Source organism: Zingiber officinale, chromosome 4A (assembly GCF_018446385.1).
Source record: "Zingiber officinale cultivar Zhangliang chromosome 4A, Zo_v1.1, whole genome shotgun sequence".
In the NCBI taxonomy this organism is placed as follows: Eukaryota; Viridiplantae; Streptophyta; class Magnoliopsida; order Zingiberales; family Zingiberaceae; genus Zingiber; species Zingiber officinale.
In genome coordinates, this window is record NC_055992.1 from 159,246,000 (window position 1) to 159,370,525 (window position 124,526).

The 124,526-nt window shown below is 37.7% G+C and overlaps 12 protein-coding genes across 22 annotated transcripts; 5 read left to right on the forward strand and 7 right to left on the reverse strand.

The window, feature by feature from the left end:
* The first annotated feature begins 295 nt into the window (after positions 1-295).
* LOC121971919 (LEAF RUST 10 DISEASE-RESISTANCE LOCUS RECEPTOR-LIKE PROTEIN KINASE-like 2.3) lies at positions 296-3,015 on the forward strand. The gene is made up of 3 exons (XM_042523440.1): positions 296-1,221; positions 1,327-1,493; positions 1,618-3,015. The coding sequence occupies exons 1-3, from the start codon at positions 560-562 to the stop codon at positions 2,784-2,786; spliced, it is 1,998 nt and encodes a 665-aa protein (XP_042379374.1). The 5' UTR covers positions 296-559; the 3' UTR covers positions 2,787-3,015.
* Positions 3,016-20,270: 17,255 nt separating this feature from the next.
* Positions 20,271-21,457, forward strand: LOC121972985 (RING-H2 finger protein ATL22-like). Its single transcript, XM_042524589.1, has 3 exons — positions 20,271-20,941; positions 21,015-21,158; positions 21,310-21,457. Exons 1-3 carry the CDS (start codon positions 20,271-20,273, stop codon positions 21,455-21,457), a joined length of 963 nt encoding a protein of 320 aa, XP_042380523.1.
* Positions 21,279-22,544, forward strand: LOC121971921 (rust resistance kinase Lr10-like). The gene has a single exon (XM_042523442.1). The coding sequence runs from the start codon at positions 21,468-21,470 to the stop codon at positions 22,458-22,460; it is 993 nt and encodes a 330-aa protein (XP_042379376.1). The 5' UTR covers positions 21,279-21,467; the 3' UTR covers positions 22,461-22,544.
* A 780-nt stretch (positions 22,545-23,324) lies between these two features.
* On the reverse strand, positions 23,325-30,173 carry LOC121971920 (nuclear poly(A) polymerase 1-like). The gene is made up of 12 exons (XM_042523441.1): positions 29,980-30,173; positions 29,378-29,557; positions 29,220-29,297; positions 29,037-29,144; positions 28,090-28,152; positions 27,756-27,917; positions 27,205-27,318; positions 26,976-27,038; positions 26,563-26,892; positions 24,918-25,082; positions 23,717-24,843; positions 23,325-23,593 (listed from the first exon to the last, which is right to left on the reverse strand). The coding sequence occupies exons 2-12, from the start codon at positions 29,489-29,491 to the stop codon at positions 23,548-23,550; spliced, it is 2,370 nt and encodes a 789-aa protein (XP_042379375.1). The 5' UTR covers positions 29,492-29,557; positions 29,980-30,173; the 3' UTR covers positions 23,325-23,547.
* Positions 30,174-47,272: 17,099 nt separating this feature from the next.
* On the forward strand, positions 47,273-48,956 carry LOC121971923 (U-box domain-containing protein 3-like). Its single transcript, XM_042523443.1, has 2 exons — positions 47,273-47,639; positions 47,771-48,956. Exons 1-2 carry the CDS (start codon positions 47,347-47,349, stop codon positions 48,627-48,629), a joined length of 1,152 nt encoding a protein of 383 aa, XP_042379377.1. The 5' UTR covers positions 47,273-47,346; the 3' UTR covers positions 48,630-48,956.
* A 1,785-nt stretch (positions 48,957-50,741) lies between these two features.
* LOC121971924 (peroxidase 49-like) lies at positions 50,742-52,104 on the reverse strand. The gene is made up of 3 exons (XM_042523444.1): positions 51,797-52,104; positions 51,538-51,729; positions 50,742-51,443 (listed from the first exon to the last, which is right to left on the reverse strand). Exons 1-3 carry the CDS (start codon positions 52,025-52,027, stop codon positions 50,883-50,885), a joined length of 984 nt encoding a protein of 327 aa, XP_042379378.1. The 5' UTR covers positions 52,028-52,104; the 3' UTR covers positions 50,742-50,882.
* A 1,514-nt stretch (positions 52,105-53,618) lies between these two features.
* On the reverse strand, positions 53,619-68,129 carry LOC121971925. Its single transcript, XM_042523445.1, has 19 exons — positions 67,678-68,129; positions 67,449-67,517; positions 66,277-66,368; positions 66,143-66,181; positions 64,535-64,588; positions 63,543-63,617; positions 62,998-63,063; positions 62,857-62,899; positions 61,254-61,302; positions 60,262-60,355; positions 60,127-60,179; positions 56,260-56,344; positions 56,085-56,187; positions 55,914-56,006; positions 55,144-55,210; positions 54,738-54,804; positions 54,596-54,649; positions 54,320-54,476; positions 53,619-53,961 (listed from the first exon to the last, which is right to left on the reverse strand). Exons 2-18 carry the CDS (start codon positions 67,513-67,515, stop codon positions 54,342-54,344), a joined length of 1,236 nt encoding a protein of 411 aa, XP_042379379.1. The 5' UTR covers positions 67,516-67,517; positions 67,678-68,129; the 3' UTR covers positions 53,619-53,961; positions 54,320-54,341.
* Positions 68,130-68,977: 848 nt separating this feature from the next.
* LOC121971926 lies at positions 68,978-81,283 on the reverse strand. Of its 5 annotated transcripts, none has more exons than XM_042523450.1 (4): positions 80,936-81,283; positions 79,367-79,805; positions 70,344-70,378; positions 68,978-70,254 (listed from the first exon to the last, which is right to left on the reverse strand). In XM_042523450.1, exons 2-4 carry the CDS (start codon positions 79,695-79,697, stop codon positions 69,373-69,375), a joined length of 1,248 nt encoding a protein of 415 aa, XP_042379384.1. In that variant the 5' UTR covers positions 79,698-79,805; positions 80,936-81,283; the 3' UTR covers positions 68,978-69,372. The 5 variants fall into 5 exon arrangements, with proteins under 5 accessions (XP_042379384.1, XP_042379381.1, XP_042379383.1 ...); XM_042523447.1 differs by having other exon boundaries at positions 79,367-79,844; XM_042523449.1 differs by having other exon boundaries at positions 80,909-81,283.
* A 5,299-nt stretch (positions 81,284-86,582) lies between these two features.
* LOC121971927 (U-box domain-containing protein 3-like) lies at positions 86,583-88,250 on the forward strand. Its single transcript, XM_042523452.1, has 2 exons — positions 86,583-86,950; positions 87,082-88,250. Exons 1-2 carry the CDS (start codon positions 86,658-86,660, stop codon positions 87,938-87,940), a joined length of 1,152 nt encoding a protein of 383 aa, XP_042379386.1. The 5' UTR covers positions 86,583-86,657; the 3' UTR covers positions 87,941-88,250.
* Positions 88,251-90,073: 1,823 nt separating this feature from the next.
* Positions 90,074-91,400, reverse strand: LOC121971928 (peroxidase 49-like). Its single transcript, XM_042523453.1, has 3 exons — positions 91,137-91,400; positions 90,878-91,069; positions 90,074-90,785 (listed from the first exon to the last, which is right to left on the reverse strand). The coding sequence occupies exons 1-3, from the start codon at positions 91,365-91,367 to the stop codon at positions 90,225-90,227; spliced, it is 984 nt and encodes a 327-aa protein (XP_042379387.1). The 5' UTR covers positions 91,368-91,400; the 3' UTR covers positions 90,074-90,224.
* Positions 91,401-92,952: 1,552 nt separating this feature from the next.
* LOC121971929 lies at positions 92,953-107,077 on the reverse strand. Of its 3 annotated transcripts, none has more exons than XM_042523456.1 (19): positions 106,647-107,077; positions 106,418-106,486; positions 105,245-105,336; positions 105,111-105,149; positions 103,504-103,557; positions 102,512-102,586; positions 101,966-102,031; positions 101,825-101,867; positions 100,245-100,293; positions 99,254-99,347; positions 99,119-99,171; positions 95,588-95,672; positions 95,413-95,515; positions 95,242-95,334; positions 94,424-94,523; positions 94,051-94,117; positions 93,909-93,962; positions 93,633-93,789; positions 92,953-93,326 (listed from the first exon to the last, which is right to left on the reverse strand). In XM_042523456.1, exons 2-18 carry the CDS (start codon positions 106,482-106,484, stop codon positions 93,655-93,657), a joined length of 1,269 nt encoding a protein of 422 aa, XP_042379390.1. In that variant the 5' UTR covers positions 106,485-106,486; positions 106,647-107,077; the 3' UTR covers positions 92,953-93,326; positions 93,633-93,654. The 3 variants fall into 3 exon arrangements, with proteins under 3 accessions (XP_042379390.1, XP_042379388.1, XP_042379391.1); XM_042523454.1 differs by having other exon boundaries at positions 92,953-93,292; positions 106,647-107,075; XM_042523457.1 differs by having other exon boundaries at positions 92,953-93,789; positions 94,457-94,523; positions 106,647-107,074.
* A 1,903-nt stretch (positions 107,078-108,980) lies between these two features.
* Positions 108,981-120,929, reverse strand: LOC121971930. 5 transcript variants are annotated; one of them, XM_042523461.1, is made up of 4 exons: positions 120,582-120,929; positions 119,013-119,451; positions 110,065-110,099; positions 108,981-109,975 (listed from the first exon to the last, which is right to left on the reverse strand). In XM_042523461.1, exons 2-4 carry the CDS (start codon positions 119,341-119,343, stop codon positions 109,094-109,096), a joined length of 1,248 nt encoding a protein of 415 aa, XP_042379395.1. In that variant the 5' UTR covers positions 119,344-119,451; positions 120,582-120,929; the 3' UTR covers positions 108,981-109,093. The 5 variants fall into 5 exon arrangements, with proteins under 5 accessions (XP_042379395.1, XP_042379392.1, XP_042379394.1 ...); XM_042523458.1 differs by having other exon boundaries at positions 119,013-119,490; XM_042523460.1 differs by having other exon boundaries at positions 120,555-120,929.
* Between the last annotated feature and the right edge of the window lie 3,597 nt (positions 120,930-124,526).

Sequence of the window (124,526 nt, forward strand, 5' to 3'; positions counted from 1 at the left end):
TTATTGTGGTCGAATTATGTTCGATTAATGTGGTATTATTATGGTCGTTTATTTATTTATTTATTTATTTATTTAGAACTAGGAATCAAGTTAGTCAACGCAACGGTGACCGTAGGTTAAATCATGTGGAAGATGCTTTGGAATCGTGGCGAGCGTTCCGTCAAATAATATAAATAATAGGCTAGGTTAATCTTGCATTCCTTTCTTATCCCATCTCGTTGAATTAAGTTCAATTTCCCCTAGCGTAAGTCCACTCCAAAGTCAATTGAGGCTGTTGTACACTCGACCATCCATCTCGCTCGTTTTGTAGCAATCCGCATTGTGCCACCGTTTGCTTGGCATTTTATATAGTAATCCTTGCCTTTGAGTTCCTCTTCTACCTCTGCAACTCACTCATTGATCAAGTTCGATGGTGATATCATTTTCCTCCACGCTGCTCTCTGTTCCTCTGATCCTTCTCCTCCTCCTCTGCCATGCTGCGTTGCTACTTGGGATTTAATCTAATCCTTGCCTTTGAGTTCCTCCTCTACCTCTGCAACTCTCTCATTGATCGAGTTCGATGGCATCATTTTCCACGCCGCTCTCTGTTCCTCTGCTCTTTCTCCTCCTCCTGTGCCATGCTGCCTTGCTACTTGGAAAATCTCATCGTCCTCCTTCTTCCTGCGGCGACATCGACATACAAAATCCATTCCGGCTATGCGGCGATCCTGACGGATGCGGCAACGATAGCTTCGAACTCAGCTGCGAGGGAAACCGCACAGTCTATAGTGACTCCCATTCTGAGAAATACTTGGTCACTGAGATCTCATATCGATTTTATGCCACAACGCTCCGGCTCATGCACAGTGGTTTCTTGTCCGACACGAATTGCCGTCTTCCCAACCATTCTTTCAAGAGCAATACATTTCATATGGGCCGGCGGTTTGATGAACAATACAGGATTTTATGGGCCAGTTTCATGAACTGCACGCAGGAGGTAGAAAGTCAGGAGTATGTGGCAGTCCCTTGCCTTCGCGGCAGCAGCTCAACTACATACGTCGTCGTTAACGACAACTCGTATCAGCTATTGTATCTCAAGAACTCATGTAGCTTCTTAACCACTGTGCCAGTCGAGAACTTGCTAAGTCCAGGTGATCACGACATCTTTAAACTCCTGCGAAACGGATTCCTGGTATACTGCACTCCATTACACTCGGTGAAATTCTGTTGGGAAGGACTAAAGTAATCAGGATTGTGCATTCATCTTCTCGCCTTCATTTGGTTGATTTTGATATCTCGTTGATTTCATAGATCAATTTGTTTTCCAATCTCCACGTGTGAATGCAGGTACGAGGCTCTTGTAACTTTTGCAGGTCCTAGTCTCCTTTCCCAGATTACCTATGCCATCCTTTTTGGGCTTGAATTCCTGTCGTGCGTCTGCAATAATCGGGCCTTAGCGGATGTTCTTGGAATACTCGCCCTTGTTTTGCGGTATCTCTTTCTTGCCTCACTAGGTGAATGAGAGACAATATAATTCAGCAAATGATCTATTGCTTTTATATATATCGTCATTCAATTAATTGAATTTTACATGATCTAATCGCTCTACGTTAATAATTTTGCCAATATTAATTGTAGTGGCGAGATTAATATTGGCACCTCTGTGTGCCTTTGGATTCCTCCTACTCAATTGCTGGAGGAGAGCACGAGCACCCGAGGACGCCGTCGAGAAGTTCCTTCGCAACCAACAGCAATCTCTTTCGCCCACGCGCTACGCCTACACGGACATCGTCGCCATGACCGGCCACTTCAGGGAACGGCTAGGCCAAGGCGGCTTCGGCGCCGTCTTCAAGGGCCACATCATGGGAACATACCCTGTCGCCGTTAAGCTCCTGGGCGGATCCAACTTTCACGGCCAAGATTTCATCAACGAGGTGGACACCATCGGAAGAATCCACCACCTGAACGTCGTGCGCCTTCTCGGGTTTTGCTCGGAGGGATCGAAGAGGGCGCTGGTCTACGAGTTCATGCCCAACGGGTCGCTCGACAGGTATATTTTCTCCTCCAAATCCAATCGCAATGGAGCATGCAGCAGTAGACGCCGCCTTAGTTCGCGCAAGCTCAATGAGATTGCCTTGGGCGTGGCAAGAGGCATCAACTACCTCCACACCGGATGCCACATGCAGATCTTGCACTTCGACATCAAGCCGCACAACGTTCTCCTCGATCACAATTTCACCCCCAAGGTTTCAGATTTCGGACTGGCAAAGCTCTGCCCCAAGGACTGTAGCCTAGTCTCTATGAGTGCCGCAAGGGGGACGATTGGATATATAGCACCCGAGTTGATCTCTCGAAGCTTTGGGATCATATCGTACAAGTCCGATGTGTATAGTTTCGGGATGCTGCTCTTGGAGATTGCTGGCAGAAGGAGGAATGTGGATCACAAAGCAGAGAATTCGAGCCAAATTTATTACCCTTCGTGGATTTATGATCAACTCGTGCAACTACAGGAATTTGGAGGAGCAGAGGCTGATGATATTAACTTGGAAATCGATGAAATCGAGAGAAAGTTATCCATGGTGGGACTCTGGTGCATACAGATGAAATCATATGATCGTCCCTCCATGAGCGAGGCTGTGGAGATGCTGGAGGGGGATATAAACAACATCCACATGCCACCCAAGCCATTCTTTTCCTCCACACAATCACAGTCACAATCGAATCTTGTTAAGGTATCATATGTTCAGTCATCTTCTGTAGGGTTGCATGGTATCTCAGACAACGATGATCTTTCAGAACTTGAATAGCCTGATAAATTAGTTCAGATAGATAGTATATGTTTTCGGTATTGTTCAATATGTACTCAACAGGCTTGCTCATCCTAGTTATCGTTCTATCTTTTTTGACGGATGCATTTGGATTCTGAAGGAATTAGAGGATGTCTAATTTCGGTCTAATTACATGCATTCAATATCGCCATTGTTTTATTTTGAGATGGAGAAGTTCTATACTGTAACTTTTGGCAGATTTTTTAGTGACACGTATTTTTACTATTTTCATTGTTTTACCAAGAAGCTGGTAACATCAAACATCTAATTCCTTTAAACGAGAAGAGTTGTGTAGATCTAAATATGATATTTAATAAAAAAAATAAAGGAGACTAAATTTTTTAAATAGTTTTTGTAGATCGATAAGGGATAAGGGTTACGAGTTAAGGTGACGTTTGGTTCACTCTTAGGAATTGGAATGCGAATGAGTATCATTATATTATGAAATAGAAATACGTATGAACTTGGTATCATTCTTAAAAATAATGTTTGGTTAGTTGAATACTTTCAATCGGAATAAATTTAAATTTCTTTTTTTACCCTTAGAGAAAAATAAAAGAAAAAATTAGATGAGAGAGAAAGTTGAATGTGAGAGAAAAATATGATGAGAGAAAAAGTATGATGAGAAAAAAATGAAGAGATGGAAAGTGTAGTGAGAAAAAAATGAGAAGAGAGAGCGTGATAGAAGAGATTGAGGAGAGAAAAAGTACGATGAGAGAGAAAGTGTGCTGAGAGAGAAAGTGTGATGGGAAAAAATGAAAAGAGAGAAAGTATGATGAGAGAAAATGAGGAAAGAGAGTGTGATGAGAGAACATGAAGAGAGGGAAAGTATGATGAGAGAGAGTATGATAGGAGAAATTGAGGAAAGAAAAATTATAATGAAAGAAAAAGTGTAATGAAAAAAAAATGAGAGAGTGTGTAAGGGGAGAAAAAGTATATTGAAAGAGAATGAAGAGAGAGAAAATGAGGAGATAAAGTGTGTGATGGGAGAGAATACAGGGAGAAAATGGTAGAGAATTTATGATGAGAGAGAATAGGGAGAGAGAAAGTATGTTAAGAGAGAAAATATGATGAGAGAATAAGGAGAGAGAAAGTATGGTGAGAGAGAATAAGGAGAGAGAAAGTGAAATGAAAAAAAATTGAACAAATATATTAATAGTATTTTTATCCAAAACTTAATTTTCATTCTCATTCTTATCAAAACCCAAGAACAGAGGGGAGTTTCATCAATACCGAAATTTTTGTGTTTCATTCCAAATCTTGATTCAATTCCCATCAACCAAACACAAAGTTTGGGAATGAATCCATTCCCTCATTCTCAAACTCCTAAACCAAACGCCACCTAAGAGTTTTAGTGCATGGTAAATTCAAAAGAGCAGAAAAAACCTATTAGACGATTGAATTTCACCTTTTTAGATCGATCAAAGGGAACATAAGTTAAGAGTTTTGGAGCATAACACTCAAAGGAGTGTGATATGGATGTTATTAGAGGTCTCCATGTGTACCAAAAAGGTCAATGGCTCTAATCCTGTCTGAAAATCGTGAAGAAGGCTAGCTAGAGATGTGGCTCCTCTGTTGACCTCGCGAAGACTTCACTCTGATCTGCAACACAAGAAATGTCAGTGTCGGGCCAGGGAAGGGGTCCCTGGCATTGGCCCTCCGACGCTCAAGTCAGTCATCGAAATAGTAGAAGGCGGAGCAACGTAGTAGCAGTGAAAGCACAAGCGTGTGATGAATAGCATATACCTCCACCGGTGTATGGATCCCCCTTTATATAGTGATACAGTAGGCGACATACACACTTCTTATGGCGTAGGTATGTTTTTTCAACCGTCCTATGAAAGGATATATCAGAAAAGTTTCTCTGACATTATACCTGATGCGGTGATAATGAAGAGCCCCACCCCACTATCACGGTGGAGGTCAAAGGAAGTCAAAGTTAAGGTGGTCAATGCATAGATGGCATCGGTCGGTCGAGCGAAGCATGCCCTAACCAGGGAGGAGGGCCCAATCCACCGCTGCCTTTGATACATGGAGAAGTCAAACGACCGACGCTCAATGAAGACAATGTGAAGAAGCCGCTCAAGCGCCTTCCTCGCTCGGCAAGGCACCAATATTCGTCATGGGTAGATGAAACTAAGGTCGAGCGACTACCTTACTCAGCTAGACAGCCGAGCCTGGCATCGACAGAGTTCAACTCCCGCCGAGCGACTATCTCGCTCGGCCTGACAGCAGGTCTTGATAATGGCAGAGTGGAACTTCGGTCAAGCAGACACGCAAAGGAGTATCGAGGCTCTGGCCGACCGGACGAGGAACCAGAGCGGCAGAAGGATGACCGAGTGGTCAACCCGCTCGGCCTAGCAGGACACTCCCTCTAATATCCAGCAGTATCCTTTTGGGAGTTGGTGTCGCCAACACTAGGCATGGACAGCCAGAAGATTATACGGCGGAAGCTTCCACTATCACTTCAGAAAAATGCTCACCCTGTTAAGGTACTATGTCAAAGACAATTTACTGAAAAGTCTTTTCAGGGAAAGCTTTGAGAAACATGCACGCATGCTACCGGAGATCTATATAAAGGGGAGGGAGGGGGTTCAAGCATCAGTGGAGGTATGCGATATTCACTGTTTGCACTACAGTCTTCTTGTTCCTTCGCTTTATTCTCCATCGCCGGTGACTAAATTGATCGTCGGAGGGCCAACGTCGGGGACCCTTTCCCTGGCTCAACACTTACATAGTTTGTGTTGCAAGCCCGAGCGGAGTCCACAGGAGGTCAGCGTGAGCGCCACATCCCCAGCTTTCTGTCTCTTTGACTTTCGAACAGGATTATATTTGGCGCCGTCTGTGGGAACGCTGGACGACTCACCGCAGTGACGCTCACTCAAGAGGAGCTTGAGATGCTCGTTCAAGCCCGAGCGGCGAAGATGATCAAGAAACAGCAACAACATGCGTTAGCTGATCGGCAAGCGCCGCAACCTGCAACATCGACGGCTGGCAGACAAGCTGAGCAGGAAGATCGAGCAGCGCAAATCTTTGTATGGGAGCAGAATAGAAGGTCGACCGCCACGCAGGGTGAAGTGCCCCTTCCACCGCGCCTTGTTCCAAACCCCCTCTGAAATAGCCCAAGCGAATCAAGAGCGGGGATCGCCTTCGGATGATGCTCCCGTTCAAGATGCACGAAAAGGCAAGGCACCCAGAAGCAGCGCGTCGCTGATGTACGCAAATATTATGATCTTCTACGCATGTTTTAGCGCACATTCACATGACTTATGCACATATATTCTTCACATGATCATATCTTTTATCTTGTATTCATCATATCTATTGTTTTATTCGGATATCTGCTCTTTGTTTGGTTTTATGTTGACATGAAAGATTTTTGGAGCCTGAACGGAGGGCATTGACGCATTGGAACCAACCAGACGACACGACTGTGCAACCCTGCACACCCGTGTGGCCAAACAGGAGAGGAAGAGCACACGACCGTGCAACCCTGCATGGCCGTGCGACCACAACAGCAGCCAGTCAGCACACGGCCGTGCAACCTTGCACGGTCGTGCCACCCCAGGCAGAGAAGGAGACTTGCACGGTCGTGCACCCCTGCACGACCGTGCCCCAGGAGACAAAGCCCAAGGGCTACATGACCGTGCAACCCTGCACGGCCGTACAACCACGCACCGAACCGAAGAAGGGCACGGTCGTGCCACCCTTACACGGTCGTGCCGCCGTGGTCAAACCCTAAGGCTATATAAGGGTTTTAACCCTTTTTGCAAAGGGGGAGGTGAGCCGTCAAGGAGAAAAGGATCTTGGAGTAATTCTACGCCACTCTGGACCGTCGTTCAATGAACTTCCGCCACCACATCGAGTCCAAAAGCTGAGAGTTGGATCCGAAGGTCACTCTTCGACACCTGATAAGCATATTCCTTCTTACTTGCTGAGAATTGTATGTTTGTCTATACTATATTTTCGGATATCTCTCTAGCATTCATGAAGAAGATCCTCTTGTTCTGGGATTAGGGAGTAGTCGTGGTATGAATTGATGTAAGACTCGAATTGTGTTTGTACTTGTTGGATGAACCTTCATGCTTTGTTTTAATTGTTAATTGTTTTCTTTTGATTGTGAAGAATTTGTCAGCCTCGTAGAGGATTACCACTAGATCGTACACCCGAGGGGCCCTAGTAACAGGGGTAACCCGTTCACGGACGTCTATGATAGCTCTTTGAGAGGAAGGCAAATTCTCCCCGAGGGAGCGAGAGACCAGGCTTAGCTCTACTCACCATTCTTAATTTACCAGTTAGAGTTATGTCATCAAGATTTGCTGAGGTGCCCTAGTGACAGGGGTAAACCGTGATAGGACTTCTTAGGGCATTACCCTATTCTAGCTCTTGAGAATACCCACTTAGCTTCCAGCAATAGTAGGAATAAGGACAGCGAGAATAAGACAAACCGAGACATGTCAATACTACCACGATGAAACCGACCCCCTAGAACTCCTCATCACCAAGTAATATTTCGACCTTGTGACTCTTGACTCTCTCCCTCGACCTTTCTTTTCCCTTAGCCTGATCAAGACCGTTGGTAGTCTAGCTAACCATAAGTGAGCGATTGCTTATAGCCAGTCCCTGTGGGATCGTTATTTTTATTACTGACGACGAATCCGTACACTTGCAGAAGCGTAACAAGTTTTTTGCGTCGTTGCCGCAGACTGCATCCATAACACTAGCTAGGTCATATTGGATTATACTAGGCTTTGTTTCCTTTATTCTCTGCATATAAAAAAAATTCTATATCTCGTTATTGCATAAAACTAATCTGGCAGGAAATTCCGACCGGCATGTTAGTGTATTGCACACCCTTGGCTGTTGCGAAGGTGGCGTAATGTTGGAACGACTGAGGGACTATGGAGCCCCAAAGTCAGTCAAAGAACTGGGGCCTGTTGTGTTTCCAGAGATTCCAGCGAAGAGTTTTATGCTCAGACCTTCATTTGTCTCAAAGGTTCAAGAAAATCAGTTTGGAGGATCAGAATCAGAGAACCCTTATCTGCATCTCCTAGATTTTCACAGCTATTGCAACACGCTGAGAGTTGAAGGAGTCCCGGCTGAGTCGATACAACTTATAGCTTTCCCATTTAGTCTCAGAAATAATGCAAAGGTTTGGTTTAACACCCTCCAGTCGAGAAGTATCCGGACATGGGAAAAATTGGAATAAAAATTTATAAATAGATACTTCCCCCAAAAAGGACTGCGCATTTGAGGGATCAAATTCTGCATTTCAAGCAGCGTGATGAGGAGGCATTACATCAAACTTGGGACAGATACTTATCAATCCTATATCAATGTCCGCATCATGGTATTCAGAGCTGGTCGATCCTTCACATATTCTACATCGGACTCTCTTTTCGGAACAAGAACCTTCTAGATGCTACAGCTGGAGGATCACTCATGAAAAAGAGTTTGGATGAGACACGAGAAATAATCCATACGGTGATATCAAATCTCAGCGAGTGGTCAAGACAAGATGTGTTGAACTTATCCTTACACCCGATCGAACCCAAGAAAAAAAAAAAGGAGCACTGATGGATGAGAGCAAGTCGGAACACGCAGAAAATGAGGCTCAGGAAGATCTAAAGGAGTCCCTCAAGGTACGATGCAAAGATGCAAAAAGAATTTTCCCTTAGTGTGGAGAAGCCCTACTAAGATCACCAGGAGACTTAATATCTACCTTAGCATCGCTCATCGAGGAGGGTCTGGATAGCGACGATGATACTGAAAAAGTGGTTCAGAAAACTGAGAAAGTTCCAGAAGAAGTCGTGGCGGATGAGGAGATGCGACTACTGGAACAGGAACCGACTCTGCCTGAAATTGCACCACCCTAAGTGGAATTGAAACCTCTGCCACCCAACCTTAAATACGCATTCCTAGGTCCAAGTTCCACCTTCCCAGTAAACATTAATGTGGATTTAATTGAGATAGAAACACAGAAATTGATCAAGGAGCTGAAGACACACAGGAAAGTGATCGGGTACACCACTGATGACATTAAAGGGATCAGTCCTTCAGTATGCATGCACAAAATTCTCCTTGAAGAAGGATATAAAAATTCAGTTAAGCATCAACAAAGATTGAATCCAAATTTGAAAGAAGTGGTAAAGAAGGAAGTAATGAAACTTCTTGATGCAGGGATTCTCTATCCTATATCGGACAGTGAATGGGTTAGTCCGGTCCATGTGGTACCTAAGAAAGGAGGAATGACGGTGGTTAGAAATGAGAAAAATGAATTAATTCATACAAGGACAATCACAGGATAGTGGATGTGTATTGATTACAGAAAGTTGAACAAGGAAACTAGGAAAGATAATTTTTCCTTGTCATTTATTGATGAGATGCTAGAAAGGTTGGCAAAACACTCTTACTTCTGCTATTTGGATGGTTACTCTGGCTTCTTCCAGATCCCTATTTATCCCTTGGACCAAGAAAAGACAACCTTTACATGCCCTTTTGGCACCTATGCTTATCGATGAATGCCTTTTGGGCTTTGTACCGCACCAGCTACATTTCAGCGATGTATGATGACAATATTCTCGGATTTCACAGAAAAGATTATGGAAGTTTATGGATGATTTCTCAGTCTATGGGAATAGCTTTGATTCATGCCTTCTGAATCTTTCCAAAGTTCTCCAGAGATGTGAAGACGTAAACCTGGTTCTCAATTGGGAGAAATGTCATTTCATGGTCAAGGAGGGAATTGTGTTAGGACATAAGATTTCAGAACGAGGAATCGAGGTTGATAAAGCCAAGATAGAGGTAATTGAGAAACTACCCCCACCTCTTAATGTGAAAGGGGTTAGGAGCTTTCTGGGGCATGCTGGGTTTTATAGACGTTTCATCAAAGATTTTTCAAAAATTTCCAAGCCCCTAGCCAACCTGTTGATCAAAGACGCTGAATTCTGTTTTGATGATGACTGTAATAAAGCATTTAAGAAGATCAAAAATGCTCTCATCTCAGCTCCTATAATTCAGGCCCCGAATTGGGAGCTCCCATTTAAAATTATGTGCGATGCCAGTGACTTTGCGATGGGCGCAGTTCTAGGGCAAAGGAAAGACAAAGTTCTGCACGCAATCCACTATGCAAGCAAGACATTAGACGCGGCCCAGATGAATTACTCTACCACTGAAAAGGAATTGTTGGCCATAGTGTTTACAATCGACAAGTTCAGGTCCTATCTAGTGGGTTCAAAGGTGATAGTGTATTCGGATCATGCTGCCATAAGATATCTGTTCAATAAGAAAGACGTCAAACCCCATTTGATCAGGTGGATCTTGCTCCTCCAGGAGTTCAATCTAGAAATCAGGGATAAGAAAGGAGCGAAAAATGTTGTGGCTGATCATCTATCCCGAGTGTGGCCAAATGAGCAAAGAAATGTAAATTTTGATCCGCCTATAAGTGATGTTTTCCCTGACGAGCATCTGCTGGTAGTAAATTCCGAAGGAATTCCTTGGTACGCGGATTTTGTAAACTTTCTTGCAAGTGGAGTACTTCCCCCAAATCTCACTTGGCAACAGAAGAAGAAATTTTTTTCAGATGTCAAACATTACATATGGGACGAACCTCTGCTTTTTAAGAGATGCGGAGACACAATCTACCAAAGGTTTGTACCGGAAGATGAGGTCAAGGACATTATGTTCCACTGTCATGCATCCCCTTTTAGTGGGGCACTTGGGAGTATCAAAGACAGCAACAAAGATATTACAAGCAAGATTTTTTTGGCCAAATCTATTTAAAGACACGAAAAATTTTGTGCAGACCTGCGACCAATGTCAAAAGACTGGAAACATTTCTAGAAGAAATGAAATGTCGTTGAACTGCATCCTCGAAGTGAAATTATTTGATGTATGGGGGATAAATTTCATGGGACCCTTCCCATCATCATGTGGAAATAATTATATTCTAGTGGCAGTAGATTATGTATCTAGAAGGGTGGAAGCTATAGCTTCCCCTACCAGTGATGCCAGAACGGTAATTAAACTTTTTAAGAAGGTGATTTTCTCACGATTCGGTGTGCCTAGAGCAGTCATTAGTGATGGGGGCTCGCATTTCATAAAAAGGCAGTTTGAGAATTTGTTAAAGAAGTATGGAGTTAGTCACAAAGTTGCGACATCCTACCATCCCCAGACCAATGGACAGGCTGAGATTTTCAACCAGGAGATCAAGGCAATATTAGAGAAGACGGTGTCTAGTTCTCGCAAAGATTGGTCGTTGAAACTGGATTACGCTTTATGGGCATACCTACTGCATTCAAGACTCCAATTGGTATGACCCCCTTCAGATTGGTGTATGGGAAGTCGTGTCATCTTCCGGTAGAGTTAGAACACAAGGCTTATTGGGCAATCAAACGGCTTAATATGAACATGAAGCTAGCAGGAGATAAAAGGAAACTCTAATTAAATGAATTTGATGAGTTGAGGATGGACACCTATGAACATGCCAAATCATACAAAGAGAGAACCAAGAGATGACATTACCGACATATCATGCGAAGAGAATTCCAAGAAGGGGACTTAGTGTTTCTATTTAACTCGAGATTGAAGCTCTTCCCTGGAAAGTTAAAATCAAGGTGGGCATGCCCATTCCAAATCAAAAAGGTCTACCCGTTCGGAGCTGTTGATATTTGGAACGAGGAGCTAGGTGAATTTAAAGTAAACGGGCAGCGTCTTAAAATGTACCTTCATGATGTACCTCTAGAAGATGATATGCGAGTATACTTATCGGATCCGTGCCCCCCTTGAATGAATCAATATGGGGTCGAGCTAAAGACTTAAAACAAGCGCTTTTTGGGAGGCAACCTAAAGATTTTTCATTTTAATTTATCATTCCGTATGTGTTTTTGTTTCTTTGGTAAGTTTGATCGATTTTTATTCATCTTTCAGGGTGTGCATGCCCCCCACGAGCCGGCCATGAATAGTCCATGGGCATGGAGGCGTCGGAAGAGCCAAAACAACAAAGGATGAGTCATTCCGAGCTAAAAAGGGGTGGTCGTGCAACCTTGCACGACCGTCTGGCTTGTACAAAAAGGGGAGAGACAAGGGTCGTGCAACCTTGCACGGCCGTGCGTAGCTAACATAGGAGCGGAAGGCACCGGCCGTGCCACTCGGCACGGCCGTGTGGCTTGAACCGAGAGGAAAGGTGAGTTGGTCGTGCCAAACGGCACGGCTGTGCGAACCTGATAATAAGGGGGGTCGTGTAACCCTACACTGCCCCGCCCAGGTTCCCTTTATATTAGGGTACGGGGGTGCAGAGGCTTGCACACCCGTGCCGCCTCCCTCTCCCCGCCCCGAACCCTCCTCTCTTGCTCTCAAGCTCCCCAAAACTCAACCACTCTCCACATTCATCCAACTTAAGCTCTCATCATCCGGAATGCTAGTTTCTCGCCAAAGAAAAGGGAAAGAATCATTGGTGGTCTCAAACGAGGAGAATGCACGCTTCAAGGGTATGTCAAACAATTTTGGTATTATTTTCTCTAATGATGATCAATTAAATCGTTTTCATTCTTTATCTAAACGTTCCATTTTAAGCACAAGATTTATGGATTGAGAAACATTAGAAATAATGGGGTTTGGAAGTGATATTGATTGGTTGCTTGATAAAATAGGTTGGACTAGTATAATGAAACTAAGGTACCCAACTTATCCTCGTATTGTGTTGGAAATTTTAAGCTCGATTTATGTCGATAATGTTCAAGGAGGAGGGAAATTAAAAATTCGTCTATTTAATAATGACTACGAATGGAGTCTTGAAGATTTTAATATATGCTATGATTTGCCTAGAGATGGTACTTGTATTATGCTACCGACTTTTGAAAAGTCAAATTTATGGGAAGAAATGGGTGGCGAGTACAGTTTTAATCCACACAACTCTTATGCTGGTAGTATCATTAACCCGATCTTTCGATATGTTTATATGATGATGAGAAACACGATATTTGGGAGGGGCGGTAAAGATGGAATTGTAAGACTTTTAGACTTATATTGTTTATGGGGAATGGTAGAGAATGTACCTATTAACTCAGGCTATTTCTTTTTAAAGCACTTAGTTAAGTTAGGAAAAATTTCCTCCCCTACCCCCATTGTTCTGGGTGGGTTGCTCACTCATATTGCAGTAGTATTAGGCTACGACCTAAGTGACCTTGAAATGATCGAAGACGATTTTCGTATGGATTTAAATTTTTTTGTAACCACTTGTTTGATTTGTCGGGAAGAATTTGGGTATAGTCTTATGATTAAGGATAGTTTTCCCCTCAGACTGCCCAACCCAGCTCTAACTACGATCCATGTTAAGGAAAATTGGCGTTTGACCTTGGCAAAACAACATATCAGACCGCCTACAACCTCTTTTCCTAGAAATAGACCTTCGATTACTCGGGATGTTTCACAATTTGATTTTCAAGAGTTCGGCCCTATCATTGACTCTCTTCATCATGATCTAGAACAAACTAATGGACTGCTTGCTAGAAACTTGTGTATGGAGGATGAACAGTTTAAGCAACAAGAGAATTATTTCAAGAGTGAAAGAGAGTTATGCACAAGAATGCTTGAATTTATGGACACTCATAGAAGGAAAATGGTTTGGAACGAAGACTTCAGATGGTATATGAGAAACTTTCAGAGAAATATCAATGAGCTTTTTGCATATCATAAACAGGTAAAGGATTTGAGATGGGTGATTGACACCTATCTTGAGCTTCCAGATCTTCCCGGCCTTCGGCCGCATCGCCACCATATTGATTTCATCGAGGCGATGAAAAATCTAAGTCTGGGGGGGTGTTGTTGCACAACCTGAGGCTGGTTAAGAGTCTTTCTTTTGTTTTTGCATATGTTATTTGCTTTCTTCTATCTGTTTAGTTTAGTTTTATCTATTTGCATTTTATTTATTTCTGCTTGCACATTATTTGCATTTTCTTATATATGGCATATTTGAGAACATCAACCGTCTACTTTTTCGGTCACTTGTCCAATAGCAAAATGTCTAACTTTTTCTTAGTTCATGAGTGATCCAGATTGTGTTAGTATGTTTGGTGTATCCCCTTTCTCTATCTTTAGTAGCATGAAATAAGCTAAGTATTATACGGAGTTCGGTATAAGTTTTTGGCCTAACCTTAAGGACTTACTTTCACTACACTTAAGTACTTAAGCTTGAATACTAGATATACTTTTGAAATAGTTATGATTCATCCAAATTGTTTAGTACTTGTGGTCCCACGGTGATTCCTTATTTACATTTTGGTTACTGGATAACCTCAGATCATGGAAGCTCATTCGAAAAAATCTAAATCCTAACATATGCATCGCATGTGTAATAAGTACTACTCTATAGCACTATGCTTAATAAAAAAAATAAATAATAATAATAATAATAATAATAATAATAAAATAAAAAAATAAGGGATAAAAAAACAGTTGTCGTGAGTGGAAACTAACAATTCACCCTTTTGAGATCGAGTTAGGTTACTGGGGAAATAAATGTCACGTTTCTCTTGATTCCGAGAAGTACCCTTTGAGACCTTGTGTAATTTAAGGAAAACGAACCAAGTGTGTGACAGGTAAGTGCCTATCACCGGGAACATTAGGAATTCAATTGTATGACAACTTAACTAGGACAGAGAATGAAAACTTGAAGAGCTTGAGCTACTTACTGCACCGAGCACAGAAGACTTATGTTTAGGCCATACTTAGGTTACTCCACAGTCATGCTTATCAGTGGAGCTAGATGATAGAGTTAGACGAATGCACTAAGGATTATGAAACACTACAAGGTTTCATAAACATGGTTTGTAGCATTTTGCTTGAGGACAACTAAAGGTTCAAGTCTGGGGGTGTGATGTGCGCAAATATTATGATCTTCTACGCATGTTTTAGCGCACATTCACGTGACTTATGCATATATATTCTTCACATGATCGCATCTTTTATCTTGTATTCATCATATCTATTGTTTTGTTCGGATATCTGCTCTTTGTTTGGTTTTATGTTGACAGGAAAGATTTTTGGAGCCTGAACGGAGGGCATTGACGCACCGGAACCAACTAGACGACACGGCCATGCAACCCTGCACGACCGTGTGGCCAAATAGGAGAGGAAGAGCACACGGTCGTGCAACCCTGCACGGTCGTGCAACCCTGCACGGTCGTGCAACCCTGCACGACCGTGCGACCACAACAGTAGCCAGTCAGCACACGGCCGTGCAACCCTGCACGACCGTGCCACCCCATGCAGAGAAGGAGACTTGCACGGCCGTGCAGCCCTGCACGGCCGTGCCCCAGGAGACAGAGCCCAAGGGTTACATGGTCGTGCAACCCTGCACGGCCGTGCAACCACGCACCGAACCGAAGAAGGGCACGGCCGTGCTGCCCTTACACGGTCGTGCCGCCGCAGCCAATTCCTAAGTCTATATAAGGGTTTTAACCCTTTTTGCAAAGGGGAGGCGAGCCGTCAAGGAGAAAAGGATCTTGGAGCAATTTTACGCCACTTTGGACCGCCGTTCAACGAACTTCCGCCACCACATCGACTCCAAAAGCTGAGAGTTGGATCCGAAGGTCACTCTTCGACACCTGATAAACATATTCCTTCTTACTTGCTGAGAATTGTATGTTTGTCTATACTATGTTTTCGGATATCTCTCTAGCATTCATGGAGTAGATCCCCTTGTTTTGGGATTAGGGAGTAGTCGTGGTACGGATTGATGTAAGACTCGAATTGTGTTTGTACTTACTGAATGAACCTTCATGCTTTGTTTTAATTGTTAATTGTTTACTTTTGATTGTGAAGAACTTGTCAGCCTCGTAAAGGATTACCACTAGATTGTACACCCGAGGGGCCCTAGTGACAGGGGTGACCCGTTCACGGACATCTAGGATAGCTCTTTGAGAGGAAGGCAAATTCTTCCCGAGGGAGCGAGAGACCAGGCTTAGCTCTACTCACCATTCTTAATTTACCAGTTAGAGTTATGTCATCAAGATTTGCCGAGATGCCCTAGTGACAGGGGTAAACCGTGACAGGACTTCTTAGGGCATTACCCTATTCTGGCTCTTGAGAATACCCACTTAGCTTCCGACAATAGCAGGAATAAGGACAGTAAGAATAAGACAAACCGAGACACGTCAATACTACCATGACGAAACCGACCCCCTAGAACTCCTCATCACCAAGTAATATTTCGACCTTGTGACTCTTGACTCTCTCCCTCGACCTTTCTTTTCCCTTAGCCTGATCAAGATCGTTGGTAGTCTAGCTAACTATAAGTGAGCGATTGCTAGTGCTTATAGCCAGTCCCTGTGGGATCGATATTTTTATTACTGACGACGAATCCGTGCACTTGCGGAAGCTTAACAGTCACCCGAACGGATTAACCGACAGTTCTCCCAGGGGATCTGACGAGATCCTCTACCCAGACACTATACCACACTGGCAATCGGGACATACAATGGATCGACTGATCCGGATGATCATCTGGATCGGTTCGACAACGAAGCCACGCTGCACCAGTATACGGACTGAGTGAAGTGCTGAATCTTCCTTATAGGGGATTGGTGGCCAGCTAGAAGGGAGTTGGATAGACGATGCCCCCAAATCGATCGCTTCTTCCTACACTTGTTAGTTACGCAGCGGAAATATAAACAAATAAGTAGAAAGCTAATCTAAATCCAAGACAAGAAATGCAAACCGCTAACACGTTCATTTACGTGGTTCGGAGATTAGGGCTCCTACTCCACGGCTGTCCGTAAGGTGGACGATCCCTCAATCCGTCGGTGGATTAGCCCCCGACAAACTCTAGCTATCTCAAACCTCTTTGTGGGTGAAGAAACCTCACTACAACACTCACAAACACTTGAGAATTAGTAGACTACTAATTAGACTTTAACCAAGTCCAATTTCGTAAACTTTAAAACTTTAACCATGCTCCCAAGGCTTGGTTATATAGGTCACAGGTAGGAAAACCCCGCCTACCAGTCGATTGCCAAAACCATCAATCGACTATCCTCTGTGGAGATTCGACCATTACATCCTAACAGTTCAATACCAGTCGACTAGTAAAAGTACCGATCGACTGCTCCATATTGGTCGAGCGAACAGAAGCATTCTGTTTGTTCCCAGTCGATTGGACAGTCGATTGCACCAGTCAACTGGTGAAAACACCAGTTGACTGCTATAGTAACTACTACAATACTGCTACAATAATTGCTACAGTGTTGCTATAGTAAAACCCTAAACCTAAGATTTTACCCTGAATATAATCTCTCATGTACTCGTACCCTCATGACTCACTTGACCCTTCATTGCAGCCTTGACCTCTAGCCTTCAAGCGTACTTCCTTTGGCTCTCGTCCCTCGGATGCATCCAAGCCCGCGGCTCGTCCCCAATGTCATTCTTCGCGTATGCCTAGAAGTCGTTTCCCTCGGCCCTTGTCCTTGCTGCCTTGTCCACGGTCCCTCGGATGCTCCATCCTTCACCGGACTCGAAGCCATCAAGCTGAGTCATATGTGTATCCTGCAAACCTGCACACTCACATACATATATCAAATAACAAGGGCGAACATAACTTAAACCCTTTTACTAAACACCAAAACACATGGTCGCACGGACCATCGGGATTACTCCAACATTCCTCACCACTCTCTCCAGATCAGCGCAGCGTTGGTTCAGAAGACTACCGGACGGATCAATACGCAGCTTTAAGGACTTCTGAGCTATTTTCTTACACCACTTCGCCAACAGCTGGCGCTATCGAAAAACGAGCGTGAATCTCTTCTCCCTAAAGCAGGGATTGAAAGAAATGCTCTGAGCGTACATACAGTGTTTCAACCAAGTGGCCATGGACATCCCCTTAGTCTCGTCCGAGACGATGATGAACGCCTTCACCCAGAGGCTCGTCAAGGGAGATTTCTTTCGATCTCTCATCAGGAAGCCGCCCAGCAACTTCGACCACGTGCTCAAGAAGACCAACAAGTATATAAATATGGAAGAAGCTCAAGCGGCCAAAAGAAAAGAGGCGTCGATTGAACCTTCGGTGCCGACCGAGCGCCGACCATCAAGCAGTCATCACCCGTCCAAAGGGCCAAGGGTCGAACGAGCGCGACCACACCAGGAGACGAGGGCACATGTCGTATAGCATGTGGTGTCCAGTCGGCCGAAGGCATCGAAGGGCAAGATGTGGACGCCGATGTTCTATTCTTTCCATCAGTCGGCGACCCACAACACGCGAGACTGACACGACCTAACACCAATCGTCAGCCGACCGGGCCCAAGGGGATACCACCGCCGATCTCCTCCGATCGATGATAAAAGCATCGATCTATAGGGCGGCGAGAGGAAGAAAGAAGAGAGCCCGAGTGGCATGGCCAACATCAGCGGAGGGATGACACCGATCCCTCCCGAATCCCGGCCGAACTAAATAGACCATCCGCTCGGAAAGAAGAAAACAAGAACAACGCTTCCCGAGGAGAGATAGGCATGATCGCCGAAAGGTCGACCGACGGTGACTCCAACAGAGCCAGAAAGTCGTACACTCAGCGGTTGGAGATTCACATCATGGGATGCACAAGGAGAATGTCGAAGGACCCTAGATCAACTTCGGCCCAGCTACTTGGAGAGAGTGGAGATTCCTCACGATGACGCGTTGATCATCCAAGCGGTAATCGCTAATTATAATTGTATTTGAGAATGATCGAGTCCAAATTCCATCGGGTGCTTCATTTCTACATGTCGTTTCAACGACCCATAGCCGTCGCCGGCTTGGAATTTGTAGGAAGCATTGCAATGCTTATATTTTGCACGCATTTCTCTCGACGGAAGAGTAACTTTCTCAAAATATTTAGTGAAAGTAGAAGACTTTAGAGGATGAAGTTCCCGAGTAATTGCATCGGTACTTTCTTGTGTTTCGGGTGTCGGATTTGGAAGATGCTCGATCTCATCATCGGTGGATTGAATGTTGGGGTCCTCCTCCCGTGGATTCATTATTTCCTTTCCCTTCCAAGCTCGAGATGACATACCTCCGCGGCCTCCTTCCATTGTAATTGAAATTAGAAACGAAAGTGTATAGAGAATACGAAATTGATATTAAGAGTAGAGAAGATGTGTGTGAAAATGATGAAATAAGCTTTCTATTTATAGAATTTTGATAGTAACGGACACTTAATCATAGTCATTGATCAAAAAATGGTCCAATAATCCTAACCGTTGAAAAAATACCCAAAAAAACCTCCACACCCTCTCCCAACGACTATGAACCGCTAGTTTACCGGCGGTTCCAACGGCTATGAATCGCCGGTTAACCAACAGTTCAAACTGGTCAAAAAAAAAAAAAAAATCAAATGTTGAACCGTCGAGCCGAACCGACGGTTCACCGATTTTGCACCAACGGAATCAGAACCGGCCCGGCAACTTACCGCACCGGTTCCAATTCAACCCGATTACTGGCCCGAGCCGGGTCCGGGCCAGACCCAACCCGGGGTCGGGTCTAATTCGCCTTGACCCCCTTCTAACTCTCTTCCTTTGAGCGTAAAATATTAATAGAATGTAGGCCTCCTAATCTTAGTCGGACAGTCAACCACTCCTTCACCGTCGACTCATCGTTCCGTATTAATTAGATATAAATACGAGATGGCCAATAAATTTTAGATGAAAATGTTAGATGAAATATTAAATTCTTATTATATTTTTTATTTGATTTGGTAAAAACCAAATGTCTGTTTTAATTTGGGATTGCATAAGCGAGAAGGATATTTTTTGAAAGAAATATATATACCATCTGGTTAAAATGCAAAGTATGATATTTGATTTTGAAAATTATGATTACAAATGGTGTTACAGAGTATTATAATATATATCCACATAATTCTTTGAACAATGTTAATGAACAGATTTTATATTAAAAAACTTTTAAAATAAAAAAAAATGTATATTTTGAATATAAAGAATAAAAATAAATAAATGTATTATTAAAAATCAATGTGACTTTATGTTCATAAAAAGAAAATGTTAATATAATATAAGCTACGTGTATATATGAATAGAAAATGAAGATGAAAAATGGAAGCGGATGATTGGGACGACATAAACACCTTGAAGTTGATGGTCAGAAATTAACTTGTGCTTGTGGTGTGAAAGCCGAAAGGGGATGGATGACATGAACACCTTGAAGTTGATGGTCAGAAATTAACTTGTGCTTGGGGGACGACATAAACACCTTGAAGTTGACGATATATACTCAAAGAATTGCCGGCAAATTAAATTGGTCGAAGTTTAATTCTATTGTAATTTTATCGTACTTTTCTTTCTTTTCCCATTTCGTTTAAGTCATATTTTCTCACTTGTAGTAGCAAATCTTATTAATCCTTGGCTTAATTTGAGTTCCTAGCTCCTCTACCTCTGCAATTAACAACTAGCTCATTGATCGATCGAGTTAGATCGATGGCGATATCAATTCCCTCCACGCTGCTCTCTGCTCCTCTGCTCCTTCTCCTTCTCCTCTGCCATGCTGCGTTACTACTCGGCAAGTCTCATAATTGCCCTCCTTCTTCCTGCGGCGACATTCACATACGATCTCCGTTCCGGCTAATCGGCGACCCTGACGGATGCGGCGACAGACGCTTCGAACTCGTCTGCGAGGGAAACCGCGCAGTCTATAGTGACTCCCATTCTGAGAAATACTTGGTCACGAAAATCTCGTATAAAAGCAGGAAGCTCCGGCTCATGTACACTGGTTTCTCGTCCGACGCCAATTGCCTTCATCTTCCCGACCATTCTTTCAAGAGCAATACATTTCATATTATGGGCCATCGGTGTCACCAACAACACAGGATTTTATGGGCCAGTTTCATGAACTGCACGCGGGAGGTAGAAAGTCAGGAGTATGTGGCGGTCCCTAATTGCCTTCGCGGCAGCAGCTCGACTACGTACGTCGTCGTCGTTAACGACAACTCGTATAATAATCCCAAGAACTCATGTAGCATCTTAACCACCGTGCCAGTCGAGAAGTCGCTGAGTCCAGGTGATCACGACGTCTTTAAACTCCTACGGAAGGGATTCGTGGTACACTGGACTCCAAGACACCCGGTGAAATTCTGTTGGGAAGATAACAAGTAATTAATTAATTAGGATTGTACCTTAATTCTTTATTTCATCAATTCAATTTTCACGTACGTGTGAATGCAGGAACATTCTGGCAACTCTTGGAGGTCCTAGTCTCGTTTACAAGATTGTCAATGCCATCTCTTTCGGCCTTCAATTCCTGTCCTGCGTATGCAATAATAAGGCCTTAACGGTCGTTCTTGATGTACTACTCGCCCCTGTTTTGCGGTATCTCATTCTTGCCTCACTAGGTGAATGAGAGACAATATAATTAATTCAGCAAATGATCATCTATTGCTTTTATATATATCGTCATTCAATTAATTGAACTATACATGATCTAATCGCTCTACGTTAATTTTGCCGATATTAATTGTAGTGGCCAGATTAATATTGGCACCTCTATGTGTCTTTGGATTCCTCCTACTCAATTGCTGGAGGAGAAGCAGGGCACCCGAGGACGCCGTCGAGAAGTTCCTTCGCAACCAACAGCAATCTCTTTCGCCCACGCGCTACGCCTACAGTGACATCGTCGCCATGACCGGCCACTTCAGGGAAAAGCTAGGCCAAGGCGGCTTCGGCGCCGTCTTCAAGGGCCACATCATGGGAACATACCCTGTCGCCGTTAAGCTCCTGGGCGGATCCAACTTCCACGGCCAAGATTTCATCAACGAGGTGGCCACCATCGGAAGAATCCACCACCTGAACGTCGTGCGCCTTCTCGGGTTTTGCTCGGAGGGATCGAAGCGGGCGCTGGTCTACGAGTTCATGCCCAACGGATCGCTCGACAGGTATATTTTCTCCTCCCAATCCAATCGCAGTGGGGCATGCAGCAGTAGACGCCGCCTTAGTCCGCGCAAGCTCAACGAGATTGCCTTGGGCGTGGCCAGAGGCATCAACTACCTCCACACCGGATGCCACATGCAGATCTTGCACTTCGACATCAAGCCGCACAACGTTCTCCTCGATCACAATTTCACCCCCAAGGTTTCAGATTTCGGACTGGCAAAGCTCTGCCCCAAGGATTGCAGCCTAGTCTCTGTGAGTGCCGCAAGGGGGACGATAGGTTATATAGCACCCGAGTTGATCTCTAGAAGCTTTGGGTCCATATCGTACAAGTCCGATGTGTATAGTTTTGGGATGTTGCTCCTGGAGATGGCTGGGAGGAGGAGGAATGTGGATCAAAGAGCAGAGAATTCGAGCCAAATTTATTACCCTTCGTGGATTTATGATCAACTGGTGCGACTACAGGAGCTAGGAGGAGCAGAGGCTGATGATATTAACGTGGAAATTGATGAAATCGAGAGAAAGTTGTCCATGGTGGGACTCTGGTGCATACAGATGAAATCATGTGATCGTCCCTCCATGAGTGAGGTTGTGGAGATGCTGGAAGGAGATACAAATAGCTTCGACATGCCACCCAAGCCATTCTTTTCCTCCCCAGACACACAATCGGATTTCATAATGGTGTCGTGTATGCAGCAGTCATCTTCTATAGGGTTGTTTGGTATCTCAGAGAGAGAACGATGATCTTTCAGGACTTGAATAGCATGATAAATTAGTTCGGATAGATATAATATGTTTTCATGTATATTCATTATGTACTCAACAGGCTTGCGCATCCTTATTGTACATAGTCTTGTTCTACCTTGCAAAGATTATTTTTACGACTCAAATTCATAATCACAAAATCACACAGTAGTAATATTACTATTACGCTAGAGCTCCCCTTCAAGTTTGAAACAATCACACAAGAAAATTTGAGAACTATGATATTTGGAAGCGGTGGGTGGCTTAACAATTTGACTCAAAAATCATTTGATTTAATTTGTTAAAAACATTAAGTAGGAAATATTTTTATAACTTTGACATGTAGGATTTCACTTGGTAAAAAAAAATGATCTTGGATCATGGAGGTTGAAACAAGTCCAATGGTACTTGGTTTGATGTTAGTGAAGGGCATTTGATTTGCATGGACTCAGGCATGCCTAGTTTGAGAGAATTTTTTGATAGTCACATCTAAAAAAATTTTCTTTATTTGTACGATAAGCTTCTACCAGTTGATAAACTCAATGGAGGAGCAATGAAGAATATCAAGGAACTAATGTTTCCATTAAAATAATGTTTGGACATAGACTCTTTTTTCTATAATCATCTGTAAGAAATCATCAAATCCAAGATGGATATACCAATTTGCTTTGGAAGAATTGAATTGCGCCATCAAGAGCAACAATAACATGGCACTAAACTCAAACAGCAACAGTGTCCGAATTGTATGACCTAAATTATTCAAGGTATGTAATGTGATTCACAATATGCTGCATAACAGGTGGGCACAAACTATCATATATTTGATCTTTAAGTTGAAGGGTCGCTGAGCATTAGGCAAATAAGTGAATAGAAATGTGTAAGATTTAAACTTAAAATTGCACATTGATAAAAGTTTTACAAGTTATGGGAGCCAATTAAGGCTCGACGACATAGCATCGGAACAAAGAATCAACTTTTATCAGACATCATGTCGACAAAAGTGTCTTCATTTACTACCCATCTTTAGTTGGAAGCAGCATGGAGCTTGTGATCGGAAATGGATCTTAGACTTGCCTTCGGAGTAAAATCACGATGTTTTTCCATTAGATTTAACCACAGTGGATAACCTCAACCTGCATGAGGTTACAGATAAAAGAAGCTTCACATTATATAATACAAGCAACAACAGACAAGGCTAATTGACCGCTTCTAATTATAATGGTGTGCATTTGACATATGATTGGCAAGAACAATACCTTAAGGGCTTGCGTTGGGTATTGGCAGTCATCACAGGAGTCCACGCCAAAGATGGTGCAGAGAGTTCTTCAGTGCTTCCGTTCTGTGTGTTATTTCCGCCAGACATTCCATCTTGGGTCACTGTTGTACCAGAATGAGATGGTTCCACAGAACAACCCGCAGCAGGAGCAGATAGTTCTTTTGCCGAAGATGGAGCAGAAGGTTCTATGGTGCTGCCATCCTGTGTGTTACTGCCGCTGTATATTCCTGCTTGAGTCACAGTTCGATCAGCATTAGAAGGTTGATCTGAGCACTGTGATTCAAAATATTCAAGCTCATCCAAACCCTCAGGTAGAGCTGCAAGGTTGCCAGGCTCCACACTAGTTAGTTTGTTAATTGCCAATGCCTCTGCCTCCTTTGAGCACAGAGATTGTTGAGTGATGCCAAATGTAGCAGCAGCAGCTGAAGTTTCAGGCTTTGTTAGTGGTTTAGCCGTCTGAAGCTTCATACCAATAGGATTGCTATAGGTACTGCCTTCCATGCATCTTCTCTTCCTTGAATCATCAGGCATATAGGTGACCCCGTTACAAGAGTCTGGAAATTCAGTTTCAGTTGCCTTCAAAGAAGAATCAGCCACTTGGTTTATTTTAGTACCATTCTCCTCTGTTGTATCGTCTACCTTTCTCTTTTTTGATTTTGATTCAATGGAACCAGTAGACGCAAGTTCATCCAGCTGTTTTGTATCAGTACATTTGTCAGCCACGTTGGTCATAGCCTCAGCAGCCTTTCCAGCCTGAACTCTATTTGAAGCCCTACCTCTAGAAATGTCATGACCCTCCAAACCTGCAACTACTTTAGAAGGGCGAGAAGGCCGTACACCACCAGGGAAAACAAATGATGGAACATTTCTTCGTTTTATGTGGGTAACTCGAATCTCCATTCCAGGTTTCCACGAGGTATACATGCCTACGGAATGCTTAAACTCTTCCACAGTTGCCCTTATGTCAAATTGCTCGCCTTCTTGTACGGGTACTCCTTGTTTTCTCTGAAGGCCCATGAAGTAACAACAATGAAATGATCTAGACTTGTCTGAAAAATCACGTGGACAAGGGTGGCACTGAAGCATGCCAAACGTATGTCTTTCAATCTGCAAAAGAAGTTCCAATTTGTTAACAACAGTTTGATGACCAAGTAACTCAATAAAGTTCACTTTAGTACTACCTTTAGGGTCAGTGTGCGAAGACGTGATTCTACCCAACCTTTCCAGTTCCTAAGGTCAGATTCATTTCCAGCGGTTATGTCAATCTCGAGATAATTCTTGTAGGCTTCAAAAAACGGATAAGGCTCAAATAGACTATCCCAGTCAGCTTTGCTAGTCTCCATTGCCTGCCACATTGTCCACCATAAGGCACTTTGAAGAGAGAAAATTTGTGAAGAAGATTGGTTATGACATGGATATGGCCAAATATTTACAATAAAAAATTGGATAAGAATTTCTGATAAGCTAAAATATTTCTGAAATAATTCATCATCAAGCCTTATTTGTTCTAATTATTTGACATTGTGTACATGAATTTTATGCCTATATTAATCTATGCAAGGGTATTTCACTAGAAATATTTAAATCGAATAAATTATTATTAATTATATAAATAAAATAATTTTTTTATTACGTTGATATCTACTTTGGTGCCCCTCACATCCTAGCACCTTTCACTTCACTCTAATCCATTCTATTCGTTTAAATGTAAATTTAATATTCACATTTAAACAAGTCAACACCATTTTAAGATATTTCCTCTCATTTAATCATTCTAGATTTGCACCTAATTATTCATAAACATTAGTGTTTTTTATTTTATTTTATCATTCCTAGTAACTCCACAAATCCATCATAGTATTCTCATATCTACTACATTATCTTTCTGTACATCCTACTTTCTGCTAGTGCAACACTCTAATTCATAAAATATGGCATGTGGTAGTACAGCCTTATAAAATCTTCCATTTAGCCAAAAAGACACATGACAATGAGACAACACCCCGAGAGACTCCATTTTTGACCAATCATCCTTTATATATCTCAATTAAAATTCATTTCTGTGTTGAATAAAAAAGGCAGCCCGGTTTATAGATTATTTTCTTACCATTAAACTACATTTAACATATTCAGTTTTAGTTCTACTTATCATATAACATTTTATAGTTACTAAAGTTTTTCACCACAATTTATGCTTTGAATTTATTCCAATTACTCTCATCAATTAATATAATATAATATAATATAATTTGTAAATAGTGTACACTGAGGTTTACCTTGGATTTGATTGGTTAGCGCATCTACTACTATCATAAAAAGATGGGCATTTGAAGTAACAACTTGATGTAGACCTACAACTATAGAAAATTCATTTTAAGTAACACAATTTAACAACATTATCGTGTTGATAGTGGTGATATGTTTAGGCAATTTAAACATGGGTTGTTTGAGCTTAACCCATCCGGGTTTGGGACTCACATTAGTAGTTTTTTTTGAATCTATCAATGTTTAAAATTTCTTACAGAGCATCACACTTTGTAACTAAATTTCCCACTGAGAGGAATTAGATATATTATTCTGAACCCTTTTCGGAAACTACCACACTGCTCTTAGTGATAGTATGCTACTAAAAAGAAAAGGCAAACATGAGTATAAAATCTCATGAATGATGCATCCATATGTCATAATAAACTATCAATATGCTATAATAGACTATGAATTTTTTAAATTCAAACTTAGACTTGTAAACAACATAATGCAAATTTAAATGCTAGAAATGATTATCATATTGGGAACAGTACAAGAAAATAATATAACATAATGTACCTCACATATCTGATTTCCACGCTGAAATTCTTCCAACATGACCCGCAATGTGCTTGATGATACATTGTAGCTAGAATTCATACAGGGATATGCAGGTGTTATTATGGGCATTTGGTGATGTCTATCTCTGAAATTTCGTCTGGGATCCCAGATAGGAAGTCCAAGAGTACCCTCTTGAATCTCACAAAGCATCACAGGGTTTGGCCAACGCCATTGGGTGTAGACACGAAAAAAGCGCGATACTAGCATGCTTGGCAGTGCATTGGGGTATAATTGGCATATTCGAGCAACAAGTAATGCCCAATTTATACCACCAAGGAACCCTGCAACCTGATAAAAATGAAGGAAAAGCAATGAGGAAAAACTCTTCATGTGACAAAGGAAGAAATCTATGTAAAATATGAAAACCATACATTCGAATATACTCCACGTCTCTTTGCCCAAAACCTCATGCAGCGCAAAGTTGTGCGAAAGTTCTAGAGAAAACAAATTTAAACTATTAAAGTGTTCAAAGTTTACTAAATTGAATAGAACTGCAACATAGGGGGTGAGGGAACAAAAGAACATTGCACATTGTGCCATTGCACATTCTCCTTGCAGGTTCGTGATATCAAAATACAAGGGACTGTGGTAACAAGATACCTGAATATTTGGCACCAAGTGTAAAATTTGATCCGTGACTCTACACCCATTCAAACTGCGAACAGTCTGCTCATCAGCATTTTGTAATATGGAGTCCTGTGAGATATCTAGGTCCTGACAAGCATAGAAATGAGAGATTGTAAAGCAATCAAATGCATTGCAGTGTTATAAAAGCACATCGATTCAAGTTTAGTAATTCTGGAAAAAAGGAAATACCATATCAATAAGCATTCAATCAACATAAGAGCCACAGTAGGATCACACACGGTGAAATGCAACATACAACATAGTTTTATTTTACTAGTAAATATGTACACTCTTTAATACCAAACTGAATTCACAATTATAACCCACTAAAAACTTAAAACGAATTTATGATGGCCAAGAAGACATGAAGAATTACTTTCTAAACCAACAAAGGAAATGTTTGATGCCAAAAAAGTGAATCTTCTTCACACTGGTGATTTAACATATTTAAGTTCAAAACATTTAAAATTACAAACTGAACCAACTTTCCCAGTAAAGAGGGAGAGGGGAAAAAGAGAGCATACTTCAGGTATGACCCAAAGTGTTAGCTTAGCATATAGAAGATCTATGGAAACTCCATTGAGCTTGAACCTCATTACAGGGACATGAGCATCTGGAACAGGTTGCAGTTCTGTCACTTCCGGCATCTCAGACAACATATTATGCAGTTCTGTGAAGAAATCTTCCTGCATAAGCATTCAAAAAATAGATTGCAGATATAAATGCTTATTTCAAACCATCGTCATCAAAGTTGTGCTTGAGGAAGGCTATATGAATATTATTCCTCCAGTATATTGCATGTTAAATGCTTAAGTCAAATAAAGTAGAAAAAACGAACAATGTCTATATCTATCTTACTTCTCTAGTAGCATGCCTTGGACCCACACACAAAGTGTCTATATCAGCGCCAGGACCATGCACCTAAGATTAAAAAAAAAGAGAGTATAGATAACACTAAACATTAAAGAATTGGCACAAAGTCAGAAAATTTCAGATGCTCAAATAATTTTTGATAAACAAACTGTACAAGTACATTTTGACCCTTAACCACTCATTATCAATCAATACCAAAATAAAAATAAAAAACTCACAAAACATATGAATCATTCATAATAATTCCTCATATCCTACCAGATAAAATGATTCTCAAAATGTTGTGTAGCTAGAGTGGAGTTATAATCTGATGAAAATTCAGCATTCATGATTAGCATGTGGCCAAAAGTGCCATAAACTAGCAATTTTTTAGGGAAATACAAATTTGCAGTCCTAACTGGAGTATAATTTGATCAATAAAAACTACAAACCTAAAGAATCAGTTGCTAGCCTCTGTCAGTCAATATGCGTCGCACTTTTAATAAGAATGGGCAATAAACATTGCACATGGCGCTCCACATAACGAAGTGTGTAACCAGAAAATTGGGCATTAGAGAGGTTGACAGTTACAATGCCTTAATACAGAGACAATCTTGTCAATAATGATGTCTCAAGCCAACTCAAAAAAATGAAATAACAGAAATAAGTTTCAACTACCTAGGATCAGTTTCATTATCATTACTAGTCATTGAGCTGTGTATTATGGTATGTTTCTATGGGTTTGAGAAAGAACCAACGTTGTAACACAGTAGAAACAACGAAGAAGTATGCATCTTATTATATTGTCAAGATCACAAAGCATGCCATTTCACATTTTATCAAGTTAACAATTTGTCATGTAAGTATTCAGATTAGTTCAACACTTGGATGTAATTTCCTATTCACGCCTCCAATATGTCTATAATTTGTGGACAAAGGAAAGATTTGAATACCCCAAGTCGGTAAGACCCAAAAGTAAATATCTTCGCGTTTGCCTCTTGGACAAACTGCTCATTGAATCCCTTGGCCCTGCTAACTTTCTTTATCCAGAGCTTTACAATCTGTTGTAAAACCCCATACATCATTACCAGCAAAAGACATAAAATGTGTAAAGATATCAGTAATAGATTGCCAACCTGATCCAATCTTCCCAGAACCTCTTCTCTGGAGACAGCTTCTTCCTGGATTTCATACAACCCAGCATCCTCAAGAAACTAATACAAAGATAATAAATATTACAACGCATTCATTGACAACAAGGTTAAGGGAAATCATCCTGTTTACAGGGTTGAACCTTTTCCAGCTCCTGGGTCTTGTTGATATCATACTCCGTTGGCCCACTCCATGATATTGGCTCGGTGACCCCAAGGTAACCGTTAGTCCGTTTAGTGACTCCAGAGCTCTCCATGGGTGATAAACAACCCTTGCTTGCCAAAAAGATCTGATTTTTTTATATTTCTGATATGTACCCAGGCTGATCAATAGAATTACTAAACCAAATCAAAATCCTACACCTCCGGCTTCAATTACAAGAGGAAAAAACTGATTTTTTAAAATATCTTTATAAATCCTAAATTTCAAACAATGAGCATCAACTGATGAAGGATACGAAGAGGAAGAAAGAAAGGACCGAAAAAAAAAACTGTAACACCATGAAATGACTAGTTACAAATACAAAGAGGAAAATAATCCATCCAGTTCAAACGGGAGGCTTGATTTTACATAAAGATCTCATAGCCAAAGCACGACAATGCACCCAAAAGTAAATAACCACCAACAGACATTCCGAACACCCTCTCTTCGCTCCGCTCTATCTCTTATAAACGAGATAACAATCCGAACCAAATCCCAGACAATCGAAGAAAATAGGGCAGATCCTCCAAGAGAAAAACTTGCCGCGATCGCGCTGCCTCTTGCACCCTTGCTCAGCCTCGCCGATGAGAATATCCAGCGATGCCGATCTCGTCTTCCCAGTATCAAATCGAAGGATAAGAGGGATCAACGAGAAAGCCCTAGCGAATTGGGGTGGACGGTTCGGAGAGCCTTGTAAAGAACAAGAAACTTCGCGGCCACTGCTCGAACCCAACTCGAGTTACTTATACTACTCAACGGAAACGATTGGCTAGATCCGTAGGCACCAATTTAACGAGTTGCTGCACCTACTGATTCAATCCTACCAACAATATACCCACCTTTCTTGCGTCGATAGTTTTGAAAGGGCCCAGTTACCCAATGGCGTAGGTTGTTGGGGACGTGGAGAAAATCTAACCTAATTTGTTTAATACAATTTCTATAATTGGATTTTAAATTAAGACGGAAATAAATGATAGATTCTCAAATGTGACTTAATAGTTTAATATTTTTTAAAATTATAAACTAAATTAATATTTGCTTATTTTAAATTTGTCCTTTCTATTCTCCTATTTTAGTTAATTCTTTTATTCTTCGAATTTTCTTCCCTTTTTATTTAACTTCTTCACTGGTCTGTCACGTGATTAGGGCACACGACGACAGGCATGCCGGAAAAGCGGGAGAGAGACGTAACTGATCGTTGTCGGAGTTGTAACGGATACACTTGAGGGCCCATTTTGTTTAATTTGTAACGGATCTTTAATTTTGCTGGCCCAAATCCATCTTTCATCTTCTATCTTTTATACCAAGATTCATGTATTCCGAAACTTTAGGTCAAAATTTTTTTCATCTATCTTATCGATTCAGACTTTCTTTCTTTCTTCAAATTATCATAGGTTATTAAGATATATTCTCTTTTGGATTCATATCTTTGATATAGTTTCTTTCTAAATTGATTTGATTATCTTTATCTTTTGCACTTAAATTTCTATCTATTTTGTTTATTTTTTAATACTTAGCCCATCTAATTTGCTTTTTTGTTAGCCCAAAAACACATAGATAAAGAACAAAATTGTGATTTTCAGGGAAAAAAAAGGGAAAAAATTAAGAGGGCTGAAATTTTGAAAAAAAAAAATGATAAACAAAGGAAGTAAAAGAAAAGAAGCAACCAAAGGGTTATAAAAATAGATTTTGTTATTCTATACTTGCATTTACTATTCTTTATTTTTGAATTTTACATTTTATATAAAGTTTTGCCTAGATTTAATTATGACACTCCTAACTTAAATTTTGATAAATTTTTCTTTCAGATTTTTTTTTCCAAATATCTTTATCTTTTGATTCCGCATTCTCATAAGTTTTGTCTAGATTTTATTCTAGCACTTGTTTAGATTAAGTTATGGCAAATTCTCTTTCATCTCTTATTTTAAGTGTCTTTATCTTTCAATTATGCATTCTTATAAATTTTACTTAGATTCAATTTTGGCATGCCTAGATTCAATTCTAATAAATTTTCTTTCAACACTTAATTCGCTATCAGTTCTATAATTTGCATTCTTCTTCAATTCCTATCTTTTATCCTAATACCCTTGAGAATTTTTAATTAGTCAAAGAAGGCTTACAAGAAATTACCTCAATTCTAAGTTCTTTAAAGAGCTAACCTTAGTGAGTTGAGTGATTGAGTGACAACAGATTACTTTAATAGCGATAAGTGGAGAGAAAGCAAGACCTAAAGAATCACTTTATCAACGTACCTTGAGATAATACTTAGAACATATAGGATCAGATTTAGTCATATCATTAATATATTAGAGACACAAGATGCTATAATTACTGGATTGTAAAATAGCTAAGTTGGTAGAGTTTCAGTTCCTACACGAAGTGTTAAACAATATAACCATACTGATAATGTTGATTCTAAAGATATTGATGATAGAGCTTCTAGTGACAGATCTAGTAATACTACAATTGGTGGTAGAAGAGGAAGGATGAATGATTATGTTGATAGAAACATGGAAAATATCCAGACGAAGATTTCTTCATTTCAAAGAAAAAGTGATTCAGATGTATATTTAAAGTAAATAAGAAAGTGAAATTAGTGTTTGATTGCCACAATTATTCTGGAGAAAAGAAAGTAAAACTTACTATTATTGAGTTTATTAATTATGTTATTATGTGGTGGGATTCAATTATTCTAATCAACAGAAAAAAACCAAGAGAGACTCGTTGACACTCAGGAGAAGATGAAATCTATTATGAGAAAGAGGTTCATTTCATCACATTACTATCGATATATGTACCAACGGCTACAAGGTCTAACCTAAGGGTCTAGCCTATGGAGGAATACCACAAAGAGATGGAGATTGCCATGATTTGAACTAATGTGGAGGAGGACTGAGAAACAACCATGACACAATTTTTACAAGGTTTGAATCCAGAAATTTCAAATGTAGTGGAGTTGCAACATTATGTGGAGCTTAAAGATATGATGCATATGTCGTTGAAAGTCAAAAGGCAACTCAAAAGGAATGGTTCAATCAAGCATGGGCAGAGTTCTAATTCATCCACTTGGAAATTTAGTTGATACAAAAAAGATGATGAAGTTGCATCAAAGAGTAAGACCAAGTTTTCTAAGAATAAAGATGCAAGTTATATATTTTTCAAAGATAAAGAACTTATCCAATCTTCAAGAAATAGATATATAAATGCTTTTAAGTATTTGGAAAGATGACATATTGTACCGCAATATCCAAACAAGAGAGTAATGATTTTGAGAGAAAATGGGATATTAAAATTGAGAGTGAATCCAAAGATGATAGTGTCTTACCACCATTGATGGAAAACAATATAGAAGAGTATCCGGTTAAAGATGAAGCTCTCACATGCTCTAAATGTGCAAGTGAAGGGAGAAGATGAAGAACAATAAGAAAGCATATTTCATACTCGTTGTCACATTAAAGATAAGGTGTGTAGTATGATTATAGATGGGGGAAGTTTCACTAATGTAGCTAGTATTATCTTGGTTGAGAAATTATGCTTATCTACCACTAAACATCTTAGACCTTATAAACTATAATAGTTGAATAATTGTGGGGAACTTAAGGTCAATAAGCAAGTGTTGGTTTCATTTTTTATTGATAGGTATCATGATGATGTTCTTTGTAATGTAGTATCAATGCATGCAAGTCATTTATTTTTAGCTAGACCGTGACAATTTGATAGGAAGGTCATGCATGATAGGTTCAAAAATAAGTATTCTTTTATGATGTATGATAAACTTATAACTCTTGTACCATAACTCTCAAGCAAGTATATGAAGATCAATTAAGGATCAAAAATGTGAGTGAAAAAAGAAAGGATTTTGATAGAAATGAGAATGATAAAAGAAAAAACATGCAAAAGAAAATGAGTGTGAAAAAAGAAAAGGTGAGGATGAGAGGAGTGGGAAAAAAATAAAAAGGGGAAAAAATCAAGATCAAGAGAGTAAAAAAGAGAGTTTTTATGCAAAAGAAAGATGGTAAAGAGAGCTTTTTATTCTCAACAACCGATGATTATCCTTTGTATAAACAGACTTATTTCAACATTAACAATCTAACTCTTCTTTGCTTAATGTTGTTAAATCTTTTTTTCAAGAATTTGATGATGTATTTCTTGATGCGGTTTTTGATGGATTGCCACCAAATTGATTTTATTGCATGAGCAACAATTCCTAATCGACTGGCCTATAGGAGCAACCCCGCGGAGATAAAGGAGCTTCAAAACTAAATTGAAGAGTTAATGAGAAAATGGTATGTCCGAGAAAGTTTGAATCCTTGTGCAATTCCTATTTTGCTTATGCCTAAGAAGAATGGAACTTAGAAAATATGTGTTGATTGTAGAGCTATAAAGTATGTTGGTGCAATTTCCCTAGGTCAATGTTGACTAAGTTGACTAAGCTTGAATTGGTTCAAGCTTAAGTCTTGATGTTTGGGTTTTGATGTTTGACAATGTATAGCGATTGCAGGTGCAATCATCCATTTGGAGAGATTGTTGGAGTAATTATCCTTTGGTCAATGTTTGACCAATTTAGTGTGAAGAAGAGTCAAGTAGGTCAAGGTTGACCAGATATTTGATTGAGAAGTCCTAACTGGAAGTTAGGAAAGGGCAAGTTCAACGAGAAGGTTGGTAGATGATGAAAATTCAAGTGGGTCAATGTTGACCGGACACTTGGTGTGAAAAGTCCTGGTGAGTGAAGCCATGCTGATGGAAATTCCTAGTGAGTGAAGTTAGGCAGTTGGAAAACTCTGGTGAGTGAAGCCAGGCAGATGGAAAATCTTGGTGAGTGTAGAAAGGTGAAAGACTTGGTGAGTAAAGCTAAGTAGATGGGAAATCCTGATGAGTGAAGTCAGCTGAAAGACCAGTGAGTGAAGTTAGATAGTGAGACAATCCTGGTGAGTGAAACCAGGTGAAAATCCTGATGATTGAAGTCGGACATGTAAAAATCTAGGTGGGTCAGGGGTAAGCAGACACTTAATTGTTTGGAAGTACAAGTGAGTTATGGAGGATCAGAGACTTGGCACGAGACGGTAAGTCCAAGTGGATCAAGGTTAACCGGACACTTGGCACGGCTAGAAAAGTCCAAGTGAATCAAAGAATTGACCGGACACTTGGCAATGAAGTCCCAGTAGGTAAGGGTTGACCAGATGCTAGACATAAGCGAGTCCCAACAGGTCACAATATACTGAATGTTAGGTTTGAGACCCTAGACTTGAGTTAGTCAAGTTAGGGTTGGTCAATCAATCAGTCGATTGATTGAATTAGAGCTCAATCGATCAGTTGATCGATTGAGAGAGCTTCTAAGATAGGATAGCCTAATCGATCAGTCGATCGATTGGGGATACGCCATTATCAATTGGAGATCACTCGTGCGAAAAGCACAGTGTGCTCCCCAATCGATCGGTTGATCAATTGGGATATGACCGTTGTGCAGGTTGTGAGATTTAAACGGCTGGGATCGCGTAAATCTGATGTGGCAATCGATTGGGAGCAGGCCCAATCGATTGGGAGTCCTAGATCATAGAGTATAAAGGCGATGGCGAGGTTCAAATGCCACAGCACTTACAGGAGTTTCTTCTCCACTTCTTCTCTGATTCTCACCACCAGTTCTTGAAGATTCTTGGAGTAAAGTGATGTTGCATTTCCAAGTATCAAGAGACATTTCCAAACAAGAAGAGAGCATCTTTGTTGTAAATCTTGTAAGGTTTTTCTTGTATTTCTTCTTGTTTGTACTGAGAGTCTTATACAAGGCTTCTCCACCTCCGGTTATTCTGAGAATGAGTTATTTTCTTACTGGAGAGTGCGTTCGATGTGTGGGTCATTGGATTAATCACCTATTCTTAAGGTAGATACCAAGTAAATCTATGTGTTAACATTGAAGAGCTTGACTTCAATTCTGTCCATTATAAATCAACATCTACGAAGCAAGCGAACGAGCGCAATAAGCTATTCACTCCCCCCCTCTAGTTCCGAAGTGACCCAAGAAAGTGTTATCATCATATTCCTAGATTAGATAATATGCTAGTTGAACTACATGATTCTTGCAATTTTCTCTAAAATTGATTTGAAGTCTAGTCATCATCAAATTTGCATGCGTAAGGGAGATAAATGGAAAATTGCTTTTAAGACAAGGTATGATTTGTATGAATAGGTAGTCATGTCATTTGAGCTAACTAATGCACCTAGTATTTTCATGAGATTAATAAATTATACTTAGCGTGCTTATATTGGAAACTTTGTTGTAGTATATTTTGATAACACTTTGATTTATAAAAAAAAATAGATGAACATTTCAATTATTTACAAAGAAGTTCTAATTGTTTTGAAAAATGGAAAGTTGTATGCTAATCTTCAAAAATATTCCTTTTGCATTAGTCAGATTGAGTTTCTCGGTTATATTATTAGTGCTAAGGAAATAATGTTGGATTGTGAGGAGGGGATGAATCACGATTTACTTATTCAAATTTAAATTAAAGTAAAAAAATAAAATTATAGCGGAAAGATTAAAGAAGGGAACACACACAGAAAACTTAGTCGATTTTACTTGGTTTGGAGTTTTCGGTGACTCCTACTCCAAGACCCAGGTCTCACGGACCTATCGATGGATAATCTACTAAATGCCTTTTCCAGAACCGCCGGAAGAGGGGATAGAGTACTTTCTTTTTGCCAAAATGAATGGTAAACAGTAAATTAAGATTGTTACCAACACTTAGTAGATAGGAATCTGAACAGGCTTGTGTGTTGATGTCGGTCTGTCAGCAACGATCGAATATCGCGGAGTAGCAGTGTAGTAGTAGCAGATAGTAATCGAGGCAACAAAGGAGTCGTAGAAGCTAAGTATCAAGTTATATTTCGAATGCTGCTCGAACAACCCTCTCAAAGACTGTTAGAGGAGCCTCCAATGCCCATAGAGGCGCCTTCAACCTTGAATCTTTATCCCCACAAGATCGCCTCTCATCCACGATGAAGCAACATTCTAATCCTCTTTAGGTTGTCTTCCATCAGCTTTAAGGCGCCTTCAATCCACATGAGAGAGTGTCTTCCATCATATCCAAGGCACCTTCAACCCACGCGTGAGGGTACCTCCAGCAAAACAGAGTAAACACAATAAACATAAGGGGTACTAATTAGATTCTGTCTCTCTAAGACTAGGATCTAGTCAAGGTCTTAACTTAAATTTTCCAAATGGACATAAGCTGGACCGACGCCTACTATCCCCTCAATCAGGACGCGTCCTCACTTAGTCACTCTCCTCCATTAACTTACCTTTACTTATCAATTTGTAGTGTATTGACTCACCTCTTGACCCACCAGGTCTTTATACCAGTTGTCAGGTCCTCAGATCCAACTAGATTTCGACCGACTATCAAGCCTCATGGACCTAGGTAGACTTCCTGCCAGATATCAGTTCGGCCCTTTGACCTATCTGGTCTTCGTACCAACTATTGGGTCCCATAGACTTAGCTAGATTTCCTGCCGAATATCATGTCGTCCCTTTGAACTATCTGGATTTCCTACCAACTATCAAATCCTCAAACCTAGTTGGATTTCATCCCGGTGTCAGGTCCTCTAGACACGCCAATCTCTGCACGCTCGATAAATGCATTGATCAAAATAACACTCTAACTTTAATCTCCTTGTCATTCATCAAAACTTGAGTTAAATTATTAGTGCAAACTGTACCAACAAATGACAATTAATGAAGTAGGTTAAGACTATTTGTGAATATCTAGCACCAAAACAATAACTGAGGTACATAGCTTTCATGGGCTGGAAAGTTTCTATAGAAAGTTTATTAAGAATTTTAGTACTTTAGTTGTATCCTTGACTGAAGTTGTTAAAAAGAATATTCGATTTCGTTGGGATAGTGAACAAGATTTAGCTTTAAACTTACTTAAGGAGAAGATAAGTTCTGTACCATTACTTACATTACCTAACTTTGCTAAAACTTTTGAAATTGAGTGTGATGCATCAAGAATAGGTATTGGAGTTGTGCTAATACAAGAAGGTCAACCTCATGCTTATTTTAATGAGAAACTCGACACAGCAGCTTTAAACTATCCAACTTATGACAAGGAGATATGCATACATTGGTAAGGGCTTTAGAGACTTGACGACATTACTTGTGGCTCAAAGAGTATCATTCACACTAATCATGAATCATAAAAGCATTTAAAGAACTAGAGTAAGTTGAATAGATATCATGTAAAATTGGTGGAGTTCATTGAATCATTTTCTTATGTGATCAAGTATAAACGATGTATGGAAAATATTGTTGCAGATGCTTTGTCCCGAAGGTGTACCTTGATCCCTACTTTGAACACTCACTTGTTAGGAGTTGAATACATAAAAGATCTATATTCTAATGATCCTAACTTTGAAAATATGTTTAAAGTGAATATGCTGCATTTGGGAAGTTTTATAGATGTGAGGAATTTCTTTTTAGGGTAAATAGGTTGTGTGTGTCAAATTATTTATTGAGGAAACTATTAGTCGAAGAGACTTGTGGTGGGGAACTATTGGAATATTTTGGAATAAGAAAAACTCTAGAAGTTTTGGTTGACCATTTCTTTTAACCTCACATGAAATGAGATGTAGTCAAGTTTTGTGAGAAATGTATCACATGTAGGCAAGCAAAATCTAGAACTTTACCTTATGGATTATATACACCTTTATCAATTCCTAGTGAACCTTAGATTGATATTTTCATGGACTTTATTATAGGATTACAAAGGTCAAAATGAGGTATGGATTTTATTTTTGTGATTGTAGATAGATTTTCTAAAATGACTCATTTTATTTTTTTTAGAAAAAAACATATGATGCTAACCATATTGTTAATCTATTCTTTAGGGAGATCGTGTAACTTCATATAATATTGATGAGCATAGTTTCATATCGTAATGCAAAGTTCCTAAACTATTTTTGGAAGACATTGTGGGGAAAGTTGGGCAAAATCTTTTGTTTTCTATAACTTGTCATCCACAAATAAATGGACAAAGTGAGATAGTAAATCAAATTTTGTCTACTTTATTTTAAGCAATCATTCAAAAAAATTTAAAATGTTAGGAAGATTGTTTACCATATGTTGAATTTATTTATGTAGGATCGGAAAGAACGCTAGAGGGGAGGTGAATAGTGATCGTCGAAAATCGAAAGCGAATTAAATCGAAGTACGCAGTGGAAGAAAAATAAATCAATGCTAACAAACCAAGTTTTACTTGGTTCAGAGCCTTCGACGACTCTTACTCTAAGGTCCGCACTCGTCGAGTGCTTTCGTTGGACAATCCACTAACGGTTCGCAAAAAGTTCATAAGAGTTAAGTACAAGAACTAGAAATAAAAGTTACCAACGACAACAAAATGAGAAAGTCTTTGTCGTCGGTTGTCGGTTGTCGGAGGAGCTTCACAGTGTCGTAGGAGCGTTTTCAGAGCACCGAGCAAGAGAGAAACTTTTCATCATTGTTGTTCTGAAGCTCCAGGTCGAAGATCTTTAAATAGGTCCACTTCAAGCGCCTTGAACACCTTCGGACGATTGGACTACGTGACTCGGCCAATCGACGTGCTCTACGTCAGCTTGTGGATGATTTTTTGGTTCTGGGTGCCTAGACCGAGTCCAGGCACCTAGATCGGCTCAGCGCCCTAGGCGAGCCTGCTCTGGGCGCCTAGACCAGCTTCGGGCGCCCAGATCCCTTCCGGGTGCATAAAGTCCTTTTCTTCAGCATCCTTCTCCTTGCAAGAAAAGGTAAGTCCGAGTAATAAAAATTATATCTATCCTGCAAAATAGAGTTAACACAACATAACAAATAGGGTAGTAATTCGATCATGTCTCCTCAAAACCATAATCTAGTCAAGATCTCAACTTAGGCTTCCCAAATGGACCCAAATTGGATCGACGCATACAGTTCCCTCAACGGGGAATGCGTCCTCACTGGATCCCTCCTCCAGTTGCTTACCTTCACTTTGTTGTGATATGATTACGCTAACACAGTAATATATAATTGCACCAATAAATAACAAGCATGCAATAAACGGTAATAAGAGTAAGGTTAAGAATTTGTGTATCTCTGGTTGAAGCGTCGGGCTAGCCGACTGTCTTTAGAGAATTTATTGCCGCACACGGTGCAGAGGCTCTCCGGAAAAATCCTTCCAAGATCCGACAACCGCTCGCACCGTTCATAGGTGCACTCCAAGACGAACGCCGCACTTGGACTCAACCTCAGATCGCAGAACCAAGCCTTAGAACTTGGAAAGAAGAAGAAGAAGAAGGAGAAAGCAGAGAGCAGAGGAATGCTTTGCTTTTTTTCGGAGTGTGTTGAGAAGGAACAGAGGAAGTGTATTTATACACCTCGAAGCAGCGCACGCACCAAAGCGTACGTCGCTTCTCTTCCTCACGCGGACAGAACCGCGTCGGTTCACTTCCTTACGAGTCGCGTTGCTTCCTCACGCGGATAGAACCGCGTCAGTTCACTTCCTCACGCGGACAGAACCAAAACCAAACCCAAGTGCGCGCGGGTCAGAATCTAGAACCAGACCAAACCGGAGACTGGCAAAAACAAACCGGGCCGCCTGCAAGCGCGAGGCCCACGAGCCGGGGATTTGCACCCCCCCTGCGCGCGATAATCGCGTGCGTCGCGCCCGATTTATGGATTTCTGGTTCGAACCCCCCCCCCCCGAAACCACTTGATTTGGGCTTGGCCCGCGCATGCGTGTAGGCCCCATTCACATTGCTAAGCAAGGATGGAAGGGCTCCATATATAAGGTCTTCCAACCTTCTTTGCTTAGTAATGTGAGACTAAAATGCATGCACATATGCATTGCCAAAACAACAAATAGTTTGAATTAAAACACCAAATTCAACACACTTACCACTTATAATCACTTGACTTGCCTCTGACCCACCAGGTCTTTTCGCAGTTGTTAGGTCCACTAACTCAACTGGACTTCGGTCGGTTGTTAGGTCCCATGGACCCAATCAGACTTCCTGCTAGATATCAGGTCCCGCAGACCTATCTGGACTTCCCACCATCTATCAGATTCGCAGACCTAGCTAGATTTCAGTCTGGTGTTAGGTTCCTCAGACCAGTCAACCCCTGCACACTTGGTAGAAAAGGTTAGACAAACATCACATCTAATTTTAACATATTTATCATACATCAAAATCAGATTATTAGTGCAACCTGCACCAACAACTTATAATAGATCTATGCATTCTACTACTAATTTTTCACCTTCTGAAGCAGTATATATAGGATCATTGTGTGTGTGTGTGTGCACGTGCGCGCGCGCCGGGGGGGATGAATAACGCTCATGACTTTCATTTAAAACAATCGAGTAAAACGTAGCGGGATAAAGATAGAAATGAAAAACAAACAATGTTAACACGACCAGGATTTACTTGGTTCGGACCTTATGCTGACTTCTACTCCAAGGCCCACACGTGAGAGTGCTTTCGATGGACAATCACTAATCAATCGTAAAGATTACAAGTACAATTTGAAATAATTACAAGTAATTAGAAAACTAAAAATACCAATGACTCGGTGGGATGAAAATTTCAACAGAGTCGTCGTCAGAGCTTTTGGACGTCATAGAGGCTTTATCGGAGCAGCGCGCAAGTGCAGAAGTCATTCTGAATGTTGTTATTTAGCCCCTGGTCGAATACTGCTTATATAAGCTATTCCGGACGCCTGGCATCAGGGGTGACCAGGACATGTCATTGGCATCATATGCATGATTACATTTATTGCTTATATTTGCTGCATTTTATTTGTTGCATATTGGTTGGATGCATATGTTTGACATGCATACAGGGACATGTTACCTTTGGTCTGACGACCTTATCATTCTGATAAGAGATCCTGGTGAGTACAGTTTCTCTTTATCTTACAGTTTTGCATTTTCCATTACTCCAGGAGACTTCATATATTTATTGCTATTAGTTATAGTTTACTATGCATGTCAACTTGGTATCCGCTGAGTGTTAAACTCACCCCGTTGATATTTTCTTATTTCAGGTTGAGGCCATCAGGAGGTTCCAGTCGCTAGTCCCCACTTCGCGTCGCGTCGATTTTCTACTCTTTAGTCTTTTTGTTCCTTGTTACATTTTATATATGTGTGTGTGATGTGTATGATTTGTACTCGAGGAATTTTTATCGAGCTTTGGGTTTACTACTTATTTTTCGCTGCGTTGGTTTCTCTGTTGTGTTTTGCCTTTTCCGTTGTAGTAGTGGAGTAGGTGGTTTTCAAATAAATTGCGTGGTTGTGTAGTCAGCCGGAAGCTGATTTATTCTTAACTGCGTGGATTGTTTAGTTATATTTATTATTATTGTTTCGATCGTGTTGCCCGAGGTTTGTGTGGCCCAGAGGGTCTTGTAGTAAAGTTTCATATTATCACCCGTACAAGGGATATGCTGTCAAAATTTTTTCTGACAAGGACTACCTGGGGCGTGACATTTATTGTTGGGGAATGCCTGATATGGTGTGTGCTAAAATATATTTCGTAAACATATGCAGCGGAAATAAAAATATAATAATTTCTAATGATTACAATACACACACCACACGAATATAAGATATATCTCATGCAGACATGATCATAATATTAAAATTTTACGAAAAGTAAATTTATTTTAGGTATACCTAACAGTTCATTAACGAACCTTGTAGAAAATGTTTGCTAGCCTCGCAAGGCAAGCCTCCTTCAAATCAATGAGCAAGCAATAGATTGATGAGAAGCGGAATTGGAATCAACCAAGCGACACTCTAAAACCTTGCCTCTATTCGTATCTACGCTGAGCTATTGTCAAGACAACCTCAGAAGTCACGAGTTCCATCTTCGCGAAAGGTATTAGTCTTGCGTGCGAAGACGGAACAATCTGAGAGAATTCCCATGGTATGATTTGGAGAGTGGCGCGACACTGAAATCGTCAACACTGAATTCGTCGACACTGAATTCATCGGCACTAAATTTGTTGGCACCGAATTCGTTGACACTGAATTCATCGACATCAAATTCGGTAGTTGGAGATGGCCCGCGGTAACTCTTGGGCGACAGCTAGAGAGATGGAGAGGGAGAAAAGGATGTTAAGAAACCCTAATTAAAATAGAGTTTTCTCTCAAAGAATAAAATCACTTCTCTCTTCTCCTCATAGAGGGTATTTATATACTTCCACATGACTTGGGGAGTAAGTCATCTCCCAAACCTAATAAGCAAAGTCAACCATGATCCATTACCATTTAGATTAAGTTTGGTTCAAAACTAAATCATCTTGGTTCATAATTAAACCAAACCCTTTTAATTTATTATTAAACTAAATTGTTTCATAACTAAACCAAACCCCTTTTAATTTATTATCAAACCAAAATGAATACATATCTCCTATAATAGTCATGGCTAATTCGTGTTTCTATTTCGACAAATAACTTTTCATATTTATCCTTTCTGTTTGGTTCAACTAAACTCTATCTCTCTCTTGATTTAAGAATTCAATTCTCAAACTCATTTTAAGTCTCTAAGATAAACTCGTAGTGCGTGTAACTTTATAGGTTCCCGATTATGTTGGTCATCCATAATTAACCATTAATTATAGAACGATTATAAGTGACACCTAGTAGCATATCATGATATCAAATTTATCAAAAAATCACAGTTGATTTCAGAACCACTTTTGAACCCTTCAACAACTATAATGAGTTGTGTCTCATTTCCTTCACTCGTCTTATACCCACTTGGTTCAAGACATGGTCTATGTGTTAGTTTCCACTAGGTTGATTATGTTACACCTAGCTCAAGTAATATTTTCTTATCCTGTAGATTCAAATTACTCGTATATGTGTCAAAAAGTCTCATACTCTTGACATATGATGCTTTGGCTAAAAATTTGAGTAACAATCATGACAAGTGTCATAGGGTGTACATCTTCTTTTACAATGAATGATGAATCTTTTATTGACTATTCAAATACTTTCGAACATTTCAATTTATATCCAATCATCTCGGATCCACACCTCCATGGAGATGTTTGCTTAAGATAGCAAAGTATAAGTGTCCATGATCAAGATAACTTGAATATCTCAAGTTGAAGGAAACTTGCACTCGAGCAATAATAAGAGTTTCATTGACACATCTATATATATAGAGAACCATATGAAGTCTTATAACATGTCACTCCAATGAACTAGTTACCATAACTAACATCTATGTTTAACTCTCGACATTCCAATGTCTCCAGCTAGTGAGGAACAATTGTAGTTAGACCAAGGAGTATAATCCGTGCTAGTATCACAGAATCGATGATGTTCGAACTCATCAATTCATCAACTAGGAATTATTTCAATACATTCATAATTACACATATAAAGATGCTCATAAGTTATGATTTAATCATAAGTTCTCTCATGTTATGAATCATATTATGGATATTTAGTAAGCGAGTTTAAGATCCAATCAAACACATATAGAATGTACACTTAAGTAATGAATTTTTATTTATCTAATAAATATGTATAAACTATAAGGTAATTGCCTCAAATATAACAACTGTAATTACTATAACTACGATAACAACTACAAATTATGTAGTTGTTATAACTATAATAACAATCATCAAACTGTAGCTGTTATCAAAATTGCAATGGTCATAATTTTATAATTATTATCATATGGATTTGTCATGTTAATATAATTATCTGATCAATTTAGGATTGAATGTGTGGTATGAAAAATAATGTAAAATAATATTATTTTACCGTGGCTGTGTGATGGTTTTTGATAAAATAAAAAATAACAAAGATACCTTCATAATTTAAAAAAAAACTTTTTTAAAAAAAAAATTATCCATTTTATATGAGATTTAAGATTAACTTGGAAGGGAGCTTTGTGAGTCCTATTCCACTCACTGTCGCGTCCCTTTCGGCGAGAGCAGAGCAGCTCGAGGCGCGTGTTGGCATTCTGGTGACCGCTCTTAGCTCAAACAGTGACAGCGCACGCGGTAGGTGTTCGCCAGATTGCCCCTGTGACCGGAAAGCTACCGCCAATAGGTGTTCGACGGATTGTCTCAACCAGCAATAACTCTTCAATCAGCAGGTGCCGCTGCCTCCAAGTCTCCCTGTTCTATTCTAAATCCCAACAATCGTTTCGATTCTATCTATTAATTGCGCCAGTGCTTTTCTTTCCGCATCCACGTTTGATTTGCTCGATCGGCTGTTGAGCCGTCTGCCCCCTGTGGTCGACAAATCAGAGAGCGCGTTCAATACTTTTAGCTCGGTGGAGGAGGTAAAGAACACAAAGTCGGTAGGCCAGTGCTGTCGCAGCAAGCAGTAAGCGAGCCATAAAATCTTAAACTTTCAGTTGATTATTAAGCTCTGCCACGGAAAAAGCCTACGTCAAAGTTGCACGTAGCAGATGTACTTTGACAATTCTCCGTGCTTAATCATGCAGAGGCAACTAAATGAAGCTTTAGATTCGGTATGGGTTGCTGTCTTCGCTAGAGTAGTTGAAGGTCAAGAATTAAATTAGGAAGCTGCAGCAGATGAGGATTTCTAATTTGTTTGTTCTGGGCATTAAAAGTTTGGTGAGGAGGCAACCAACTAGTCGAGTGTCCGAGGACACCTGCCCATTTGATCGAGACCAATGCTCCATTAATTGCCCTTTTTTGCAGGCAAGCAATGCTAGTGGTTGATCTAACTCCAAACTAAAGAAGCCGTGTTAGTATCCCAACACTTGCTCATCATTATCCGTATATCCCCTTTAATAATTCAGGCTTTTGATTGTGAAACTGATGCTGATCATGCACCGTAGTGAAGCATTGTTTATCTGAATTTTATCCTTTTAGATGATGTGTGTTGTTTGGTAATTCTGCATCACTGGTCAAAGTCTCTCTCTCTGCTTTTACTCTTCATTGGTTGGGGATTGAACGATGTAAATTGTTAGCCTGGTTTTGCAAAAGCCGCCATGAAAGATGATGATGAAAAACTCTACCACACTTTAGCGTGCTTTTCGTTTAGTCAAACTTTAGGATACTCAAAGTTGGATTTTTCCTTGACTTTTGTTTCAATTCTACGACTTCCGTAACTCTGCCCTGTTTAACCTAACAACTTTGTACTCGCTCAACAATTGGCTTGAATGAAGTACGTAATTAGTCAAACTCGGAGAAAATTAGCAGCATGATTTTAGGTTTTTGTTGGCGTTTCTCTCGTAAGGCTTTGCCAATATAACGCCGGCTCTAGTTGGGTTTAGTGTTTGATTTGATCAATATATATAAATTAAATGAATGAATAATGATTTTTTGTATTTATCTTTTTCTATATTAATGAACGACCCTAATGATTGTTTATGTGGTAATTCCATATTTTTAAATAACCTATTAAATTAAATAAACATGTATAAACATATTTGCATTTAATTCGTTAATATTCATAATAAAAGTTTATATTTGTGAACAATATTTATAGATGAAATTTTTGAATCATATTCATCAATAAAAAAACTTATTAAATAAATAAACAAGTCTATATTATAGCTCAACAATCAATTAAGTTTAAAAAATTAAAAATTTTAATCAATTAAATTTGAGTGAGAGAACCTAGCTCAACTCAAATTGAACCAAACTTAAATTTGGAAAAAAGAAATCAAATTAATTTTAAACAACAATTTTAACACCTTAAATCATTTCAAGCTCAACTCAATCTATTTTGTGCAATGCAGATATTAAAGGGTATTATAATAACCCCTTGTTAAAAACATTAGACAAGGGGTATTATAATACACTTTGCTTAAACACATTCAAAGTCTTGAAGGCGTTCAAGTAAATGTGGGGTGGTCAGTCCATGTGTATATTTTTTTTAGTTTTTAAATTTTAATTATAAACAATTATAAATTTTAAATAAAAAATTGAATAAAACGATTGATTTATTAATGACTATTTTTAATAAATACCCATCATTAAAATACCCATCATTAAAATAAATACCCATCATTTTTATTTTTCACAACTTTGTAATTTCATTTTCTCACAAACATCTATTTTATTTAATAAATATATTTTTTTAAAATAATAAAATTATATTTTTAAAAGTAAGATTATTATTAAAAATAATAATAATAATTTAAATATTTTAAAATATATTTAAAATATATTTATTCAATATAATATAATTTTAAAATGATTGAGTGAATTATGAAAATTATAAATAATGAATGTTAATGTTAAAAAAAATATAGATGAAAGAAAGATATTATTATAATGAATATATGATAATGCACTTCGTACTTTTTGACGAGATGATATATAAATATAATATTATGGATGCTCTTATTAAATAAACTTAAATATGGTACAATTTAACCAGGATTAATTCGTTTACGGTCTGGACACTCAGAGTCGTCATAAAAAAAAAAAAATCTACTTTCATTTGATGCTCCATCAAATTTATCTAATCAAAATTGAAGAATTAAAGGTTCACGTGTAATTTATAAAGATTTTTTTTCACTTACTCCTATCGTTTTAAATACTTCCCAAGATTTTTGTATTGATTTTACGTTACGTGGCAAGATTAATAAGAGGTCCCACCTCTTTAAACACATGCCGTATTCTGTTTAGTCCATACGAATTATGAAATTATCTATTTGTTCTGTTCCGCAGGAGACCCAAGTGGTCCCCTCTCGGTTAACCAAGTAACCATTCTAACCTCCTTTGGCCCCACCGCGGTCAAAATTTTGGTAGCCGACACGAACAATTTAACGGCCGTCGGCGCCGTCATATCCACCGTTACGGCCCGCAATAAATTCCGTCCCGCTCCTCCCCCATCCGCTCCTCTCTATCCCTTCCCTCTTCATCCCTTTCCGCTCTCTCTCCCTCTCTCTCTCCCTCTCCTCATGGGATCGTCAGAGAACTGGGCCTCCACCGAGAGCTCGAGCAGCCGCGGCCTCTACGGGAGGGCATCGGCGGCGGAGCTCGAGGGCATCATCGTCCGCGTCGGGTCCGGAGAGGAGGAGCAAAAAGTTCAGGCGGCGATGGAAATCCGGCGCCTCACTAAGACCTCCTCCAGGAACCGCCGCCACCTCTCCCTCGCCGTCGACCCTCTCGTGGCGATGCTGCGGTCGCCGAGCTACGAGTCCTGCGAGGCCGCCATCCTCGCCCTCCTCAATCTCGCCGTCAAGGACGAAAGGTGCGATCTTTCGTGCTTACTAGGGTTAAAAATCGCTCCTTTTTAAGCAGATTCTTGTTCCCTAATCTATCCTTGGTCCCAAAAGTAAAGAGGATACGAATTGAATTTTTTTTTTCCCCTTAAATTTTCAGGAACAAGATCAGTATCGTGGATGCAGGTGCCCTGGAACCATTAATTAGCTTCTTGGATTCTACAAATTTGGATTTGCAAGGGTTTGCTACTGCTGCACTTTTTACGCTGTCCGCTTCAAGCGTGAACAAGCCAAGAATCAGTGCTTCCGGAGCTATCCCCCTTCTTGTCAAGGTCGTCGAGGAAGGAAGCCAGCAAGCCAAGATGGATGCCATTGCAGCCCTCCAAAATCTCTCCACCATCCAAGACAACCTCAGAAGTATCCTCTCGCTTCATCCCATACCTTCTCTGGTCAGCTTCCTCAAATCCTGCGACAAGTCCACGAAACCAGCTGAGAAGTGCTGCGCCCTTCTGGAATTACTAGTCAATTTCGACGAAGGGAGAACCGCTCTGACGCGCGAGGAAGGTGGGGTTCTAAGCGTGGTGGAAGTTCTCGAAGAAGGATCCCCTCCGAGCCGCGAGCACGCGGTCGGAGCCCTCTTAACGATGTGCGAGAGCGACCGGAGTCGGTACCGGGAAGTAATTCTCCGAGAAGGCGCCATTCCTGGCCTCCTCGAGCTGACGGTTCAAGGGTCAGTACAGTGCCAAGCGAAAGCCCGACGGCTGCTGGAGCTGCTGAGGGAGTCCCCCTACCGGAGACGCCAACTGGAAGCCGACACGCTGGAGAACATCGTGAGCAGCATCGTCTCGAAGGTCGTCGACGGCGACGAGCAGACAGAGAAGGCAAAGAAGATGCTGGCGGAGATGGTTCAGATCAGCATGGAGCAGAGCCTGAGGCACTTGCAGAGGAGAGCTCTGGTGGTGTGCACTCCCACTGAGCTCCCCCTTGCCAATCGACCATCCCAAGTCCCCTCAAAATAGCAAAAGAGAGAAGAGAACGCCATTAACTCTCTCCGTTAGAAGAAAATTGATCAGATGATGCCAGTCCAGGCCAGCGATGGTATCGAGTGACTGGTGAAGTGTTCGTCTGCAACTTCTGTGCATAAATTGTTACTTCCCCTGTTTTATTGAGCGATTGAAAGCTTGCATTCTGTACAATACTTGTCTCCCTCTCTCTCTACCTGTATTACTGTCGATTCACTGCCATGGCAGGAGAAGAGTTTATATGCATTGTAATATTGATCAATAAATATCTAGAATATAAAGAAACTTCGGAATTTGAATACTAAAAATATTGATGTAGCATAGTACACCTCAATGTTTTTTAGTATAAGGATATGATTGTTTTTATATGAGAATGGTATAAAATTTTGTGGTGGGAGAATGGGAGTATCCTGAGAGATTTTAAATTTAAAATTAAAAAAAAAACATTAATACCAAATGAAAACAAAATTTATCTGTGTGGGTGAAATTTAAATTTTTAGGATGAGTTAGGCTTAAAATAATTTTTGGAATGAAATTGGAAAGAATAATAATCAAATTGAAGAGTTTAACAAAAGAAAAAGACATAAATTAAGGGAGTGTTTGGTTTAAGGAAATAAGAGTGCGGAATGAAAATAGTAATTATTGATCGTCATTGTTAATGTTTGAATTATAGGAATAGGAATACAAATAAGGAAATGAATCCTTAAAATTGAGTAATAACTTATTCCCATGTACCCTTCAATGAGTCATTACTTTATTTTCAACAATCAAAATATTTCCTTATTTCAAAAATACTCTTGAACTAAAACTAAAATTTCCTCTCTTAATATCAAATATCAAAATATATTTATTTAATTTTTCTTTCATATCATTTTCTCTCTCCTCTCTCTCATCATATTTTCTCTTCTTATTTTATCACACACCTTCTCTCTCCTTAATCTCTCCCATCACACTCTCTTTCCTCTTTCTCTCTCGTTACCATTTCTCTCTCCTTAATATCTTCCATCACACTCTCTTCTCTTTTTTTTTTCTCATCATATTCTCTCTCACATCATATTTTCTCTCTCCTCAATTTTTCTCATCACACTTTCACTCTCATCATGTTTTCTCTCTCATCACACTTTCTCTCTCCTCAATCTCTCCCATCACACTCTTTTTTTCATCACACTTTCTCTCTCCTCATTTTTCTCATTACACTTTCTCTCTCTTCATCCTCTCCCATCATACTTTCTCTCACATCATATTTTTTCTCTCATATTCTCTCATCATGCTCTCTCCCATCACACTCTCTTTCCTCATTTTTTCTCATCACACTTTCTCTCTCTTCATTTTTTCTCATCACATTTTCTCTCTTATCATACATTCTCTCTGGTCATATTTTTCTCTCACATTCAACTTTCTCTCACATCTAATTTTTTCTCTTATTTTCTTTTTAAGGTAAAAAAAAACTTTTGATTTATTCTGATAGAAAATATGCAACTAACCAAACATTGCTTTTAAGAGTGATATCCATGCTCATGCTCATTCCCATTCCATAATACTATGTTTCGCATTTCGATTCCTATTTCTAGTAAAGAACAAAACGCCCTCTAAAATTTTCCATACCTTCCTTTTCACTATAAATGGCTAAATTTTATTATATTTAAATCTTTTTACCACGTAAATTTATCTTCATGTATAATTTTTGTACTCCAATTTATTTGTTTTCATTCAAAAGTAACCAAAATTCATTAGAATATTAATACTTTTTATTCAATAAATTTTAAATAACTAAAAATTGAAAAATGTAGAAAAACTTGGATCAATGCTTATTTTATGAGACAAAAACTAGAAAATGGCAAACATTAGAAGTAAAGTAAAGTAAATAAATTGCGAAAACAATGAATCTTGTAGAGATATTGAATAAATTTTATAATCCATCAATTTTATAAATAGATTAGCTTAGGAAAAAAAATAAATCCAAGAATACACTAAATAAGACCAAGGACAAAAAAAATTAAAAGTGATTAAAATTTTTTTAATATCACATTAAATCTTAGCTTGCATGGAATTCATGTCGATGCTGATTGCTGAGTTGTTCTTGTTCCAAACATTCAACTATATATGATATGATTAAAGCATAAAGCGAATATCATTAACCATATTATATTGTTTCTTATTACAGCACAACGTTTACCAAATTACAAACCATATCGCAAACAAATAGATAACCATAAATAGAACGATCGATCGATGGAGCAGAGCAACCTCCTAATTGATCCTCCTGCAGTTCTTCCTGATCTCGCCGTGGTCCCCAGTGAGCGGCGAGATGTTGCCCATTTTGATCATGGCCTTGGCGAAGTGGTCGAAGAAGAGGCCGCCGTCGTCGGCGTAGAGCCGCACCAGCGCCGACGTCTCGGGGCTCCCCGTGAAGAGCACTTGGTCGGAGTTGAGCAGCCCCTTGCCGGCCACCAGGTTCTTGTAGTAGGAGTTGTCGAACCTGGCGGGGCTGACCAGGTCCAGCGGGAAGAGGTTGTCGTCGCCGCCGGAGGGAGGGCACCGGGACCGCAGCTGCCAGGCGTAGCCCTCCTCCAGCGAGTCTGTGTGGCCGTCGTACAATCTCTGCCGGAAGCTGGTGCAACGGGATAGCCCGATGGTGTGGGCACCTGAGAGCGCAACAAGGTCGACAATGTCGAGTCCCTGCAGCTTGAACTTGGTGACGATGGTTTGGAGGGTGTTGTTGGGGGCCGGAATGTTGTTGTTGGAGCCACTCAAGCTCGCACCCAGTGAGTCTCTCCTCCCCAGTGCCACTTCCCAGTCGGGGCCTCCTGCCTACGAATCAAATACCAATTAATTAATGATCGAATAAATCGACTGTGAAAACAGAGCAGAGAATTCAGAAATGTATTTATTTACGGATCTCTACCAAGACAGTGGAATCTCTAGCAGCAAGCGCGAGGATGTCGGCGCAAGACACGGTGCCGGGGCACTCTGTCTCCAGGGCAGCTTTGATCTCGTCGATCACCTCGAATCCTCTCGCGGAGTTCTTGTTCGCCTTGGATCCTTTCTCGCTCGCGATGGGGCCGTTGCTGTCCAACAGCAGCGACGCGTCGCAGCCCTGCGAAAGCATCGGCGGCCATTAATTAATTATGAGCTTAAAATCATGGCATCTGATCGAATAAAACCTTGACGAAGCAGTCATGGAAGTGAAGCCTGAGCAGGGAAGCAGCCATCCTGGGCTCCCTGTCCACGGCTCTGGCGACCACAGATCTCACGATATCGAGCGCCCGCGGGCACGAATGGCCGTAGAAATGGGAGGAGAGGGGGAATGCTTCGCCTGCATTGAGGAACGAGGCGGCGATAGCAATTACGAGTAAGAGAAGAAGGGTGGAGTAGTGCTGCTTGATCGAGCCCATCGATCAGAACTAGTTGATTAGCTGATTAGCTGATTGCTTGAAGAAGAGTATGGTGGAATTGTGAGGGGAGAAGAGGAGGAAGGTGGGTATTTATAGAGGAATGCGTGGATAAGAATCATTCATGCATGCATGCATGCAAGCAGAAGAAGTTAAAGAGAAAATAATAGGAAAAGAAAAGGAAACAATTGAGGAGACGGTAGAAAAGCGAAGAGTAGTTGTCAGTAGGTAGGTCGCCCTCTGTTATATTTGCTCGCATTGAAAAGCGATTTGAACATGAATTACTTAACTGCGGTCTTCAAAGAGTAGTTTAATGTTGGGTGAGTAGGCAGAGTTGCGCGTTCCTGAATTGATTGCATGAGAAGTAAGCGAATGATTCAAGCAATAGAAGAAGAAGGAAAAGTCGATCGGATTAGTTTACTTAATTATTTGGAAGGTGATTAAAGTAGTGTTTGATGAGATACCGAGTAAAATGGGAGCAGTTGAAAGTACCTAATCCTTTTGACTTAGGAATGTTGACCTGGCTATGGTTAAATTAGTTAAACTAATCTACCCAATTACCACCATTCAGATGGCGACCATTCGCATTGTTAATCCCTCTCTATATGTGCACTCCCTTTAATATGAAGGGGGACCAGCCCAACTTTGTTATAGTGTGGGTTAGCTCAGTCGTCTAAAATTGTAGCCCTTATGATGAAGGCCAGTTGTGTGCCTGTGCATGCATTCGACACAATTGAATTGCATCTCTTCACCTCAACTCTGTCTGTCAATGTGACTGATCTAAATTTGTAGTCTCGCAAGTGTAATGAGTCCATGATGTGGTTATATTAATTAGAGAGAAATAACTAGTGGTGTTATCAGGAAATGATCGCTACAATCCCCACAAAATGTCTAGTTAGTTAGAGGATAATAAACTAGTTATAATGGGACAAGGAATTAATTTCTGACAAATGCATATTCTTAAAAAAAAACAACTCCTCTCACCTCTTAAATAACTTGGTACGCGAGGATGGAATATGAGAGGCATATGAAATGAGTATAATCACCTTCTATTATAATTAATGAAATGATCACCACAATTCATGTTACGGTAGGTTAAGAGAACAGTATTCCCAAGTGACTAACGATTTTGGAATAGAATGAACTCCACTATATCAACGCCAACAAAGAAAAGGAGAAGAAAAAAGCAAAGTTATATTCATGTGCTATCAACATAGATTTACATCAACTCATCCAAGAGGGTTTATACTTCTTTAAGTCTCTCAAGAAGCCTAGCTAACAACGGTTTCTTAATTGCTGCTAAATGGAAGAAGAATCAAAAGGATTAGGAAAAGACCGCGTGAATGCTAGTCATCATGAACACTACTACCATCATGGGTTGTTGCGCCAACCCTCCCAATGAACTAAGAAATGTAATATACGATTTCAGATCAATAAAGTTGCCTAGATTCGAATATTACACTCTTATTTGTGGGCTCGAGATGCAAACTTAATGTAAATTATAACAATCCTGTCTTTTTATAGTTTAACTTTTGAGTACAGGATAGAGCATGGGTGAAGGAGAGCACCAATAATTGGTAGTAGACATCCACAATTAGCATAATGCCCATGATTTCCATGTCTCCAAGTATCTCAGAATTCCACAAGTTTTGTTGAAACAAACCAAAGGAAAAATAAATAAATAAGCTATATCATAAAGCTTGCTCTAAGATAACCTCTTGATAAAGTAAGCGTGCAATACAATGTGCACGCCATTGAAGGATGGGTTCAAAAACAACTAATGCAATTGAGTCAAGTTGGAAACTTGCCAAAAAAATGGGATTCAGGTGCAACTTCGGAACTGCTTTATCATTTCCTGAGGGAATATCCAGAGTGTACAGTCGCCATTCAGCTTCCCAGCTCAAATTTTCATGTACATTTTTTCTGGACTAGTGAACCTACAAAAGGAAAAAATATGACAGTAAAGACAGTCTGCCAGGAATTAAAAATGATGCTAATAAACAAATTTCCAAGAACTTTATATCTGCTACAGCTTACCTCTTATGACAATGTGAACTACGAATCTACATTAGTGTTAATGCATATCATTGGAGTAAATTTTATGAAATATTCACCCAGGGATATTTTCAAATCCTTGGTGTAACATAATATGATTGAAACAAATCGAAATTACCTCTCTGAAATAAAACATTAAAGTTGCCAAGTAGAATTAAAATTCCCAAATTGATAAATAAGAAACTGGCGAGGAAAAAATCGATGTGGCATGGTATTTATAAATGAGAAGTCCATGCTTACCTAGTCATCAATGTTTTTTTTATCAGATTGACCCATATCTAGTCTCTTCTGTCCTTGGGTTTCCTGGTGCTGAAGCAGATGGGCGTTCCCAAGATGTCTGATTTGCAAAATTATGGCTATCTACATCTCCTAGTCTATAGCTACGACTTCCAGAAACCTTGATCAATGTAAGAAAATGATTAAATGTCTAATGAATTGATTGAGTAACAAATCAGAACTAAGGGTAGAAGAGATGGAAGTAAATGATATTCATCCTTCAGCAAAAAAGTCACCCACCTTATCCAAAAGTGCAGAAAGGACTGTAATTCCTGGCAAGGCATCAAGACCATGCTGCAGATTAGTGCGGTTAATTTATCAAGTCACATCCATTTTCCCAAAGCAAGTTCACTATGTATTGCCAATTTAACAAGTAAATTACCTGATGTTCTACACGGGATTTGTAGAAAAACCCTCCACAGCAAATAATCATAGAGGAGACAATGAAGCTGAATTAAACAGATAGAGATTTCATAACTGAAGACAAAAATGAGAAGAAAGAACCAGAATTTAAGGAGAAATGCTTATTTAGACCCGCTTGATAAACAATTGCTCAAATATCCACCCCATTCGTACATAATATTTTTCCAACACTTTCTCAATGGTATAACACTAACAATTGTGGCTTATAAAAATCTTCTAATGTTCGTTACTTAACTAACATTATTTTTGTCAGATATTGAACCTGTGTTTGACCAATAGAACGTAGGAGGCACTTCCAAAAGAAAAAGAAAACATATATATGTATCAAATACCAGCAATTTGTCAAATATTGATTGCTGACGTACATGCAAGAAAGCACTCCAAATGTAGCCCATCCATTGGTAGAATCATCCTCTCTTTCTTGCCTATAATCTGCATATGATGCATTACAGAATTGGCATCAAACAATTTCAAATACCAATTAGTGTGTTCAGAGATTTATAAATATGATAGTTATATTGAATTCTCTAATCTAACAACACTATTTATAGCATAAATACTTTTAAATTGAATGTTAAAAGTATAATAAATAGTATGCTATAGTCATTCTAAATTTTTCTACAAATAACTAAATTTAAATTGTATAGAAAATTTGATATTTACTTAATTTCTGTTTACACCCCTACTCAAGTTATCATCATTCCATTCAGTCAACTCTAACAAATGTCACTATCAAAGTCACTAAAAACCATGGTATTTTATATTGTTTTTGAAATGGGATCCAGATAATTCTAATACATGGACTGATTACTAATCTGCAAATTTTCATGTATAGTGATCCAGAATGTTACAGAGACTACAGTAGCTCTGCTGGTGGCAGAAATGACAAGTAAATACTATAATTGATCTGTTGTTATGCTATACCACGATGGACAATGGACATCACTATTTAAAAAGCAGACATTTGAACCACTTAAAACTAAACCAGATAACAACAACACAGTATGAAAGAGTTAAACTATAGGACTTTCAATGCAGAGAACTTACATTGGTAAAATATTCCAGCACTATTTACATAGCATCTAAAAGTATTAAACACTACAGATATCATGCAAATATATAAAGAAAAACTAACCGCATAGCTTTGTCAGGGTGAATCCAATTGGATCATAGCCATCTACTGGTACCATAATCTTGATTTCATAAGGAGTGTCACGAGCTACTTCACCTGTAAAATAGTAGCAAAGCATTCTTGGTGATCATTAATGACAAAGTTGTAGGTGTTTAAACTGCTGAAGAAATATACATCTCCAATATATATTGAGAACTGTTGGTGATAAAGTTGTAGGGGCTCTGCCATTTTCTGCTGAACCTGTCAACTTGACCTCTAGCCCTTTATCTGGGTTAACCTGCAAAAGCAGAGAACCAATAATTAATATACAAAAAGGTCATTAACCACCTGATGAAAAAAATTAGTTTACCTTGATGAGTGGTTTTCTTACAAGACCAGAAAGGCTGAATTTTGCTGTCAAATATAGAGATACATGTGTCTGTTCAGTACCAAAACTGCAGTAATACAAAATTCACAATAAGCCTGACAGAGTAGAGCACATCAACATATATCTTATCATGAAAACTCAACATGTCATTCTGGGAGTCATACTGAAACAACGAGGCACATAATAATAATTTATAATACTGGTGAGCAGATCTCCTCAGGGCATAAAATTTAATCAATGAAAGCAACGTAAACAATTAAAGCTGAAATTTCTCACCATTTCTAGGAAGATTCCAGCCTCTTTACTAATCATCATCGCTATATCATTAGTCAAAAAAAAGGATTTTTAGATCCATTCTTTAATGTTTATGTTAAGTGGGATTTATTCCATTCATATCTTCTTCTTAATAGATATCTATCTAAATGGTATATAGTACTCAATCTAAAGCCCTATCCCTAAAACGCTCAATGTGGAACTAAAGCCCTATACCTAAATCCTTCTACGACTCCCCTCAGGGCTTGAACATAAAGACTATCTATATCCATCTTGTTACATAAATAAGAAAAGTTCTCACGAAAACTAAGACATGACCATGATGAAAGTGAAAACACTAAGAAGCAAAGCTCTGAAGGCGTTGACAAAGTATGCAGGTGCTGATTCATTTAGCCTCATCTTAGCTTGACAAAAAGGATATGGTGAAACACTAAGAGAAAATATCTTGAGTGGAGTTTTCCTCACAAAGGCATTGACAACACATGGCAAACTAATTAAAGATGAGAAGGAAAGCACTCAACAAGGGTTCTAGAGTCGGCAGAGAGGATGAGGCAAGACCATTAGTAAGTCTCTTGAATGGGCTTCTCCTTGTGACAACATTGACAGCACATGGCGAACTGAATAAAGGGGAAGGAAAGCAGCAGAAGAGGGAACTAAGGTTAGCTCCACACATGACAGAAGATGAGCAGTTCTGGAGGAAAGAGATTGAATCACTGATCGTGGAGGCGTGAATGAAGCCAATGGCAAAAGGATGAGATAAGGACATTGTTTCTGATGCTAGAAGAAGGTTGAAAGCAAAGAAATCTGGTCAGATTTACTGAAAAAAAGGCATCAAGACCTAGAACTATTGGAAGATGGCATACTAACTTCGAAGTGGCTCCATATAGAAAGAGGAAAGATTCAAAGAAGCAAGCAAGGAGAGATGTTCAAAACTGAATGAAAGTAGCACCATCTGGATCTAGCAAAGGAATAAGACTCACATATAGCAGTGATCTCTTGTGGAGGAAGAGTTCTGAAGGCAGGTTGTTGGAGACTAACTGAACCGGACTAAGCATGATGCTGCAGTAATCTCAAGTTGATACCATGGTGTTGCTGGTATTGCTCGAGTCTAAAAATCCATGGGCAGTAAACTGATGTTTGGCCGCCAAGAAGCAATGAAGAGGTGAATAAGCGTGAGCAGAGGAATGAACAAGGAGGAAACCCTCTGAAACATATGAGCAAGGACAAGGAAATCAGGAGATGTCATTCACATGCTCAATCAGCATGGGTATGCATATCTTTTGCAGAGGCAGGAGTTAGAAGACGGCACCACCTATTATAGCTTACTCTCATGCAAGGAGATTGCTTAGACATTAACACAAATAGACCCCGATTCAGTGACAAGGAGGGGAGTAGGCGACAAATGCTAGGAGGAAATAAAATGAGGAAGAGCAAATCTGAGACTAACTCACCTAGGCTGTAGAGCACTGATGATGACAGAAACCTAGGAATCATCTAGAATAGAGGAATCCCTTGTCGTGTATTCAAAGATAAGTCTCCTTGTCAGGCCATGACTAGTCATGGGGGCAAGGAGCAGGCAAACAGGGGATTTAGCAATTTCTTCAACAAAGGAAGAAAACCGCTACCATGGATGATTTGAGCTCATGCTCACTCTCAGACAGAAGTTTCAACTCATGAATGAGACTAAAACAAAGATAAGTAGGCTAGGACTCTGAAGATAGGAGAAAAGGAAGACAGATGAGGGCATACTGTTGCTAAAATTGTTGGTCTCCCTCTAACAGGATTACTTTCCTGAAAATCCTAACCATAGAAGAGGGACTTTGATACCGTCTTAATTAGGGAAAGGAATGCTCCACTAAAATTCTTGTTGGTTAAGAGATACATTACATGGTATATAAAAATCAATGCATAACCCTAAACCTAAAACATCAAATGTGAAAGTAATCTCGGCCCATGCCGAGGTTTAAAATCTCAACCCGTGCCGAGGTTTCGGTCCTAGACCGGAACGATACGGTTTCGATATCGTATCGTGCTGTGCCGCTACGGTTTCAATATTTTTTTATTTATATATATTAATTATTAGATAAATATATTTATTGTGTATAATTTAAAAATAAATTGTATATTGATTTTATAGAAGTTCTCAATTATTGAACAACTTAATATTGTTAGAAAAAATAATTAAATATAGTTTTCTTTAAAGAAAATTGATTTATCAATTACTCGAATTAAAATTAATACATCATAATATGTTACAATAGTAATACCAAAAGTAGAGACATTCTAAGGCATAAATATATGTTTCATATGTTTAGAAAGCAAGAATACTAAAAGTAAAAAAAGCTAAATATGTTAATATTTATGAATCCAAATCTCAAATTGATTCTAAGATAATTGATCCAAATCTCAAATGGATTAATATATAAATTAACACAAAAATGCTACTTTATATATAATAATTATATAATTTAACTATTTATTCATTTAATTAATTATTAATTTAAATAATATATATTTAAAATAGCAAAAAAAATCAGAATATCAATTAAATAGTAAAAAAATACAAAATAATAAAAATTATCAGAATATACATCTGATTTATTAGAATTTTTTATAATTATTAAATAAAATTTAAAATAGTAAAAAAAATCAGAATATCAATTAATAAAATTTATTAATTTTTTAAAATTGTAAATATCTTTTTTTATATAATTTATTGGGATAATTTAATTATGAGTTATAAAAGCCTATTCGAAATACCCCATTTAAGTTGAGAAATGATTGAATTAATTAAATCAAAAGTCCTAATTTTCGTTCGTGAACCGCGAGCATCTCGTGAGTTCAATACCATCGGAGGCGTCGTGTCACGCGCTTCTGCGAAGAGGTGTTGGAGGTGTCCGGGACGCTTCTGACAAATTAGGCTTCTGTGAAGAGTGATCGATTTCGAAGGTGCCTCCGGGACACCTTGGTCCCGCGACACCTCCGGTCTGCCTCTGCTTGCGCGCTCAATTCCTTTTGTCGTGCGTGATGCACGCAATGACACACGCGAAATTGTCGCGCATCTACATTGGTGCCGCTCCCACAACGGAACGGTAAAAATCGTCGATTTTGGGCGGCACATAACGGAATTTCAATCGCCGCTAATAACTCATACTACCTCTAACAGTTTCTACAACTACCCTAATACGGTGACCCAAATCACCCTCGTACCTATACAAGTCTTCACTACAAAGCATAGTCACAAATATTGTCCATTTTGTCTTTGTTGGTACAACCAAAATTTTACATGAAACCACCCACAAATTTTTTCTGAGAAATTAACATCTTCATAGGTAGTTAAGGTCAATCTTCTTTGTTGCTACTATAATTTTTCAGGAAACCAAATCCACAATTTTTTCCTGAGAAATTAACATCTTCATACGGGTATTTTTTTTAATAAAATAAAACATTGGAGAATAGTGAATAGCATTATAGCAAACATAACAATGAGGATCAATCAATCAAACAATGAAAGACTGGCAATAATTTTGAGAATTACAGTGCTATAAAACTACTTATTTTCCAAGAGCACAACACCTGAATTCATTATGAAGCTTCTCGTATCCTAGTTGAGTCATTCCATTGGACACCTGTTCCAAAAGTCAAATGAGAATTCTTGTACTCAACAACAGAGAGAAAATGCCATAAAATAGAATACAGATTTAGTATTACAATTTCCCATGAGCGAGGATGAAAACCAACAGTAAAACCTTCAAATACTCGAGAACCACGATTAGTGCATGGAATTGCTAGTTGAGCATGCACCCTAGTTCATAAAGAAAGAAAAAAGAGTAATCAATTGACAGGCTTAAGATAGTAACAACATATGCAATATTGCTCTAATAGAAGTCAGATGAAATTAATATTCTTTCAGTTCCAATCAATTGATGAGGCTGTCACTCAGTATGTAAGAGTAGTGAACTGACTCAAATTTCCTGGTTCAGCATCACTTAATATTATAATTTAAAATGGTCAAGGCTAGTTTTTGGCAAGTGGATTCATATTTGACCCTAACTATGTGAGTATATGCATGATACACTGAACAAAGCAGCAATCTGTCTAATATGATTTTGGTCCAACTAATGTGACCACTCATGGATTCCAGCTTATAAAATTTGACATTCAAGATCTATTTGAACAATTCTGTGGATGCAGACATGCTTGTGCTTTAGGTCAGCTTGATAAATTGCGCTGACCAAGCCAAGCATGTAAAACAATCCAATTTAGTCTAATCATTGAGAATCTTATCTGGACGAGAAAATCATCATGAACCAAGATACCTAATGCAGGAAGATGTTCAAAAGCCAAACATGGATCTGAGAGCTAGAAAGGACCAGAAGAAGCAGATAATCAGATTATCTGGGCAGGTTTTCCATGAACAAAAAATTGGCCAACTCACAAAGACATGAAAGGACTAAATTTGCAATGATCTAGCCTCCTCATCCATTAGAATCTTACAAGCCTATTGTAAAGAACAATATCACTGCATCTGACATAGCTATGAATAGTAAATATTGTCTGCTCTCAAATTTATCCAATATAACAAGAAAAGAAAATGTTTTTATCTTTCTTGGGAAGAATATAAGACAACAACATGAAGTCACAAGTAAAACAAAAATGTCAAAACATAAAAGGATTAAAAAAGACAAGTCAAATTAACATACCTGCATAGAGATTCATCATAGCTTACACTACATATGCAACCAGATTGCCCTGCAAAAATTCTGACAATCAGCAAAATGTAAAGAAAAACAACACAAAACTGTAAAAGTTAAATGCTTATTCACAGTGTAACATAATACAAGGTTTAAGTCACTAATTGTACACAGTTGATATGCACAGGATTATAAGGACCAAGACCAATATTAGACCTAATGCATGGTACTATTTAGTGCCAAACATTAGTTAGCTTCCGAAACTAAGAGATATGATTGAGTATAGGGTCCTTGTTATAAGTATCATATTATCCTGATAAAATATAGACACCAGTTCTTGAGTAGTATATAAGCCTTGGATAGATTTAATGTGCCCTTGTTTGAAAATGGTTAAAGGATAAAAGTGTGGAATAATGCAACGTTCAGGTCACTGATTGTACCTAGTTGATATGTACGGGATTAAAATAAGGATCAAAACCAATATTAGACCTAATGCAAGCTACTGTTTAATGTTGAATAAGCTACTGTTTAATGTTGAATATTACTTATCTTCTGATACTAAGAGGTACAACTGAGTATAGGGTCCTAGTTATAAATATCTTACTATCTTGATAAAATATATGCACAAGTACTTAAGCAGGATAAAAGCCTTGGTTTAATTGCCTCACAACCTTATGCTAGAAAATGGGTAAGGCCCTATGCTTGGAAACCACTAAAGGATTTAAAGCATTTATATTTCTATATCCGTATATAGTTACCAGGATTTTAAAGCAGTGACCAGCAACCATAATACAACAAATATGCACACTGTCAAAGATTTACATATCCATCCAAATAGAAATTTGTATTTCCTACTAGGGAGAGAGACCAAAAATAAAGTAAGGTAAGATTTCTCCAACCGCACTTTTCCTCGGACTTCATTAGCAGAAAAAGAGGGAAGGAAAAGATTGGGGAATCCCCAATTTTTCTCTATATTGTTTCAGTTCAATTGGGGACCAGAAGGCTCACTTTTGTGTTTAATGGAGTTCCAATTCAACCTTAATTTTTTAAAAAATATTATCTTTTTAAATTATTGTTTATTTTTTTATTTTTAACAAATAAGGTTTTGAAGTTTAAGTTTCCTTCCTCTTTCCTTCTCTCCAAGGAAAGAGAGAGACAAAAATTATTTCACAATTCTTTTCATATGAGTTTTTTTTCCCTTCCCTCTTTCTTTTCCTAGTTATTTATTTCCTTTGTAGGAAAAAGAGCCTTTCCTCTATTTCCTTTGGTGTAAAGTGGGAGGGATGAAAAAGATAGGGAAGATCTTTTCTCAATTTTTCTCTATATTACTTCTATCTGATTTGAATAGAAAACTTACTTTTGCATGCATGTAGAGCTCAAATCCAAGCAAAAAAAAAAACTTTAAATAATTGTTTAAATTAATTTTCATTAAAGCTTTTTCTACATTTTAAAAACAATCTTTTAAAGTTTAGTTTCCTTTCCTCTAAGGAGATGCGCTGATGGGAAATATTTCATAATCTTTTTACCTATGAGATTGTTTTCTCTAGCTTTCATTTTCTTTAGATGTTTCCTTCCTTTATACAAAACAGAGATTAAAATGAAAGGCACTGACCTGTACATGCTCCATTTAAGCAACTTCCACATATAATATCTACCTAAAAAACACAGGACAAAAGAGGCCAAAATTAAATAGAATTATATATTATAGTTAGTTGATAAAAGCCAAGAACTATGTGGAATACCATGAACCAACCTGAGATATACGACCCATTTGGTCAAAACTATGTTCACAATTTTGCAAGTCTCCATTGTAATACCCCTGAAGTGACAAATTAAGATCAGATGGCAAGTGATGGAACTAAAATCATCTGTAAGTTTATAAGGATATATCAAATCAATGAGGTGGCTGATGCTTCAAGCACATCGGTTGAGCAAAATCATACAAAACAAAGTAGATTCAAAACCCTATCAAACGTCATACCTTCTACAACAGCATTGGAATAAGGTTATATTCGGTATGAAAAATATGATGGGATATCCTTTTGACTTTTTTTTAAAAAAAAGGGCGCCCTTACGATTCTGATAATTAGGGTGCAGTGCCCTCTTGATTTTTGACCAATGACATGCCCCAACAAATCAAAACCAGTTAAAGAACAACTGCCTTATCCCAACAAGTCAATCTGTTGTTGAGTCTTCATTAATATCCATCTAGGATATATATTTTGACACCAATAGGTACAGAAACAAAATTGAGCGAATATGGGCCAAAAGCTTTCACCTCATTTTTTGCATATGTACCTGAACAAAGTCTACTGGTGCTGAACCAGCTGCAAAATAGTTTGAAGTTTCATAACGGCCAAAATCTATATATCCCTACAAAATGGAGTGGCAAATTATGTTTGTGTTCTGAACAGAAGATACATTTAGATGTGCAGAAATGTTGAAGTTAGCAATACATAGCTCAAAAAGTATTTTCCTTTCTCATGAAAACAATAGTAGGTAGACTTTGTTAAAATCTGACAAAGAAAAAGTAGAAAGACACTGACATTATAAATCTAAGAAGTTTAATTTGAATTGAAGTCCAAGGTTCAGACACATAATCATAATGACCCAGTTTCTGTAACTGCTTTATATATCCCTCTGCAAGTGAAATATTAGAGCAAAGAACAGTGCTGATTAATGAGATATTGTGTGGCAATCCATCTGAAATGACGTGGCTAATACATAAAGAATATTTCCTTAGCATGACTTAATACCATTTGTGGTTTTGGCTAGTAAGCAATCAAATCATCAAGTTTTCACCTAATGCTAATATATGTGTTCATTAATCAATATTCCATATCACTGAACAAAGAAATTTCAAAATAGCATATGTGGTTAAGAAGCAGAATTAGCTGAAGAATGTAGAAGAAAAATGATGACAGTAAAGCAAAATTAAGGTCCCAACAAGTTGGGATCAGCAACATGAACCTTTTGTCACCAGTGAATTGCCTTGGGACAGTGATATCATTAGTCGAACTTAATAAACACCAAATTCAATAATAATGCCTCTAATATTGTCTTCTTCAGCTCTCCATGAAGGTTTTGACAAATAGAATAAAATAAATAATTGGTGCATCTACAGATCTCTGTTGAAGGTTTTATAAAATATGTTCCAACAGTCCTTCATCAACACCATTAATTTTTCCAATTTGGTATACTGACAACATCACTGTAGTAAGAATTAGCAGTCTAAATACAAGCAAATAGAAAAAGAAGTCACAGAATGAGCATAGAGCTCACATCCTTACCGCTTGAGAACGGCGCTCCACATCCTTGCAGAATCGAACCACCAAATCAGCATCCTATATATACACGGACAAACTGTAGATTCAATGATACACAACATGTATATGGAAAACTTACTAATGCTCTATTCTAAGGATTATATTTTACATGACTAAAATATGAAAGAAAAGGAATTGCAATATTAGAGATGGGTATTACAAAAAATTATACATGCTAGAGTAAAAATCTAGTAGGGATTAAGGTCATTCTTTCATATTGGAGCACATCTAATAGATTTTGGTTACTGCCCTCTTCATATGACCTGCAATAATCATCTCAAGAAGATCCTCGAACATTAGATTCCAAAAAATCCCTAATTTGTAATTCAACTTCATAACTTGTTCATTACAACCCAAACATACTTCTAGTGTTTTAGTAGACTTTGCTAAATTGATCAAACACAAAGACCTAGCATCAAGGAAGGCCACATTGATCATTTGTATTCATGTTGCTTCACCTTTTTTACAATAACACCTATAGCTTCTTAGTGTAAGACCACATAATCTTACAACCAAAGAAACCCACATATCCATTTCGACATCCAAGCATTTTGTATTTGATTCTTGTTGGTTGTTGAGAATTCCATAGTTGGTCACCCCTTCATGCCATAATGTTCTCTTATATTTCCTGTTCATCTTTCAGTTTAATCTATTGAGCAGTGCTAAAAAACATCCAATGTGCATACATGATGCACTCAAGGTTTAAAGTTTTGAGTAGATATTGGAACGAAACTGTTCCGTTTAGATTAAGTGTCAGCCTCTTTGAGGAGGCAGAGAAAGCATCCACAGAAGAGGAAGAGGCAAAGGAAGAGGAGCAATGACGAAGGAGGAAGAGAAGAGGGCCGATAAAGGAGGAGGAGGCAAAGGAAGAGCATTACAAGGTAGAGGAGGTGAACGAGGCATAGGAAGAGGCATACCGCATACCTTGAAGAAGTCCCACTCATTGTGGAACCCTAGTCTCCTTTCTCACTAGCGAAGGAAGGCTCATAGAGGAGGAAGGTAATTGCAATTCTTGCAACTATGTGTGTCTCGTGCCTTGTTGTGTGTCAATTGACGGGCAGAATGAAAAACTTTAACCATGTCAACTGGCACAGAATGAACTTTAATTCTTTGGGTGCAATAGTTGCTTTAATTTTATGTTGTATCACATGGTAGGATAAATTATTTGCTTCAGTAAGACATGTTTATGATGCCATGTCTCAATTTTATATAAGCTTCTGATGTAATTTGTTTCATGCAGATTAAATCTTTCTATAGAAGTATCTCCTTAATCTCTCCTTCTGCCCTCAAAGAATCATTACGAGATTACAGAAACAGTGATATAGCTAAGTAGAATCCCTGACAAAATTTTAATTCTTGGAATATAACAAACTAAGGATATAATTCAGAAGTTGAGCTAAAACATAGATCCTAGTAATTAGGCAGAAAGAACACTTGTTTTGGCTTGTGAGTGAAATTATACAAAGTAGAATTTGGCTATATTAAAAGAGACTTGGTCAAGGTATTCTCACTAAAACCATCAGTTATTAATTCTAAAGAATGGAATTGTTCAAAAAAGTGATCATTTCGTACCTTTCCATCGTATTCAAAAGTATGGCCAATCCACTCAGTCTAGTAGCAGCTCAAAGAAAACAATCCATGAAGAATCTCCAAATGATGACAATTTAAGCATATAGTCTAGTGTTTATCATTTAGAGTGAGGATACAAAGTCAACAAGGCGACTAGTATTATCCAAGGCGTAACAGCTAGAACTTGGCACCGTGAGAGATGTGACGTAGTAGAAGTGCAAGAAGGTTGCTGTTGAACGGTGAGAGAAAAAACAGAAACAAGGGAAATATTAAGAAAGATACACACATGGACAGGTTTAATGTAAGAAAAGTAAAATGGCACAAGAGACTAGAAACACCAGTCATCTTGTAAAAATAAATCATTTGCGTGGCGATCAAGAAGGACAAGTGCAAGTGACACTCATAGTTTTATGTGGCCTCCTAAGTGGGTTTAAAAAGGGAGCACATAGCAGAAGCTAATGGCCACATATGCAATCTGCATATGCAATTTTTTTGAGAGAAAAAAATCTGTGGTTAATTTGAACCAATTTAAACTAGACCTAATCAACTTAAAAGCATACGGTACCCTATTCCATAGCTTAGAACTTGTAATTGTAAATGTTAACTCAAATTCTTATCTTGCAAATGATAAAGATTTTTATATATTAACCATATGCATGCTTATACGCATGATATATTTTACACGATGGATTAATATTGACTATTATATTTCATATGTTTTTGCATTAAATGATCGATATATATATTCTATGTGAAAGTATGAATTGGATGCAGTAATTAGTAAACTTTATCGTATATATGTGAGTCTCATAGAATTTTATCAAAATATATATTTTTTTAATATTTTGAATAGTATCTGCACATGCCCCTGTCTACTGCATGTGTTATGTAGTAAATTGACCATAGAGCATTTGCATACGTTTTTCAAACCTTAGTGATAATATAAACAACAAAGTAATATGTGTTTCCCAACAAAACCATTATGCTAACTTTATGCATGTAAATCGTTATGACATTAAATCATTAAAACCTTGAGGGTCCTAAGGATGAAAAGAAGCAGCACATATAAACAAACAAATAAATTCTTTGTATTCTCAATATCAAGCAGTTATTGGCGTCATTTCTCTTATTCTTCATGTTAGATTGGCTGAATGGAGTGAGAGATCTGATTTATCGCTAGACTTTGAAACATAATCAGGAATCGAACCTAACAAAGAAGAGAAACAAGAGCTTATGCTAGATTTGGTAATCTATCCTTCCGTACACTAAGTCAGATAATGAAGACCGACAGTAATAAGGTGTAATGTACCTAGACCGAAATGGAGAAACGCAGAAGTGAAGAACCCAAAAGTTAGTGAACTCCCACCGCTCGGCATTCCTGTGCAACCAAAGATTATCAACAATATACCTTGAGATAAAGCAGTTTTCTGGTCAAAGGGGAGAAAAAGGATGATTGTACAAGTAAAATTAATCAAAGAACAAAGATCATCGAGTTGTTAACCACTGTCCATTTGAAATTTGAATACGTCGTTACGTACCTGAGGCAGGATGGGGGCCAAGGTCTAGGAGATCTCGGCTCCGGTTTGACAACGGAAGAGACTCAATCTCCTTCGGAAGCCACCTTTTCTCGTATGGTGAACAAGCCAACGAGGGTTGGTCCGGAATGGAAATTCTCTGGTTCGGATTGGGGCGAACTGAGGATTCGTGACTCGGCTGCCGAGACTGCAGGCTGGGCTATCAGAGGTTGCGTCCCGAATGAGCGCCGCCCACTGGGGCTTGGGCCGGCGCAGCGGTGAGATGGTGGCGGATCTGGGGGAAGAGGTGCACGGGTGGCGCCTGCGGGGATCGATGGTGTGGCGTGGGCGGAGGAGCCGTTGGTGACAAGCCGGAGGCGGTGATGGGGCGGTTGTCGGCTGCGGTCGCGGCGATGCTATCTCAGGGTAATTTTATTATTATTATTATTATTATTATTATTATTACTATTATTTATTTACTTACTTAATTGTGGGATGGAGGCATCCTTTTTAAATTTTGCCCATGATTTATCCATAAAATTTAAAATATTATTTTATAATTTAAAAATAATATAATTATAAGGTGGTATCATTTAGGACACGGGTTGCGTTCTATAAATTAATAATTATATTATTTTTTTCATTCCAATAAGAAAGATATATTATTTACTCATCTTAGATGCTATTTATTTTAAGAAAAATGTTTTACAGTGAAAAACATAAGAAAAAAATAAGACACATAAAATAAAATGATAGACCTATAAAAACAAAATTAATATATCATAAATTTATATGTTTATCTTTAAATTTTTTAGATTTCGTTGTTTTAATCTATCTTTAAATTTTTAGATTTTTTTTCCTCATATACTCAAAATAATAATAGTATTATGTGAGATCAAATCCTCTATTCTCAAATTTTTCTGTCCCCGTGTCCTCTTATCGATCGGACGGACCAGATTATATCTCAAGGATATCTTGTACATCACGAAGATACTACACACATATTAAAGATATCATGATACCTTAAGATGTAATTTAGTCCGTCCGATCGATAGGAGATACGGGGACAGAAAATTTTGAGGACAGAAAATTTGATCTAATATTATGTATTCCTATTGCAAGCAAACGCAAGCCAGGCAATTGATGAGTAGAGCAAGCATTTCCTGAAACTAAATAATTAACATTTCCTAAACTTACTCTTGTCAAGTTTCAAAAATTCATGTCATCTGTGCTTCTTGATTTACATGATAATTAATGAAAAATTTTCATAAAACCGGATCCATCATCTCTAAAATTAATCAAATATTAAAATTAAAACATTGGGGACCAGAAGACAAGTTCTATATCAAGATGAGCGTATATAGCATACAATTACTCAGCGTATGCTCCCCAAAGTCACTGGGAGTGCCAAATTTTAGACAGCAGATTTGCCAACAATTAAAATAAATTACTACCAGGTGCCCTAGAATCAAATATTTCACAGAAAGGGGGAAATTATTGAAGGGGCTTGATTCAGGGCTTCATTTTCTCCCAGCTTCACCTGTTTCTCTGCATATTGATCTAATAGGTGAACAGCAAACTAATTTTGTGATGCTTTTTTTTTCCATTCTATGTGGCATGGCAATGGGGGATCAGAATGATTTTGCCACAGCCTAATCTGCTTATGCAATAAGTTTCATCGATAATCCAGTTTCTAAAACTTACTGATGATTCGAATCTTCACTCGCGACGATATTTTTCCCAGAATCCTTTCTTCATCTTAGGTCCACCTCTGGATGTTGATTGTGATGGTTTAGCAAGGGAAAAATACTGCTTCAAGAAAGACCTTCTGTAAGATCTGCACTTCGAATTGGTTCCTATTTTGAGGTTTTTTCGAGCCCCCTTCCCATCATCAGACTGAGCGTCTCCAAGTGCATCAGTTTCTGCCATTTTACCCTTGCAAGATTTGATTATGTCCATGCCAGCCTTCTCGAATAGCCTTATTGCAGATTTTTCTCCATGCGTACAGACAGGGCAAGGTGGGTCATATCGGTTGGTTTCAATAGTAACTTTCTCCAAACATTCGGAATGATAAAGATGACCACAAACCAAAACAGCAACCACACAGTGCCCTGTTAATCGCTTTGAGCATGCTTTGCAAATTTTCTGATGAGGAGGTGTATCCGGAGGATTTGAGCAAGCTCGTTGGCTTCTACATGATGTAAGGTTGACACTGTCAGCTGACCATCTTTCCTTATTTGAAGAAGCCACAAGCTCAAAGAATGCCCGCGTGGACCAGGCATCAGAAGACCCACCATGGGAACCACCTATGGAGAAGTCATTGCTGCATGAAGAGAGCACAAACGATGGCCTTGCTCCAGCAGAGCTGTTCTCATCAACAGATTGAAGGGATGCTATTCTGCTGTCAGATATCTCCTGTGAGAGTTCATGGCCGGGTGATTGGAACAGCTTCCTTGTTAAAGTTGGATTAGACGGCAAAGAATCACTCAAAGAAGATGACAGATCTGCTCTAGATGCAGATGACAAAGGAATTAAGGCCACTGAATTTATTAACTTCGAATCTGAAGCAATGGCTAATTTCGATGATGTATGGCCCATTCTCTGAATTTAAATCAAAGGGAAACATGAGATTAATATAAACTGCCAAATAGGAAGAGGAGATTAACCAGAAACAACTTATTCAATCTCACCTTGGGGGATGAATTATTTGCAGTGAATGGAGTTTCTGTTTGATTAAAGAATACATTAAATTAAAGCCAAAAAAATTCTAATAAGAGAGGTAAAGGAAATGCAGTAAATGGTTAGTAAAGGCATCAGAGGATAATTTTATATATAACTTGAGTATCTCTTCATCTTTATCCTGAAATAGAAGATCATTTTAGAAGGACCAGAAAGTGTCTTCATCCTAAAGCTCATTAATTATTGGTCTGATTAATGATCTAGAAATTTAAAATAATTAAGAAATACACTAAATACTGACTATCAATATCACATACACTTGACATGTGAAATAACACGCCATGGAGATGACTAAAACTACATTACCAATCTTAATTTCTTAGTTTCCTCATGAGTCTACATCTAATTTAATGTACCTTCATATTAGCTTAGCAATTTACATGCATGGAAAATTTTGACTTATCTATAGCACCTTCCTCAAAACATTCTCCATGAACTTGACGCACCTTAACCACTTCAAATTATATGAATATTGTTAGCAATTAAAAAAAACCATACTAAATACCAGCAAACAAGAAAATCAAGTTACAAAAGAAGGAAAACTAAAGAACACAAAAATCAAACAAGATGGCATATTAACCTAGAAAAGAACATTACAATTTCCTTCCTAATGCAATTGATTCACGGTGACTGACATTACAGAGCAGATGGTTGATCCAGTCTGTTAAAAAAGAAAAAAGGTGAAAAAAAAATACAGTACAGTCAATTTATCCTTTGCTCGTACTATATTCCTGTCTTAAGTACTCTTGGACAAAAGCACACACCACCACCCCTGAGATTTTCATTGCAGAACATATAGTTGTTGGATTTTATTTCCTTTAGGTGGGCTAACATGTGACTTGTCACATACGAATTTATGCCATTAAGAAACCAAATCCGCTATGTAATCTAAGTTTATTGGGTTTTGATTATTGGATATAGACTTCACATGTGTAAAACCTTAAATGCATACTGCCATTATCTATGGGCTGATAATGAATGTGGATCCACTATATATGGGTATGGTCCTGATTGGATTAGGGATCGATAGTTGTCTGCATCCCCATAAACGTAGAGAGTTCGGCACCAGATCCCTAATTCCGAAGGAAGACTGATAAGTGTGAAGTATATATGGTTTTTATCATATTTTCGCACTACATTCGACTCACTTTTGCATATATAATTCATGGTAATTTGATTCTATGCTTCATTTTCATATTTTATTGTTCCTAGATACTGCTCTCGTTTATTTTGGATGACAGGAGGAAAGATTGGATCGATACAGGGAGCAAAATGCCGAAATCCAAAAGCCCAGTCCTGCCACGGGCGGCCGTGGCAAGCTTTGTTGTCCTGCCACGGGCGGCCTCTCTGCTGGCCTGCCACGGGCGATCGTGACCAACGCCACGGCCCGTGGCGAGCATCCAACCCTACGACTATAAAAGGCAGTGTGTTCATCAAAGTCGCCGAGGGGGGGACGAGAGGACTTCGACCCCTCCTTGGGAGAGAGTTTCCACTCTTGGAGAAACCCTAGAGCCATCACCTTCATCAACTCCGACGCTCCATCCACCTCCGATGCAAGAAACTACTCCGAAGACTTCTCCCTAAACATCTCTTAACTCTATTCTCTAATTTGATTGTATGAATGCTTTCGTTGTTGTCTTTGGATTGTCATACCTTTGTTATGGAGTAATTCTCATGATTCTAAGATGTAGGGAGTAGCCCTTTTGTTATATGAACATCTTTTCAGTTAATCTATATGTTTGCATATTTTTGTTTGAAAGAATGTGTGTTTATAATCCGGATCTACCGTATTAACACGATCTCAATGTCAAAAGCACGAGATTTATATCCCACAAGGGATTGGTGATGAACTGAAAGGAGAATCCGATCCTCCGACGCGTAGAAAACCGAGACGCAGAGAGTTGGATACGAAAGTGCAATCCGGTTTGCCGCGAGGAGCTCTAGGTCATCATAAAGCTTAATGGATCAAACCTAATTCACTGTAGACCATGATTAGGGTTGATACGTCGTTGTAGAAGCAAAAGTTCACATCAGATACCATAGAATAGTCTACCTACATAAATACTCATTGAGGATGAGAAACCAAATATAGATTAGATGTTTACATTCATTTGGGTAAAATCGAAATCCTAGAATTGCCCTTCACCACTGCCTTCTCTTAGTGATCTCACTGCCACTTGCCACTTTCTATGATTCTCTCTGCATCCCTCTCTCTCAAACCTCTCGTTCTTGCAATCTCAACTCAAGCTTTCCCACTTACTCTCGTGAACCAACCTTTGAACGTCTCTGCGAAATCAATTAGAAATTAATCAATTGTTCCTGTGGATCGATATATTTTATTACTTAACGATAGAATCGTATACTTGTGATTTCCCACATCAAAGACCACCCCCTTGCTCCTTTTTCTTCCACAGGATTTCGGAATCTAGAAGACAACAATGGCTCTTCTACTGCATTCAAGTTCCATTGTCGTTATTTAATTTTATATATTTATTTGTTATGTCATACTTTCGATGTTACTAGATCTTTGTGTTTTCTCGTTCTTTTGGTTTCTAAAATTCATGAGATTAGAAGAAAACTCTAATGGCTAACATGTGGTATCAGAGCTAAGTTGATTTCATCGTATGCTATGGCAATAAAGTTAGGGTTTTTCATTAATTTGGTTTTTTTATGCTAGATTAAGTTTTCCTAGTATAAATCAATATTTGATCTTCAAAAATCTTGAAAGGAAAAACATAGGATAGACTTAGTTTTTCCAAGTTTTCGTGTTTTTCACGAAGAACAACGGAAACCGTCGTCGATTTCGTGGAAAAACCATCTTTTGATCCATTTTAGGGCAAATAGCGATGGGGCCATAGTCTGACAATCGATTATGGCCAAGCCAAAATTTGCTAACAGAATTTGACAATCAATTAATAGCCTTGAAGTCGATAAAGAATTAATTTAAATCAATCAGCCAAATCGAATGAAGACACCAATTCACTAATCGATTGATGGACTTGAGGTCAATACAAAATCAATTTAAATCGATTAGCCGAATCAACTGCTTAAGGCAATCGATTGTTGGCTTTAGCAATCAATTGTCAATACTGAAGTCGAGAACAAAGGGCTCTGGGATCGATTAGTATTTACCAATCGATTGCGAATCAACAATCAATTGATTACTGTGTTCTGTAATCAACTAACGGGATCGATTGGGTGATACCAATCGATTGACATAAATCATCAATTAATTGATGGTCCTAAAATCGGATCCATGGTCAATCGATTAGTTGTTACCAATCAATTGTCATAAAGAATCAATTGACTGATCAACCTAAACTTGAGCTATTAAAGTCGATCAAGTGATTATCTGTTCGATTAAGGTTCCTAACGATTTCTTGAGTCTATCTACACACGTGTTAGTAAATTGAACTATTATGTCGGCCGAAAGGATGACACCTTAGATAGGTTTAGTGCATTTTGTGTAAATAGACATATATTTATGTTAAGAGTAATTGGCCAAAAGGAAAATTACTTTTATGCCACATATATGTTCAAGAGTAACTTATAGTTAAGGAACAAATTTTTTTATTTGTTTAGATCGTATGCATAAAATATGTCGATCTAAAGGCATATTGCATGGACGATTAAGATAAATATTGTTGGAATTGTAAGATTGAAAACAAAGTCTCACATTGAAAACACATAGAAAAGATCATGGACTTATAAGGCATTTTGAGTAAAGCCCAAAAATAAACCATGAGGGCTTAGGCCCAAGTGGTCAATATCATACCATTATGGAGATATCTAAATTCCTTCGGTCCTAACAATTGGTATCTTGATTAGGCGCCTTCAAGAGCATTGGAGGCGCCTCAGACCCAGTCTTCGTGACCGTTTGCAATCGGATAAAGCTTTATCCGATCAAACTGCTTGGAGGCGTCCTCAACCCCCTTGGAGGCGCCTTCAACACTCGGGATAAGATTTTCAAGAGCTATATAAAGGCCCCTGGAGCTAGGAAATTAATCAATCAACTTAGTATTCAATTCCTAGCAATTGTTTAGAGCTCTTAGTGTGTAAAAGGTTTCTCCGCCTTCAGAGAAGGAGACTTTTCTAGTGCGCTTTCCAACCGTCTTGGATTAACAACCTTCTTGATTGTAACCAAGTCAAAATCGCTGAGTCTTCTTTCTTTTCTGTTATTCTGCTTTATTTTATTTTCTTATTATTGTTGCTAATTTTTGAGTTGAAAGTTTGAGGAGGGTATTCTTATTTTGTAGGCAATTCACCCCTCCCCCCTTGCGGCTCCACTGCACCAACAAGTGGTATCAGAGTCAGAACGCCTCAAAAGGACTAACCGTCAACTGAAGCAATAAAACGATGGCCGAAGCTAACATCTATCCACCAGCATTTGAAGGGGAGTTTGCTTTCTGGAAGCAACGAATGAAGGTATATCTTAACACAGACGCTGATATTTTTTTAATAATGAAATTTGGTTATGAAGCACCAAAGATAACGAATGGAGAAGACATCGAACAATACCTCTGGACCAATAAGCAACGTGACGAGTTTATGGCAAATGCTTGGGCTGAATTTCACCTTCTAAGCGTACTACCAGATGAAGAGCTTGATAGGGTTGGCGACTACCAAAGTGCAAAAGAACTTTGGGAAAAATTCTTAAAGCTCCACGAAGAACCAAGAGAAGCCGACTCCTCGATGGATACTGAACCGTCAGAAGACTTCGAGATTGAGGAAACTGCCAGATCAACCCCAACAGCTGAATTTCATCCCGAGGACACAAAAAACTCATCCCAGATGAGCATCGATGAAGGGGGAGAGTCTTCGGAAGAAGACAACTCAACAAGGGGAGAATCAACGACCGACAAGGTAAGTCAGATATGGTCTCCACCTCCTGATCAATTGGTTAAGTCAATCAAAACGTTACTGCAAGATTTTTGTGAATTACAAAATATTTTGTCAAAAAAATTTTACAAATTAGAAACATCATCGAAAGATTTTTCCGAATTAGAAAATATAGTGTCAAAAGATTTTTGCAAATCAGAATAATCTTGTCAATTAGAAAAATTATTAACTAATAGTGAGTTAAAAGAAACAGCCTGTCAATTAAAGGATTTTGACAAACTAACAATAGAAAACATACTACAATTTTATGAATATTCAAATTTCCCTACTTTAGATTTGAGTAATTATGATAAACTAAAATGAAAATTTAAATATCATAGTTAGAGCATTTGATCTAAATTAAAACTTTAGACTTAGCGCTTTCAGCGAGAAAATTAAACATTAAAATTTCTTTATGAGACTTTGTCTAAGAAAGTGGTTGTTGCTCCAATAACCAAGAAAGCATAGTGCCTCGCCAGGACTTGGAAGCCAAAATATTGGAATAAAAATGTTTAATTAATTTTCTGATAAAGCATTAAAATTATACTTAAATAATACTCTAGAAAGTTTTTTAAAAAATATATATTTTTTTAAATTCTTCAAAAATATTTTTAAACTTAGAAAAATGTCTAAAATTTTATACTTTGAAATTTTTTAAAGACTTAGAAGCTTTTTCAAAATACTTAGAAATTTGTTTTGAACATATTTATACCCCGTTTTTGCTGTGATCAAAGGGGGAGAGATAGGAACCAGTTAGGGAGAGTTAAAAATTAAATTTTTTTTCTTAATGTTGTAAATTTTTTTATTGCAACCTTTCTGCTTAAAATGTTAGTTTAGTAATTTCTTTAAATTACTATATGTCTATTTTTGTTTCCCTAACTTGAACTTGGGTTGATGCACATCAAAAAGGGAGAAATTGTTGGACCCCGTGGGTGTTTTGATGTGATCAACCAAGTTAGGTTAGGTCCTGCTTATTATTTGATCCCTGTGTCTAAGTGTGCAGGAACTTAGGAGCGCAGGAAGTCGAGCGGAAGACGCAGCTAGCGAGAAGTACGGCACAGGAAGTGAGCCGATGGGCTCGGTGCGTCCGAAGGACGACAGAGCTACGGAAGAGTACACCGGTGGACGAGAAGAACATGCGCGACGTTCGAGGGACGAGAAGCCGGGTCGGAAGTCTGCTTGAGGAGAAGGCCGGAAATTAGGTTCGGATGAGCCCTATTTCGGTTGGTCGAAATCACCCAAGCGATTGGAGCTTCGGAAGAAGAGGAAAAAGAGAAACTGGAAAATATTTATACCATGCAGTTCGAGACGCCTCAAACTAGTCCGAGGTGCCTCCATCACCTTGAAGGCGCCTCAGACCAATTCGAGGCGCCTTCAAGTGCATTGGAGGCGCCTCAGACCCAGTCTTCGTGACCGTTTGCAATCGGATAGAGTTTTATCCGGTCAAACTACTTAGAGGCGCCCTCAACCCTCTTGGAGGCGCCTTCAACACTCGGGATAAGATTTCCAGGAGCTATATAAAGGCCCTGGAGCTAGAAAATTAATGAAACAACTTAGTATTCAATTCCTAGCAATAGTTTAGAGCTTTCAGTGTGTAAAAGACTTCTCTGCCTTCAGAGAAGGAGACTTTTCTAGTGCACTTTCCAACCGCCTTGGATTAACAACCTTCTTGGTTGTAACCAAGTCAAAATCGCTGAGTCTTCTTTCTTTTCTGTTATTCTGCTTTATTTTATTTTCTTATTATTGTTGCTAATTTTTGACTTGAAAGTTTGAGGAGGGTATTCTTATTTTGCAGGCAATTCACCCCGCTGCACCAACAAACCGTAGTTCGTTGAAGTCCAAGTACATCGACATCAAGTTTCTAGCGATTAAAGAAAGACTTCAGAGTAATGATAGAACACGATTCCATGTTGGCAAATTCGTTGAAGTCCAAGTACATCGACATCAAGTTTCTAGCGATTAAAGAAAGACTTCAGAGTAATGATAGAACACGATTCCATGTTGGCAAATTCACTCACTGATGGTTTGGTGCCTAAGATGTTTTATGTGCATGTTATAAATATGAAAGTTCTTATGAAAGTACTCATCTAGTAGGAGTGTATGTATTTTATTGCTCTATATTTATTTATAAAGACAAATATTTTGTTTTGAATATTATACGTACATAAAGCTCAAAACGATATTTTATATGTTTATTTGACACTCTGAAATAAAATATCATGATTTACTGGTTTCGTTTAGCATATAGTGTTTGTAAATGTGATATAGATTCCTTCTAGAATCATAAAGTTTGATATCATTTGTTATTGCAATTTAGCATGAAGTGTTTGCAAATATGATACATTAGGGCTAATTGAAAATTAATATGTATTGATCACATTTCTTATAATTTCCATACTACACATCCACATCTAAATCTATGTCATAATGACATTAGTATTGTGATTACTGTTAAGGTTTATTACCGTCATATATAGTTATTTAGTCTTATACCAATGAAATTAATAGACCAAATTGATTACAGGGTATTCTATACCCATAAAGTTTGACATTGTTATTGACATCAACTAAACTTTTTTCATATGTTGTACACAAATCACAAGTAGCCTAAGTGGAAGTTATCGAATTTTATTTCCTTTAGGTGGGCTCACATGCGACTTGTCACATACAGATTTATATCGTTAAGAAACCCAACCCGTTATGTGATCTAACTTAAGTTTATTGTGTTTTATTTATTGATTGTTGACTTCATATGTGTAAAACCCTAAACCCGCACCATCATTATCTTTGGCTGATAATGGATGCGAATCCACTATATATGGGTATGATCCCCATTGGAAAGGGGATCGATAGTTTTTTGCATTCCCCATTGACGTAGAGAGTTCAACGTCGTCGCCTTAATTCCGAAGGAAGACCACCCCCTTGCTCCTTTTTCTTCCATGGGATTTCGGGATCTAGAAAACGACGCTTTACAACAATGGCTCTTCCGCTGCATTCATGTTCCATTGTCGTTATTCAGTTTTCTATATTTATTTGTTATGTCATGCTTTTGATATTACTAAATCTTCGTGTTTTCTCTGTTCGAGTTCTTTTGATTTATAGAATTCATGAGGTTATGAGAAAACTCTAATGACTAACAATAGTCTCATAGAAATATTGCCAGGTGGTCAAGTACTATATAAAAGAGTAGATGTAACTAGATTTAATTTTAAAATTATGACCGTTGCAACTAAATTCTTAATTGTCTCCTTATTATATAAAGGAAATTCAACATTGAATGCTGAAGGACCATGGATGGACTAGGATATGAGATTTTCAGTAGAAAAACAAGAATTGCTTGTGATTAACCAGTAACCATTCTCTAAACAAACCAAGCAACAAGAATCTCTCATAGTCTGCCCTTGCTATTGGAAGATACATTACAAATGGTTAGAATAGAACAATTCAGAACCACGAAGGCAAAGAGAGACTAATACTACTCTTTAATTATAAGAAAGCAAAAGGACAGTACTAACATAGTACATTTAGCCAGAGCAATGAACTGGTTTTGAGAAGCAGATGAATCAAAAAAAAGACAAAAGTTAACTGGACAACTCTTAGCAAAAGTTATTAAATAATATGGTGTTGGATTAATGGAAATGACCATAAGACATTAGTTTGGCATCCCTTGTGACTTGGCAGACCAATCCAAATGATGCAATGGACTATTACCTCCTACTGTTTTCTTGGTTTGAAATACAGAGTAGAATCACATGTGGCACTAATAAGAAAATAGAGAAGCAAAATGATACAATGGGCTATTACCTTCCTACTGTTTTCCTGGCATGAAATACAGAATGGAATTGCATGTAGCGCTAATGAGAGAATAGAGTAGCAAACAACTCCAGATAACAGACATGGTTTCCAAGTTATGCAAGTGACATCTATAAATCTTTGGAAGTTAAGTGCTTGACCACCGAATAAAAATGGTAAATTTGATATATAAAAAAATGCAAGTAAATAAGAATTTTCTATAACAAATGAACAATATTATTGTTCTTTGGTGCCATGAAAACATGTAACTGACTCAAGAAATGAGATTTGTAGCATATTCTACCTTGAGCAACATCTCTTGACTTCCCAGCAGTTCCAATTCTGACTGGAGACTTAAGCCACTTTTGTAGTTGGAAAGCATTTGATGGACTGCCACTATCAGAAAAGATTTCAGTTTCATTTGGTGATTCACTCTTAATCTCAAGCATAGCATTCTCAATATCCTGTTGAGCAAATTGGGCAGCATTTTCCATTGCATCCTCTATGTGTGTTCGGTTATCCCACCGAAAGCTCCAAGTAGGCGAGTTTCTAGAACTCCTATATGTTGAAACTTCAAAACGAAGAGGACTAGGCAAGGGTTTGTCCTTTACAGCCACACAACAATTCGCCCCCATGTTGATTTTGTACTGACTTTCCCCTAATGTGTATAAGCTTACGAAGAAATTAATGTTGAGGCCTTTGAAAGATAGAAACACTACGTTTAGTTTCCTTCATGCAGGAGCCTGAAAAAATAATGTTGTCCATTGAATCTCCAAAAGTTCCTATCACAAGAGAATGGCGATGTCTTGAATTTTGCATCAGAAATCATGAATGTGAATTTACAAAACATATGAGATTGCAAAACAAGTGAAAACAGGCATTAAAACTCCAGAGGATATAAGGGCAAGAACGAGAGAAGAAAAAACTTCTGAGAATCATAGATGATCTAAATCAAAAGAGCACTGATTGATGCAACAAGAATGGTGTTTCTATAATCTCTTCTCTTCTAACAGAAAAATACAACTATGAGAAGAAGAAATAGAATTCCTAGTCCATCACGCATCTAAATGTAGAAATCATGGTTAAATTTTTTGATGACCACAAAGGTGTCAAACAGAACCCCTTTGTTCCCTCAGCATGTATTAAGAGAATAAACTCAATTACTGTTCACCAGAGATGAGAAGATGGAATCTGCTATGGAGAAAATTAAGGAGGCATTAAAGACCCACTAGACAAGGAGTGTTTGAATATTCAAATCATCAAGAAAGACGGTGAACATTACCATCAACTAAAGACTTCAGTGGTTGACAATTTGATCGCTGTCACCCTCAATATCCAAGTTATCAGAAACAAAAAATAATTACGTGCTCAGCAAATTTCCGGAAATAAAACATAAATAAAAGACAATAGAATCCACTGTGGACCAAACAAGTAATACTGAAATTCACTATAGGATATCGTGACAGAAGTTAAGATCAACAGTCAACATATTTTGAGTTATAATAAACAGCTAAAGGGAACTAAAAGCAGCTAAAAGAATATCAACAATCTTTGATAAAAGGAACCAGTATAATTATTTCCGAACCAAGTGGAATCTCTAGAGAACATGAAGGGGGAAAAAACCCACCAAAGTTTTATTTTGGTGGCTCCATTAGATCGTTTCATAGGGCAAAGTCTTCTCAAATTGAAGATAAGCTACTTCAAACCGACCCTAAGGAAATCATACTTTCCAATACCAGAAAGCTTCACTCAAATCAACCAACGTATAAGAAAGCCTATTAATTAAGTACCAACAGTCTCCTCGATGTGCAATTCTTCTTTGTTTGAAATATAAAAAAAAAATAACCTTTTTCAGTTGAATCAAGAGCGGCACCTTTAGAACCAAAGAAAACCCCGCTGATGAGAAAGAGAAAGTTCAAATCAGCCAAGCATCTCTCTGCGTGGATCGCGGTCAGAGGAAAGCCACAATAGCTACCGCCGGAAAAACCGGTTCAGGCGCTAAGATCGACCAAGCGAGCTCGGGGATTTCGCGTCGAACCCGTAAAATCTGGCGCGCTCTACAGCTCGCTGACTCGCGGATAACCCGTACAAAATTTAATCAACGAGCCTTTCCTCTCTCTGGCCAGAAACCCCCTAACAAATTAGGGTTCTTGGCACATCAGTTCTCGAGCTGCTAGTGGCGCATCTCATTGTTTCTTCCATTCCTGGGTTTGAGAGGGAGAAGGGCATGGGTGCGTTCCTTGGGTGCAAATATATGAAGATATTTTAAATATCCGTACTCACACGTAGAAGACTTTCGCCCACTTGTTTACCCGCTGACAAGTGACGGAGAATTATACTTTTCCCTGGGCAATTTATTTATTTATTTTTTCCTTTATTTACTAATTTTATATATAACCGGTAGCTATCAGCATAAATCAAAAAGCGTCTATAAACATAATATTCTTATATTAACCGTTTATTAAAAAAAAATGCATATCATAATTCATCGAAATTAATTATCAAACTTGAGACGGCCCGACAACTTATCGCCATTTAAGACAATATTTAAAATTGGCATTTAATCAAACTTATTGCAATAGTTATAATCATGTTAAAAGTGATTTTTTTAATGATATTTTATTGTATTTTAATATTATTAATTAATTTTTATATTTTAATATATTATCTCGTTATTTGAAAAGATTAATTCTAAAGATAAAGATTTAGTAACATAAAATTTTTTTATCGGTATGGAAAATACATAAATAAATCATTTTTATGGTTTAGAAAGTATTCCCTTTACATATATAATAGTGGGGATTAATGATTTCCATCTATTTTATAAGTGGAGATTATTCATTCTCATTGATATATATAAAAAGAGTATCCTCTTTATAAAAAAAATGATCCAGAAGATCTCCTCTTCAATATTACAAGTAATTTAAATACTGATGACATATAATTTATCCAGCAAAAATAAGACCCTTATTATATGTCAACTCCTCCTATCAAATAAAAAAAATACAAAAATCTAATTAACCTCATTGATTAGTGCTAGGATGACTAATCTAATCATTAGGGATTGTAATAGAGAGGGTTAAAATCTAACCTCGTAACAAATTTGTTCCGATGGGATTGGTTTAGACCTGTCTAAATGGGTTTCAAAATGGATCCATGGTGGGTTCCGGGTTTAACCCGATCGACCCCGTATAATATTTTTTATTAATTATTAATTAAATAAAAATTGATAATTAATTTTTAATTGAATAGATTTTTTATGATAATATTTTTTACAAAATATTATTAATATAAATATTTAAAACAAATTTAATGTTTAATTAATTTAAAACAATATTTTATATTAAAAAAAATAAAATATGATGGGTCTAACGAGTCTAATTCTGATCCACCCCGTCGGGCTCATAGGGCAGGGCGGGGTAAGTCCAAAAGGAGGTGAGGCGGGTCCTGGGTTTGGCCAAATTTATCTCAATCATGACCTGTTGCCATCCCTACTGGCCCCATAAAATTTTCATATATGCTACTAGGGGTAAATCGAGAAGCGCGAACAGTGGACGATCTAGCATCCACTCGTCCTTTTGACATATGATGCTTTGGCTAAAATTTGAGTAACAATCATGACAAGTGTCATAGGGTATACATCTCCTTTTACAATGAGTGGTGAATCTTTTATTGGCTATTCAAATGCTTTCGAACATTTCAATTTATACCCAATCATCTCGGGTCCACACCTCCATGGAGATGTTTGTTTAAGATAGCAAAGTATAAGTGGTCATGACCAAGATAACTTGAATATCTCAAGTCGAAGGAAACTTACACTCGAATAATAATAAGAGTTTCATTGACATATCTATATATAGAGAGAACCATATGAAGTCTTATAACATGTCACTCCAATGAACTAGTTACCATAACTAACATCTATGTTTAACTCTCGATATTTCAATATCTTCAGCTAGTGAGGAATAACTGTAGTTAGATCAAGGAGTATAATCCGTGCTAGTATCACAGAATCGATAATGTTCGAACTCATCAATTCATCAAGTATGAACTATTTCAATACATTCATAATTGCACATGTAGAGATGCTCATAAGTTGTGATCTAATCACAAGTTCTCTTATGTTATGAATCATATTACAGATATTCAATAAATAAATTTAAGATCCAATCAAACACATATAGACTATACACTCAAATAGTGAATTTTTATTTATCTAATAAATAGGTATAAACTATAAGATAATTATCTCAAACATAACAACGGTAAATACTATAACTACGATAACAACTACAAAATTATATAATTGTTATAACTATGATAATAAACATGTAGCTGTTATCAAAATTATAGGGGTCATAATTTTATAATCGTTACAATATGGATTAATATAACTATCTGATCAATTTAGAATTGAATGTGTAGTATGAAAAATAATGTAAAATAATATTATTTTACCGTGTCTGTGTGATGGTTTTTGATAAAATAAAAATCAAAAAGAGACCTTCATAATTTTTTAAAAAACTTTTTCTTTTTATTTTTATTTTTATTTTTATTTTTATCCATTTTATATGAGATTTAATTGTAACTTGGAAGGGAGCTTTGTGAGTCCTATTCCACTCACTGTCGCGTCCCTTTCGGCGAGAGCAGAGCAGCTCGAGCCGCGTGTTGGCATTCTGGTGACCGCTCTTAGCTCAAACAGTGACAGCGCACGCGGTAGGTGTTCGCCAGATTGCCCCTGTGACCGGAAAGCCACCGCCAATAGGTGTTCGACGGATTGTCTCAACCAGCAATAACTCTTTAATCAGCAGGTGCCGCTGCCTCCAAGTCTCCCTGTTCAATTCTAAATCCCGCCAATCGTTTCGATTCTATCTATTAATTGCGCCAGTGCTTTTCTTTCCGCATCCACGTTTGATTTGCTCGATCGGCTGTTGAGCCGTCTGCTCCCTGTGGTCGACAAATCAGAGAGCGCGTTCGATACTTTTAGCTCGGTGGAGGAGGTAAAGAACACAAAGTCGGTAGGCCAGTGCTGTCGCAGCAAGCAGTAAGCGAGCCATAAAATCTTAAACTTTCAGTTGATTATTAAGCTCTGCCACGGAAAAAGCCTACGTCAAAGTTGCACGTAGCAGATGTATTTGACAATTCTAAAATGGCAATCATACCGGGGAGCAACTAAATGAAGCTTTAGATTTGGTATGGGTTGCTGTCTTCGCTAAATGAGTTGAAGGTCAAGAATTAAATTGGAAGCTGCAGCAGATGAGGATTTCTAATTTGTTTGTTCTGGGCATTAAAAGTTTGGTGAGGAGGCAACCAACTAGTCGAGTGTCCGAGGACACCTGCCCATTTGATCGAGACCAATGCTCCATTAATTGCCCTTTTTTGCAGGCAAGCAATGCTAGTGGTTGATCTAACTCCAAACTAAAGAAGCCGTGTTAGTATCCCAACACTCGCTGATCATTATCCGTCTATCCCCTTTAATAATTCAGGCTTTTGATTGTGAAACTGATGCTGATCATGCACCGTAGTGAAGCATTGTTTATCTGAATTTTATCCTTTTAGATGATGTGTGTTGTTTGGTAATTCTGCATCACTGGTCAAAGTCTCTCTCTCTGCTTTTACTCTTTATTTTTGGGGATTGAACGCTGTAGGCTATTAGCCTGGTTTTGCAAAAGCCGCCATGAAAGATGATGATGAAAAACTCTACCACACTTTAGCGTGCTTTTCGTTTAGTCATACTTTAGGATACTCAAAGTTGGATTTTTCCTTGACTTTTGTTTCATTTCTACGACTTCCGTAAATCTGCTCTGTTTAACCTAAAAACTTTGTACTCGCTCAACAATTGTCTTGAATGAAGTACGTAATTAGTCAAACTCGGAGAAAATTAGCAGCATGATTTTAGGTTTTTGTTGGCGTTTCTCTCGTAAGGCTTTGCCAATATAACGCCGGCTCTAGTTGGGTTTAGTGTTTGATTTGATCAATATATATAAATTAAATGAATGAATAATGATTTTATGTATTTATCTTTCTCTATATTCATGAACACCCTAAGGATGATTTATGTGGCAATTCCATATTTTTAAATAACATATTAAACTAAATAAACATGTATGAATATATTTGTATTTAACTCGTTAATATTCATAATAAAAGTTTTGAGTTGTCCGTGAATAATATTTGTGAACAATATTTATAGACAAAATTTTTTTAATCATATTCATCAATAAAAAAACTTATTAAATAAATAAACAAGTTTATATTATAGCTCAACAATCAATTAAGTTTAAAAAATTAAAAATTTTAATCAATTAAATTTGAGTGAGAGAACCAAGCTCAACTCAAATTGAACCAAACTTAAATTTGGAAAAAAGAAATCAAATTAAGTTTAAACAACAATTTTAACAACTTAAATCATTTCAAGCTCAACTCAATCTATTTTGTGCAATGTAGATATTAAAGGGTATTATAATAATCGCTTGTTAAAAACATTAGAAAAAGGGTGTTATAACATCCTTTGTTAAAACACATTCAAAGTCTTGAAGGCGTTCGTGTGAATATGAGGTGGGTCAACCCATGTCTATATTTTTTTTAGTTTTTAAATTTTAATTATAAACAATTATAAATTTTAAATTAAAAATTAAATAAAACGGTTAATTTATTAATGACTATTTTTAACGACTATTTTTTAGCGACTAATTCGAAATTCTATCTATAAATACCCATCATTTTTATTTTCACAACTTTGTAATTTTATTTTCTCACATACATCTATTTTATTTAATAAATATATTTTTTTTTAAATAATAAAATTATATTTTTAAAAGTAAGATTATTATTAAAAAAATAATAATAATTTAAATATTTTAAAATATATTTAAAATGTATTTATTCAATATAATATAATTTTAAGATGATTAAATGGATTGTGAGAATTATAAATAATGAATGTTAATATTAAAAGAAATATAAATGAAAGAAAGATATTATTATAATGAGTATATGCATTTCATACTTTTTGACGAGATGATATATAGATATAATATTATGGATGCTCTTATTAAATAAACTTAAATATGGTACAATTTAATCCGGATTAATTCGTTTACGATCTGGACACTCATAAAGAAAAAAATCTATTTTCATTCGATGCTCCATCAAATTTATCTAATCAAAATTGAAGAATTAAAGGTTCTTGCACTTGCTCCTATCGTTTTAAATACTTCCCAAGATTTTTGTATTGATTTTACGTTACGTGGCAAGATTAATAAGAGGTCCCACCTCTTTAAACACATGCCGTATTCTGTTTAGTCCATACGAATTATGAAATTATCTATTTGTTCTCTTCCGCAGGACACCCAAGTGGTCCCCTCTCGGTTAACCAAGTAACCATTCTAACCTCCTCTGGCCCCACCGCGGTCAAAATTTAGGTAGCCGACACGAACAATTTAACGGCCGTCGGCGCCGTCATTTCCACCGTTACGGCCCGCAATAAATTCCGCCCCGCTCCTCCCCCATCCGCTCCTCTCTATCCCTTTCCTCTTCTCGCCTTTCCGCTCTCATCTCCCCCCCTCTCTCTCTCTCTCTCTCTCTCTCTCCTCATGGGATCGTCAGAGAACTGGGCCTCCACCGAGAGCTCGAGCAGCCGCGGCCTCTACGGGAGGGTGTCGGCGGCGGAGCTCGAGGGCATCATCGTCCGCGTCGGGTCCGGAGAGGAGGAGCAAAAAGTTCAGGCGGCGATGGAAATCCGGCGCCTCACCAAGACCTCCTCCAGGAACCGCCGCCACCTCTCCCTCGCCGTCGACCCTCTCGTGGCGATGCTGCGGTCGCCGAGCTACGAGTCCTGCGAGGCCGCCATCCTCGCCCTCCTCAATCTTGCCGTCAAGGACGAAAGGTGCGATCTTTCGTGCTTACTAGGGTTAAAAATCGCTCCTTTTTAAGCAAATTCTTGTTCCCTAATCTATCCTTGGTCCCAAAAGTAAAGAGGATACGAATTGATTTTTTTTTTTCTTCTTGAATTTTCAGGAACAAGATCAGCGTCGTGGATGCAGGTGCCCTGGAACCATTAATTAGCTTCTTGGATTCTACAAATTTGGATTTGCAAGGGTTTGCTACTGCTGCACTTTTTACGCTGTCGGCTTCAAACGTGAACAAGCCAAGAATCAGTGCTTCCGGAGCTATCCCCCTTCTTGTCAAGGTCGTCGAGGAAGGAAGCCAGCAAGCCAAGATGGATGCCATTGCAGCCCTCCAAAATCTCTCCACCATCCAAGACAACCTCAGAAGTATCCTCTCGCTTCATCCCATACCTTCTCTGGTCAGCTTCCTCAAATCCTGCGACAAGTCCACGAAACCAGCTGAGAAGTGCTGCGCCCTTCTGGAATTACTAGTCAATTTCGACGAAGGGAGAACCGCTCTGACGCGCGAGGAAGGTGGGGTTCTAAGCGTGGTGGAAGTTCTCGAAGAAGGATCCCCTCCGAGCCGCGAGCACGCGGTCGGAGCCCTCTTAACGATGTGCGAGAGCGACCGGAGTCGGTACCGGGAAGTAATTCTCCGAGAAGGCGCCATTCCTGGCCTCCTCGAGCTGACGGTTCAAGGGTCAGTACAGTGCCAAGCGAAAGCCCGACGGCTGCTGGAGCTGCTGAGGGAGTCCCCCTACCGGAGACGCCAACTGGAAGCCGACACGCTGGAGAACATCGTGAGCAGCATCGTCTCGAAGGTCGTCGACGGCGACGAGCAGACAGAGAAGGCAAAGAAGATGCTGGCGGAGATGGTTCAGATCAGCATGGAGCAGAGCCTGAGGCACTTGCAGAGGAGAGCTCTGGTGGTGTGCACTCCCACTGAGCTCCCCCTTGCCAATCGACCATCCCAAGTCCCCTCAAAATAGCAAAAGAGAGAAGAGAACGCCATTAACTCTCTTTGTTAGAAGAAAATTGATCAGATGATGCCAGTCCAGGCCAGCGATGGTACGAGTGACTGGTGAAGTGTTCGTCTGCGACTTCTGTGCATAAATTGTTACTTCCCCTGTTTTATTGGGCGATTGAAAGCTTGCATTCTGTACAATACTTGTCTCCCTCTCTCTCTACCTGTATTACTGTCAATTCACTGCCATGGCAGAAGAAGAGTTTATATGCATTGTAATATTGATCAATAAATATCTAGAATATAAAGAAACTTTGGAATTTGAATACTAAAAATATTGATGTAGCATAGTACAATTTGATTGTAACCTCAATGTTTTTTCGTATAAGGATATGATTGTTTTTATATGAGAATGGTATAAAATTTCGTGGTGGGAGAATGAGAGTATCCTGAGAGATTTTAAATTTAAAATAAAAAAAAAAACATTAATACCAAATGAAAACAAAATTATATGTGAGGGTGAAATTTAAATTTTTAGGATGACTTAGGTTTAAAATAGTTTTTGGAATGAAATTGGAAAGAATAATAATCAAATTGAAGAGTTTAACAGAAGAAAAGACATATAAATTAAGGGGGTGTTTGGTTTATTTAGGAAAATAATAGTGAAGAATGAGAATAGCAATCATTAATTGTCATTGTTAATATTTGAATTACAGGAATAGGAATACAAATAAGAAAATGAATCCTTAAAATTGGATAATAACTTATTCTCATGTACCCCTTCAATGAGTCATTACTTTATTTTCAACAATCAAAATATTCTCTTATTCCAAAAACACCCTTGACCTAAAACTAAAATTTTCTCCCTTAATATCAAATATCAAAATATATTTATTTAATTTTTCTTTCATATCACTTTCTCTCTCCTTATTCTCTCTCCTCATTTTATCATACACTTTCTCTCTTCTTAATCTCTTCCATCAGACTCTCTTTCCTCTTTCTCTCTCGTTACACTTTCTCTCTCCTTAATCTCTTCCATTACACTCTCTTCTCTCTTTTTTTTCTCATCATACTTTCTCTCTACTCAATCTTTCTCATCACACTCTCTTTTCTTTTTTTTTCTCATCACACTTTCGCTCTCATCATGTTTTCTCTCTCATCACACTTTCTCTCTCCCCAATCACTCTCATCACACTCGTTTTTTTCATCACACTTTCTCTCTTATCATACTTTCTCTCTCCTCATTTTTTCTCACTACACTTTCTCTCTCTTCATCCTCTCCCATCATACTTTCTCTCACATCATATTTTTTCTCTCATCATACTCTCTCTCATCACACTCTCTTTCCTCATTTTCTCTCATCACAATTATATTTCTCTCTCTTCATTCTTTCTCAGCACATTTTCTCTCTCATCATACATTCTCTCTCATCATATTTTTCTCTCACATTCAACTTTCTCTCACATCTAATTTTTTATCTTATTTTTCTTTAAGGGTAAAAAAAAAAAATTGATTTATTCTGATAGAAAATATGCAACTAACTAAACATTACTTTTAAGAGTGATATCCATGCTCATGCTCATTCTCATTCCACAATACTATGATTCGCATTTCGATTCCTATTCCTAGGAAAGAACCAAACGCCCCCTCAATTTTTCCATATCTTCCTTTTCACTATAAATGGCTAAATTTTATTATATTTAAACTTTTTATCACGTAAATTTATCTTCATGTATAATTTCTGTACTTCAATTTTATTTTTTTCATTCGAAAGTAACCAAAATTCAATTGAATATTAATACTTTTTATTCAATAAATTTTAAATAACGAAAATTGAAAAATGTAGTAAAACTTGGATCAATGCTTATTTTATGAGACAAAAACTAGAAAATGGCAAACATTAGAAGTAAAGTAAAGTAAATAAATTGCGAAAACAATGAATCTTGTAGAGATATTTGTATAAATTTTATAATCCATCAGACTAAATAGATTAGCTTAGGAAAAAAAATAAATCCAAGAATACACTAAATAAGACCAAGGACAAAAAAATTAAAAGTGATTAAAGAAATTTCAATATCACATAAAATCTTAGCTTGCATGGAATTCATGTCGATGCTGATTGCTGAGTTCTTGTTAATTCCAAACATTCAACTATATATGATTAAAGCATAAAGCGAATATCATTAACCATATTATATTGTTTCTTATTACAGCACAACGTTTACCAAATTACAAACCATATCGCAAACAAATAGATAACCATAAATAGAACGATCGATCGATGGAGATGAATGGAGCAGAGCAACCTCCTAATTGATCCTCCTGCAGTTCTTCCTGATCTCGCCGTGGTCCCCAGTGAGCGGCGAGATGTTGCCCATTTTGATCATCGCCTTGGCGAAGTGGTCGAAGAAGAGGCCGCCGTCGTCGGCGTAGAGCCGCACCAGCGCCGACGTCTCGGGGCTCCTCGTGAAGAGCACTTGGTCGGAGTTGAGCAGCCCCTTGCCGGCCACCAGGTTCTTGTAGTAGGAGTTGTCGAACCTGGCGGGGCTGACCAGGTCCAGCGGGAAGAGGTTGTCGTCGCCGCCGGAGGGAGGGCACCGGGACCGCAGCTGCCAGGCGTAGCCCTCCTCCAGCGAGTCCGTGTGGCCGTCGTACAATCTCTGCCGGAAGCTGGTGCAACGGGATAGCCCGATGGTGTGGCCACCTGAGAGCGCAACAAGGTCGACAATGTCGAGTCCCTGCAGCTTGAACTTGGTGACGATGGCTTGGAGGGTGTTGTTGGGGGCCGGAATGTTGTTGTTGGAGCCACTCAAGCTCGCATCCAGTGAGTCTCTCCTCCCCAGTGCCACTTCCCAGTCGGGGCCTCCTGCCTACGAATCAAATACCAATTAATTAATGATCGAATAAATCGACTGTGAAAACAGAGCAGAATTCAGAAATGTATTTATTTACGGATCTCTACCAAGACAGTGGAATCTCTAGCAGCAAGCGCGAGGATGTCGGCGCAAGACACGGTGCCGGGGCACTCTGTCTCCAGGGCAGCTTTGATCTCGTCGATCACCTCGAATCCTCTCGCGGAGTTCTTGTTCGCCTTGGATCCTTTCTCGCTCGCGATGGGGCCGTTGCTGTCCAACAGCAGCGACGCGTCGCAGCCCTGCGAAAGCATCAGTGGCCATTAATTAATTATGAGCTTAAAATCATGGCATCTGATCGAATAAAACCTTGACGAAGCAGTCATGGAAGTGAAGCCTGAGCAGGGAAGCAGCCATCCTGGGCTCCCTGTCCACGGCTCTGGCGACCACAGATCTCACGATATCGAGCGCCCGCGGGCACGAATGGCCGTAGAAATGGGAGGAGAGGGGGAATGCTTCGCCTGCATTGAGGAACGAAGCGGCGATGGCAATTACGAGTAAGAGAAGAAGGGTGGAGTAGTGCTGCTTGATCGAGCCCATCGATCAGAACTAGTTGATTAGCTGATTGCTTGAAGAAGAGTATGGTGGGTATTTATAGAGGAATGCGTGGATTAGAATCATTCATGCATGCATGCATGCAAGCAGAAGAAGTTAAAGATAAAATAATAGGAAATGAAAAGAAAACAATTGAGGAGACGGTAGAAAAGCGAAGAGTAGTTGTCAGTAGGTAGGTCGCCCTCTGTTATATTTGCTCGCATTGAAAAGCGATTTGAACATGAATTACTTAACTGCATGCGGTCTTCAAAGAGTAGTTTAATGTTGGGTGAGTAGGCAGAGTTGCGCGTTAGTTCCTGAATTGATTGCATGAGAAGCAAGCGAATGATTCAAGCAATAGAAGAAGAAGAAGAAGAAGAAGGAAAAGTCGATCGGATTAGTTTACTTAATTATTTGGAAGGTGATTAAAGTAGTGTTTGATGAGATATTGAGAAAATAAGAGACATGTAGCTAGCTCAGCGCCGAGTAAAATGGGAGCAGTTGAAAGTACCTAATCCTTTTGACTTGGAATGTTGACCTGGCTATGGTTAAATTAGTTAAACTAATCTACCCAATTACCACCATTCAGATGGCGACCATTCGCATTCTTAATCTCCCTTTAATATGAAGGGGGACCAGCCCAACTTTGTTATAGTGTGGGTTAGCTCAGTCGTCTAGAAGTGTAGCCCTTATGATGAAGGCGAGTTGTGTGCCTGTGCATCCATTCGACACAATTGAATTGCATCTCTTCACCTCAACTCTGTCTGTCAATGTGACTGATCTAAATTTGTAGTCTCGTAAGTGTGATGAGTCCATGATGTGGTTATATTAATTAGAGAGAAATAACTAGTGGTGTTATCAGGAAATGATCATCACAGTCCCCACAAAATGTCCAGTTAGTTGTAATAGACTTGTTATAATGGAACAAAGAATCAATTTCTGAGATATATATTCTTAAAAAAAAACAACTCTTCTCACCCCTTAAATAACATGGTACGTGAGGACGGAATATGAGAGGCATATGAAAGGAGTATAATCACCTTCTACTATAATCAAATGATCACCACAATTCATGTTACGGTAGGTTAAGAGAAGACTATTCCCAAGTGACTAACGATTTTGGAATAGAATGAACTCCGCTACATAAACGCCAAGAAAGAAAAGGAGAAGAAAAAAACAAAGTTATATTGATGTGCTATCAACATAGATTTACATCAACTCATCCAAGAGGGTTTATACTTCTTTAAGTCTCTCAAGAAGCCTAGCTAGCAACGGTTTCTTAATTGCTGCTAAATGGAAGAAGAATCAAAAGGATTAGGAAAAGACCGCGTGAATGCTAGCCATCATGAGCACTACTACCATCATGGGTTGTTGCGTCAATTCTCCCAATGATCAATGAACTAAGAAATGTGATATACGATTTCAGATCAATAAAGTTGCCTAGATTCGAATATTACACTCTTATTTGTGGGCTCGAGATGCAAACTTAATGTAAATTATAACAATCCTGTCTTTTTATAGTTTAACTTTTGAGAAAAGGATCTAGCATGGATGAAGGAGAGCACCAATAATTGGTAGTAGGCATCCACAATTAGCATAATGCCCATGATTTCCATATCTCCAAGTATATCAGAATTCCACAAGTTTTGTTGAAACAAACCAAAGGAAAAATAAATAAAAAAGCTATATCATAAAGCTTGCTCTAATATAACCTCTTGATAAAGTAAGCGTGCAATACAATGTGCACGCCATTGAAGGATGGGTTAAAAAACTAATGCAATTGAGTCAAGTTGGAAACTTGCCAAAAAAATGGGATTCAAGTGCAACTTCGGAACTGCTTTATCATTTCGCGAGGGAATATCCAGAGTGTACAGTCGCCATTCAGCTTCCCAGCTCAAATTTTCATGTACATTTTTTCTGGACTAGTGAATCTACAAAAGGAAAAAATATGACAGAAAAGACAGTCTGCCAGGAATTAAAAACGATGCTCATAAACAAATTTCCAAGAACTTTATATCTACTACAGCATACCTCTTATGACAATGTGAACTACAGATCTACATTAGTGTTAATGCATATCATTGGAGAAAATTTTATGAAATATTCACCCAGGGATATTTTCAAATCCTTGGTGTAACATAATATGATGAAACAAATCGAAATTACCTCTCTGAAATAAAACATTAAAGTTGCCAAGTAGAATCAAAATTCCCAAATTGATAGAAAAAATCGATGTGGCATGGTATTTATAAATGAGAAGTCCATGTTTACCTAGTCATCAATGCTTTTTTTATCAGATTGACCCATATCTAGTCTCCTCTGTCCTTGGGTTTCCTTGTGCTGAAGCAGATGGGCGTTCCCAAGATGTCTGATTTGCAAAATTATGGCTATCTACATCTCCTAGTCTATAGCTACGACTTCCAGATACCTTGATCAATGTAAGAAAATGATTAAATGTCTAATGAATTGATTGCGTAACAAATCAGAACTAAGGGTAGAAGAGATGGAAGTAAATGATGTTCATCCTTTAGCAAAAAAGTCACCCACCTTATCCAGAAGTGCAGAAAGGACTGTAATTCCTGGCAAGGCATCAAGACCATGCTGCAGATTAGTGCGGTTAATTTATCAAGTCACATCCATTTTCCCAAAGCAAGTTCACTATGTATTGCCAATTTAACAAGTAAATTACCTGATGTTCTACACGGGATTTGTAGAAAAACCCTCCACAGCAAATAATCATAGAGGAGACAATGAAGCTGAATTAAACAGATAGAGATTTCATAACTGAAGACAAAAATGAGAAGAAAGAACCAGAATTTAAGGAGAAATGCTTATTTAGACCCGCTTGATAAACAATTGCTCAAATATCCATCCCATTCGTACATAATATTTTTCCAACACTTTCTCAATGGTATAACACTAACAATTGTGGCTTATAAAAATCTTCTAATGTTCGTTACTTAACTAACATTATTTTTGTCAGATATTGAACCTGTGTTTGACCAATAGAACGTAGGAGGCACTTCCAAAAGAAAAAGAAAACATATATATGTATCAAATACCAGCAATTTGTCAAATATTGATTGCTGACGTACATGCAAGAAAGCACTCCAAATGTAGCCCATCCATTAGTAGAATCATCCTCTCTTTCTTGCCTATAATCTGCATATGATGCATTACAGAATTGGCATCAAACAATTTCAAATACCAATTAGTGTGTTCAGAGATTTATAAATATGATAGTTATATTGAATTCTCTAATCTAACAACACTATTTATAGCATAAATACTTTTAAATTGAATGTTAAAAGTATAATAAATAGTATGCTATAGTCATTCTAAATTTTTCTACAAATAACTAAATTTAAATTGTATAGAAAATTTGATATTTACTTAATTTCCGTTTACACCCCTACTCAAGTTATCATCATTCCATTCAGTCAACTCTAACAAATGTCACTATCAAAGTCACTAAAAACCATGGTATTTTATATTGTTTTTGAAATGGGATCCAGATAATTCTAATACATGGACTGATTACTAATCTGCAAATTTTCATGTATAGTGATCTGTTACAGAGAAAAACATGCAGCAAACTGGACTACAGTAGCTCTGCTGGTGGCAGAAATGACAAGTAAATACTATAATTGATCTGTTGTTATGCTATACCACGATGGACAATAGGCATCACTATTTAAAAAGCAGACATTTGAACCACTTAAAACTAAACCAGATAACAACAACACAGTATGAAAGAGTTAAACTATAGGACTTTCAATGCAGAGAACTTACATTGGTAAAATATTCCAGCACTATTTACATAGCATCTAAAAGTATTAAACACTACAGATATCATGCAAATATATAAAGAAAAACTAACCGCATAGCTTTGTCAGGGTGAATCCAATTGGATCATAGCCATCTACTGGTACCATAATCTTGATTTCATAAGGAGTGTCACGAGCTACTTCACCTGTAAAATAGTAGCAAAGCATTCTTGGTGATCATTAATGACAAAGTTGTAGGTGTTTAAACTGCTGAAGAAATATACATCTCCAATATATATTGAGAACTGTTGGTGATAAAGTTGTAGGGGCTCTGCCATTTTCTGCTGAACCTGTCAACTTGACCTCTAGCCCTTTATCTGGGTTAACCTGCAAAAGCAGAGAACCAATAATTAATATACAAAAAGGTCATTAACCACCTGATGAAAAAAATTAGTTTACCTTGATGAGTGGTTTTCTTACAAGACCAGAAAGGCTGAATTTTGCTGTCAAATATAGAGATACATGTGTCTGTTCAGTACCAAAACTGCAGTAATACAAAATTCACAATAAGCCTGACAGAGTAGAGCACATCAACATATATCTTATCATGAAAACTCAACTTGTCATTCTGGGAGTCATACTGAAACAACGAGGCACATAATAATAATTTATAATACTGGTGAGCAGATCTCCTCAGGGCATAAAATTTAATCAATGAAAGCAACGTAAACAATTAAAGCTGAAATTTCTCACCATTTCTAGGAAGATTCCAGCCTCTTTACTAATCATCATTGCTATATCATTAGTCAAAAAAAAGGATTTTTAGATCCATTCTTTAAAGTTTATGTTAAGTGGGATTTATTCCATTCATATCTTCTTCTTAATAGATATCTATCTAAATGGTATATAGTACTCAATCTAAAGCCCTATCCCTAAAACGCTCAATGTGGAACTAAAGCCCTATCCCTAAATCCTTCTACGACTCCCCTCAGGGGCTTGAACATAAAGACTATCTATATCCATCTTGTTACATAAATAAGAAAAGTTCTCACGAAAACTAAGACATGACCATGATGAAAGTGAAAACACTAAGAAGCAAAGCTCTGAAGGCGTTGACAAAGTATGCAGGTGCTGATTCATTTAGCCTCATCTTAGCTTGACAAAAAGGATATGGTGAAACACTAAGAGAAAATATCTTGAGTGGAGTTTTCCTCACAAAGGCATTGACAACACATGGCAAACTAATGAAAGATGAGAAGGAAAGCATTCAACAAGGGTTCTAGAGTCGGCAGAGAGGATGAGGCAAGACCATTAGTAAATCTCTTGAATGGGCTTCTCCTTGTGACAACATTGACAGCACATGGCGAACTGAATAAAGGGGAAGGAAAGCAGCAGAAGAGGGAACTAAGGTAGCTCCACACATGACAGAAGATGAGCAGTTCTGGAGGAAAGAGATTGAATCACTGATCGTGGAGGCATGAATGAAGCCAATGGTAAGAGGATGAGATAAGGACATTGTTTCTGATGCTAGAAGAAGGTTGAAAGCAAAGAAATCTGGTCAGATTTACTGAAAAAAAGGCATCAAGACCTAGAACTATTGGAAGATGGCATACTAACTTCGAAGTGGCTCCATATAGAAAGAGGAAAGATTCAAAGAAGCAAGCAAGGAGAGATGTTCAAAACTGAATGAAAGTAGCACCATCTGGATCTAGCAAAGGAATAAGACTCACATATAGCAGTGATCTCTTGTGGAGGAAGAGTTCTGAAGGCAGGTTGTTGGAGACTAACTGAACCGGACTAAGCATGATGCTGCAGTAATCTCAAGTTGATACCATGGTGTTGCTGGTATTGCTCGAGTCTAAAAATCCATGGGCAGTAAACTGATGTTTGGCCGCCAAGAAGCAATGAAGAGGTGAATAAGCGTGAGCAGAGGAATGAACAAGGAGGAAACCCTCTGAAACAAATGAGCAAGGACAAGTAAATCAGGAGATGTCATTCACATGCTCAATCAGCATGGGTATGCTTATCTTTTGCAGAGGCAGGAGTTAGAAGACGGCACCACCTATTATAGCTTACTCTCATGCAAGGAGATTGCTTAGACATTAACACAAATAGACCCAGATTCAGTGACAAGGAGGGGAGTAAGCGACAAATGCTAGGAGGAAATAAAATGAGGAAGAGCAAATCTGAGACTAACTCACCTAGGCTGTAGAGCACTGATGATGACAGAAACCTAGGAATAATCTAGAATAGAGGAATCCCTTGTCGTGTATTCAAAGATAAGTCTCCTTGTCAGGCCATGACTAGTCATGGGGGCAAGGAGCAGGCAAACAGGGGATTTAGCAATTTCTTCAACAAAGGAAGAAAACTGCTACCATGGATGATTTGAGCTCATGCTCACTCTCAGACAGAAGTTTCAACTCATGAACGAGACTAAAACAAAGATAAGTAGGCTAGGACTCTGAAGATAGGAGGAAAGGAAGACAGATGAGGGGATACTGTTGCTAAAATTGTTGGTCTCCCTCTAACAGGATTACTTTCCTGAAAATCCTAACCATAGAAGAGGGACTTTGATACCGTCTTAATTAGGGAAAGGAATGCTCCACTAAAATTCTTGTTGGTTAAGAGATACATTACATGGTATATAAAAATCAATGCATAACCCTAAACCTAAAACATCAAATGTGGAAGTAATCTCAGCCCGTGTCGAGGTTTAAAATCTCAACCCGTGCCGAGGTTTCGGTCCTAGACCGGAACGATATGGTTTCGATATCGTATCGTGTTGTGCCGATACGGTTTCAATATTTTTTTATTTATATATAGTAATTATTAGATAAATATATTTATTGTGTATAATTTAAAAATAAATTGTATATTGATTTTATAGAAGTTCTTAATTATTGAACAACTTAATATTGTTAGAAAAAATAATTAAATATAGTTTTCTTTAAAGAAAATTGATTTATCAATTACTCGAATTAAAATTAATACATCATAATATGTTACAATAGTAATACCAAAAGTAGAGACATTCTAAGGCATAAATATATGTTTCATATGTTTAGAAAGCAAGAATACTAAAAGTAAAAAAAGCTAAATATGTTAATATTTATGAATCCAAATCTCAAATTGATTCTAAGATAATTGATCCAAATCTCAAATGGATTAATATATAAATTAACACAAAAATGCTACTTTATATATAATAATTATATAATTTAACTATTTATTCATTTAATTAATTATTCAGCGGCTATATCTAAATCGATCGGAGATGTTCTCAATCGATCGACGCGGCGGTTATGTGAGAAACGGCTACTTTTGAAGACGAATAAAAAGGGGAGATCACTGTAGCAAAACTAATCTTTCTTGCATACTCATTGTGCTAAGCAAAAAGAGTGTTCTCCAAGTGATTTCAAAGAAAAGATTTGAGTCTCTTCCTCCAAAACCTAGATCTCATCTTGTAAGAGGAAGAGGCATTTCTTGTGAAGGTTTCTCCACCTTCGTTTGTGATAACGAGAAGGAGAAGTTCATATTGGAGCTTGATCGTGTGGGTGTGTGTGCCTTGGATTAGTCACCTCAAGGAGGTGGAGACCAAGTAAATCAAGGAGTTAGCATTGCCTTCTTGTTTTCTTTCTTTTCATTTCTTTCTATTTGCTTCCACTAACAAGTTGTAGGCGAAAAATCGAAGAAAGACTATTCACCCCCCTCTAGCCAATCGCAAAGGTCCTATCAACATCTTCATAGGTAGTTAAGGTCAATCTTCTTTGTTGCTACTATAATTTTTCAGGAAACCAAATCCACAATTTTTTCTTGAGAAATTAACATCTTCATACGGGTATTTTTTTTAATAAAATAAAACATTGGAGAATAGTGAATAGCATTATAGCAACATAACAATGAGGATCAATCAATCAAACAATGAAAGACTGGCAATAATTTTGAGAATTACAGTGCTATAAAACTACTTATTTTCCAAGAGCACAACACCTGAATTCATTATGAAGCTTCTCGTATCCTAGTTGAGTCATTCCATTGGACACCTGTTCCAAAAGTCAAATGAGAATTCTTGTACTCAACAACAGAGAGAAAATGCCATAAAATAGAATGCAGATTTAGTATTACAATTTCCCATGAGCGAGGATGAAAACCAACAGTAAAACCTTCAAATACTCGAGAACCACGATTAGTGCATGGAATTGCTAGTTGAGCATGCACCCTAGTTCATAAAGAAAGAAAAAAGAGTAATCAATTGACAGGCTTAAGATAGTAACAACATATGCATTATTGCTCTAATAGAAGTCAGCTGAAATTAATATTCTTTCAGTTCCAATCAATTGATGAGGCTGTCACTCAGTATGTAAGAGTAGTGAACTGACTCAAATTTCCTGGTTCAGCATCACTTAATATTATAATTTAAAATGGTCAAGGCTAGTTTTTGGCAAGTGGATTCATATTTGACCCTAACTATGTGAGTATATGCATGATACACTGAACAAAGCAGCAATCTGTCTAATATGATTTTGGTCCAACTAATGTGACCACTCATGGAGTCCAGCTTATAAAATTTGACATTCAAGATCTATTTGAACAATTCTGTGGATGCAGACATGCTTGTGCTTTAGGTCAGCTTGATAAATTGCGCTGACCAAGCCAAGCATGTAAAACAATCCAATTTAGTCTAATCATTGAGAATCTTATCTGGACGAGAAAATCATCATGAACCAAGATACCTAATGCAGGAAGATGTTCAAAAGCCAAACATGGATCTGAGAGCTAGAAAGGACCAGAAGAAGCAGATAATCAGATTATCTGGGCAGGTTTTCCATGAACAAAAAATTGGCCAACTCACAAAGACATGAAAGGACCAAATTTGCAATGATCTAGACTCCTCATCCATTAGAATCTTACAAGCCTATTGTAAAGAACAATATCACTGCATCTGACATAGCTATGAATAGTAAATATTGTCTGCTCTCAAATTTATCCAATATAACAAGAAAAGAAAATGTTTTATCTTTCTTGGGAAGAATATAAGACAACAACATGAAGTCACAAGTAAAACAAAAATGTCAAAACATAAAAGGATTAAAAAAGACAAGTCAAATTAACATACCTGCATAGAGATTCATCATAGCTTACACTACATATGCAACCAGATTGCCCTGCAAAAATTCTGACAATCAGCAAAATGTAAAGAAAAACAACACAAAACTGTAAAAGTTAAATGCTTATTCACAGTGTAACATAATACAAGGTTTAAGTCACTAATTGTACACAGTTGATATGCACAGGATTATAAGGACCAAGACCAATATTAGACCTAATGCATGGTACTATTTAGTGCCAAACATTAGTTAGCTTCCGAAACTAAGAGATATGATTGAGTATAGGGTCCTTGTTATAAGTATCATATTATCCTGATAAAATATAGACACCAGTTCTTGAGCAGTATATAAGCCTTGGATAGATTTAATGTGCCCTTGTTTGAAAATGGTTAAAGGATAAAAGTGTGGAATAATGCAACGTTCAGGTCACTGATTGTACCTAGTTGATATGTACGGGATTAAAATAAGGATCAAGACCAATATTAGACCTAATGCAAATGTTGAATAAGCTACTGTTTAATGTTGAATATTACTTATCTTCTGATACTAAGAGGTACAACTGAGTATAGGGTCCTAGTTATAAATATCTTACTATCTTGATAAAATATATGCACAAGTACTTAAGCAGGATAAAAGCCTTGGTTTAATTGCCTCACGACCTTATGCTAGAAAATGGGTAAGGCCCTATGCTTGGAAACCACTAAAGGATTTAAAGCATTTATATTTCTATATCCGTATATAGTTACCAGGATTTTAAAGCAGTGACCAGCAACCATATACAACAAATATGCACACTGTCAAAGATTTACATATCCATCCAAATAGAAATTTGTATTTCCTACTAGGGAGAGAAACCAAAAATAAAGTAAGGTAAGATTTCTCCAACCGCACTTTTCATCGGACTTCATTAGCAGAAAAAGAGGGAAGGAAAAGATTGGGGAATCCCCAATTTTTCTCTATATTGTTTCAGTTCAATTGGGGACCAGAAGGCTCACTTTTGTGTTTAATGGAGTTCCAATTCAACCTTAATTTTTTAAAAAATATTATCTTTTTAAATTATTGTTAATTTTTTTATTTTTAACAAATAAGGTTTTGAAGCTTAAGTTTCCTTCCTCTTTCCTTCTCTCCAAGGAAAGAGAGAGACAAAAATTAGTTCACAATTCTTTTCATATGAGTTTTTTTTCCCTTCCCTCTTTCTTTTCCTAGTTATTTATTTCCTTTGTAGGAAAAAGAGCCTTTCCTCTATTTCCTTTGGTGTAAAGTGGGAGGGATGAAAAAGATAGGGAAGATCTTTTCTCAATTTTTCTCTATATTACTTCTATCTGATTTGAATAGAAAACTTACTTTTGCATGCATGTAGAGCTCAAATCCAAGCAAAAAAAAAAACTTTAAATAATTGTTTAAATTAATTTTCATTAAAGCTTTTTCTACATTTTAAAAACAATCTTTTAAAGTTGAGTTTCCTTTCCTCTAAGGAGATAAATATTTCATAATTTTTTTACCTATGAGATTGTTTTCTCTAGCTTTCATTTTCTTTAGATGTTTCCTTGCTTTATACAAAACAGAGATTAAAATGAAAGGCACTGACCTGTACATGCTCCATTTAAGCAACTTCCACATATAATATCTACCTAAAAAACACAGGACAAAAGAGGTCAAAATTAAATAGAATTATATATTATAGTTAGTTGATAAAAGCCAAGAACTATGTGGAATACCATGAACCAACCTGAGATATACGACCCATTTGGTCAAAACTATGTTCACAATTTTGCAAGTCTCCATTGTAATACCCCTGAAGTGACAAATTAAGATCAGATGGCAAGTGATGGAACTAAAATCATCTGTAAGTTTATAAGGATATATCAAATCAATAAGGTGGCTGATGCTTCAAGCACATCGGTTGAGCAAATCATACAAAACATAGTAGATTCAAAACCATATCGAGCGTCATACCTTCTACAACAGCATTGGAATAAGGTTATATTCGGTATGAAAAATATGATGGGACATCCTTTTGACTTTTTTTTTAAAAAAAAAAGGCGCCCTTATGATTCTGATAATTAGGGTGCAGTGCCCTCTTGATTTTTGACCAATGACATGCCCCAACAAATCAAAACCAGTTAAAGAACAACTGCCTTATCCCAACAAGTCAATCTGTTGTTGAGTCTTCATTAATATCCATCTAGGATATATATTTTGACATCAATAGGTACAGAAACAAAATTGAGCGAATATGGGCCAAAAGTTTTCACCTCATTTTTTGCATATGTACCTGAACAAAGTCTACTGGTGCTGAACCAGCTGCAAAATAGTTTGAAGTTTCATAACGGCCAAAATCTATATATCCCTACAAAATGGAGTGGCAAATTATGTTTGTGTTCTGAACAGAAGATACATTTAGATGTGCAGAAATGTTGAAGTTATCAATACATAGCTCAAAAAGTATTTTCCTTTCTCATGAAAACAATAGTAGGTTGACTTTGTTAAAATCTGACAAAGAAAAAGTAGAAAGACACTGACATTATAAATCTAAGAAGTTTAATTTGAATTGAAGTCCAAGGTTCAGACACATAATCATAATGACCCAGTTTCTGTAACTGCTTTATATATCCCTCTGCAAGTGAAATATTAGAGCAAAGAACAGTGCTGATTAATGAGATATTGTGTGGCAATCCATCAGAAATGACGTGGCTAATACATAAAGAATATTTCCTTAGCATGACTTAATACCATTTGTGGTTTTGGCTAGTAAGCAATCAAATCATCAAGTTTTCACCTAATGCTAATATATGTGTTCATTAATCAATATTCCATATCACTGAACAAAGAAATTTCAAAATAGCATATGTGGTTAAGAAGCAGAATTAGCTGAAGAATGTAGAAGAAAAATGATGACAGTAAAGCAAAATTAAGGTCCCAACAAGTTGGGATCAGCAACATGAACCTTTTGTCACCAGTGAATTGCCTTGGGACAGTGATATCATTAGTCAAACTTAATAAACACCGAATTCAATAATAATGCCTCTAATATTGTCTTCTTCGGCTCTCCATAAAGGTTTTGACAAATAGAATAAAATAAATAATTGGTGCATCTACAGATCTCTGTTGAAGGTTTTATAAAATATGTTCCAACAGTCCTTCATCAACACCATTAATTTTTCCAATTTGGTATACTGACAACATCACTGTAGTAAGAATTAGCAGTCTAAATACAAGCAAATAGAAAAAGAAGTCACAGAATGAGCATAGAGCTCACATCCTTACCGCTTGAGAACAGCGCTCCACATCCTTGCAGAATCGAACCACCAAATCAGCATCCTATATATACACGGACAAACTGTAGATTCAATGATACACAACATGTATATGGAAAACTTACTAATGCTCTATTCTAAGGATTATATTTTACATGACTAAAATATGAAAGAAAAGGAATTGCAATATTAGAGATGGGTATTACAAAAAATTATACATGCTAGAGTAAAAATCTAGTAGGGATAAAGGTCATTCTTTCATATTGGAGCACATCTAATAGATTTTGGTTACTGCCCTCTTCATATGACCTGCAATAATCATCTCAAGAAGATCCTCGAACATTAGATTCCAAAAAATCCCTAATTTGTAATTCAACTTCATAACTTGTTCATTACAACCCAAACATACTTCTAGTGTTTTAGTAGACTTTGCCAAATTGATCAAACACAAAGACCTAGCATCAAGGAAGGCCACATTGATCATTTGTATTCATGTTGCTTCACCTTTTTTACAATAACACCTATAGCTTCTTAGTGTAAGACCACATAATCTTACAACCAAAGAAACCCACATATCCATTTCGCCATCCAAGCATTTTGTATTTGATTCTTGTTGGTTGTTGAGAATTCCATAGTTGGTCACCCCTTCATGCCATAATGTTCTCTTATATTTCCTGTACATCTTTCAGTTTAATCTATTGAGCAGTGCTAAAAACATCCAATGTGCATACATGATGCACTCAAGGTTTAAAGTTTTGAGTAGATATTGGAACAAAACTGTTTCGTTTAGATTAGGTGTCGGTCTCTTTGAGGAGGCGGAGAAAGCATCCACAGAAGAGGAAGAGGCAAAGGAAGAGGAGCAATGACGAAGGAGGAAGAGAAGAGGGCCGATAAAGGAGGAGGAGGCAAAGGAAGAGCATTACAAGGTAGAGGAGGTGAACGAGGGATAGGAAGAGGCATACCGCATACCTTGAAGAAGTCCCACTCATTGTGGAACCCTAGTCTCCTTTCTCACTAGCGAAGGAAGGCTCATAGAGGAGGAAGGTAATTGCAATTCTTGCAACTATGTGTGTCTCGTGCCTTGTTGTGTGTCAATTGGCGGGCAGAATGAAAAACTTTAACCATGTCAACTGGCACAGAATGAACTTTAATTCTTTGGGTGCAATAGTTGCTTTAATTTTATGTTGTATCACATGGTAGGATAAATTATTTGCTTCAGTAAGACATGCTTATGATGCCATGTCTCAATGTTATATAAGCTTCTGATGTAATTTGTTTCATGCAGATTAAATCTTTCTATAGAAGTATCTCCTTAATCTCTCCTTCTGCCCTCAAAGAATCATTATGAGATTACAGAAACAGTGATATAGCTGAGTAGAATCCCTGACAAAATTTTAATTCTTGGAATATAACAAACCAAGGATATAATTCAGAAGTTGAGCTAAAACATATATCCTAGTAATTAGGCAGAAAGAACACTTGTTTTGGCTTGTGAGTGAAATTATACAAAGTAAAATTTGGCTATATTAAAAGAGACTTGGTCAAGGTATTCTCACTAAAACCATCAGTTATTAATTCTAAAGAATGGAATTGTTCAAAAAAGTGATCATTTCGTACCTTTCCATCATATTCAAAAGTATGGCCAGTCCACTCAGTCTACTAGCAGCTCAAAGAAAACAATCCATGAAGAATCTCCAAATGATGACAATTTAAGCATATAGTCTAGTGTTTATCATTTAGAGTGAGGATACAAAATCAACAAGGCGACTAGTATTATCCAAGGCGTAACAGCTAGAACTTGGCACCGTGAGAGATGTGACGTAGTAGAAGTGCAAGAAGGTTGCTGTTGAACAGTGAGAGAAAAAACAGAAACAAGGGAAATATTAAGAAAGATACACACATGGACAGGTTTAATGTAAGAAAAGTAAAATGGCACAAGAGACTAGAAACACCAGTCATCTTGTAAAAATAAATCATTTGCGTGGCGATCAAGAAGGACAAGTGCAAGTGACACTCATGGTTTTATGTGGCCTCCTAAGTGGGTTTAAAAAGGGAGCACATAGCAGAAGCTAATGGCCACATATGCAATCTGCATATGCAATTTTTTTGAGAGAAAAAAACCTGTGGTTAATTTGAACCAATTTAAACTAGACCTAATCAACTTAAAAGCATACGGTACCCTATTCCATAGCTTATAACTTGTAATTGTAAATGTTAACTCAAATTCTTATCTTGCAAATGATAAAGATTTTTATATATTAACCATATGCATGCTTATACGCATGATATATTTTACACGATGGATTAATATTGACTATTATATTTCATATGTTTTTGCATTAAATGATCGATATATATATTCTATGTGAAAGTATGAATTGGATGCAGTAATTAGTATACTTTATCGTATATATGTGAGTCTCATAGAATTTTATCAAAATATATATTTTTTTTAATATTTTGAATAGTATCTGCACATACCCCTGTCTACTGCATGTGTTATGTGGTAAATTGACCATAGAGCATTTGCATACGTTTTTCAAACCTTAGTGATAATATAAACAACAAAGTAATATGTGTTTCCCAACAAAACCATTATGCTAACTTTATGCATGTAAATCGTTATGACATTAAATCATTAAAACCTTGAGGGTCCTAAGGATGAAAAGAAGCAGCACATATAAACAAACAAATAAATTCTTTGTATTCTCAATATCAAGCAGTTATTGGCGTCATTTCTCTTATTCTTCATGTTAGATTGGCTGAATGGAGTGAGAGATCTGATTTATCGCTAGACTTTGAAACATAATCAGGAATCGAACCTAACAAAGAAGAGAAACAAGAGCTTATGCTAGATTTGGTAATCTATCCTTCCGTACACTAAGTCAGATAATGAAGACCGACAGTAATAAGGTGTAATGTACCTAGACCGAAACGGAGAAACGCAGAAGTGAAGAACCCAAAAGTTAGTGAACTCCCACCGCTCGGCATTCCTGTGCAACCAAAGATTATCAACAATATACCTTGAGATAAAGCAGTTTTCTGGTCAAAGGGGAGAAAAAGGATGATTGTACAAGTAAAATTAATCAAAGAACAAAGATCATCGAGTTGTTAACCACTGTCCATTTGAAATTTGAATACGTCGTTACGTGCCTGAGGCAGGATGGGGGCCAAGGTCTAGGAGATCTCGGCTCCGGTTTGACAACGGAAGAGACTCAATCTCCTTCGGAAGCCACCTTTTCTCGTATGGTGAACAAGCCAACGAGGGTTGGTCCGGAATGGAAATTCTCTGGTTCGGATTGGGGCGAACTGAGGATTCGTGACTCGGCTGCCGAGACTGCAGGCTGGGCTATCAGAGGTTGCGTCCCGAATGAGCGCCGCCCACTGGGGCTTGGGCCGGCGCAGCGGTGAGATGGTGGCAGATCTGGGGGAAGAGGTGCACGGGTGGCGCCTGCGGGGATCGATGGTGTGGCGTGGGCGGAGGAGCCGTTGGTGACAAGCCGGAGGCGGTGATGGGGCGGTTGTCGGCTACGGTCGCGGCGATGCTATCTCAGGGTAATTTTATTATTTTTATTATTATTATTATTATTATTATTATTTATTTACTTACCTAATTGTGGGATGGAGGCATGGAACTGCACGGCTGTAAACGAGATTTTTGGGGTATTTAAATTTATTTGATAAGATATCTAAGTCAAGTCGAGTCGAGCTAAATTTAAAATAAATCAAGTTAAACTTCAACATTCATTTCAAAAGTTTGGTTTATTTTTTACGAGTTTGAGCTTGTTTGAAGCTTGGTTCGTTTAAATATCAACTATGCTACGCCCTGGGGATATCAAGCTCTCAATTCAAGTTTGGCTTGAGCTTGGTTCGAGTTTGGCTTGAGCTTGATTTGAGTTTGGTTCGTTTAGATGTTATCAAACTCTCAATTCAAGCTTGTTTGATTGTGTGAAACTTTTAATTGTTTGATTGGTTATTAAGATTAATAATTTTAATTTATTTATTTATTTATTTTATTATTTATTTAGTATATTGAAAAGAGCTTTATTAATAAATATGGTTCGTGAACATTGTTCATTAACGTTGTTTACGAACATTGTTCACAAACGTTAACGAGCTGAACACATATGTGTTCAAATTTATTTGTTTAGCTTAACGAGCTGTTCAAGTTTGTTTGTTTAATTAATCTTATGTATATTGAACGAACATAAATAAGCTCTTATCAAGTCGAACACCAAGTTTGTTTCACAAATACTTGGTTCATTTACAGTCCTAACTGCACGCACGATGAAGTCGATCCTTTTCGGAATGACAACGTGTAAAATTAAAATTTAATTTCTTCAAAAAAAATATTATGCATACATTTTTATATAAATTTTTTTACTTACCTAGTTAATATTATTTAATCTTAATTATTTTTTTTAAAAAAAATCAAATCATTATAAAAAAATCAAATTACTTTAAATGATCGCTACAATCAGGTTGCTATTCTAATTTTATAATAAATTTATTTTTTTAAAATACATTTAAAATAATTTTGATTAAATTTATAAAATATATATATATAAAAAGTATCAAGTTGCTATAATAATGTTGAAAAAGTTGAAATTAGAATAGTTTTAGAAGGAAGGGACCCTAATTAAAAACATCCTTTTTAAATTTTTGCCCATGATTTATCCATAAAATTTAAAATATTATTTTATAATTTAAAAATAATATAATTATAAGGTGTTATCATTTAGGACAGGGGTTGCCTTCTATAAATTAATAATTATATTTTTTTTTCATTCCAATAAGAAAGTTATATTATTTACTCATCTTAGATGCTATTTATTTTAAGAAAAATGATTTACAATGGAAAAAATAGACACATAAAATGATAAATCTATAAAAATAAAATAATATATTATAAATTTATATATCTATCTTTAAAAAAAAAATTGAGATTTTTTTCCTCGATACTCAAAATAATAATAGTAATATGCATTCCTATTGCAAGCAAACTCAAGCCAGGCAATTGATGAGTAGAGCAAACATTTCCTGAAACTAAATAATTAACATTTCCTAAACTTACACTTGGCAAGTTTCAAAAATTCATGTCATCTGTGCTTCTTGATTTACATGATAATTAATGAAAAACTTTCATAAAACCGGATCCATCATCTCTAAAATTAATCAAATATTAAAATTAAAAACATTGGCGACCAGAAGACAAGTTCTATATCAAGATGAGCGTATATAGCATACAATTACTCAGCCTATGCTCCCCAAAGTCACTGGGAGTGCCAAATTTTAGACAGCAGATTTGCCAACAATTAAAATAAATAAATTACTACCAGGTGCCCTAGAATCAAATATTTCACAGAAAGGGGGAAATTATTGAAGGGGCTTGATTCAGGGCTTCATTTTCTCCCAGCTTCACCTGTTTCTCTGCATATTGATCTAATAGGTGAACAGCAAACTAATTTTGTGATGCTTTTTTTTCCATTCTATGTGGCATGGCAATGGGGGATCAGAATGATTTTGCCACAGCCTAATCTGCTTATGCAATAAGTTTCATCGATAATCCAGTTTCTAAAACTTACTGATGATTCGAATCTTCACTCGCGACGATATTTTTCCCAGAATCCTTTCTTCATCTTAGGTCCACCTCTGGATGTTGATTGTGATGGTTTAGCAAGGGAAAAATACTGCTTCAAGAAAGACCTTCTGTAAGATCTGCACTTCGAATTGGTTCCTATTTTGAGGTTTTTTCGAGCCCCCTTCCCATCATCAGACTGAGCGTCTCCAAGTGCATCAGTTTCTGCCATTTTACCCTTGCAAGATTTGATTATGTCCATGCCAGCCTTCTCGAATAGCCTTATTGCAGATTTTTCTCCATGCGTACAGACAGGGCAAGGTGGGTCATATCGGTTGGTTTCAATAGTAACTTTCTCCAAACATTCGGAATGATAAAGATGACCACAAACCAAAACAGCAACCACACAGTGCCCTGTTAATCGCTTTGAGCATGCTTTGCAAATTTTCTGATGAGGAGGTGTATCCGGAGGATTTGAGCAAGCTCGTTGGCTTCTACATGATGTAAGGTTGACACTGTCAGCTGACCATCTTTCCTTATTTGAAGAAGCCACAAGCTCAAAGAATGCCCGCGTGGACCAGGCATCAGAAGACCCACCATGGGAACCACCTATGGAGAAGTCATTGCTGCATGAAGAGAGCACAAACGATGGCCTTGCTCCAGCAGAGCTGTTCTCATCAACAGATTGAAGGGATGCTATTCTGCTGTCAGATATCTCCTGTGAGAGTTCATGGCCGGGTGATTGGAACAGCTTCCTTGTTAAAGTTGGATTAGACGGCAAAGAATCACTCAAAGAAGATGACAGATCTGCTCTAGATGCAGATGACAAAGGAATTAAGGCCACTGCGTTTATTAACTTCGAATCTGAAGCAATGGCTAATTTCGATGATGTATGGCCCATTCTCTGAATTTAAATCAAAGTGAAACATGGGATTAATATAAACTGCCAAATAGGAAGAGGAGATTAACCAGAAACAACTTATTCAATCTCACCTTGGGGGATGAATTATTTGCAGTGAATGGAGTTTCTGTTTGATTAAAGAATACATTAAATTAAAGCCAAAAAAATTCTAATAAGAGAGGTAAAGGAAATGCAGTAAATGGTTAGTAAAGGCATCAGAGGATAATTTTATATATAACTTGAGTATCTCTTCATCTTTATCCTGAAATAGAAGATCATTTTAGAAGGACCAGAAAGTGTCTTCATCCTAAAGCTCATTAATTATTGGTCTGATTAATGATCTAGAAATTTAAAATAATTAAGAAATACACTAAATACTGACTATCAATATCACATACACTTGACATGTGAAATAACACGCCATGGAGATGACTAAAACTACATTACCAATCTTAATTTCTTAGTTTCCTCATGAGTCTACATCTAATTTAATGTACCTTCATATTAGCTTAGCAATTTACATGCATGGAAAATTTTGACTTATCTATAGCACCTTCCTCAAAACATTCTCCATGAACTTGACGCACCTTAACCACTTCAAATTATATGAATATTGTTAGCAATTAAAAAACCATACTAAATACCAGCAAACAAGAAAATCAAGTTACAAAAGAAGGAAAACTAAAGAACACAAAATCAAACAAGATGGCATATTAACCTAGAAAAGAACATTACAATTTCCTTCCTAATGCAATTGATTCACGGTGACTGACATTACAGAGCAGATGGTTGATCCAGTCTGTTAAAAAAGAAAAAAGGTGAAAAAAAAATACAGTACAGTCAATTTATCCTTTGCTCGTACTATATTCCTGTCTTAAGTACTCTTGGACAAAAGCACACACCACCACCCCTGAGATTTTCATTGCAGAACATATAGTTGTTGGATTTTATTTCCTTTAGGTGGGCTAACATGTGACTTGTCACATACGAATTTATGCCATTAAGAAACCAAATCCGCTATGTAATCTAAGTTTATTGGGTTTTGATTATTGGATATAGACTTCACATGTGTAAAACCTTAAATGCATACTGCCATTATCTATGGGCTGATAATGAATGTGGATCCACTATATATGGGTATGGTCCTGATTGGATTAGGGATCGATAGTTGTCTGCATCCCCATAAACGTAGAGAGTTCGGCACCAGATCCCTAATTCCGAAGGAAGACTGATAAGTGTGAAGTATATATGGTTTTTATCATATTTTCGCACTACATTCGACTCACTTTTGCATATATAATTCATGGTAATTTGATTCTATGCTTCATTTTCATATTTTATTGTTCCTAGATACTGCTCTCGTTTATTTTGGATGACAGGAGGAAAGATTGGATCGATACAGGGAGCAAAATGCCGAAATCCAAAAGCCCAGTCCTGCCACGGGCGGCCGTGGCAAGCTTTGTTGTCCTGCCACGGGCGGCCTCTCTGCTGGCCTGCCACGGGCGATCGTGACCAACGCCACGGCCCGTGGCGATCTAAGCATCAGTGATGGCGAGCATCCAACCCTCGACTATAAGGCAGTGTGTTTCCACTCTTGGAGAAACCCTAGAGCCATCACCTTCATCAACTCCGACGCTCCATCCACCTCCGATGCAAGAAACTACTCCGAAGACTTCTCCCTAAACATCTCTTAACTCTATTCTCTAATTTGATTGTATGAATGCTTTCGTTGTTGTCTTTGGATTGTCATACCTTTGTTATGGAGTAATTCTCATGATTCTAAGATGTAGGGAGTAGCCCTTTTGTTATATGAACATCTTTTCAGTTAATCTATATGTTTGCATATTTTTGTTTGAAAGAATGTGTGTTTATAATCCGGATCTACCGTATTAACACGATCTCAATGTCAAAAGCACGAGATTTATATCCCACAAGGGATTGGTGATGAACTGAAAGGAGAATCCGATCCTCCGACGCGTAGAAAACCGAGACGCAGAGAGTTGGATATGAAAGTGCAATCCGGTTTGCCGCGAGGAGCTCTAGGTCATCATAAAGCTTAATGGATCAAACCTAATTCACTGTAGACCATGATTAGGGTTGATACGTCGTTGTAGAAGCAAAAGTTCACATCAGATACCATAGAATAGTCTACCTACATAAATACTCATTGAGGATGAGAAACCAAATATAGATTAGATGTTTACATTCATTTGGGTAAAATCGAAATCCTAGAATTGCCCTTCACCACTGCCTTCTCTTAGTGATCTCACTGCCACTTGCCACTTTCTATGATTCTCTCTGCATCCCTCTCTCTCAAACCTCTCGTTCTTGCAATCTCAACTCAAGCTTTCCCACTTACTCTCGTGAACCAACCTTTGAACGTCTCTGCGAAATCAATTAGAAATTAATCAATTGTTCCTGTGGATCGATATATTTTATTACTTAACGATAGAATCGTATACTTGTGATTTCCCACATCAAAGACCACCCCCTTGCTCCTTTTTCTTCCACAGGATTTCGGAATCTAGAAGACAACAATGGCTCTTCTACTGCATTCAAGTTCCATTGTCGTTATTTAATTTTATATATTTATTTGTTATGTCATACTTTCGATGTTACTAGATCTTTGTGTTTTCTCGTTCTTTTGGTTTCTAAAATTCATGAGATTAGAAGAAAACTCTAATGGCTAACATGTGGTATCAGAGCTAAGTTGATTTCATCGTATGCTATGGCAATAAAGTTAGGGTTTTTCATTAATTTGGTTTTTTTATGCTAGATTAAGTTTTCCTAGTATAAATCAATATTTGATCTTCAAAAATCTTGAAAGGAAAAACATAGGATAGACTTAGTTTTTCCAAGTTTTCGTGTTTTTCACGAAGAACAACGGAAACCGTCGTCGATTTCGTGGAAAAACCATCTTTTGATCCATTTTAGGGCAAATAGCGATGGGGCCATAGTCTGACAATCGATTATGGCCAAGCCAAAATTTGCTAACAGAATTTGACAATCAATTAATAGCCTTGAAGTCGATAAAGAATTAATTTAAATCAATCAGCCAAATCGAATGAAGACACCAATTCACTAATCGATTGATGGACTTGAGGTCAATACAAAATCAATTTAAATCGATTAGCCGAATCAACTGCTTAAGGCAATCGATTGTTGGCTTTAGCAATCAATTGTCAATACTGAAGTCGAGAACAAAGGGCTCTGGGATCGATTAGTATTTACCAATCGATTGCGAATCAACAATCAATTGATTACTGTGTTCTGTAATCAACTAACGGGATCGATTGGGTGATACCAATCGATTGACATAAATCATCAATTAATTGATGGTCCTAAAATCGGATCCATGGTCAATCGATTAGTTGTTACCAATCAATTGTCATAAAGAATCAATTGACTGATCAACCTAAACTTGAGCTATTAAAGTCGATCAAGTGATTATCTGTTCGATTAAGGTTCCTAACGATTTCTTGAGTCTATCTACACACGTGTTAGTAAATTGAACTATTATGTCGGCCGAAAGGATGACACCTTAGATAGGTTTAGTGCATTTTGTGTAAATAGACATATATTTATGTTAAGAGTAATTGGCCAAAAGGAAAATTACTTTTATGCCACATATATGTTCAAGAGTAACTTATAGTTAAGGAACAAATTTTTTTATTTGTTTAGATCGTATGCATAAAATATGTCGATCTAAAGGCATATTGCATGGACGATTAAGATAAATATTGTTGGAATTGTAAGATTGAAAACAAAGTCTCACATTGAAAACACATAGAAAAGATCATGGACTTATAAGGCATTTTGAGTAAAGCCCAAAAATAAACCATGAGGGCTTAGGCCCAAGTGGTCAATATCATACCATTATGGAGATATCTAAATTCCTTCGGTCCTAACAATTGGTATCTTGATTAGGCGCCTTCAAGAGCATTGGAGGCGCCTCAGACCCAGTCTTCGTGACCGTTTGCAATCGGATAAAGCTTTATCCGATCAAACTGCTTGGAGGCGTCCTCAACCCCCTTGGAGGCGCCTTCAACACTCGGGATAAGATTTTCAAGAGCTATATAAAGGCCCCTGGAGCTAGGAAATTAATCAATCAACTTAGTATTCAATTCCTAGCAATTGTTTAGAGCTCTTAGTGTGTAAAAGGTTTCTCCGCCTTCAGAGAAGGAGACTTTTCTAGTGCGCTTTCCAACCGTCTTGGATTAACAACCTTCTTGATTGTAACCAAGTCAAAATCGCTGAGTCTTCTTTCTTTTCTGTTATTCTGCTTTATTTTATTTTCTTATTATTGTTGCTAATTTTTGAGTTGAAAGTTTGAGGAGGGTATTCTTATTTTGTAGGCAATTCACCCCTCCCCCCTTGCGGCTCCACTGCACCAACAAGTGGTATCAGAGTCAGAACGCCTCAAAAGGACTAACCGTCAACTGAAGCAATAAAACGATGGCCGAAGCTAACATCTATCCACCAGCATTTGAAGGGGAGTTTGCTTTCTGGAAGCAACGAATGAAGGTATATCTTAACACAGACGCTGATATTTTTTTAATAATGAAATTTGGTTATGAAGCACCAAAGATAACGAATGGAGAAGACATCGAACAATACCTCTGGACCAATAAGCAACGTGACGAGTTTATGGCAAATGCTTGGGCTGAATTTCACCTTCTAAGCGTACTACCGGATGAAGAGCTTGATAGGGTTGGCGACTACCAAAGTGCAAAAGAACTTTGGGAAAAATTCTTAAAGCTCCACGAAGAACCAAGAGAAGCCGACTCCTCGATGGATACTGAACCGTCGAAGACTTCGAGATCGAGGAAACTGCCGGATCAACCCCAACAGCTGAATTTCATCCCGAGGACACAAAAACTCATCCCGGATGAGCATCGATGAAGGGGAGAGTCTTCTAAGAAGACAACTCAACAAGGGGAGAATCAACGACCGACAAGGTAAGTCAGATATGGTCTCCACCTCCTGATCAATTGGTTAAGTCAATCAAAACGTTACTGCAAGATTTTTGTGAATTACAAAATATTTTGTCAAAAAAATTTTACAAATTAGAAACATCATCGAAAGATTTTTCCGAATTAGAAAATATAGTGTCAAAAGATTTTTGCAAATCAGAATAATCTTGTCAATTAGAAAAATTATTAACTAATAGTGAGTTAAAAGAAACAGCCTGTCAATTAAAGGATTTTGACAAACTAACAATAGAAAACATACTACAATTTTATGAATATTCAAATTTCCCTACTTTAGATTTGAGTAATTATGATAAACTAAAATGAAAATTTAAATATCATAGTTAGAGCATTTGATCTAAATTAAAACTTTAGACTTAGCGCTTTCAGCGAGAAAATTAAACATTAAAATTTCTTTATGAGACTTTGTCTAAGAAAGTGGTTGTTGCTCCAATAACCAAGAAAGCATAGTGCCTCGCCAGGACTTGGAAGCCAAAATATTGGAATAAAAATGTTTAATTAATTTTCTGATAAAGCATTAAAATTATACTTAAATAATACTCTAGAAAGTTTTTTAAAAAATATATATTTTTTTAAATTCTTCAAAAATATTTTTAAACTTAGAAAAATGTCTAAAATTTTATACTTTGAAATTTTTTAAAGACTTAGAAGCTTTTTCAAAATACTTAGAAATTTGTTTTGAACATATTTATACCCCGTTTTTGCTGTGATCAAAGGGGGAGAGATAGGAACCAGTTAGGGAGAGTTAAAAATTAAATTTTTTTTCTTAATGTTGTAAATTTTTTTATTGCAACCTTTCTGCTTAAAATGTTAGTTTAGTAATTTCTTTAAATTACTATATGTCTATTTTTGTTTCCCTAACTTGAACTTGGGTTGATGCACATCAAAAAGGGAGAAATTGTTGGACCCCGTGGGTGTTTTGATGTGATCAACCAAGTTAGGTTAGGTCCTGCTTATTATTTGATCCCTGTGTCTAAGTGTGCAGGAACTTAGGAGCGCAGGAAGTCGAGCGGAAGACGCAGCTAGCGAGAAGGACGACACGGGAAGGGAGCCGACAGAGCTACGAAGAGTACACCGGTGGACGAGAAGAACATGCGCGACGTTCGAGGGACGAAGCCGGGTGGAAGTCTGCTGAGGAGAAGGCCGGAAATTAGGTTCGGATGAGCCCTATTTCGGTTGGTCGAAATCACCCAAGCGATTGGAGCTTCGGAAGAAGAGGAAAAAGAGAAACTGGAAAATATTTATACCATGCAGTTCGAGACGCCTCAAACTAGTCCGAGGCGCCTCTATCACCTTGAAGGCGCCTCAGACCAGTCTGAGCCGCCTTCAAGAGCATTGGAGGCGCCTCAGACCCAGTCTTCGTGACCGTTTGCAATCGGATAGAACTTTATCCGATCAAACTCCTTGGAGGCGCCCTCAACCCTCTTGGAGGCGCCTTCAACACTCGGGATAAGATTTCCAGGAGCTATATAAAAGCCCCTGGAGCTAGGAAATTAATCAATCAACTCAGTATTCAATTCCTAGCAATAGTTTAGAGCTCTTAGTGTGTAAAAGACTTTTCCGCCTTCAGAGAAGGAGACTTTTCTAGTGCACTTTCCAACCGCCTTGGATTAACAACCTTCTTGGTTGTAACCAAGTCAAAATCGCTGAGTCTTCTTTCTTTTCTGTTATTCTGCTTTATTTTATTTTCTTATTATTGTTGCTAATTTTTGACTTGAAAGTTTGAGGAGGGTATTCTTATTTTGCAGGCAATTCACCCCGCTGCACCAACAAACCGTAGTTCGTTGAAGTCCAAGTACATCGACATCAAGTTTCTAGCGATTAAAGAAAGACTTCAGAGTAATGATAGAACACGATTCCATGTTGGCAAATTCGTTGAAGTCCAAGTACATCGACATCAAGTTTCTAGCGATTAAAGAAAGACTTCAGAGTAATGATAGAACACGATTCCATGTTGGCAAATTCACTCACTGATGGTTTGGTGCCTAAGATGTTTTATGTGCATGTTATAAATATGAAAGTTCTTATGAAAGTACTCATCTAGTAGGAGTGTATGTATTTTATTGCTCTATATTTATTTATAAAGACAAATATTTTGTTTTGAATATTATACGTACATAAAGCTCAAAACGATATTTTATATGTTTATTTGACACTCTGAAATAAAATATCATGATTTACTGGTTTCGTTTAGCATATAGTGTTTGTAAATGTGATATAGATTCCTTCTAGAATCATAAAGTTTGATATCATTTGTTATTGCAATTTAGCATGAAGTGTTTGCAAATATGATACATTAGGGCTAATTGAAAATTAATATGTATTGATCACATTTCTTATAATTTCCATACTACACATCCACATCTAAATCTATGTCATAATGACATTAGTATTGTGATTACTGTTAAGGTTTATTACCGTCATATATAGTTATTTAGTCTTATACCAATGAAATTAATAGACCAAATTGATTACAGGGTATTCTATACCCATAAAGTTTGACATTGTTATTGACATCAACTAAACTTTTTTCATATGTTGTACACAAATCACAAGTAGCCTAAGTGGAAGTTATCGAATTTTATTTCCTTTAGGTGGGCTCACATGCGACTTGTCACATACAGATTTATATCGTTAAGAAACCCAACCCGTTATGTGATCTAACTTAAGTTTATTGTGTTTTATTTATTGATTGTTGACTTCATATGTGTAAAACCCTAAACCCGCACCATCATTATCTTTGGCTGATAATGGATGCGAATCCACTATATATGGGTATGATCCCCATTGGAAAGGGGATCGATAGTTTTTTGCATTCCCCATTGACGTAGAGAGTTCAACGTCGTCGCCTTAATTCTGAAGGAAGACCACCCCCTTGCTCCTTTTTCTTCCATGGGATTTCGGGATCTAGAAAACGACGCTTTACAACAATGGCTCTTCCGCTGCATTCATGTTCCATTGTCGTTATTCAGTTTTCTATATTTATTTGTTATGTCATGCTTTTGATATTACTAAATCTTCGTGTTTTCTCTGTTCGAGTTCTTTTGATTTATAGAATTCATGAGGTTATGAGAAAACTCTAATGACTAACAATAGTCTCATAGAAATATTGCCAGGTGGTCAAGTACTATATAAAAGAGTAGATGTAACTAGATTTAATTTTAAAATTATGACCGTTGCAACTAAATTCTTAATTGTCTCCTTATTATATAAAGGAAATTCAACATTGAATGCTGAAGGACCATGGATGGACTAGGATATGAGATTTTCAGTAGAAAAACAAGAATTGCTTGTGATTAACCAGTAACCATTCTCTAAACAAACCAAGCAACAAGAATCTCTCATAGTCTGCCCTTGCTATTGGAAGATACATTACAAATGGTTAGAATAGAACAATTCAGAACCACGAAGGCAAAGAGAGACTAATACTACTCTTTAATTATAAGAAAGCAAAAGGACAGTACTAACATAGTACATTTAGCCAGAGCAATGAACTGGTTTTGAGAAGCAGATGAATCAAAAAAAAGACAAAAGTTAACTGGACAACTCTTAGCAAAAGTTATTAAATAATATGGTGTTGGATTAATGGAAATGACCATAAGACATTAGTTTGGCATCCCTTGTGACTTGGCAGACCAATCCAAATGATGCAATGGACTATTACCTCCTACTGTTTTCTTGGTTTGAAATACAGAGTAGAATCACATGTGGCACTAATAAGAAAATAGAGAAGCAAAATGATACAATGGGCTATTACCTTCCTACTGTTTTCCTGGCATGAAATACAGAATGGAATTGCATGTAGCGCTAATGAGAGAATAGAGTAGCAAACAACTCCAGATAACAGACATGGTTTCCAAGTTATGCAAGTGACATCTATAAATCTTTGGAAGTTAAGTGCTTGACCACCGAATAAAAATGGTAAATTTGATATATAAAAAAATGCAAGTAAATAAGAATTTTCTATAACAAATGAACAATATTATTGTTCTTTGGTGCCATGAAAACATGTAACTGACTCAAGAAATGAGATTTGTAGCATATTCTACCTTGAGCAACATCTCTTGACTTCCCAGCAGTTCCAATTCTGACTGGAGACTTAAGCCACTTTTGTAGTTGGAAAGCATTTGATGGACTGCCACTATCAGAAAAGATTTCAGTTTCATTTGGTGATTCACTCTTAATCTCAAGCATAGCATTCTCAATATCCTGTTGAGCAAATTGGGCAGCATTTTCCATTGCATCCTCTATGTGTGTTCGGTTATCCCACCGAAAGCTCCAAGTAGGCGAGTTTCTAGAACTCCTATATGTTGAAACTTCAAAACGAAGAGGACTAGGCAAGGGTTTGTCCTTTACAGCCACACAACAATTCGCCCCCATGTTGATTTTGTACTGACTTTCCCCTAATGTGTATAAGCTTACGAAGAAATTAATGTTGAGGCCTTTGAAAGATAGAAACACTACGTTTAGTTTCCTTCATGCAGGAGCCTGAAAAAATAATGTTGTCCATTGAATCTCCAAAAGTTCCTATCACAAGAGAATGGCGATGTCTTGAATTTTGCATCAGAAATCATGAATGTGAATTTACAAAACATATGAGATTGCAAAACAAGTGAAAACAGGCATTAAAACTCCAGAGGATATAAGGGCAAGAACGAGAGAAGAAAAAACTTCTGAGAATCATAGATGATCTAAATCAAAAGAGCACTGATTGATGCAACAAGAATGGTGTTTCTATAATCTCTTCTCTTCTAACAGAAAAATACAACTATGAGAAGAAGAAATAGAATTCCTAGTCCATCACGCATCTAAATGTAGAAATCATGGTTAAATTTTTTGATGACCACAAAGGTGTCAAACAGAACCCCTTTGTTCCCTCAGCATGTATTAAGAGAATAAACTCAATTACTGTTCACCAGAGATGAGAAGATGGAATCTGCTATGGAGAAAATTAAGGAGGCATTAAAGACCCACTAGACAAGGAGTGTTTGAATATTCAAATCATCAAGAAAGACGGTGAACATTACCATCAACTAAAGACTTCAGTGGTTGACAATTTGATCGCTGTCACCCTCAATATCCAAGTTATCAGAAACAAAAAATAATTACGTGCTCAGCAAATTTCCGGAAATAAAACATAAATAAAAGACAATAGAATCCACTGTGGACCAAACAAGTAATACTGAAATTCACTATAGGATATCGTGACAGAAGTTAAGATCAACAGTCAACATATTTTGAGTTATAATAAACAGCTAAAGGGAACTAAAAGCAGCTAAAAGAATATCAACAATCTTTGATAAAAGGAACCAGTATAATTATTTCCGAACCAAGTGGAATCTCTAGAGAACATGAAGGGGGAAAAAACCCACCAAAGTTTTATTTTGGTGGCTCCATTAGATCGTTTCATAGGGCAAAGTCTTCTCAAATTGAAGATAAGCTACTTCAAACCGACCCTAAGGAAATCATACTTTCCAATACCAGAAAGCTTCACTCAAATCAACCAACGTATAAGAAAGCCTATTAATTAAGTACCAACAGTCTCCTCGATGTGCAATTCTTCTTTGTTTGAAATATAAAAAAAAAATAACCTTTTTCAGTTGAATCAAGAGCGGCACCTTTAGAACCAAAGAAAACCCCGCTGATGAGAAAGAGAAAGTTCAAATCAGCCAAGCATCTCTCTGCGTGGATCGCGGTCAGAGGAAAGCCACAATAGCTACCGCCGGAAAAACCGGTTCAGGCGCTAAGATCGACCAAGCGAGCTCGGGGATTTCGCGTCGAACCCGTAAAATCTGGCGCGCTCTACAGCTCGCTGACTCGCGGATAACCCGTACAAAATTTAATCAACGAGCCTTTCCTCTCTCTGGCCAGAAACCCCCTAACAAATTAGGGTTCTTGGCACATCAGTTCTCGAGCTGCTAGTGGCGCATCTCATTGTTTCTTCCATTCCTGGGTTTGAGAGGGAGAAGGGCATGGGTGCGTTCCTTGGGTGCAAATATATGAAGATATTTTAAATATCCGTACTCACACGTAGAAGACTTTCGCCCACTTGTTTACCCGCTGACAAGTGACGGAGAATTATACTTTTCCCTGGGCAATTTATTTATTTATTTTTTCCTTTATTTACTAATTTTATATATAACCGGTAGCTATCAGCATAAATCAAAAAGCGTCTATAAACATAATATTCTTATATTAACCGTTTATTAAAAAAAAATGCATATCATAATTCATCGAAATTAATTATCAAACTTGAGACGGCCCGACAACTTATCGCCATTTAAGACAATATTTAAAATTGGCATTTAATCAAACTTATTGCAATAGTTATAATCATGTTAAAAGTGATTTTTTTAATGATATTTTATTGTATTTTAATATTATTAATTAATTTTTATATTTTAATATATTATCTCGTTATTTGAAAAGATTAATTCTAAAGATAAAGATTTAGTAACATAAAATTTTTTTATCGGTATGGAAAATACATAAATAAATCATTTTTATGGTTTAGAAAGTATTCCCTTTACATATATAATAGTGGGGATTAATGATTTCCATCTATTTTATAAGTGGAGATTATTCATTCTCATTGATATATATAAAAAGAGTATCCTCTTTATAAAAAAAATGATCCAGAAGATCTCCTCTTCAATATTACAAGTAATTTAAATACTGATGACATATAATTTATCCAGCAAAAATAAGACCCTTATTATATGTCAACTCCTCCTATCAAATAAAAAAAATACAAAAATCTAATTAACCTCATTGATTAGTGCTAGGATGACTAATCTAATCATTAGGGATTGTAATAGAGAGGGTTAAAATCTAACCTCGTAACAAATTTGTTCCGATGGGATTGGTTTAGACCTGTCTAAATGGGTTTCAAAATGGATCCATGGTGGGTTCCGGGTTTAACCCGATCGACCCCGTATAATATTTTTTATTAATTATTAATTAAATAAAAATTGATAATTAATTTTTAATTGAATAGATTTTTTATGATAATATTTTTTACAAAATATTATTAATATAAATATTTAAAACAAATTTAATGTTTAATTAATTTAAAACAATATTTTATATTAAAAAAAATAAAATATGATGGGTCTAACGAGTCTAATTCTGATCCACCCCGTCGGGCTCATAGGGCAGGGCGGGGTAAGTCCAAAAGGAGGTGAGGCGGGTCCTGGGTTTGGCCAAATTTATCTCAATCATGACCTGTTGCCATCCCTACTGGCCCCATAAAATTTTCATATATGCTACTAGGGGTAAATCGAGAAGCGCGAACAGTGGACGATCTAGCATCCACTGGATGCGCCCCATTTGGAGGAAAAAAATCCTATAAATAGACTATAGCTGGGAATCAAATCGTGGGTGTCTAGGTGACAACTCGGATATCCTACCATGGCATCGTAGAGGATCCTTCGATCCACTTCATGTGGATTGGGGGATTATCCATAATACAATTATGGTCGAATCGCAGTAGCAATTCGGCCGCAATTGGTTATGATCCCTCCATGGATTAAGCTTTCCATCCAGGTTGTAGTTTTGGTCAATGTGGGTGGATAGAGGTCGCTGGCGGTGGGCGGGTTGCTTGACACCAAGTGGGTGGTGGCCTCCGATTGCCCACCCAACCTAAATTAAAACCTAGGTGGGAAGGTGAACTCAGGAATGAATCACAACCAATTACAGCTGAATCACGGTCATGATCCGACCGCAATTTCATTGTGGATCATCCCTTGGTTCATAAAAAGTGGACCAGAGGATTCGATGTGAGCCCTGAGACTTTAAAAAGATAAACTCAGTTAGCATCATTGACTAACCCTGGGTGACCGGTCTGGCCCTATGGAATTTTACCACTCGTCACTAGGGTAAATCAGGAAGCGTTCGCAATAAGCAGTCCAGAAGCCCAGCATCCTTTAGTTGCGTGCCTCATTTGAAGAAATTTTTTTTACAAATACATTATAGTTAGAGATCAAACTATGAATATTTAGATAACAACTTAAATATCATAGCCCCGCACCATAGCCCCGGGCCGTAAACTCCTCCTATCTTATGTGGCAAAAGATGATTCGCTCGCCCCTAGCGCTCTCGTTAATCTGTCCCTAGGTCAACACAGAGGAGGTAAATTACAGGTGGCTACTGTAGGTGCAGCGGAGGCCGGCAAGAGGGGAGGGTGAATTGCTGAAATCAAAAATAAACTATACCCTCCTCGGATTTCAACTCAGAAAAGCAATAGAAAAATAATAACAAATAAAGAAATAGAAATTAAACAGAAGATAGGAATTTAACCTAGTTACAACCAAGAGGGTTGTTAATCCAAGGCAGTGACAAAAGCGCAGTGGAAGATCTCCTTTTGCTGAAGGCGGAGAAGCCTTTTACACTTTGAAACTTAGAACTATTGCTAGGAAAGACTATACAATTGATTGCTTGAGTTGTTTTCTATTTCCTAGCTCCAGGGGCCTTTATATAGTTCCTGGAAAGTCTATCCCGAGGGTCCAAGGCGTCTCCAACAAGGTTCAAGGCACCTCCAGCTCGGTCAGCGGATAAAACTTTATCCGCAGCGCAAACGGTTAGTTTTGACCTGTTGAAGGCGCCTTCAAGCTGGAGGCGCCTCCAAGCCTGATGGAGGCGCCTCCAAGCTGGCAGCTCGAATTCTAGCTTGCTTCTTTGCTTCACTTTAACTTCCGACGCTCCGATCTTTTGGGTGATTGCAGCCAACCGAAATAGGGCTCACCCGAACTCAATTCCCGGCCTTCGGACGCACCGAGCCCGTTGGCTCCCTTCCCGTGTCGTCCTTCTCGCTAGCTGCGTCTTCCGCTCGACTTCCTGCGCTCCTAAGCTCCTGCACACTCAGACACAGGGATCAAACAAAGCAGGACCTAACCAACTTGGTTGATCACATAAAAACACCCACGGGGACCAACAATCTCCCCCTTTTTTATGTGCATCAACCCAAGTTCAAGTTAGGGTAAAAATAGACAGAAAAGTAATTTTAAAAGAAAATTACTAAACTCACATATTAAGCATTAGTTTGCAATAAATAAAATTGTAACTACAATAAGAATATTTTTAATTTTTTAAAAAAACTCCCCCTAAATATGTACTTCTCTAAGCTTGTACCTTTCTCTCCCCCTTTGATCATAGCAAAAACGGGGTAATAGAAAAAAAAAATTGCATAAATTTTTAAGTTAGAAAAATAGAAATTTCAAAGATATTTATAAGTAAAATGAAGTTTTTTGGAAAAAAATTCTAAGTAAAATTTCTAAGTGAAAAAAATTCTAACCACAATAATTTGTTTGGATTTTTCAAAATAATTTCTAAGTAAAAAATTGATTTTTAGAAAAGAAAATCTAAGCAATGAATTTCTAAAGAAATGTTTAAAAACTTTTCAAAGCATTATTTAATTCCAATTTTAATGCTTTTATCAGAAAGTTAATTAAACATTTTCATTTCGATATTTCGGCTTCCAGGTCGTGGCGAGGCACTAGGCCTTCTTGGTTATTGGAGCAACAACCACTTCCTTAGACAAAGCTTCCATAAAGAAATTCGAAGTT

What these genes read in the sequence shown, in the direction of transcription:
- LOC121971919 (XM_042523440.1), top strand. Translation starts at nt 560, where the DNA reads ATGGCATCATTTTCCACGCCGCTCTCTGTTCCTCTGCTCTTTCTCCTC. An exon ending in TTCTGTTGGGAAGGACTAAA is followed by an intron (nt 1,222 to 1,326) that starts GTAATCAGGATT and finishes GTGTGAATGCAG; the next exon opens with GTACGAGGCTCTTGTAACTT. An exon ending in TCTCTTTCTTGCCTCACTAG is followed by an intron (nt 1,494 to 1,617) that starts GTGAATGAGAGA and finishes TATTAATTGTAG; the next exon opens with TGGCGAGATTAATATTGGCA.
- LOC121972985 (XM_042524589.1), top strand. Translation starts at nt 20,271, where the DNA reads ATGGCGATATCAATTCCCTCCACGCTGCTCTCTGCTCCTCTGCTCCTT. An exon ending in TTCTGTTGGGAAGATAACAA is followed by an intron (nt 20,942 to 21,014) that starts GTAATTAATTAA and finishes GTGTGAATGCAG; the next exon opens with GAACATTCTGGCAACTCTTG. An exon ending in CTACTCGCCCCTGTTTTGCG is followed by an intron (nt 21,159 to 21,309) that starts GTATCTCATTCT and finishes TATTAATTGTAG; the next exon opens with TGGCCAGATTAATATTGGCA.
- LOC121971921 (XM_042523442.1), top strand. Translation starts at nt 21,468, where the DNA reads ATGACCGGCCACTTCAGGGAAAAGCTAGGCCAAGGCGGCTTCGGCGCC.
- LOC121971920 (XM_042523441.1), bottom strand. Translation starts at nt 29,491, where the DNA reads ATGGAGAGCTCTGGAGTCACTAAACGGACTAACGGTTACCTTGGGGTC. An exon ending in TTCGCACACTGACCCTAAAG is followed by an intron (nt 24,844 to 24,917) that starts GTAGTACTAAAG and finishes CTTCTTTTGCAG; the next exon opens with ATTGAAAGACATACGTTTGG. An exon ending in ACCCAACGCAAGCCCTTAAG is followed by an intron (nt 23,594 to 23,716) that starts GTATTGTTCTTG and finishes AACCTCATGCAG; the next exon opens with GTTGAGGTTATCCACTGTGG.
- LOC121971923 (XM_042523443.1), top strand. Translation starts at nt 47,347, where the DNA reads ATGGGATCGTCAGAGAACTGGGCCTCCACCGAGAGCTCGAGCAGCCGC. An exon ending in CTCGCCGTCAAGGACGAAAG is followed by an intron (nt 47,640 to 47,770) that starts GTGCGATCTTTC and finishes TTAAATTTTCAG; the next exon opens with GAACAAGATCAGTATCGTGG.
- LOC121971924 (XM_042523444.1), bottom strand. Translation starts at nt 52,027, where the DNA reads ATGGGCTCGATCAAGCAGCACTACTCCACCCTTCTTCTCTTACTCGTA. An exon ending in TCCATGACTGCTTCGTCAAG is followed by an intron (nt 51,730 to 51,796) that starts GTTTTATTCGAT and finishes ATGCTTTCGCAG; the next exon opens with GGCTGCGACGCGTCGCTGCT. An exon ending in CTAGAGATTCCACTGTCTTG is followed by an intron (nt 51,444 to 51,537) that starts GTAGAGATCCGT and finishes TTTGATTCGTAG; the next exon opens with GCAGGAGGCCCCGACTGGGA.
- LOC121971925 (XM_042523445.1), bottom strand. Translation starts at nt 67,515, where the DNA reads ATGCCGAGCGGTGGGAGTTCACTAACTTTTGGGTTCTTCACTTCTGCG. An exon ending in CTTTTGAATACGATGGAAAG is followed by an intron (nt 64,589 to 66,142) that starts GTACGAAATGAT and finishes GTGTATATATAG; the next exon opens with GATGCTGATTTGGTGGTTCG. An exon ending in TAAGAAAACCACTCATCAAG is followed by an intron (nt 56,188 to 56,259) that starts GTAAACTAATTT and finishes CTGCTTTTGCAG; the next exon opens with GTTAACCCAGATAAAGGGCT.
- LOC121971926 (XM_042523450.1), bottom strand. Translation starts at nt 79,697, where the DNA reads ATGGGGGCGAATTGTTGTGTGGCTGTAAAGGACAAACCCTTGCCTAGT. An exon ending in GTCAAGAGATGTTGCTCAAG is followed by an intron (nt 70,379 to 79,366) that starts GTAGAATATGCT and finishes TTAATCAAACAG; the next exon opens with AAACTCCATTCACTGCAAAT. An exon ending in CAAATAATTCATCCCCCAAG is followed by an intron (nt 70,255 to 70,343) that starts GTGAGATTGAAT and finishes ATTTAAATTCAG; the next exon opens with AGAATGGGCCATACATCATC.
- LOC121971927 (XM_042523452.1), top strand. Translation starts at nt 86,658, where the DNA reads ATGGGATCGTCAGAGAACTGGGCCTCCACCGAGAGCTCGAGCAGCCGC. An exon ending in CTTGCCGTCAAGGACGAAAG is followed by an intron (nt 86,951 to 87,081) that starts GTGCGATCTTTC and finishes TTGAATTTTCAG; the next exon opens with GAACAAGATCAGCGTCGTGG.
- LOC121971928 (XM_042523453.1), bottom strand. Translation starts at nt 91,367, where the DNA reads ATGGGCTCGATCAAGCAGCACTACTCCACCCTTCTTCTCTTACTCGTA. An exon ending in TCCATGACTGCTTCGTCAAG is followed by an intron (nt 91,070 to 91,136) that starts GTTTTATTCGAT and finishes ATGCTTTCGCAG; the next exon opens with GGCTGCGACGCGTCGCTGCT. An exon ending in CTAGAGATTCCACTGTCTTG is followed by an intron (nt 90,786 to 90,877) that starts GTAGAGATCCGT and finishes TTTGATTCGTAG; the next exon opens with GCAGGAGGCCCCGACTGGGA.
- LOC121971929 (XM_042523456.1), bottom strand. Translation starts at nt 106,484, where the DNA reads ATGCCGAGCGGTGGGAGTTCACTAACTTTTGGGTTCTTCACTTCTGCG. An exon ending in ATCCTCGCTCATGGGAAATT is followed by an intron (nt 99,172 to 99,253) that starts GTAATACTAAAT and finishes CTTTTGGAACAG; the next exon opens with GTGTCCAATGGAATGACTCA. An exon ending in CACCCTGACAAAGCTATGCG is followed by an intron (nt 94,524 to 95,241) that starts GTTAGTTTTTCT and finishes CATCATATGCAG; the next exon opens with ATTATAGGCAAGAAAGAGAG.
- LOC121971930 (XM_042523461.1), bottom strand. Translation starts at nt 119,343, where the DNA reads ATGGGGGCGAATTGTTGTGTGGCTGTAAAGGACAAACCCTTGCCTAGT. An exon ending in GTCAAGAGATGTTGCTCAAG is followed by an intron (nt 110,100 to 119,012) that starts GTAGAATATGCT and finishes TTAATCAAACAG; the next exon opens with AAACTCCATTCACTGCAAAT. An exon ending in CAAATAATTCATCCCCCAAG is followed by an intron (nt 109,976 to 110,064) that starts GTGAGATTGAAT and finishes ATTTAAATTCAG; the next exon opens with AGAATGGGCCATACATCATC.